Here is a 124091-nt window from a genome sequence, read left to right as displayed (position 1 = left end):
TTTAATAATGCTTATCTAGGTAAAACCCATGCACTTAAAACTACTACAATAATTCATTAATCCATTCTTCTTGGGACCGTTAACTGTTGTTTCAACAGAGACTTGCAAGTTGCTTTAAGGTGTCATAAAACCCCATGCCTGGGTGGCTCAGTTGGTTAGGTGACTGCCTTCAGCTCAGCTCTTGATCCTGGAGTCCCAGAATCGAATCCTGCATCGGGCTCCCTGCAAGTCTGCTTCTCCCTCTGACCTGCCCCCTTCTCATGCTCTCTTTCATTTTCTCTCTCTCAAAGAAATATATAAAATCTTTTAAAAAAAAAAAAGTGTCTTATTAAAAAAAAAATTTAAAAAGCATTATATAGCCCCAGACTTCACTGGGGCTTTGCATGTAAAGCTCTAGTTGGGCACCTTCACATTTGGGAAGTCTCAGGGAGCCATGTATAACCCTCAGACACCATGTGGAGTAGACACTCCCCTTCGTTCACCTCATTCACTTGCTAGACCCACCATAGAACACTCTGTTCCATTCTATGACTGCTTCTGACTTAACCATAGGACATGCTCCGAAGGGTCTGCCTGAGCTTGACTGGCAATATGAGGGAGAAGTAATTTGGAGGAAAGGTTAGTAAAATGTTAAAGCAACTTTTCCTTCCTTCCCATCAAAGGATCTTAAGGACTAATGGCCTTTCGAGTAATACGAAATTCCATACCAGACATGCCAGCTTTATGCTCATGCCTGTTTTCAAACCCAGAAAAAAGCATGAATCATGTTCTTTCGGGATATAGAAGGAACGAGAAGCCATGGATGGAAACAATAAGACCAGAACAGAAGAAATTATTCCTGGAATTCCAGATATTTGGAGAAACAGACTGATTGGGAAGCACTCTTAGGACCTACATTTCTTTATAGAATAGTTAACCTGGCAACAATATTCAGGACCCGCATCCCCCAACCCTGCCAAAAACCCTCTGTCCATTCTTTCCTCCATCCTCATTTCCATTCCTAGCTTCAGAGCTGCATGTCGGATCCCTTACTTTCCTTGAAAACTTACCCTCTAGGCAGTCTGTCTCTGGCTACATTCAGAGGTCTAGATTAGAAAATGTATCCATAGTTGCTACCCTCCAAAGTGGATAAGCTTGAGAGAAAAATGGGAGTCCTTAATTTTTTTTTTTTTTTTTTAGCATCCACACTATGAATTTTGAATAGATCCTATCATGGAAATGTATGTTCATCATAAGAGCCATAAAGTATTCCATAATTAATGAGCCTTTGTAGGCCGGCCTGGGGTATCCATCACAGATGATTTAATTTCTCTGTGAAATTACATTTTTGGTAACTTTTATTTAGATAAGATTTCAAAGTTATGGACTAGTTACAGGAATAGTACAGGGAATTCCCATATAGCTTTTACTCAACGTTGTTTACATTGTATGTGTGTATACAGAGAAAGTATTTTTTTTTGAATTTTAATTAACTTACAAACTTAGAACACAAATTATTACTAAATAATTTGTCTGTTTAAAAATTTGATAAGGAAGATCAAATTTTATGCTTTTTAATTTCCTTTAATTCATATCTTTTTTTTTTTGTAACTTTAAGGGTTCAGTTACAGAAAGAAAAATGTATTTAAGTCTTTATTTTTCTTTTAAACATGTTTAGTAACTCCATATAATTGTGAGTCTATAACTCTATTTTCCCAAGGCCTATGGCACTTTCGAATAATAGGATTGGTATTTAACAAGCTACAGTCAGTGCTTCAAGATCCTGGGCTATCATTTAGTACATAAATTGTCATATAGCTCTCACAGTAAACCTGGGATACTAGAGGCCAATCAATAATGACTTTTTATTCCTGAGGTCACCAGGCTAGTGTATCTAAACTCTACAAGTACTGATTTAAAAATTATAAAATGTTCATCTTTCTCTTGTTTTGAAATCGAGCTCTTTTTAAAAATCAGATCTGTATCCCAACCCAAACTTGCAGGTTATTTAGCTCTTCAGAGAACTTAGACTAGTATTATTAAAAACAGAAGTTCCAACTCCAGAAAAATGTTTAAGAATTTTCTTAATGAAACCATAGCATCATCTTCTTCATCAATACTAACATTCTCTTCAAAAAAAGATTGAGATCATTCAACTAGAGTTAAAAAAAATTCACAAATGTGTACTTTGAGAAAAAAACTTGATGACTCTTAGGACATCTGTACACACCAAAGTGTCCAACACAAATTTAAAAATAAGCTATTAGCAAAAAGAACAAGTCTCATTTCCCACTTCTGAACTTAGGTTTTCTCACTGGAACTTTGTACAGCTCAGCATGGCAGTGCAGGATGTCTGCTGATATAAATCCAAATTTCTGGGTGTGTGTGCTTAAATGTTTTACTTCTGGACATTATGGTATATCCATATCCCTCTTTACTCTCATGTTGATTCTCATTAAATTAAATTAGAATGATATTATTGCATTTTAATATAGGCTATAACCCTCATTTATCCCAAATATCATGACACAAAAATGAATTACTAGGAATTAAACTACTAATAAGAATTAATATAGCCTTCACCAAAGTGCAGAATAGAAAAATGTCAAACAAAAGGTAGTATTTATTGATATGACACATTACATTATGGCAGATATTTTTATAAAACAAACTTTGATATTTATAGAAGAACTACTTTATAGTCATATTGCATCTAACCCATAATTGCTTATTTCCTTAAAAAAAAAAAAGTGCAACAGAAAAAATACCCAACCTATTTTGTTACATACACCAACAGTGAAATGAAGAAATATAATAAAATGCAGAGCTGAAAGGTTCAAAGAGCTAATGGTACCAAAGACTCTAATTTCTATTTGGAAAGCTTTTGTGGGGGCACACTATCACAAATGCACTTTCACAACCACGGCATTCCACCAGGACACAAGACTACAGGTCACTCCATTGGACCGTGCAGGTCAGGGCACTACACCTATCTGACATATGTACAATATGCTAAATTGTGAGTACAGGTGATAAGTGATGGAGATAGTAACAGAAATATCCCCCAGAGGTCATTTTTGAGGTTCCTTTCCTTTTTTTTTTTTCTTCTGAAGACTTGAAGTGTTGAAGTGAATACATTTTTATCATGTTAAGTGGAAGAAAAAGTAGATCGTGATTTAGCTCCTAAAATTTTAATACTGTTCTTAGTCATCCGCAATCATAAAGTGCTTTCAGAGATTCCGCACCTGCTCATCGGAGTCAAAACCCAAAGACTAATAAGCAGATATGTATTTTGCTAATCTATTCCTGAGGCTTTGCCCAAGAAATTGGCATTGCCATCTTCGACATCTTTCTTCTGGAACCACGGTTTTGAATTTGTTACTGGTTGATAAGCTTCCAGAAAATGACAGATTCCAGGAATTTCACTGGGGAAGTTTGGTGGAAGTTCCTCTCTTGATCGAGGGGTAAACACAAAACCAGGGCAGTCTTTGAGTAATCTGAAAAGATTAAAATAAAAATATTAAAATTAGAATCTAATACAGATGTAACTGTCTACTCAAGAAAAAACAACTGAACTAAATCAATATTCCTGACAAACAGATCTTCCTTGACTCATGATAGGGTTACATCTTCATAAGTTGAAAATGTCATAAACTGAAAATACTATAAATTGAAAATGCATTTCATACACCTAACCTAGGAACATCATAGCTTGGCCTGGCCTGCCGTAATGTGTTCAGAACACTTTTTTAAAAAAAATATTTTATTTATTTATTTGACACAGAGAGAGAGAGAGAAAGAGAGAGTACAAGCAGGGGGAGCAGCACAGGCAAAGGGAGAAGCAGACTACCCACTGATCAAAGAACCTGATGTGGGCCTCGATCCATGACCGTGAGATCATGACCTGAGCCAAAGGCAGCTGCTTAACCAACTAAGCCACCCAGGCATCCCTGTGCTCAGAACACTTACAGTAGCCTGCAGTTGGGCAAAATCCTCTAATACATGGTCTATTTAATAATAAAGTGTTTAATAGCTCATGTAATTTATTTAATATTTTATTGAAAGTGAAAAACAGAATAGTTAAGTTTATCAGTTGTTCATCCTCCTTATTGTGAACAAGACTGTCATGTGGCATATCATTAGTTAGGGAAAAGATCAAAATTTGAAATTCAAACTATGGTTTCTACTGAATGCATATGGTTTTCCCACCACTGTAAAGTTAAAAAATCATTAAGTTGCACCATCAAAAGCTGGGGACTGTCTGTATTAATAAACCAACCATTTTCAGTGTGATTGGCAGAAAGATCCCAATGATTTTAAAAATATCTTCACAGAAGAACAAAGAAGAATTGATTCACAAAAACAAAAGAAAATTCTCCAAATAATGTATTTCACTCACATTAGGAAATATGTAAAATATTTTTGTAAAGATAAAATCAATAATTCATATAACAGTAAATTCACAGTAGTGGGAAAAAATGCAAAATAATCCAAAAGTCTAATAATAGCAAAAAACCCCCAACCCCATCCATAAACATAGTGTTCTAGAATAAGGCTTCCTAAGTTGAAAGAGAAAAGACATTGTTCATTTATTGGCTCATTTATTTTGTATATATTATGGGGAAGTAATCTAGGACAAGAGGTTGTGAAAGAAAAGTTCTGTATAAGATATATTACATATAGAAGCCTGGCGGCTCAGTCTTTAAGCATCTGCCTTTGGCTCAGGTCTTGATCCCAGGGTCCTAGGATCGAGCCCCACATAGGGCTCCCTGCTCTGTGGGAGCCTGCTTCTCCTCCTCCCACTCCCCCTGCTTGTGTTCCTCTCTTGCTATGTCTCTCTTTGTCAAATAAATAAATGAAAATCTTTAAAAAAAGATACACACACACACACACACATCATATATATAATGTGATATATATTTCTCTATATAATGTGACATACATATATATGATGTGAAAATAACATATGACTCTCTCGATAGAATTTTTATGAATTGTAGGTTAGTAAGACTAAAAGGAAATTTAATTATACAAATTAACACTCTTCTTACTGTCTGGCATTTGAAATATTTCTTCTTATATTTATCTGTTTACCACATTTTATTATTTGCTATTAACTACTTGTCCACTGCAGTAAGCTCACTTTATTGTATTTGCTCAGTTTTTTAAAAAGTTTTTATTTATATCCCAAGTAGTTAACATACAGTGTAATATTAGTTTCAGGTGCATAATATAGTGATTCAACACTTCCATACAACAACCGGTGTTCATCACAAGTACACTCTTTAATCCCCATCACCTATTTCCCCCACTCCCCCAACGGCCTCCCCTCTGGTAACCAACAGTTTGGTCTCTGTGGTTAAGGGTCTGTGTCTTGGCTTGCCTGTGTCTTGGCTTGCCTGAGAGAGAAAGGCTCTCTCTCTCTTTCTTTTCCCCTTTGCTCGTTTGTTTTGTTTCTTAAATTCCACATACAATTTAAATGCATTTTAAGTTCCAATCCTACTGATGAAGTTACTTGTTCCTCTTTCTATTTCCTTCCTTAGCTTTCTGTCAAAAGCAAACTTTTTTTTTTTTTAAAGATTTTATTTATTTATTCATGAAAGACACAAAGAGAGAGAGAGGCAGAGGCAGAGGGAGAAGCAGGCTCCCTGCTGAGCAGGGAGCCCGATGCAAGGCTAGATCCCAGGACTAGATCCTGGGTCATGCGCTGAGTCAAAGACAGACGCCCAACCATCTGAGCCACACAGGTGCCCCAAATGCAAACTTAGTAAGCATTTCTCTAACCTATTATTCAGGTATATGTATTGAGGACAGGAAATGTTGGTAGTTCTGAGCCCTAAACCAACTTCCACAGAAAACCACATATTATACATTCCCGACCAGACCATGACCTCCGCCTCATCAGCTTGTGACGTCATGCCTTAATGTAACAGAAGATGGCGCTGCATTAGATTTGGTACCGTGACACCCTATGTACTGAAGAAACCAACCAAATAGAAATCTAGGTTTCAAAAATGGCAGAACTCAAGTAGAGAAGAACATGTGAATATTCAATTAGCTAATTTTAAAAAGCTTCATCAATAAATATGCAATCTGCAAAATAATTAATGAAATGATGCTTTAGTCATGATCCATAAATATCTGCCTATTATTTATAAGGCATAATATTTGGTAATACATAATAAGAAGTTTCTAATTTCATAGTATTAAAAGTATAAGCTTCAAAGTCTGGTGGATCTAGGCTGAGGTAGCAGCAAAGATGTCTGTTTTCTAACCTTTAAGATGGAGTAAAAATAGTACAGTTTTCTTAGGACAGCTGTGAAGATTAAATAGATTAAACATGATGGGATAAGCGTCAATTAGTTATCAGTTCACACTCATCATATTGGTAACATCTGGGGAACAGAAACCTTCATATACTGTTGGTGGGATATAAATTGGGAAGACCAATTTGGACAGCGAATGGATGGTTAGTGAAGCTGGGCTGGCAATCTGTGGGGTGTAGTATAGCTCTCCATGGCTTATTCAAGCTCTAGAGTACACAGACCTGTACTGCTAGACCTGGCTCAAACTGGCCTATGAGAGCCAACTGCTAAACATTCAGGGATTTTTATGGGACAATTAAACCATCTGTGGCTGAAACCTGCTGTGGTGGGAGTACGTATGCCACAGAAATGGGTCAATGCTAAAAATCAAAGACTCTCCACTTTCTTCCTAATGCTGGTTTACCCGCAAAATGCTGCATTAGGACCAGCTTAACTGAATGAACTAAGTTTACAATTCATCAAAAAAAAAAAAAAAAAAGAATCTCAAAAACATAATAGGCAGCAGATTTAAGGCAAGTCGTGAAAGGATATGGACAAGTTGGACGGGCATCTATTTTTCTCTGGTTTTGTTTTTCTACCTGGAGGAACCTAAATGAGAGTGACCCTCTTGGCCTCTCTCTGCCCACTTTCTTTTCTGGTAGTGAGTTTGGGAGAAGCTGCTGAGCCTGCTCTTCTCAGTGCCTTCCTGCCTCTCTTTGGGAGCCCTCCTGTCTGTGGGAAATGTATGCTCTCAGCTGCTCCTACAAACCCTAAGGGGCACAGAGTCCAGCCTGTGAGACAGCAGTGGGTTGCGGGGAGAGGGGGAAAATTTTCTTTCTTTTTTTTTTTTTTAAATAAAACAGGGATCTGGGGGACCCTGGGTGGTTCAGTGGGTTAAGCCTCTGCCTGCCTTTGTCTCAGGTCATGATTTCAGGGTCCTGGGATCGAGCCCCGCATCAGGCTCTCTGCTCAGTGGGGAGTCTGCTACCCCCTCTCTCTCTCTGCCAACTTGTGATCTTTCTCTCTGTCAAGTAAATAAATAAATAAAATCTTAAAATAAAACAGGGATCTGAAAGAAAAATGACAGAATACTGACATTTATTAAATATTAGTATTGGTCACATGGGTGGCCATGGGTGTCATATTTTCTTTTTTTAAAATTTTTATTTCTGTAGGTTTAAAATGTTTAAAAATTACTTATAAAGTGCATAAAGCTATAAAGGTTTGATAAATAACAATATATAAAATTAAGACCTTTCTTTTTTCTGTCTATATCAACCCAGACTTTCCTAATGAATATGGTGATTATAATCATAACCTTATGTTTAAATTTATGTAAAATATTCAGCACTTGGAAGCTTTAAAGTATACCATTTGAATTTAAGTGCCTTGGCTCACGAAGACTCCTCTGAAAAGCTCTGTGTTTAGGACTGTACAGCCTGTCTTCTGAATACAAATTCTATCCTTCTTAAAGAAACTTACAGGTAAACACAATTAGAGTGTCACGGAGTTAGAAATGTTCATGAAATCATCTTTAAGAAAAAATCATATATTTTTTTACATATTTATTTATTTATTTGAGAGAGACAGAGAGCATGCAGGGAAGAGGGGCAGAGGGAAAAAAGAATCTTAGTCAGGGTCCGTGCTCAGCGTGGAACCTGATGTGGGGCTCAATCTCCAGACTCTGAGATCACCACCCTGAGATCACCACCTGAACTGAGTCTCAGAGTCTGATGCTTAATCATCTGTGCCACCCTGGTGTACCAAAAAGATCAGAATTTTTAAGGAAAAGAGGTTGGAAAAATAATACCACTTAGATGAAAGTCTCATGGACGCCAGAGCCAAGAAAAGCAACAAAAGTTTCAGGGCAGATATCCACATATGGTGGGAGTTTCCTTTACTCTCTCTTGACCAGATACCATTTTCCCCAAATTGTCATAATAACTCTCCTTTTTTCTGTCAGCTCTCTATAATCTCTTTCTTCTCTTTGTTCCTTCCCTTTACAGAACTGAAGTCTTGTTTATCTTTTATTAGGTTCTCAGATCTTTCTTGCAAACAGCAGTTCCTGGTTGTACTTTCCCACCCACCCTGGGCAGTATCCATTTATATCCCTCAGCTGCCATTTTTGTCTTTAATGATCCCTGGATCACCACATAAACCTGTCTCATTAATCCACTGACCTGAAACTTGGACAATATTTAGTCTCGTCCCAGTTTTCTGCACTTCAGTGAGATCAAACAAGAGGGCAGAACATTGTCCCTGAAAATAAAACTCCTGGTACCATTTAGAATGAAGGAATATGTAACTGTCGTAATACAGCAACATTCTAAATTACTAATTAGACCCGGGAGTGAAAGGTAAGATTTGAAGTTTAGGATTTTGAAGGATTTTTTGTGAGTGTTTGGGTACGTATTCTGTATCCTGAATTTACAAGTTTTATAAGTGTACCAAGGATACAGTTACATGTGTACATATAATTTTTTTGACAAGTGTCACCCCAGATTTCAACCGTGAAGTTCTCCAAAGAAATAATTAGGTTTTATATTTGTACCACTTCTAGTGGAGTCTACTGTTTGTCCCAAACTTTGATAGAACTGGAATTATGTCTCTATTTCACAATCCAGTTGTTAAATTTCACAAAGCCTGTACTTTTGATTGAAATTTATATTATCAATTCTAAATTTTCCTATCATTTGGAGAAAAAAGTAAGATAGTTTTTAGAAGAAAGACTTTTAAAATGTGGCTAAACGTATTCCACATTAAATACTTATTTCTTGCCTAAATAAAGCATTTTAACTACCACTTGCCCTTTAGAGAAGACATATATATTTCTTATATGAAAGCAAGAGGTAAGTAAATTAAAAAAGGAAAAAAAATACCTTATTTGTCTACAAAAGATAGAAAGAAATTTAGTAAAAACACTGATGTTCAGTATCGATTAAATTTTCATTATCCTTTATAGATGTGCATAAAAATACATACTAAGAAATAATTAAAAAAAACATAAAAATGTGAATAGTTACTGTCTCTGGATAGTGAGATTATCAACTGTTTTTATATCCTTTGTAACTTTCTGACATTGTAAATTTTCTAAAATGAGAGAGCATATATTACTATTATAATCAAAAAATAATTTATTAAAAGGAAGGTGGCACTATGTATGGTGTAATATCTTGTACGTGCATGCCCAGTAACATTGCCTATATGATGAACCTAAGCATTTAAGCTATGAGCCTTCTCCTGTTGCTGAAGATGTATATTGAAGTGTCATAATACTCTGTTGGAAGACACGAGATCTTAAAGTACATTTTGGGAGTAAAAAGAGTAGCAGATATCAATGTCTCCTATCAAGATTTAAGACAACCAGACTTTGAAAAATGAAACAAAGGAAGAATTTGAAAAGTTTTGTCTTGTAATTCCTGAAAACAATTAAAATAGAAGAACTAGAAAATACTCTTTTTTCTATATGAAGGTTTGGTTTTAAGGATACATACACACCCAAGGACTCCTCATGGTGTCCATACACATATATTACATTATTGAACCCTCAATAGCAGTAAAATGACAAGAAACTACTCAAGTTATCTCAGGACTATCAGCCTCACTTCCTCCAGAAAGCAGAGTCATATCCTCTAAGGACTTGAGCTCCTCTCCTTACATGGCTTATCTGGGAAGACCCTGAGGCTATTACTATTACAACTATCTCCAAGGACTTTTCCAATTCTCATGCTAGAGTGACTCATTTTCATATCAAAGAGTGGTCCGTCAATCAATAAATACTTATGGCTTTCCTACCGCATCCCAGGTACTGATCTGGGAACTGGGGCTATGAAGTGTAGACCACCAGAGGCTGACACACTCTGAGGGGAGGTAGGCAATAAACACGGAAAGAAAACACCATTTCAGACACAGATGTGAGCTAAGAAGATGAAAAAATAAAATAACGTGAGGCGTGTGAGGCTAAAGTTGTTCCTCTAGCTATGGCAGTTAACTAACCAGTGTCTCTTTGAAGGGGTGACATTCGACTTAAGCTCTAATTATGAGGAAGAAGATGACGCAGGATGATCCAGGGAACAAGTAGAAAGCAGAGGCACAGCCAGTATCCTCAATTCAGGAATGGGTGTAGCAAGTCTGAAGGGAAAAAGGCAGGCCAGGGTGGCAGGGTGGCAGTGAGCGAAGGAGAAAGTGGAAGAAAATAAAGTGACACAACACAGGCTGGCAGGACATTGATCAAAGAGGTCATTTTGGTCTCATTTGGTAACATACTTCAATTTTATTCTGGCTGCAATGGGAAGCCATTGCGGGGGTTTTGACACAGGAGTGACGAGACTGGATTTATACTTGAGAGAGACGATCTGGCTGCTGTGTGGGGGATGGACTGCGGGGAGGAGGTGGACAAGAAAGCAAGCAGAAGAGTGAGGGTGATCCTGGGTTGGCTGGGGTGGGACAGAGGAGGGAGGCGTGCCTTGGGGTGTGGTGCGGAAGAAAGTGAAAAAAGATGTATTCAGGATATAATCTGTGGGTGGATGTGGTAAGCTGCAAGGGGGAGAAAGCGATGACCGCCCTGAGATTTAGAGTCTAAGATGGTGGTGCCATTTTAAGGAGATTGATAAAGGAAGCTAGGCTGGGCGGGGAGTGGATTTCATCAGGCTACTGTACGTAGGAAATTACTGGTTCTAAGATGATCAAGATAATTTAAATTTGTCAATTAGCCATCTGAGCAGAAATATAGAATAGGATATATGAGTCTGTAGCTTAGTGAAGAATTGTGGGATGGGCTAAGAATAAAACAACAAAAAACAACAGAAAACAAACAAACAAACAAAAAACCTGTGAGTCAATAAAATTCAGACACAGAAGACAATGGGGACAGAGCTCCGGGCACTTTGAAGGTATGGTGGGGAAAAGAGCAACAACACAAAACACTGAGACGATGAAGTCAGGGTAATGAGGAAACGAGGTGAGTGTGGAGTCACAAAAGCCTAAGGAAGAAAAGTCACAAAAGCCTAAGGAAGAAAATGTTCAACAGAGGGACTGCTCAAGCTATTTAGCTGCCATTGAGATGTTGAGGAAGATAAGGGGGAGGAACTGACCATGATTTTAGCAAGGAACACCGATGACCCCATTAAGAACCATGTCAGTGGAGTGCAAGGGACACATGCTCATTGGTGTGACTCAGAGAGCCAATGGGAGGTTAAAAAAAAAAAAAAAATAGAGCCAGTGAGTATGAAGAACTCTTACAATGAGTTTTGCTGGAAAAAGAACAAAACTATGGTGGCGGTGTTGGGGGTGGGTAGCTGAAATATGCTTGGAAATAAGGAAGATACTATTTTAAGAAGTCTAATAGGAAGACACGCCTGTTTTCTGATGGGAATAATCACTTCACTAGAGAAACTAATCATAGAGAGAAGCCAGGTATTTTCAGGAGACAAGTTCTTGAGAAAGCGAGAAGTGGTCACACTCAGAGCAAACTTGGGGGGATCGTCTGGAGGAGGAGCAGGCAAGAAGGGGGCACTGTCACCAGAGCAAGAGTCTGTGACCAGGGCTCTGGAGGGGGTGGGTAACTAGCCTGATGGGGTCTGCCCCTGGGCGAAGGTGGTGATGCACTTATCAGATGCATTCCTGTCTTCTCTGGTGAAACAGGAAAAGAAGTTATCAACTCTAAAAAGAAAGGCTGTGAATTTTTCAGGAGAACAAAGATGCTATAAAATAGCTTTCTCTGAGAACAGGAATGATAACTTTCTGGGTATAGTTTGGTACGTTTGCTACCACTTATGTCTGGAACACATTTTGCCATTCAAGCTTTTCTGTTAGAACTGGATTCTTAAAATGAGATGGAACGTCTCCCCGTCTGGCATCTGAGCTAAAGGCATGTTGAGGACCATGCCCTGTAAGTTGTGGGGCCCAGGCTAAATCTGGGTGGCCAGCGCCAGGAAGGTGCTGCTGTCAGAACGGCCAACCAAGTATGGAGAGCATGAATCCGTGCTTTGAGAAGAACAATGGAGGAAGATGGGACGTGAGTCAAGGAGCCCCCTGGGCAACAAGCACCTCAGACTTCTCATGAGGCTGAGTAATTTTTAAAAAGGCGAGGATAGTAAAGTTACTGCTTTTCTCTTTCTTGTCAGATTATCTAAGCAAGAAAATGCTATGGAGGATAATATAAACCAATGGGAAAACAAGACAACAGTGTATAAGTGAAAAGAAGGGATTTCAGGCATTTAGTGCAAACTGTACCTGTATGTTGTTGGGCTGACATTGATTTTCCGTGGAACACTGCAAGACTCAAATTTGTTCGCCAAGGTGACGTTGTTTCCGAAAAGACAGTAACGAGGCATTTTAACGCCAACAACGCCAGCAAAAACTGACCCGGAGTGCAGTCCAATTCGCATCTGAAAGCCCAAAGTCACACAATGTCCTCATCATTGGTAAAACAGTTCTCGATCACTGGTCCATACCAGATGAATGCCCTTTATATGATTTTACCCTCTGCTGTCCCTACACCATTCTGCTCTTCTGCAAGACATCCTGCCTGCTTCCCTCTACTCACATCCAGTTAAAAATTACTAGTACAGGGCGCCTGGGTGGCTCAGTGGGTTAAAGCCTCTGCCTTTGGCTCAGGTCATAATCTCAGGGTCCTGGGATCAAGCCCCACATCCTGCTCTCTGCTCAGCGGGGAGCCTGCTTCCTCCTCTCTCTCTCTCTCTCTGCCTACTTGTGATCACTGTCAAATAAATAAATATAATCTTTCAAAAAATATTCCTAGTACAAAATCTGTCAGACTTCTTAACTCTTCTCCACTATGCAATTAGGTCTGTTCCACAAAGCATTTTTGTTTCAGCTGCCTTCAATGTCTGAAACATTTCTATGCATTCCTATCACAGTCACCAGAATGACAAGGCGAAGCGTCTGTAAGCTTCTGTTTATGGGAACCTGCTCTGTCCATCAAGGGAGACAGACAGAATCCTGGCCCCCAAGGGTTGTTTCCCAGCGCACGGTCAGAGAAGGGCAGGAGATGCCACTCTTAGAATATAAAGGATAAAAAGAACTTCATGGCAAACATTTCCCCCCTCTTAATGATGAACATGAAAGGAGAAAGGAATTGTGATACTTAAGTAGAACACACCGCAGACAGAGGAAGCAGAGCTGAAGTGGCTTAGACCCGCATCACTATGACTACATACACATTTTTGTTAAACCCGCCCAAATGCGTGGAAAACCAGAGTTGGGCCATATCCAGAAGTAAGGTGAGGTCTGGGATATGCTGGGGTGAAAGTTTAGGAATTCTGAAGGTTACCAGTGATTTGGAGAACAATTAAAACAATATTTTAAACTGGCATCTTTTATAAGGTCTGAATTATTGATCTCAGGGGATGTACAAATTCTGAAATTGCTGCTACAAAACAGTAAGCTAAAGTCGGGATATTCTGTATGACAATTGGGTACAACATTCATTCTTTTCAAGTCCTCTGTTCAGCTGACAATTTAAAAAACGTTTTGTTAGGTATATGCATTTTAAACAAAGGCCAAGTACTCAACGATTTAATGTTATTCAGAATTCGGAAAACTCTAGTTTTGCCTAGTTTTACAACTGATTTTAGGTATCTGCTAAGAATGTTCCAGAATCATTTGCTTATAAAATGTCAAATCATGAATTTTGCACCATTTTCAAACAAAAGCACTATAGTATGAATTAGGAGACCTGCATCTGCCACAAAAATCTGTGACTTTCTGTGAGTCTCTTTAGGTCTTGCTCAGTGTTTCCTCATCTATAAAATACAGGATTGAACTAGTTTTAGAGTCCCTTCTTTGTCACAATCTCATCTTAATCAGCAAAGCTTAGACATCCGTTACATCTGGTATTTTCTTCTTTAGGAGAATATGTTTTTGTACATATACCAACTGATCAATATAAGCAAAAGTCTATCTTCTCTGTAAAAATACAAATTTTAGTTTATAATTTAGATCAGGCTCTCTCCTGGTTAAACCTGTTTCTCTCTCTGTACTTAGTTATTCTAGCTTTGTCTTGATAAATTTGTAAGACTTCCTTCTATTTCATAATCAATCAATCCAAACAAGGCAGATAAAGTAAATGGCCTTTAGTTCCTCCCATGCCACCCCCGCTCCTTCTCTTCCCTTCTCCCGTTCTGAATTTCGCTCTCAACTCCACAACTTTCTTATCAGGGAACTCTTCATGTTCACCAGCAAATTCACAAATTTCATTTCAAATTCGTAAGATGCACAGCATGTCCTGAACAGAAAGCGGCTGGTGCAATCTTCCATTTGGGGACCACGTTTGACACAGCGCATGTCTCCTCACAGATGCGTTGGGAGGAGGAAGGAGGGTACAGGAGTCCTTTTCCAAATTTACTTTGCACTGACCGACTTCCCCTGTCGCATTCGGCCCTCTGGTTTCTATCAACACTCCACCTGCAGCTTTCTAAGCCAGAGCGTGTGGACGGTAGTAAGGAAATCAGCAGTGATAGGCGCTTTATACAAATGGCATATTGGAGACACAAAGAGCTTGAAAAAAAAAGGAAACATTTCCTATTCTTTCACTTTGATTCCATTCCATTGGGTCGTAGGGTAAGAAAAAGGGAAAAGGCTGGGTTCAACATATGGCTTCTATTATGAAGAGAGCCAAGGCTACACTAAGTATTATAGTTTTGTATTTTACATTTTTTCTTTCTTTTCTCTATTATTTTATAGCATGCCAGATAGGATTCTATAGGACTTCAAAGTCCCCTTTCTTTTCATTTCTTTTAATTTTTTTTTAAGATTTTATTTATCTACTTGAGAGAGAATGAGAGAGAGAACAGAAACAGGGAGAGAGGAAGAAGACAAAGTGGAGCTCAATCCCAGGACCCTGGGATCATGACCTGAGCCAAAGGCAGACACCCAACTGACTGAGCCTCCCAGGCAGCCCTCAAAATCCCATTTCTGAACATCATCAATCGAGGACTGTCTTATAAAAATTAAGTGGCAGATTCACTACAAGTAGGACAAATAAAGGTGATCTTGTATTCTCTGAAATTAATGCCTAGCATGGTCATTTTATCTTCTCATCTGCAATAAGACATTATTTTGAGATAATGCAGAAATTTTAGAGTGTTACATGTTTTGGAAAATACTGGGGTGGATTAGCAGTCAATTTTCATTAGAGTGTAATGTCCTGCCCTACAGGGGAAATGATGTTTTCTAAACTTGTCTGCATTTTCTAGATGCATTTCGGTTGGTGAATCAGATATACTTGTAAGCGATTTGGAAGCCAGGATTTCTGCTGTGACTGCACCTCTGGGGCTTCCAAGAGCATGGACAGCTGTGGCAGCCTGTGGGTTTCCTACAGCGTGCTTAGCACAGAGTCCAGCTTCCAGTCACTCGTCTTGTGAGGGTCGTGATGCAGGATTTCCATGTTACTGATTCAAATTATATTAAGTGCAGTTTTGTCCTGCAGCCAGTAATAGAGGCAGCAGCTCTCTGAGCACAGTGGTTTCCTGCTGTGGCTGGGGCGGTAGAGTTCTGGAGCCAGCTTCTCCATCTCAGAAAAAGCAAGGACCCAAGTGCAGCTCTGGGAGTCATTTTTTTTTGAAGGTTTCACTTATGGATGGCTTTGTTAGTCCTCTCAGTGATTCTGCACACCCCTTAAGACCCTATCGTAAATTTCTTCCGGCTTCAACAACTTCAGAGATTTTGCTCTCTGCAACTGACTCCAACTGAGGCACTATTCTTTGCATTTTTAATTATAATTATAATTTTATTTTCATCTTTAACTATAAATAATTAATAAGCATGTACTCTCCATGACATTTGCTGGGCAATATATGATCTGCCTTACCTTGATAGGTTCTCCGTGGGGAGACATGACTTCATCCGAGAGCTCCATCATCTTCAGGGCCATCAGCGCTATCTGAACAGCATGGGTGTCACTTTCTTTGTGTAGTCCCCCAGCCACACAGTAAGCGTCGCCAATGGTCTCCACCTGCACGTAATAGATTTTCGGCATTACAAATACAGGTTCGGAAAGAATCATAGTGCACGTCACAGAGCAGACACCGTAGTGTTTGGGCCCTCTGGAACATCAGAGTAAATCAGATACTCTCAGAAATGGCTTTCCCTTTCAGGAAATTCATCAAGTGGAGATGCATCACATCAGGTGCTGCTCTGGAAGGCAGTGTGGTCCTGGGAGCACAACGTCAGGAGGCGGCGTCTCCTCCCAGACTAGCTGAGCATTTCACTCCCTCCACCTCATGTCAAGTACTCTGTAGAGGCCAATGATGTAATGTAAATGATACTGCGTGTTTGTAACAGTTTACTTAAAGATATTGGAATCACTTGCCGATTTTATACCCTCTTAGAGTACAGTGTTTTGAACAGTCGCTGCTCAATCATTTCATATGAATTTAGTAAAAATGTATGCTATAAAGCTAAGACATTCTAGTTTTTCAAAAGGATTTGGGGATCCTCATAGTAACTATAAGGGGGTCTACAGGAGTATTAGTCATGAGGGATAGAAATCAAGATGTCGAACAATGGTGCTTGGAAGGCTATTGAAAACCAAGCTGCTATATAAATTCCAAGTGTTATCATTGTCATTACTGTTGTTGTAACAGAATTTTTATCTGTCCGCAATGCTGATGGCAAAGTTACCGGTTCATTTGAATCCACAAATAATCCACCAAATCATAATCACTGCGTTTTTCTCTTCCTCTAAATACTTATTGTAACTTACTAGATCGCATCACTCCTCTTATTCAAACTTTCTAGTGTGGAGGGATGGAGATGAGAAAGGAAAAATGAGAAAGGGAGACAAACCTTCAGTGATTCTCCATGTTGCTCAGAATCAATGCTGAAACTCTTAAAATGCCTCTAAAGTCCTTTTCACCTTTCTGCTGATCTCTGATTTTACTTCATCCTTTCTCTTGCTTACTTTGTCCCAGTGCCATTGACCTCCCGTCATCCCTCAAACATACCAAACATGTTCCCACTTGCTATTCCTTTGTCTTGAACAACCTCCTGCACACGGCCACTTGGCATGTCCCTCATTTCCTCCAGTGCCCGCTAAAACATTACCATGTGAGAAATACCTATCCCACCTGCCCTCTGTAAAATAGCAATCATCCTTACCTTCTGCTCTTCTCCTTCTTAACTTTATCCAGAATAGCACACCCACTGGAATGCTAAAAGTTGACTCATTTGCTCATTGTCCCTTCTTTTCCCCAGTAGAATGTCAGCTCTCTCAAACTGCCTGTTTTACTAACTCCTAAATTACCAGTGCCCAGTATATTTGCTAACAAGTGAACCAGGTGGCAGTGCCTCTTTTAAGATTTTCTTCATCAATGAATATATAAGAAAGTGCCTAAAATAATGGCTGATGTATCTCAGGTGCCCAATAAGTGCACCTTATTTAATTAAAAGAAGTGGTGCTCTCACTCCTACTAGATGCTTATTCTCTCTGCTATCATAACACCTGTACACCTGTGTTCCCAACCAGGCATTCACCTTGTCACATGGAAATCTGGCATTGGTCAGCCCTGCCCTCCTATCCCCCACATAGGAGATCTTCTCGCTCAAGTTGACCAATCCTGGATGACAGTAAATATCTGCTATAACAATCTATAAATGAAAGCTGAATAAATTGAAAAATGAAAAGAAGACAAAAAGACAATAAGCAAATGAGATTAAACGAAATCCTGGTATAAACAGGTCCTAGGGTGTGGCGGGGGATGCTAGACTATTCCTTGGAAGCCACCACACTCACAGTCGAGCGTATGATTACACATACTGTGCATCTTACATTTATCTCCCGGTGAAGACCCTTCCTGTTCTACTCACAGCTGTCTCCAGGTATTTGCATGCAAAATCAGAAGTGAAGAGAAGGTGGAAATAAAGACAGAGCAGACGATTCACTATTTAGCTTGGGTTGTGGCTGGATTAGCTACGGAACTCTGTGACTACTATCCACTTGGTAAGGAGCACAGATTCCGAATACTTGATTGGAATAACTGAATTGTTTTAGCTTCAACAAGTTGAAATTTTTAGAAGAGGGCCACTACCTCTGCTAGCCACCGTAGCAGTTGTAAGGGAGAGTGAGGCTTTCTTCTTACAATTCCGAGAGAAAACAATGTCAAGATAGAAACTATCTACAAATAACTATAGTAAATTGCACAAGAGGCCATCGAGCTTAACCTAACTAAAGCCAATTATTTTATCAGTAATTATACATGGAGTTTTGTGTTCTTTTCCACCCCCCCCCCCCCAAGGGGATCATGGCTCTGTCTGGAATTTCCTGCTGGAAATTTTTAAAAGGAAGGTTTTAAGTTGGACTTCTAGACTGGAACAAAGCAGAGTCTTATATAGTCTCATAAATAATATTTGTTTTCTCCTCATTGATGTACTTATTTCATGTTGGGTGAATCTCCAAAATGCCAGATTGTACGTGGTGAACTAAAATGGGATTCAAGCCACACAAATGAGAGGGGTGCTTTGTTCTTAATGCCAGTGGCTAGAGTAATGTGAAAGACTTTAAATTAGTAAAAAAAAAAGGGGGGGGGAGTTAATTCTAGAAACACAGAACACAAAACACAAAACTATTTCACTAGTTCTCTTATAGCCAATCAAGTTACATTAAAAAAAAAAAAAAAGCTAGTACACATTAGGGATAATTACTTCCCTAATGAGCTTCCACGTGCCTAGAGTGATGCCCAGTTTGCGGTAGACTCATCCAGTAAGTCCTGCTACATCATGAATAACTGATACGATTTACCATCATCTTTGCAACAGGCCTGTTCCTGAAGCTTTTGGGATATAATGTATGTTATTCATGCATATAAGCTCCATAGGTGGATATTACTTTTTCTGTTATAGAAATGAGAAAGGCTATTTCACTTTCTCAGCTTACCGAACAAGCAGAGAACTAGATTTGAGGCCAGGCCTCTCTGTGCACCTATGTCTCTGCCTTTGGCCTCAAATCTCCAATAATGCCTTAAGTCAGTGTTTTCTTCCTCTGACTCAGCCATTAAAAGCATCACATTAACTCCATACTGAGTTAACCTATTTGAAGATAATTTGTATAAGACCCATGTTTTTTTTTCTACTTTTCCTTTTACAGAGGATCACTTTTCTCCATACAATTCATACTTGGAATGATCCCATGCTTGATAATTCAGCTCAGTTGCCACCATCAAGTGTCCCATTTACTGACTTTTAAATTGTCCCCGTTCAGGGGTCCTATGCCCCATCTTCCACTCAGCCTATCACCCCTTCATGCTATGCTTATTCTTTGAGAAGACAATGGGGCAGTCCTTTAATGGAATAATGATCTCAGTTTCTGAGCAGATTCGGCGCTATTTCTGGCTAGAGCACACCCACAGGATTAAGGCACAATGCCTGCTCCCAGGACGCGGCTTGCAGAGAAAGCCTTTCATCTGCATGGTAACTCAGTAACTAGGGGGTCCTGGCTCTGGTGCTTTTCCTCAGTGACTTCTGCCTGTCCCATGGGCCTCGCCCTCCTCTGCCCCTACCTTGTAGACATCCAGCTCGCCGCACTGTTGGTCAAAGCGAGTGTAGAGTGCGTTGAGCATGGTGATGACCTGCAGCGGTGAGCACTGGGAACAGATGGCCGTGAACCCCACGATGTCAGAGAAAAGCATGGTGACGTCACTGAACTTCTTGGCTTGCACAACTTGCCCTTGCCACAGCTGTTGCGCAACCTCGGAGGGAAATATGGAGCACAGGAGATCCACCGTCTTCTTCTTCTCCTCCTCCAGGGCTTGGTGGGCTTGCTCGAGGGTGGCCTTCAGCTTGCCCAACCTCTTCTTCAGGCCATCTTGTGCTCTGGCCTGCTCCCCTATCAAGACTACATCCCTCAGTGCGTTGTGAATCGGGATGTCTGACAGGTAGAGCCCACGTCCTGTAAAATCTTCCAATCTGTCCACGCAGGGTGACCCCAAGAACAAGATAGCACTCGATTCAACAATGTAGATCATTTGGCCTTTGAGGTCCATAACCTGGGAAGTAAAGGCAAACCAACTGTGGTTTATTTCAGTTTCCAACATCTTTTTAGACAAAAGGAAAGGTAGAGATATGGTGACCATCTCTTTGTGTTTAAACTCGATTTTTTTTCCCACCTGCTAAAAAGGAACAATATGCTTTCTTATAGTTCCAATTGACTGTGCATTGTAAAATGCACATGGACATTTGGAGAATGGGTAGAATGGAGTTACTCTGCATAGAGATCATGATTTTCAATAAACCACACAAAAAAATCTTGCTTCAAGTTTTTCTCACTAGGGGGAAGGCTGATATTTCTGCTATTACTTTCTGTTAGTAGTAGCAGATAGTGTAAAGGATTGTACCAAGGAAGCCTTGAGAGATGTGATGGGTAGGTGATCATCCTGGTTTACTGTATGAGTGAGAACAAATATGTGTAAGTGTGTTCTCTGCAGCAAAGAGTCAAAATCAACCCAGATGCCCTTCAGTAGGGGACTGGTTAAATAGAGGATAAGCATACAATGGGATTCTACACAGTCTCTGGAAAAAGGAAACAAGCCAACACACCATGACGTGGAATAATACCCAAAATGTGTTGCTTAGTGAGAAAAAGGAAGTTCCAAATAGTATTTTGTTTTGTTTCACACACAAAAATGTATCCAATTAATGTCATTGATTTTTTGGCTGCAAGGAATACCTCTAAGTATTACCTATTTTGAGCATTTAGCTACATTGTTTTTGTGATGAAGAGTGTTAAAACTGTTTTCACTTTTGGAACAAACTACACATCTCCTGGAATTATGCATGTTTAAAAGTTATATACATATAAGCCTGAACGTTAGCTTTGCTCGTATAATCAACTATGATTTTGCAAACTCCTTCCTTGGACTAAATGACCACCCAGATTCTCTACCATGAGAAAAAGCCCCACAACATTCTCTAACAATTAAAAAAGTTACTGATTTTCCAAGTCTATTAAAAATTGATTTAAAGGGGCACCTGGGTGGCTCAGTGAGTTAAAGCCTCTGCTTTTGGCTCGAATCATGGTCCTGGTGTTCTGGGACCGAGCCCCAAGTCGGGCTCTCTGCTCGGCGGGGAGACTGCTTCCCCCTCTCTCTCTGCCTGCCTCCCTGCCTACGTGTGATCTCTGTCTGTCAAATAAATAAATGAAAATCTTAAAAAAAATGTATTTAAAAACCCATTTAAGAAACAAATAGTTTTTGTTTGTTTCTTGCAGAATAATGCCTCTTGTTAGGTCTTTGATGACTAAAACCACATTTTTATATAAATATTTATCTAATTCGGTTTATAAAATACCCTGAGAGGATTTTAAAAGGTAGACCGCATCCAATAAATATTTTTGAAGTAATGAATCAAGTAACCAGCACATGAATGAAGAAAGGATGTTAAGTTTATTTCAGCCCTAAAATGCTACTAGAATTGTCTTAAACATAATGGGTGTTTTATCAAAATGTATGAAGTGATGCATATCTCTTTACTTTTTTGTTTCTAGTCCTTAAACAAGAAGTGATTTATTTCATATGCCAACCACTATGACATTTTCCTTACCCTTGAAGATTTCTTCACAGAGTTGTCCCACCTCCTCACTCGGATGACAAACTGCATGTTCAGCATAGCCATGATCCCACTAAACGTTTGGTTGATTTTGGGAGTCAGAATTTCAAAGTATTCATCAAAATTCGGCTTTCCTTGGAAGTCCTTCCTGTTCATCAGCCTTCTAATGCCATTGCCAAACTGCAGAATCGTCAAGTCCTTGTCAAACATGAAGTGGAAAGGAAAGGTCTTGCAGAAGAGGGACGCGGGGATCACCAGCGAGGACTGGGGCTTCCCCGGGGACAGGGATGGTTTGGTGCTTTTGATGTGGAGGGAGTATAACAGATAGGGCTGATTGACGAACTCGCTGCCGTCATTCCGGAAGCAGGGAGGCAGCAGAGACACCTCCACTTCGGTTTCGTACAACACGCGAGCAGCAGCCTTCATGATGCCAGGAAGAATCAGGGATGTGATTCTCTTAGGGAAAAAATAGTACACATTTAAGAAATCGTGGTCTTTATCCAGGCACAGAATGGAAGCGTCCTCAAACCTATCTCTCTTTTCTGCTTCTTGGCAGTGGCTGCTCTGTTTCAGGAGGGTGCTGAAGCTATTTAAAAAATCTTTGAGGGTTCCTCCAACCACACCTAGAATGTGTTCATCTTCCTCGTAACATATTTTGAACAGCTCTTCCCCGAGAGACTCTTTGACGATTTCCACTGGAACTCCTGAAAGCAAAGAATACATTTTCTGCCATATCTGGATCATTCTGGGAAGAGCTGCACGGTTACTACTATTTTTTAACACCGTTTGATTTGAGGATTTAGTGCCCTTTACCTCTCTCTGGTAACAAGAGTTTTGACCAAAATTAACCATCTATATTCAAATTACCCACATCGATGAGTTCCCACAATTCTGGAAACTCCAAATAAAAATTCCCCATCAGTTAATTATGAAACCATGATAAATTAAGTATAATACACAACTTTTAATCTCCCTGAAGAGACTGTTGTTCTTACAAAAGAACAATCAGTACTACAGAATCAAGTTCATTTCAGAAAAAGCTCTCCTGTCATTCTGTTAATGATAAACACAGCACATTTTGATGAAAGGGCACTGTCTAAACCTGGAGGGCCTCCTGCCCTCCGTAGAAATGTTAACAGGAATGAATTTGAAATCACTGGTCATGAACCTCAATTTTATCATTTTTCTCTAGAGATGATATAAAGTCATTTAATTTTTTTTTTTAAGCAAAACAAAATTCTTGTTTAAATGTTACTGGAATGAATATTTGGTTGGAATTCATTTACTTCCTGTAACTTCTCCTTCCCTAATCTTCCTTATTCTTTAAATTCTGTGTGTCATTTTTTCCCCCTCATCTATAATTTGGAAAAACAATAGTGCCCTTTTCATAGCACTGTTGTGATGTGTAGAGACTATTTAGAATAGTGCCCATCTCCCGGGAAGGACTCAGTATATACTGTTAGCCATCACCATCACCATTACCATCATCATCATCATCAAATTCTTAATATCTTGTACCTTTGGAAAGATTTAACCCATTGGTCCATGTCCTCCAACTTTAAAAAGGACAGTACAACAAAGTTACTCATCTACTTCCTTCCCATAAACTAATTATTAATACTAGAACACTGCTAATCCTTTTTCCCAGGATTGCTTCCAATCTTCAAAAAATTTCTTTATTTTACTTTGTTGAATAAGATTTTTCATGAATAAATAAGGAATACTTAGTTATGTTCAAGGCCAAAGCATGTAAATATCTATGAGTCAGCTTCTCATGCAGCCTTATCTATGTCTCAGCAAATAAACATTATAAAGAAGAGGAAATGTTTTCAGTCAAACAAAAATTCACAGCATAAAAAAGAATTACTCTTTATGTTAACACAATATATTATACTGAATACTTCATACTGGAAGTCACCAAAAATAAATATGAATATTTTAGGAGAAAATTTTAGTTCTACAGGTAAATATTTTCTACCAGTAGAAAATATTAGTTTACAGGTAAAATATTAGTTCTGTAAGTATAATTACTCCCTAATTACATATACTTAAACAATTCTATTACCTGCTGCAACTGCTTGGTCTGTAATTATTTTTTCCAAGTCTTCTCTTTCCAAAGATTTCCTGAAAATATGTCAACATCTTAAATTATAAACTGACAAATGCGTGCTACAACTTCTGATTGTAACATACAGACATGACCACAGAAAATAGTTTGAGTTGCCTTTTCTGTAGAGGCAAATCTTGACTATCAAGTTTACAAGAAAGGAGCAATGACATGTGCAACCCCAAAATACACCTGATTTGGAGTGTTTCCTCATTTTTTGAAGCATATTTACCATATTTATCTTACTTTAGAAAGCTAATACTATAGAAGTTTACACTGGCAGGGAATCAGAACAGGGGATGGTAATAAAGCTGCTCAGGGTTCTTCCGATAATACAACCAAGAAGAAAAGTTTGTGCACTGATTGATTTCCCTTTTTAAGTTCCATTATCTTTCTTCTTTACTTTCTTTCTTTCTTTCCCTCTTTCTTTTTTTTTCCCAAGATTTTTAAATTTATTTATTTGACCGAGAGAGGGGCACAAGCTGGGGGAGCAGGAGGCGAGGGAGAAGTGGGCTGAGGGAAAAGCAGACTCTCCACTGAGCAGAAAGCCAACTGAGGGCTGGATCCCAGGACCCTGGGATCATGAACTCAGCCAAAGGCAGATGCTTAACAGACTGAGCCACCCAGACACCCCCCACCCACCCCCGGCTATCTTCTTTTCTAAAGCAAGTATGTAACATATATTGCTGAGTTTAAGGTTCTATATATTTAATTCTCAGGCATTATTACATTGAGCTATGTGTATAAAAATTAGTAACTAAAGAAAACTATTCTTTATTCAATCACTACACTGGTTTTTCCAGCATAGAAGTTGATAATACATTTTGACCAATAAAAAGTATTAGTAATTTCCACTAGATGACTTACTGATTCATGTTTGCCTAATTAGGTTTTGATGATTTCCGACAGAGATGACTTATGATAACCAAATTGGCCAAATTACTAACACATGTTAAAAGACATCTAAGATTCTATCTGTAGTTCAGTTTGCCATTAGATAAGCCAAGCTTACAAACAGACAAAAATCTAAATTTTAAGCAGATTTCAATAAAACACAATACATGTACAGAAGTTTCAAAAGGAAATATTTTCAAGAAGGAAAATTGCTCAGTCTACTACTTTATCACATAAAGGTATGTTGCTTATAACTGTTTAAAATGCTAGGTAGAAATACTTCTTTATCTAAATTGGTTGAGGCTCACTATCTAATTTTCTATTTAGTTTGTGTCTAGATATCCCCAAACCTCTCATTATATTTTATATTAATCATCTTCAGACTTGCTTATTTTTCTCATTTGCTCAATTTCTGATTTGTTTTGTTTTCCTAAAGAAATGAAAGCCTTTCTGCTCAGGAAACCCTAATTCTGCCAATTTCCTGAACCCATGATATGAGATGTGAGCAAACAACGAATAATGCAATTAAAAATAAGTCCTCTAGCTTTACCTTCAAAAAAAAAAAGACTAAACTTTCATATGTGACAGCAAATGTGTGTGTGCTTGTACACACACACGTACACATACACACCCCAGCCTTGCACAGATATGCTGATGTGATCAGAAGATCCCAGGAAAAGAAACAAAGCAAAAGCTCTCTGTGAAACCAACCCAGAGAGACATCACAATGATATCTGTATTAAAATTAATTCACTTAAAAGGTGGGGGGCAGAGGACACCAGTCTTCATTTAGGGACAGTTTATTGTTTAATATATTGATTTTTTTGCTTTTCAAATAATATTATAAACAGTCCAAAGAAAGAGTTATGTTCAGTGGTTGGCAGGTTGAGACCAGTAGATATGACAGCACACTTTCCAAAATGAAGATGGGGGAAAAAAGGAAACAAAAAATATATCCACACACTAAAAAAGCAAAGCAGAGAGAAGTCATTTAGCATATCAGCAGGAAGTCATGAGAAAAAAGTTTCTCATCTTATTTCAACAACGGAATAATTATCATTAGCACAATTTAAAAGTATGATCAGCTCTTTAAGAAATCAAGGAAGCAGTAAAAAAAAACTTCAGCTTTCAAAAAAAAAAGATTTTTTATTTTTTTAAGTTTTGAGGTATTTTTAAAGAGCTGCACAACTGGGAATACATCCTAACTGAACCCCTGCCGCATCCAGCTTAGGAACATTTCAGAACACAGAGCCCTGAGAATCAATTTTGAGCCAACTGGCTGCCAAGGATTTAAGCAGACAGACACAGTAGCGTAGCTACAATGACTTGGCTATCTTATCAGCTTGACTGAGAATTAAGGTCAGAGGCATTCCGGAATGCTTTTCGTATCACTTGTATAAACAAAGCTTCTGTCAGACACATAGAGTCACACTCTCTCCTTCTGGACCCCTCCTGACCCTTTCTTGGCTTGCCTCCTGCCTGCAGTCCGGGGCCAGTTAGTCAACAGAGAAAATGAAGGACAGATAATCCACTCCTGAGAAATAGATGAATGAATGTGTAAAATATTCCCGACAATGGCGTTGGTTTGCAAAGCTGCAATGTTCAATTCTGCGAATTTGAACACAAGTATTTATTTTATTATTTACTACTGAAACAATCCTTGAGATCCCAAGGAATCAAAAACAAGGCCAATAAAATGACCCTCCAGCAGTAAACACGCTAAGATATTTATGCAAAATTAACTCTATAAAGCAGCTTAAAAAAAAAAAAACAACCCTTATATATTAACCCTTTACAGAAAACTTTCTTCAAAAAAATTTCAAAGACGGCATGCAAGAAAAAAGTATAAACTGGAAGATACTCAGCCAGCGCATACAAATAGAATCAAACTGGTTATGAAAATGTGGAACCACTTCCCTTAGGACTGATAAACAGATGTTGCCTCAAGCCTCCTGAGTCAACCCCTCCCTTCGAAGCACCCTCCCAACTTTGATTCTTCTTCAGTCTTCTCTGGCTGTGGCAGCTGAAAGTTTAGAGTGTGTGGAAATTCGTCTCCCCACTCCCACACTGGGCACTGGGACCCTTTGCCACCCCTTGGCTGTATCCTTCAGGCAGGAGTCTGTACTGATCACCTGGGATCCCTGCCTCACCTGTGAAGTACTGACATTACCTCTAGTAGGAGGCTTGTTAAAAGCAGCAGTATAGGGAAACATGGTTAAGATCACGGACTCCGGAAAGAACAGGCTTAAAACTCAGCTCTGCCTTTTCCTGAACAGCTGTAAAATCCTAAACATTTTATATAAATCTGAGCTCAGGGATGTATTCAGTGTGAAAAATAAATGCACTAATTTTCAGATTAGTGGCAGTTAAAACACTTAGTCTAGTTTCTCCAATACCACAGCGATTCGAAACATGTCGTGGCCTTCACTAAGGGGTGGTTATTTGTAGTGGTATCAGTTAAGTGTCACGGGAGGGTCACACAACTAAAGTGGTTCAGTTTACCTGCTTTCTTTTATTTTGTGTTTCGCCAATGTCCTCTGAAGTGCAAGGTTCAGCCGCTCCAACTAAAAAGTGAAAAGAAAAGTTTTAAACATTCCCTTGAATAATAATTTACCTGAAGACAGATATTTTAAAAATGTGTCCTGGAAGTTTCTATCCAGCAGAAACATGATCACTTCACTGATGAGTGCGGTGAATTTACGCTTTGGAAATGGAGACTGATTTTCTAGAAGTTTCTCAGCTCTGGGAAGAAACAATGTCCTTTAAATAATTTGAGTTTGGATGATGTGGGCTAGGCCTTACAGCCTTCGCCCTTTGTGGGTGGTCTCACTGACAGCCACAAAACAAGGTCAGGCTGAATCGGAATCCAAATAGAAGATTCCAGTGGGTAATGCCAGGTCTTCCATGAAGGAATTGTGGGCACTACTTCCGCTGGGTCAGGAAATCCTCTTGGATGTGCTGCCAAGGCTTCAATCTCAGCATGGCTCCAGCCAAGCAAATTCCTGTTCTCTTCACAAACCCTACACCCGGCCCCCCCCTGCTGATTTTCTCAGCTACAAATACAAGTTTATATTTCATATTTGATTTACAGGTCCTGGCCTAGAAAACTTGAGCTATCTCTGTCTTTCCCTTTTCTCTAAACCCTTAAATCCAAGCTTTCACCAAGGCCAGCTGATCGTTGATTTGAAACAAATCTCACATTTACCTTACTTTTTTACTCTCTTAATTTCTGTGTATTTCATGAGTTTTTCCACATTGTAAGTTATTTGTATGTAAGCCTCCATACTTCATAAATACTTGATGATCTATTAATCTCTCTTAACAGCTTGTTTTCTCTAACTAGTTGGTAAGCTGGAAGTAGAGTACTGGTTAGTTAGACTGTCAATGTTTTACATTCCATATAAAAACCATATGTATCTATATGTATATATATATAACTGTTGATCCTTTCTGTAGTTTGCCCAGAGGAAAGGGAAGAATTTTCTGGTTGTGTTCCAAGTTGGGAAATTCCTTTTCCCCTAAGAACTATTTATATCCCTCTTACAGTTTCCACTGGTCAAGTGAGGCAGCAAAGTTAAGCAAAATAGAGCAAGCTTCTGTTTTAATAAAATAAGTTATGGAAAGGACTTTCAGTTTTAAAGAGCAAATCGAGCTTAGGGGGAAAAAATCTGGAATTTAGTGAAAAAAAACAAGAAACAAAAAACTGAAATGAAAATTTTGCACTGGATGAGCAATAACACATTTTCAGGTCGTTCTATTCCACAACTGGATGACATCTCTCTGTTCTAAGGACACTGTCCCCTCCCCTGCCAAAGAAAACCCCCAAACAAACTCAAAACACCATAACTGCGGAGTTAAATCTAATTATCTAAAGCAAGAACTACAATGCTGTCCAATGCTATTTTGAGTCCCTCCCTTAGGTTGCTGATAGAATTGAAACTAAACTAAACTGAGCCAAACTAAACGCTCTACGTGCTACTTACCAGCAAGTTAGAGAAAATAAGCTGTTAAGAGAGATTAGCAGATCATCAAATATTTATGAAGTATGGAGGCTTACATACAAATCTATGCACATGAAAAAGAATCAGTGAAAAAAAAGTTATATTTGACATGCTGATGTTTGGACAGCTGAAGTAATCCACAATGAACACCGCCCAGTCCAAACGCATCCAGCACCGGGACATTTTACTGTTAAAAGACAAATGGCCTCAGTTGTCAGAGTTCTAGTTATTAATACCAAATGTACCCATTTTACCCCCTAGAGTTCCGACAGCTTTGCCTTCCCTGCTACATGACGCTGTAGTCAAATTTTGATGATGTTTTTTCCTAGGAGTTCACAAACAACAGAGATTATTCCAAATGAAGAAAAAGAGAAAAGGTAAAATATCATTTAGAGTTGGTATTCAGAATGTTTTTAAAAGCGATTCCAACATTTGTCTGACTTCAATGGCAGGAATTCAAATTTATCCAACAAAATAATAAAGCCAACATGGTAATGACAGGACCCAGGGAAGGCATGGAAGCTCTCCAGCTTTCCCATCCTCACCATCTGTTCATCTCTGCGCATCTCACTCTGTTCTTGGAAATGAGAGTCCCAACCACTTCCCAGAGGATGATGCCAACCGACTCGCTGAGAAGGACGACATCGCTCATCCCAGCCAAAGCTGGCTGTCTAGTAACTGGGGTGGGGTGAGAATAATGACATATTTCCGTTTCAAAGGCCATTAACCGAAGTATTATTGTGCGGATACTGTATCTGAAGTAAATTCCCTCAACTTTCTGTTGATTCTAATTTCTCCATCTTCAAGCTTTAATGCTAGTCTCTTCTTTCTCAGTCACTCTAGCCATACCGTTGGCAACAGTAGTGCTCTACCTTTTGGAAGCTGTGGGACTTAAGTCATTTAACCTCCCTAAGTCATTCTGGGACTGAAACAAGATTACCTCCGAAGTTCCTTTAAGTTTGAAAAGTCAGCAGTCCGTGGTTTTTTCAGTGCTCTGCACAAAACAGAGTGGGTGTTGGGTGAATTAAAAATGTTCAGTGAATTCTTATAGCTGGAGTCGGATCAGGTCAATGTCCAATCTCCCAGATAAAGTGAGTTTATAGAAAACTGTGAATACTGCCAGAGGGAAGAAGACATCATGAAGACTTGTCAGCTACTCTTCTTGTTAGCCCTGCAGGGAGAGAGGAGCTCTCCACATACCCTTCTATTCTAAGATATGTGACCTCATTAGGTACTGATTAGGTACTGCCCTGTCCCCAGGTTCTCTTATAGGTGGATTAGCAGAAGGTGCTCCAGATATCAATGTGACACAAGGCTATGAAGCTCACAGAGCTACATCAGGAAGTGTCTAAGCTAATGGGCAAGCAAGCACAGGGCCATGATACTGACTCAAGGAAGCAGGTCAAGAACTGGCTTTTGCAGAGACCTCAGATGCAGAGCTAGAGAAGGAAAACGGAGATTTTCCCAACTCAACAAACTGGCAGCGAACATATGATGCTCTCTGTAATTAGAAGAAAATGGACAGGAGGTAAGTTATTCTTCCAGGAATTTAATTTTAAGAGAATAGGTAACAACTACCAGGCACTTATGGTATGGCAAGAGCCGTGGATTAAGTCCCTTCGTGCTCATTAACACTCTAGGAGCAGGTACTGTTATACTATCATTTCACAGACAAGGAAGAGGAGGATAAGAGGAGTTAAGCAGTTGCCCAAAGTCGTAAAGTTCATCAGAGTGCAGGATCCTGCTGAAAAGAATTCAAGATCTTAAACATTTATTAAGAGTAAACACAATTTAAGAACGCAATCACTTTCAAGAAGTGTGTTTATATGTTTTAGCCTTGCAAGTGAGAAAGCAAGGGTTAACATTTTCCTTAAAAAATATTCTTTTACCATTTTCATAATATCAGTAAAATCTTAAAAGGTAAAGCACTCACCTCGGGAAAAATCAGTTTGCAAATACTCTCCGCTAATGTGTGAAGATAGACTCGGCTCCTACTGGTCTTTCTTTGAGGAGAACTTCTTTGTACATTCTTCTCAAGGACATCCTGACAGATGGGCAGAGTTGCTTTGCCACTCTCTGAGCTTCCTGCTACCTCTTCTGCTGGCTCCTGGGGAACCTGCCCGGGTGCCAGTAAGGACAAAGGGCACTCCCCTGTGATCTTAAGATCCTTCAGCTTGGTGCAGAACATGGTGTTAGTAGCTGCTCAGAGTACTTCTGGGTGAGCCGTTCTTACGTGGGACTGACCAATGGATGCCACTAGCAGATCAAGGATACTGGTGACTGGGGTGTCTATGGAAGTAGAAAATCAGAATAGAAAGGTAAATGATTTTGTATACTTAGGAAAACAGAAAAATATAGGTGTAAAAAAGCAAAGGCGATATATTCAAGTGTCATTTTCAAGAAGAAGAAGATTCTGGTGGATATGTCAGTTACAGAATGGATGAACCATTTGGCGAGGATCTTTATTTAGTATCTGTGCATTTTAGTATACTAGTAAAATACTTGGTTTTAGTAGTTTTCAAAAGGAGCATAATTTTCTCCCAACTGTCCCTACCACAAATTACTGATTTACATTTCTATAGCCCATTTGGTCTAGTTTGATTCCACAAGAATGGAACTTTACAGTTTTATGACAAAAGCCAAGTATAAATAAATCTACATCTCAGTGCTAAGCACTACATTTTCATTATGCCCTCCTTTCTGAAAAACCAGAATAACAGAAACCAGCGTCTCCCAATATTTAAAAGAAAAAAAAAATGTATGTAGTGCTGCTCAAGGATATGTTTTGGGATCTGAAATTCTGAATTTCAGATGAAAAAAGATTAATTAAAATGATTACGGCAAAAGAAGATACTTGCTTCTGTAAATAGCAAAATAATTTTAAAATAGCATCAAAATTAAAAACAAATACTACTTTTTCAAAATACTCCTGGGTCTCTGGATCTGAAATACAAGGCTTTATCCTGGATGACACTGGAATAAACTAAGAAGGCATCTCCTCCCAGAGGCCAGCTGAAATCATACGTATAGCTATCCCAACATATTTCTCTTGTTTGTGTTGATGTTGTGACCGTGAATCCCCACACACAATCCACAGCCCACTGATAATTAGTTATCTGTCCCTTGAAACTGTCTGGTTGGGAATTCAGTTTGTCAGTAATACTAATGACCTTGATTGACTGGGATCATTGTTTCCATTCTTTGAAAATTAAAACACACACACACACACACACACACACAAAGAGTGCAAAAGAGCCCTAGTTTACTTCCTTCCAGTGATATGGCTGGCACAGTGCTGAGGATTCTGTATTTACAGTTAAGCCTCACAGCAACCATATGGCACATTATTATTATCCCCAATGTGCCAGAGGCTCAACAATTGAGGTTATTTTCTTTCCTTTGATGTGCTGGAAAAGTGACAGAGCTAGGCTTCAAACTAGGGTCCATGCGACACCAGAGCCAATGTATTTTCTATGAACCCAAGTTCCTAGACCAGTTTCTACATCATCAGGCTTAGTTCATAAACCAGGATTCATTTAAAAATATGGTTTGCAAGTTTATATTAAAAAGCAAATAAGAACATAGTTCTCCTGCTCATAGGCTGGGAGTAGCTGAATGATCCGGGATAAAGCCTTGTATTTCAGTCTTTAGAACTGGAGTACAGTGACTTCCTTTCTGTGTGCCTCAGTGCTTTTAGTATGTTGTTAACGCGTACAAGCCGTAGCTTGTAATTTGTCACAGATAAGTTCTCTAATAAGTTTAGGACAATGGACAATTCATTTTCTTAACTGGAACAACTAAAGAAGCTAAATTTGTCATCTGCCTGCCCTTGGGGAGTGTCATGGATCATTAGGTATGGGGAAGGATTACGGATGCTGACAGGTCAGTAGAAGCTGCTACTACTCTCTGTTACTGGAAGTCCTCCCCCGAATCTGTGATCACATGTAATTTATGAGTCTTCAAGAAGATACAAGGAAGATCCTATCTATTCATGAGCAGGTGACATTTTCTGCTAGAATAGAATACGGAGTTCTCTCAGCAGGCTACTGAGTGACCCAAAGGTAATTCAGTGACAGCGGGAATGGTTACTTGGGAGTCTGAAAGACCTAGAAATCCCAGGCTTTCAACCACATTTATTTTGAGATTCCGTTCGGAGAAAATAAATGTCACTCAGTCTTAAATGCATCTGAATCCAACTATTACTATTCACTAACTCCCACCCTCATAAAGGCTTTAGATCAGTGGGCAGTGGACCTTTCTGTAAAGGGCCAGAGAGCAGATAATTTCAGTTTCGTGGGTTTCTATCAGTGATTTAATTCTTGCCATTGCTGCATGAAAGCAACCACAGCTGATATACAAAGGAGGAATGGATGTGTTCCAATAAAGCTTTATTTGCAAGAACAGGCTATGGATTTGGTCCTCAGATTCACCGTATCAACTTGGATCAAGCCATAGGTTGCTGACTCCTGGTTTTAGAAAGCGGAGCAGGTTAACTGAAGCATGTTAATCCAAACAGAATTCTGCTATAGGGCCAGAGTCACTTTCTCATCTCCTCTACCCAATTCACTCCCCAAACATAGCAGCCTACGTGGATTCAGTTTTGTACAACTTTAAAGTAAAAAAGGCAGCATAGTGGATAATATTAAATAACTATAAAATTATAATACCATTATTTTATATTAATTTTCAGGAAGAAGAGCTATATTAACTGAGTGCCATGATTTCAGTTATATCAAAATTAACTATAATAACTAGAAGAAGAGAGTACTCAAAAAAAAAAAAAGGAAAGAAAGAAAGAAAGAGAAAGAAAGAAAGAAATCAAGCAAGAACAACAACAAAAAAATTAGAAGACTTTAGATTGGATCTGATGAAGGTATAGAACTCCTCCCTAGAATAAGTTATTCTGGAACATATCAGAATTTCAATTTGGGACTTAGGAGTCTGTCATAAAACAGTTCATGATAAAGTCTCCCACTAAGTTTAACTTCTCATTAATGTTGAATTTCAACCCTTGTCCCCAAACCCAATATTTTGATTCTCAGCCTCCTATTCAATCTTGCTGCAAGATAAAACTCACAAGTCAACCTCGAAATTCTTTTTTCTCCTATATTGCACAACATTATAATTCCCAGAAAATGTGTCTAACACTGTTTTTTATTAAGTAAAAACAGGAACAGGAAACAAGTTGTGCTTACTTTACGATCAGTTAAGTGTTTAGTCTCATTAAATCACATATGTATAAACAAGCTAATTAGCATTCTTCATCTGCTCAGCTGATGAAATTACATTACAAAACAGATGCACTCAGTGCTGATACCTTGGAAACCTATGCTTGTTTTGTGTTTGCCTGCTACGAATACAGAATACGTTCTTCAACTAAACAAGTGATGATTTTCAGGTGTAACATTAGCAGTGACTTTGGAAATGGCTTGGTCAGTGGCTGATTGGGGAATTGAGAGTAACACGGTAAGGGGAAAAATATTAATTAAAGTAATAAACTTGGTGACAAGGCCTTGGTGAGCAGTGGGATGTATGTTCGCAGAAACTTGGAGAGGTAATCTGCCATCCTCAAGGTTGATGATTAAACAGCCCTCAAATGTATTTAATGTTCTCTTCCTTTTACTAGTAAGTGATTAACTCTGCTATGGTGAGAATAATGACCCAGCTGTTGGCCTCATATTAATAGCCAAGATGTGTGATTGTTCAGGTGAGGGGCCTGTCCATGATTCCAACTCCAGAGTTACACATAAAAGTCTTGTTTTCACTCAGCATAAGTCAAGCAGAGAGTCAATTATCATATGGTTTCACTTATTTGTGTAGCATAACAAATATCATGGAGGACAAGGGGTGTTAGAGAGGAGAAGGGAGTTGGGGTAAATTGGATGGGGAGGTGAATCACGAGAGACCATGGACTCTGAAAAACAATCTGAGGGGCTTGAAGTGGCGGGGGCGGGGGGGGGGGGTGGGAGGTTGGGGTACCAGGTGGTGGGTATTATAGAGGGCACGGATTGCATGGAGCACTGGGTGTGGTGAAAAAAAAATGAATACTGTTATGCTGAAAAGAAATAAATTTTAAAAATTTTAAAAAAAGATTAATGAAAATATACAGACAAATAAATCTAATGTTCACACACACACACACACACACACACACACACAAAAGTCTTGTTTTCTACTTATAAAAAGATCTGAAAGAAAATTCTGACACGGAAATCTTCTTTTACGACAGCAGGTCCTAAAGCGCAGATTTCAAATTAGAAACTGGGGTGGGGGGAGGAGCCTAAGAACTAAGTCTCCATAATAAAAACAAATAGTTATTATCTGATTTCCAATTTCAGGCCTAGCACCTAGCCAGGCCACAATTTGTGTGAAAGGGATGTGTTTTAAGAGCGAATTCCAAAGTCTAAATTTTTAAGAGTAGCTGAAAGAAGAAGAGAGCTTAGAAACAAAGACTGCCTTCGTGAGGATCAAGTTTGCATCCAGTAGCACAAAGTTGTTACCGTTTTCATAAACTGGTGTCAAGCTTAATTTTCAGGTAGACCAGAAATCTAAAAAAGTTTTTTTCTTCAAAAAATTGAAATAAATAAATAAAATCCCATAAATCAGCCTTTTACAATGTGTTTCTTTTCATTTTGCAGTGGGAATTATTTATAGAACTTTCCCCTGTGATCTATCAGGAAAGCAGACCAAAGTATTAGAAAAACTGGTAAGAATGTCCAAGTCACTCCCAGGACTAAGGTTTAAAAAAAAAAAAAAAAGCAAGCCAATGTCCCTTATGGTCACACTTCTTAAAAGATCAGGACTTAGGTACCGTGTTCACTTCCTTAAAAAATAATTTATTCCTAAGTCCACAATTCCCTGGCTTTTGCTTCTGCTGCGTCACTGACACCCAGACAAGATAACCTCCGAAAAGTTAAAGCTCATGAACCTTTTGGCTTTTAACATACTTGATGGATCTCAAGTGCCATTTGCCTTTTCTTTTTCATCATCTCCATTCCCACAGACTCTTTGATACTTCACCTTCATTCACTTTTCATTCTGTTCCACAGGTATTTGTGGTGGTCTACTATGTGTCAGGCTTCTTCCAGGCACAGGGACAGAGCAGTGAGTAAGGGACATGGCCTGTCCTCTTGGAGCTCACAGTCTGGCAGGAGAACTCTTTCTGACATACCAGTTCCCCAGAAAGGGGAAGGACGAGTGAGTGCTCTCAGAGCAAAATCAGGGATCCAAACCCAGTCCCGGGAGGAAGAGACATCTGAGCTGAGCTGTGACCCTGAACCAGGTGAAGAGAGTTCCAAACAGAACAGACCTAGCCATGATCTAGGAACTGAAATAATTCCAGCATGGTCAGAGCATGGGGTCAGGGAGAACCAGGTGATGGCGGAGGGAGCCAAGACAGGTAGAGGTCAGGATTGTGAAGGGCGCTCTAAACCTCGTTAAACAAAGAAAAACTATTCTAAGAGCAACCAACTGAAAGACTAAGATGTAAGAATGTGAATAGCTTAGATTGTATTTTTAAAGGATGATTTGGAATGGAGAATGGGAAATGTGTCAGAGCAACCAGGAGGCTGATCCGGTTTGGACTAAATAATGACCTTAGCATGAAAAAGTGGATCAATTCCAGAAGTATTTCTGGTAGAGAATCTACAGCCCTTAGCTACTGACTGGATATGGGAGCTGAAGCACCGTGAAGGTGTCTTCCTCTGAATTTTCTTCTCAATACTGCAGCCAAGGAAAGACTCTAAGGCTCATGGAGAGCAATCAAAGAGTCCACAATCCATTTCCCATGACTTTGGTTATTCAATCATTTTGAGCCCAGAATTTGGGTTTTCACTATTACATAACACCTTGTGGGAGTCAATGTGCTCCAACTCTTTTGCTAAAATCTCCTTTTGGAAAGTAATTTCTCCTTCTTCAAAAGCCCAGAGGTGGGAAAGCTGACTCCAGTTTATGTTATACAACAAAACATTCCCCTTCCAAGACTGCATCTACACACCAATGTAAGGTGTCCTCAGCTATTTTAAGATGAGTGCAGGGTACTTACCTTGAATTTTGTAACTAGAGAGCCCATACTGCCAACCTTCCCAAAACAAAAAAGTCAACTCTAAGGGCAACAGCAACCCAACTGATGTTGGGTCAAAATGCCAGAAACCCCCCTCGCCTGATGGCAACTGCCTCCCTAAAGCTAGAAGTACCCATACAACTTATGTTTAATAATAATTATAATGAAAATAATATTTAATACTGATAATTCTAGTTTAACAAACTGTATTTTCTTCTTTTTAATGATTTATTTATTTATTTGAGAGAGGGAGAGATAGTGTGAGGGGCAGAGCAGAGAGTGAGAGAGAGAAGCAGACTCCGCTGAGCAGAGACACACATGGGGTTCAGTCCTAGGACCCTGATATCACCCAAGCCAAAATTAAGAGTCAGACGCTCAATCAACAGAGCCACCCAGGTACCTCAAACTGTATTAATTCTCTATTAAAAACAAGCCGTGTATGATTCACAATTTTTTTTTTTTGCTGGAATTGGGAGCAATTCTCTGACATCTCTGAAGTAATAGGAGAGTTTAGTATCGTCTATAGTAGAGAGATTTTAACTCTAAGATTCTGTTTTTATGACAATACAGAGTGTTTTATATGATTCTCAGTTTTTATATCAAAACGTTCACAGAATGTTTTAAAACTAAGCAGCAAAACCTCTGGGATTATAAATCCTAAATCTCTGTTTAAGACTTTTAGTATGACTATCACTGAAATTTGAAGACATACAGTTAGTATGTCTTCAAATTAAATATAATTACCACTTAGAGTAAGTCATGTAGGTCATAAAGAAATCAGATAAATATTTCAATATTCTGCTCCTGAAATATATAAAACAATTTCCTGCAGCTATTTCTGTGATTCCCATCATTGTTTTATTACTAAAATAGTTCCTTAGAGACTTAGTCATTTAAAAATACATTTACTGAAAACATAACAATTAGTATGAAAGGAGTTAAATGCAAAATGGAATTCCTTTCTACACCAGAAAGAGCCATTTTGTTTTTATCTATTTCCAGCTAAATATTGTGTATTTCTGTGATGTGAACCGGCTCAGACGCAGTCATAAAAAGGGGAATAAAGTCAGTTAAAGTAACAATTATGCCGCATCTCTACCCCACATTCTTCCTCCTGGCTCAACTGACCTCATGTTCCATCTTGGAAGTACTTACTACGGTGGTTTTCCTCTATTTTCTTCCTTGGCACCCTAACTCAGCAGGCTCTGCACTTCTTACAGTTCCTTCCTATCAAGCTACTTTCACCCTTTCCCCTCATGTCAGACCCATCGTTGATTGCAGCAGTCCAGTACTCCTTAGAATTCCATAGAATGCAACTGGTTTTGTTTTTGTTTTCTTTTGTTTACCTGAGCTGGTATATATAGCTTTTACGATTGTTACTGCTTTTGTTGGTGCTCAAACTTTGGGCTGGTTTCACCCTAACACATTTTCCTCCCACAAGCTCTTTTATTTTTAGTGCAGTTTTACAGCAAACAAGGTTTTTCAGGAATACATATATGGTGTTGTTTTAGAAATGCCTGTACTCTCAACAATGTTTGATTTAAATTTGCAGGTAAGGTAAAAAGCTGCCTGAACTATCTGCAAAACAGCACTCAGTAAGGTCACATTCTTGAACAGCCTACAGAGTCCATTATGATATAGATAATACAGCCTGATGAAACCTGTAGAATGAAAACAAGTCCATGATGCTTAAACAATTGGGCTGACCGATAAATTTCATTTAAGTGGGAAAATAAAACTAATGACCATGTGATATCAGAACTTCTCTGATTTCTTTTCTTTTTAATTTTGGCCGGCCAGGAAGACCTGGAAACACTTCTTCCATTTCATATACATGCATACATACATGTACACAATTATCTGCCCTCTTGCTCAATGCCAACTTTTTTAAGTGCCTGAGATTTTATATTTACATCTCTATCTCTGGAGATGAGTGGTAGGAGACAGACTTCATGCTTGGAGACATCAGTTCACACCACTGCACCCTCAGGTAGTAGAGTTAAGTGGAGCAGTGACGGAGCTCAGGCTCGGGGACCAGGTGGTCTGTGGCTGGCCTTGCCTCTACCATCTCTCAGCTCTGTGACCTTCGTTAAGTTCTTAACTTCACCTCCGCTTTCTCCATTTCGAAAATAGGGATCCTAATAGCAACTGTCTCATTAATGTGTTTTGAAACTAAACAACATGATAAATGCAAAGCACTTAGGAAAGTGCCTGGTGCCCAACACATAATGATTAATGTTGACTGTCACAATTTTTACTTAGCAGTAGCGCAACAATGGAAAGGTTTCTTAATTTCACTGAGCTTCTGTTACCTCAACTGTAAAATGGTAAAATGACGATGAAACAGGGATGTATGAAGGACTAGGAAAGATAATCTACCCAAAGGTGTTGTACAAGAGAATTCTGCTAAAAGAAGTCATTAAATAAAAGACTGACAAATTTATTCTATTTCCTCAGAAAGACTGAGTCATGCTTTATACCTATGACACCTTTCAAAGCCAGTTTAAGGTAACTCTAATCTACACCAACTGCTTGGTCCTGTACAAACTTGCAAAACATTCTCCACTTGAAGAACATTAATGCATACCAAGAAAATAATATCTATGTCAGTAGTTAGGGTGCCTTTTATTGGTTTATAAAATAATAGAGTTTACAGTATAGTCCAGAAGAGTAAGATTCTAATTTGGTTTTATCTTATATAAATCCCTTAGCTGAGTTGCATGCCAAGTTTCTTTAATAAAATATTAGAATTAAAAACTGATGGAATGTGCTAAATTTTAAATGTTTTTCCACTCATGAAACCAAACCTGTGATATAAATCAAGCATGCTTTACATCAGTGAAGTACTTACTACTTTATATAAGCCCACCTTACTCCCAATGTGGAAAATTTTTAAACAAAATAAACCTGTAACAACCAAGTTGAAATAGAAATTCTGTGGTATCTGATTTTCTTTTCCTAGAATGCTAGGTTGGCAAATGACTCATATTGTTATATGACCAATCTTGCCTTCAATCACTGCTTTCATATGTCAACTGTTCTCCATATTGACTCAGTGTTAGCTTCTTAGTGTGTACTTCTTTTGTAGAAAGGTTTAAGAGATGGGTAGGAAGAGATTAACTAGCATGTTAATTTTAGGATATTTGTAAAATCAAGTTAAGTCACCCAGAGTCTGATTAAAATAAGAGATGTTGGGATTCCTAACAAGAGTAAAGTGGATTCTGGTTTTGACTGTCACACCTATGGGGCATTTGAATTAACATTTTAACAATGAGGAGATATCATAACAAAGTGGCCTCATATTTGGTGGGAAGGAAGGGGTAACTGGACTAGTACAGAACTCACCATCTGGTGGAGGAAAATAGATTTAACCTGTCATATTTGGAAAGAAGATTCTGAAAGAAAACACAATAGTGACTCTCCTGAGTCTTCTAAACCAGCCCATGAAACTTTTCTCAAGATCCTTGAGAAAAAGGGCTGCAAACTATAAAGCCATGAAAACTTAAGACTTGTAAGTACCTTCTACCAACAATGAGAAAAAACAAGAACAGGAACAAATATATCAATAGTAGAAGCACAGGCACTGAAGAGGTCTACACTGGGCCAGCACTGGGAAGGTCAGAGAGCTAAACCACCACTCAGGAAAACCTGGACTTTCAGGAATTCTCCCTCACTTTTTTTTTTTTAAGAGAAAGAGAATGTGTGAGAGTGGGGGGTGGGGGAGACACAGTGGGCAGAAAGAATCTTAAGCGGGCTCCATGCCAACGCAGAGCTTGAGGCAGCAGGAGGGCTCAATCTTGGACACTGAGGTAATGACCTGAGTTGAAATCAAGAGTCAGATGCTCAACTGACTGAGACACCCAAGTGCCCTTCTTGGGACCTCTTAAGGCAGGGGTTGGCAAACAATGGCAAAAATCCAACCTGCTGCCTGTTTTTGTTCTGCCCTAGAGCTAAGTTTTATATTACTAAATGGTTGAATAAATCCAAAGAATATTTCATGATACATGTACACTATATGAGATTCAAATTTCAGTGTCCATAAAGTTTCATTGGAACACATCCACGCTGGGACAGAATAAGAAATATATATTTGGCTTCTGCCTGTTGTTTCCTGGCACACAACTGCTGAAACCCAAGGAATCTCCAAAGTGATAAGACTCCTAGATAGCTTCAGGATGGGGCCTGGTTGCCAGGGGAACCAACCATATGATTAGAGAATCGGAATTCTCTATCCCAGCCTGGTCTCTAGAGAGAGGAGAGAGTCTGAAGGTTGAGTTAATCACTAATGGTCAATGATTTCATCAATCATCCCTATCTAATGAAGCCTCCATAAAAAAGCCTACTCAAAGGGGTTTTGGAGAGCTTCTAGGATGGTGAGCACATGAAAGGGCTAGGTGGCTAACACGAGGAGAAGGTATGTAAAGGCTGTATTTTAAAAAGACCTCTCTCTTCTACAATTTACAATTCACCCCAAAATCCCACCCTGGAGACCCCAGGAAAGATGTTCCCCTGGAAGCTCCTGGGGACATGATGGATAGTCAGGGGCCTTCTTGAGTTCTCAGTTCAGCAGCTGAGCTCTTCTGATTCTTGAGACAGAAAATGACCTTCTGTCACCAGCAATGGGGTACAAATCCTTGATGCTCATGCTTAGAACCAGGCCAGCAAGGGTCCAGCACAGATTCCATTCCTTTCGAATTTTACATAATGATGAAATGAAAAGAAATCATTACCAGAAGTAAATTTTGGCTTCTGGATGTGTCCTTTGCAGGTAAATATTCAGATACTCACAAAGTTGCATGTTGAGAAAGGCTAAGTTCTTTCCCATTAAATCCAAAACCACAGCCATATTATTTTAATGATTATTACATCTAATTGATTCAAAATGGAAAAATTAAAAGAAGCCTTCCTGTTCATAGTAAGCCCAAGCAATTTTGAACAAAAACTGAAAGTGAACCTAAAGACATAGGTATTTACCTAACAGAAGATTAGAACTAGGAAAGATGTTAGAGACTATGTATTGTAACTCTTCCTACTTACAGATGGCAGAACAGAAGTCAGATTTCAATGAGTTGGCCCAAACCCCAAAGTTACTGAGGTAATGGGGTCAGACGGGAACTCAGGCAGATGGACAGCCCAGAATTTACTCCAATATACAGCGGAACTTTGAGAAACATGAATTTGAAACTGCACTGGTCCGCTTATGCACAGACTTGTTTTTAGATAAATATGATACATTACTGTCCATGTAGTTTCCTTATGTTTTTTTTCTTTTGTTTTTTGTTTATTTGTTTTAGATTTTTATTTATTTATTTGAGAGAGAGAAAGCATGAGAGGGAAGAAGGTCAGAGGGAGAAGCTGACTCCCCATGGTACTGGGAGCCTGATGTGGGACTTGATCCCCGGGCTCTGAGACCATGACCTGAGCTGAAGACAGTGGTTTAACCAACTGAGCCACCCAGGCACCCCTTTTTAACAGTAATTTTAGTTCAAGTTCCACCCTTAATAATTTGAGAGTTGAAAATACTTCAGCTTAAAAAAAATTTTTACTGGGGCACCTGAGTGGCTCAGTAGATTAAAGCCTCCGCCTTCGGCTCAGGTCGTGATCCCAGGGTCCTGGGATTGAGCCCCGCATCAGGCTCTCTGCTCAGCAGGGAGTCTGCTTCCTCCTCTCTCTCTACCTGCCTCTCTGCCTACTTGTGATCGCTGTCTGTCAAATAAGTAAATAAAATCTTTAAAAAAAATTTTTTTTACTTAGTCCAGAGGCTTATATCTCACCCATACATCATTATTAATAACAGTAATGAATTAATACTAAAACATACCATAACATTGCTTTGGCTGTCTGTAGTTTCTACAGTATTTCTCCAGACTCTTTTTCATGATTTTTCTCATCACCTTTTGCACTTTCTCAAGAAGCTATCTTTAGCCCTTTTTCAATTACCTAAAAATATTTTCTAAATAACCTTACTCATGATCCAATCTTTGCCACTTAATTGAAAGTAGGTATGGGAGGGGGGCACCTGGGTGGCTCAGTCGTTAAGTGTCTGCCTTCAGCTCAGGTCATGATCCCAGGGTCCTGGGATCCAGCCCTGCATCGGGCTCCCTGCTCAGCAGGAAGCCTGTTTCTCCCTCTCCTACTTCCCCTGCTTGTGTTCCCTCTCTCACTGTGTCTCTCTGTCAAATAAATAAATAAAATCTTAAAAAGAAAGAAAGAAAGAAAGAAAGAAAGAAAGAAAGAAAGAAAGAAAGAAGGAAGGAAGGAATGGGGGCACCTCGGTACCTGGGTGGCTCAGCTGGTAGAGCATCCAACTTTTATTTTCAGCTCAGGCTGTGATCTCAGGATTGTCATATCAAGCCCCAGCTCAGTTCCTCGCTCAGCATAGTCTGCTTGAAATTCTCCCCCCACCCACTGCTCTCACACACACTCTCTCTCTACAATAAATTTAAAATTTAAAAAAAAAAAGATTTTTTAAATTTATTTGAAACAGAAAATGAAAGAGAGCACTAGCATGAGCAGGGCGGTGGAGCTGGGAGTGGGGGGCAGGGGCTGAGGGAGAGGGAGAAGCAGGCTCCTGGCTGAGCAGAAAGCCTGTTGCTGGTCTTCATCCCAGGACCCTGAGATCATGACCTGAGCCAAAGGCAGATGCTTAACTGACTGAACCACCCAGGCAACCAAAATCTTCATTAATAAATAAATAAATAAATAACAAGTAGGTATATTTCCAGACTCAATCTAACTGGTCCATGTAGATGGCAATTTATTCAATTTTTGACTTCCAATGAGTTATTTTTTTAAAATTTTTTATTATTATTTTTTAAAGATCTTATTTATTTGCCAGAGAGAGAGCACAAGCAGGGGGAATGGCAGGCAGAGCAAGAAGCAGGCTCCCCGCTGAGCAAGGAGCCCCATGTAGGACTCGATCCCAGGATCCACGGATCATGACCTGAGGCAGATGCTTAACCAACTGAGCCACCCAGGAGTCCCTCCAATGAGTTATTTTATGCTGTAATCAAATGACAGAAGGACTGGCTTGAACTTATCTGTTATAAACATGGAAGGGGTTAGGGTTGCTGATTAAATCTTTATTATCAAATTCACTCAATCTTTTCATTTTATTTTCACTGGATCTTGTGTGTTTGTGCTGATTATATATATATATACATATATATATATATATATATATGATATACAAATTGAGAAGAAAAGTGTTTCAAAATGTTTTCCTATATATTTTCCTTTTCTATTTTATTATTCTACCTTCACCAACTTGTTTATTTTTTATTATTTCTTTCCTTTTTTCTTATTTATTGCTTACCTTTTTTGGAAAGGAGAAATCTTATAGATAGAAATTTATGAAGTTTACTGAAGTGTGACAAAGAAGCCAACAAGGTTTAGGTAATTACCTATCCTCTTTTCTCAGTTCTCTGTGAGAGTAGCTAAGTGAAAAACCACACGTTTCCTACAGTTCACTGCTCTTCAGAAGCACTGAGCCCAGGATCATATATTATTTGGTATTCAATAAATATGAGCTAATGTCAATAAAATATACTAATATTAGGCCATTATTATATCTAATATAAAAGACAAAACAGTTAAAAAAAAGTTACAAAATTGAAGTAAAATAAGACTAATAAATTGGAGTCTATAAAATGTGTTGCTTCTTGAAAACAAGTTTTATAATGAAAGATTAATAAATGAACTTATAATTCAATCAATATTTATTGAGTTTCTGAAAAAGACAAAATTATTCCTTTCTTTAATTTTCTTCAAAGTCTAGTATGGGTGATAATATATTTTCATAAATGGCTATAATAAGAAGTGGAGGATAGGCACAGGCAGAAAAATAATAATATTTATAAGAAACATTGCTTTAAGGCAGTGGCAGCAAAAAGGAAGGGATAACTTCTTGGAATGCATGGAATTTGAGCTTAGTTTTGAAAGTAACTAGGGTTTGGCCATAAAGTCGTTAGCAAAAACTAAGCCCAGAGAGGCAAAACAGTGTAAGTGAATGTGCAGAGTGAAGAAAGCTGTGGGAAGGGGCAGGAAAGGATGGGTTTTAGTGATATTATAAAACTAAAGTTGGCATCATGTGGCAAATGACTAGATCCAAGGAACAGGATGACTTTGAGGTTTTGTCCAGAAAGATAATGGTGCCATTAATAGAAAGAGGGAATAGAAGAAGGCTTGAGAGAAGGAATACTGAATTCCATTTTGTACACATGGATCTTGAACTATTAGCAGGGCATCTAGGTAGAGATATATTTGAAAATTGGAATGTTTAATTAAGCATTAGAGACATGAGTGTGTGGTTCTCCACACTGAGGAAGCTCTTAAAGTTCACTTCAATTCAAACTGTTTAATGTCAAGGGCTGCAAGTAGAGAGAGAAAACTGCCAAATTCATTATCCTGGGGGAATATTCATATTTAAGAGTTAGAGAAGAATTGTTATGACTAAGACTGAGAAGTAGCAATCAGAAAACTGTGATGAGAATGGAAACAGAAGAGGACACATGTCCAAAAAGAAGTGTTATTTTGCTAGTCTGAAGAGGGAAAGGGGGTCTATTAGCTCAGTCCAATATAACAAAATATTATAGACTGGGTGGCTTAAACAGGAAACATTCATTTTTCACAGTTCTGGAAGCTGAAAACTCAACATCAGATGCCAGCATGGTTGGGTTCTGTAAAAGCTCTCTTCTCGGCTTGTACATGGCTACTTTCTCACTGTAGCCTAACATGGTGCAAGAAGAGAGAGAAAGAGCAAGTTCTCTGCTCTCTCTTCTTCTAAGGTACTAATCCCATCCTGAGGGTCTCACCTTCAGGACCTCACCTTATCCCCAATCATCTCCCAAAGGCCCCAGCCTCCAAATACATTGGGGATTTTTAGAGCTGCAACGTATGAATTTGGGTGAGGACACACTTTAGCCCATAGCAAAAGAATTGAGAAAACGTCATTTGATTTTTAGATTAAAAAGACATTTATAGCTTTTATGAGACAAGTTTCCATAAAAATAGTAAAGTAAAGGTGAAAGGAACGAGGAGTTATGGTGAGGAGATACTACAGTGTGATCGATTACAGATGACATTGAGAAATACCAAGTTTGAAGGAAGGATTTTGAGAATGGGAAATCTCTTGTTCTTTATTTATGTATACTGGTAGTCTTCTATAAATAGAAATACTTATCCACATCTGTATCAAGTTAGCTTAGTCAAAGTACAGAGTCTTCACTTCTGATTAGATTATAGAAAATCACAAGAGACTCTCCTACTCCAGCCCCAAGAATGAAAACTTGCTAGATAAATTACATAATTATAGTTTTAAAAACTCTATCAGAGGGGGTCTGCATAAACTACAGTAAAAGTCATACCACAATTAAAGACTTAACACTTTTTACTTTGATCAGAAATAAGGCAAAGATGCCTCCTCTCACCACACCTAATCAATTGTATTGAAGTTAGATCCTAGTCATTGCAATAAGAGAGAAAAATAAAAGACAAAGATTAGAGAGAGGTAAAATTGTCCCTGTTTGTTGTCTGTATCTATAATAATTGTTCATGTGGGAATGCCCAAGGGATCTACCAAACATAAGCATATCTAGTGATATTGAAAGTTTAGGTTCAAATAATGGCAATAAAGCAAAATTGCAATAAAGTGAGTCAAGTGAATTTTAGGTTAACCAATGCAAATAAAAGTTATGTTTATACCATACTATAATCTATTAAGTATACAAAAGCATTATGTCTAAAAAATGTACACATCTTAATTGAAAAGTACCTTACTTTTTTAGAGTTAGATTTAGATTTATTTATTTTAGAGTGCAGATGAGCGAGAGGGCAGGGTTTGGTGGGGAGGGGTGGAAGGCAAGGGAGAGAGAGAATCCCAAGCAGACTCCCTGCTGAGCAAGAGCCACCCCCCAACAATGGAGAGCCTAATCCTGCCACACCACAATCATGACCACAGCCAAAATCAACAGTTGGCAGCCTGACTGACTCAGCTATCCAGGCACCCCTGAAAAGTACTTCATTGCTAAAAAATGCTGTCATTTGAGCTTTCAGTGCGTTGTAGTCAATGATCAAAGATCACCATAACAAATATTAATAATGAAAAATTCTGAAATACTATGATCATTCCAAAATGTGACACAGATACACAAAGTCAGCAAATGCTGTTGGAAAAATATCTCTAGAAGACTTTCTGGATTTGGGGTTGCCACAAACTTTCAGTTTGTAAAAACACAGTATCTGTGAAGCACAATGATGTGAAATGTGTCTTTAACAGGTAGAACTAAGATGTGAATTTAGCAAAGCTGCAAAAACAACTACGTATGGAAGTATGTAAATCTACAAAAATCTATTGTAATTTCTGTACTAATAGTGGACAACTGGGAACTAATATTTTTAAAAATCCATATATAGGGGGAGCCTGGGTGGCTCAGTGGGTTAAGCCTCTGCCTTCAGCTCAGGTCATGATCCCAGGGTCCTGGGATCAAGCCCCACATCAGGCTCTCTGCTCCTTGGGGAGCCTGTTTCCTCCTCTCTCTCTGCCTGCCTCTCTGCCTACTTGTAATCTCTGTCAAATAAATAAATAAAATCTTTTAAAAAAATCCATATATAATAATATCAATTAATATGAAATACTTAGGAATAAATCTAACCGAAGGTTTGCAAGACCTCTATACTGAAAACTACAAACTGTGTTCAGATAAAATAAGGAGAGCCAAAGAAATACAGAGGTATATTATGCTTAATATTGTTAATGTACCAATTTCCCTAAATAGTCTATAAATTTAAGGCAATCCCAATTAAAATCCTAGCTATCGTTTTAGGAGATATGGAAAAAATGATACTAGGATTTAATGGAATACAGGGAATACAGAGAATAGCTAAATCAATACTAAAGAAGAAAAAAAGCACTTAAAGATTTATATACCTTATTTAAAAATTATTATAAAGCTGAAGTAATTGAAAGAGTTTGGTCTTGGTTTGAAAGGAGTAACATAGAGATTAATGGACTAGCAAGCCCCAAAACAGATCCAGATTTATGTATTCAATTATACAACCAACATATCAAGGCAATTCAATGAGGAGGGGAAAAAAAAGCTTTTTCTATAAATGATGTTGGAACAACGATATGCATATGGAAAAAAAATAAACATGGATCCATATTTCATACCACATACAGAAATTAATTCTCTATGGATCACAGCCATAAATGTGGAGATTAAAATGATAATACTTGTAGAAGAAAACAGGAGAAAATATTTGTGACCGTGTATGAAGCAAAGATGTTTAAATTAAAAAAACGAATCATGAAACATCAAAGAAAATAATAAATTAGACCTCATCAAAATTTTAAATGTTTTACTCTTCAAAAGATGCCATTAAATAAACAGAAAGCTAAGTCACACACTGGTAGAAAACATTTGCCACACATATATCAGCAAAGAAATTAAATCCAGAATATATAAATTTTACCGCTAAGAAAGCAAACAATTCAATTAAAAACGGGCAAGAGATCTGAACAGATATTCCACCAAATATATATATATATATATATATATATATATATATATATATATATATGAATGGCCTATAAATATCTCTTCCTGAGTTCGATAATGTTAATTATAAAGCAAAACCCATTGGAATGTCTAAATTTTAAAAGTCTGACAATGGCAAGACTTAGTGATGATGTGGGATAACTGGAATTTTTTAAATGCTGCTGGTGGAAATGTAAAAAGGAACAAGCACTTTGTAAAATAGTTTGGTGGTTTCTTAAAATGTTAAACATGCTTTCTCCTACCACTCAGCTATCCCATTTCTAAGTATTCACCCAGAAAGAAAGGTAAACTTATTTTCAAACAATGACAGCAGTTTTGGGGGGGGGGTAATAGTCAACACCTGGAAACAATTTAAATGTCTCCGATCATAGCAACAGATAAAAAGAAGTGTTGTATAGCCATACATGTAAAAGACTATTACTCTGCTGATATACACAACAAGGAAGGTAAATCTCAAACTGTGAATGAGACCACACATACAAGAATACATTACCTTTCCATAAAATCTAGATACTGCAAACAAACCTGCAGGAACACAATGCAGATCAATGATCGTCTGGGGGACAAAGGAGGAGTGGGGAATTGACCGGAAAAAGACACAAGAAAACTTTTAAGGGGTGATAGAGATTTTTTTTTATATTGATGCTGGTGGTGGTTTCACATGTGTATACATCTGTCAAATCATATCCAACTTTGTATTTTATATATTTGAGATTTATTTATGTAAGTTACACACTGGCTAAGTTGTTAAAAAAAAAAACAACAACTCAGTGAAGAACTCAGAGAAATCTAAATAATATAAGTTCCAAAAAAATAAATAAATAAAATAACAGGCCAAAGGAGAAATGAAACTCATTGCTATTTTCATCCCAGATGAAGTGGTGGAAGGTGACAGAATATCCCCCGGCAGAGGTCAAGAAAAGCTGATTAAATGTTTACCAACCTTTTAACTGTTGCAAGATAGATTAGAACTCAGTGACGTCCCACAATTTATACTGACTCAGCTCCATACTTGCAGTTTAATACACATGGGTGCATGTGTAAATAAAGCGTATCTATTGAGAAATGGCTAGCAAAGAATATGAAACAATCGGAAATACTAAAAATGAAAAATACAATAGCAGCAATAAAAAATTCCACTTAATTGACTTAACATCAGAGGAAAGAATCAGTGAACTTGAAGTCAGGCGAACAGAAACCACCACAAGAGAATCACAAAAAGAATAAACTGCAAATAAATAAAAATAGGAGAGCACCTGAAATCTATACAGAAGTATCAAAAGATCTTTAGAGTCCCGGGTTGGGGGAGCAGGGTGGGGAGGTGAGGGGATGCAGGAAGAAGAAATATTTGAAATGGCTGGGAATAGTCCACATTTGATAACAGCATTAACTCACAGATCCAAGAAGTTCAGCAAATACCCATGCAAGATAAATACAAAGAAAATCACACCTAAGTATTTAGTTACCAAACTTCTGAAATTCAAACATAAAAAGAAAAAAAAGAAGAAAGAAAAAAAAAAAAGGCAGCCAGAGAATCATGGAAAGTAGCGAACAATGAAACAAAAATTTAAGAACCGAAGAAAGAAAACAAACAAGTTTGTTTCTCTTAAATTATACACCCAACAACAAAAAAATATTTTAAGAGTTAATACATATGAAAAAAAGAGTAGCCTAAACATTACAAGCATAGCAACTTTAGACTGGTGGGTGGGAAATTTAAAGATGTATTATTTTAATTTCACTGAAATTCTTTTTGCCTTGTTTTGTTTTTAAAATTTATTTATTTATTTATTTTTAGAGAGAGAGAGTGGGGTTGGATGGGCAGAGGGGAAAGAGAGTCCTTTTTTTTTTTTTTTTTAAAGATTATTTATTTATTTGTTTGTCAGGGAGCGGGAGAGAGAGTGGCAGACAGAGGGAGATGCAGGCTCCCCGCTGAGCAAAGAGCCCATCCAGGACTACATCCCAGGACCCCTGGGATCATGACCTGAGCCCAAGGCAAATGTTTAACCGACTGAGCCACACAGGTATCCCTAATTTAACCTAATTTCTATCAAAATTCTTTCAGATGCCTTAATTATCTCTTGTTTCATGCATATTTTTGGAAGTTCACAAGTCTTCGAAACCTAACTCTAGAGTCAAAGTAGACTACTGTATAAACGAATACGCTATTGATCATTGGCAAAAGTCATTTACAAACCACCAGAAAATCTTTTCTATAGCCAGGAAAGCTGGTAAAACATAGTATTTAAGAGCATGGACACTGCCTACAAACACTGGTTCCACCCACCCCTAACTGAAGGTATGACACCAAGGCAAATTACTTTTCCGCTTTTAACTCCATTTCCCCATCTGTACATTAAGTGATAACACAGAATATTTCTCAGGGGCTCAATAAAGCTTTCATTATAATTCAGTTTTAACAATATAATACGTATGTAATGAATGTTGGCTCCTAGTTTCTGAAATTAGGTATAAAACTATTCTAGCACCTGTATGTTACATTGTTACAGGCTTGGTTGGCCTAAAGCAGTAGTTCTCAGAGTATCATCTGCAAATTCTTGTGGATGCCCTGAGGCCCTTTAAAGGATATGCAACATCACAACTCTTTTCATAACAGTACTGAGGTACAGGTGCCCTTTTCATTCTCATTCTCTCAAAGGTAACGAGTGCATCTTTCTAGAAGCTATACAACATCTAACAATGTCCTCATTTTATCAGCTAACCAAATGTGTGCTTGTGTAGAATTCTCTAAGGTAGTAGATTTAGTATAAAAATGTATGTATGTTCAGGGATTAACTCGGTTTGTTCTCAGAACTTCTGCTGTGTTCTTCCTGTGTTTCCCAGAAATCAATGGTTATACCTGCTATTATCTCCAGTAACTTCATCACTGTCCAACAAATCACTATTTTGAAATTTCTGAGTTTTTCTTGCACGTGCATGTAAACACAAAAAATAACTACATTTTTCTGTTTTGTTTTTCGGTAATATTAAATTATGTTGTTTTCTAACTTGTAAATTTTCACTTAACCTGCTATGTTAGAATTTAATAATATGTATTCCAATTAAAAGGAAAAATTATTGGTATTTTTCATATATTTATGGGTGGATTCTTGGCTTGAAGACCTTCTCAGCCTCCACACCACACCATAGCTATATCTTCTACATCTGCCATGGTGAATTTGACAGCTTCCCAATACTTAAAACTTTTTCTGGATGAGATTCATGGTGATATTGATGAATTTGATTTTTGGTTACTATATGATAAAACATAAAGTGTGTCAACATGTTAGGCCTGGCAAAGCTCAGTGAACCAGTATTTTCCAATGACCATGATGTTTCAAAATCATGCATTAAGAAAGATCCCTTCACAGAATATAGATTTTAATAGTTTCATGTCCCAAACTGCAAGCAACCTTTACGTTATGATCATTTTTCAAATTTTGAAATTTTTATACAAGAAAAATCTATAATTACCTGAAAATACTACTAAATGACTCCTCCCTTTTCAACTATGTATCAGAGGAAGGCTGGAATTTTTTCATATACTTCAACAAAAACAACCTGAATTTGTTAAATGTTAAAAAAATATATTACTTTTGGGGCACTCGGTTGCTCAGTTGGTTCAGTCCGACACTTGATTTCTGCTCTGATCAGGATCTGAGAGTCCTGGGATCAAGCCCTGTATCAGTCTCATGCTGAGGGAGGAAACTGCTTAAGATTCTCTCTTTCCCTCTCCCTCTATCCCTCCTCCCGCTCACATTCTTCCTCTAAATAAATAAATAAATATAATCTTTAAAAAATATATTACTTTCTACGTCAAAGAAGTATATAATATTGTGGGTTCTTTTACCAAATACATAGTTAGTGCTTATAAATAATGCACTTTAGGTTTATATTTCACAAATCATTTGGGTAACACCACTTCTTTCTTCCACAGCATTTACCTTAATGTCACACTAATCTTTATTCAGTATCTTTGTCTCTGATACTGGATAAGAAAGTGTATTTCCTCTTCAAAGTCTATTGTACTGTTCTGGACTCCATCACAACATGCTTTCTCTAGGACCTTTCTTTATAATTACTCGACCTAAACTTCCCTTAAAATCTTCCCTTTTTCTTCTACCTGAATTCTTCAATTTATCCATCCATCCATCCATTTGTTCATATACCCTAGAAATATTTGTTCAGCATCTATGACTACTTTCTAAGAGATGAGATTTCAGAAACCCAGAACAAAAAGCAATAAAAATAAACCAGCTCTAGACCTTTAAGGAATGTTTCATGTAGGGAATCGGATGTGGATAGACTAAATACAAAAATTCTGTTAAAGTGTGATCTGTCATGACATGTGATAGGAAGACAGAAAATCTGCACCCATTTTTTTTTTTTTAAAGATTTTATTGATGTATTTGACAGAGAGAGACATAGTGAGAGAGGAAACACAAGCAGGGGGAGTGGGAGAGGGAGAAACAGGCTTCCTGCCTAGCAAGGAGCCTGATGCGGGGCTGGATCCCAGGACTCTGGGATCATGACCTGAGCTGGAAAGCAGACGCTTCACGACGGAGTCACCCAGTGCCCCAGAAAATCTGCATCTAAATATGACACGGTACACTGGTAAAGGCTTCCTCAAAAAAAAACTTAATCTGCATCTTCTAGAATAAGTATGAAACAACAAGGCATAGAAAACAAGAAAGGTATTCCAAGAAGAAGAAAAAGATGTGCAGAAGACAATGACAGAAACAAACAAAAAGAGCTTGGTGACCAATTCCATAAAACAGAATTCAAGTAAGAGAATAACCAAGATATTGACCAGCAAAGTTAGACAGTAAAGTAAGTAAGGCTGGCAGACTACTTGAAATTACGAACACTGCATGATCTCTACAGCACTTAACATGGTTTTTAATACATGGCATGCAGCAAATTCTTGATACTCAAACAATGATCAGTGATTATTTACCAAGGACAGTTAATGTAAAGAAACAGAGCTAAACACCATTTTACCGTGTGTAAAACAGACTGTGACAACCTACAGCTACCAATTTCCACTATGTACTGAAACAGATACAATATTAAGATAAATATAACTAAACTGATGTTAATCTGGTTTGATGTAGGTGAGGAAAACATCCTAAGCACCCCCAGTTAGGATAGGGAACAAAAGTGTAAAGAAACAACTCTTTTCAGGACCCTAAACTTTTTTTTAACCTCCAGCTTCCTGTCTGAACACCATATTGTCCCCAGTGTACCCTACTTGTATCTACCTTTCTCATTTAGGTGCTACATGCTAGGTCTTTGAGTTTTCTTTTTCTCTTGCATTTGAAGGTCTACGGTCCAAGAAACCATACTCTTGCTTGAAGGTAGAAGGCAACATGATAAATGTGACTTTTGCTATTGGGGAAACAAGGTAATGCTGTTCTTTCCAGTAAAAACAGTTATACCAGGACCTCCTAAAGATAAAATCCAAAGGACTACATTGATCCAAAGCAGTTATCCCTAGCAGACGACCAGTGGAAGAAAAACTTTTGTGATAGACGGCCTTATGATACCTCTCAAATGCAACCATCTTACCCTTGGCCAAGCTATCAAATGAGTTGCAGGTGGTAATCCAGTCTAAATCAGGATAAATTCTTATAGCTTCAAAGGGTGGCAGAGAAAGAGGAGATGAGGAAAGCTAACAAATTAGGTTCGGATAATTTGCTATCTATCCCAGGAACAGGCTGTCTGAAGAAAGATCACAGCTCTCCTATATACGACAGCTGATTTTTCAAAAGCATAAGACGACACACACGACAAGAGCTTAAGAGTTACTCTAAGCTAGTCACTGGAGAAAAGAACCAGAAATAGATGTGCACGGCATGTTAAATTGTTATTTGGGAGTAGAGGTGGACAAAGAAGAATGTTGCTTACAATTAGTGACTGTGAATATTTTAAAACACTTAAAAAATGGAATTTTAGCCAAAGAGTCTTCACTGGGAAAAGTCTTTTGTGAATCACATTTACAAATTAATACTAATCTATTGTAAGAATATCTTGTTTTAAATTTTGACATATCAAGTACTGACAAGGTTAATGTGTTTATCCAAATCTCTTCCATGTTACAGTTCTAATCCCCTAAATACTCCACCCATTGTGCTATCTTGATTAAATTTTATGCTCACAAATATACGACTCAAAAGTTTATATTTTTCCAATGGAACACTGAAATTCCTCACCCTGTGTGTTGCTAACTCAATAATATAAACCATGTAACATTTCACAACTTTAATAATAGAAAGTATCTGAAGCTGTAAAATGATGGAAAATTGAGAACAATTAGCAGCTACAACATCCTTCAAATAAAATTAGACTAGTCAAAGAACAAAACTTCTCTAATAAAACGAATGGCATTAAAGTTACAGGGTCTTCTCAACCTCACACATGGAAACACCGGATGCAAGGTAAGGAGCCAAATAATTTCCTCGTTAAATCTAGAAAAGCATATCAAATTTTGAATAGTTTGAATTGATTTACGAAGGTTTAATTAAGAGTCATGCATGTGCTGAATCCTGTCCTTAAACTCAAAAAAACAAGATAGTTCTACATTCCCTAATAAAGCCAAAACCCAGCCTGGCATCCTGGTCTTTTGTAATCTAACCTCTCTTTACCTTAAATCTTTTTATAAATATGCCCCAACATAGCCTCATCACTCCAAGCAGGCCTGTATCATATGACACATTTTTACTGAGTGCTGAGGAACCATGGAGCACTTCTATTAGGTGTCTGTGACTAGAATGAGCACTAGGCAGAAATGGTACCTCCTGCCACGAATAGGAGGGTACTGGTGAAAACAGGCAATTCACCAAGCAATTACAGGGCAGTATAATAATATGATGGGAAAGCACAGGGCATTGAAGGAAAAACATAATAAAGCACTTAACTCAGGCTGGAAGGTCAAGAAAGTTTCTGAGAAGTAGAGCCCAATTTGAGATTACAAGGTTGATTAGGAATGGGCTTCCCGAAAACCGAGCAAAGGAAAAAAAAGATCTAGAAATGGAGGGAGAGGTAGTAATAGTATTTTCCACAAAGGAATACTTCAAAGCTGTGCTGGAGGAGATCTGCTGTTTCCCCTTCTCCCTCCAGACCCCGGTTCCTCATGGACATGCACGCACGTGGACGCACACGCGCACACCCCACGCTCAGCCCACTCCCCACTTGCGGCTCTGCGCCTTTCCTGTTCTCTGCCCAGAGCACCCTTCCCACTCTTCTCTATATTTAAATCCTACAGGTCCTGCAAAGTCCCACATCAGTCCTCTTTCAAAATCTCAACGAAGAGCCAGATCTTCTCTAGAGAGCCTTCAGTAATTCCATCCTGCCAAATTCCCTCCTTTAAGTTCTTCAGACCTCCCTAAAAAGGCACCACGGATATTAAGCTCATTTGTAAATGTTGCTGTGTGAAATTTTGAGACTACTTCTGGGTTCTGTTATCTCTACATGCAGACTTCAAATTCCCTCAAGTCAGCGACTGTGTCATAAACTGTGCTGGTATGTGGCCCAGTGACAAACATAATCCATAATAAACCTTATTGTGAGAAATACCAAAAAGAGACTGAGACTCTGAGAAGACTGTCATAAAATATAAAATAACCTGAATCCTCCAAAAATCATAAATTAAAAAAAAAGTTCTTCCAATTCTTTTAATTTATCTTTCAGATAAGGTGAAGATAATGGCATTTATTTGGGTAAAGGAAGAGTTCAAGGACTTGCAGGGGAGGTGAGGAAATTCAAAAGATGGCGCAGAACTGGTCAAGCAGAATTACTCTACTTTTGTTTTGTTTCATCTCCGTTCCTCAAGAAAACAATATGCATACTGGCAAAAATAAGACCAAAATCAAAATAACAAATTTAAGGCCCAAGGTATAGAATGATATTAAATATTCTAAACGAGTTTAAATCTACTTATGTGAAGGAACCACATTACAAAGTACTGAAAGCATCTGTGGATGAAATAAGGGACTAGTTAAAATCATCTTTAAAAATATTACAATGAAGAGAAGGGTTGGCAGAAAAGGAAGAATCCAGCCATTGTCTCAATTTTCAAAACAGAGAAGGTGATTCCATCAACTCTAGCCTAGAGAGCTTGACATTCCCTATAGGTATGATTTGCAAAAGATTTGTAAAACTATGGTATGTGAGTATTCAGAATGTGAGGTGTTGTTACCTACAAGCTAGTGAAGGGTCACAGGGAGCATATCATTACATAAAAATAATAATTTGGTATCTGTTCCGCAGAAAGTGGCAATGCATTTTTCCAAGGAATTTGACCGCATCTGTCACAGTATACTCCTGGGCTACACAAAGGAATGTAAATGCCAAAGATAGAGAATTAGTTGGGGATATAATTGGGGGGACATCCTCATAAAGAGGACTAATAATTCACAGACTAATGTAAAGCAAGAAGAAGGTGTCCAGGATCTAGGATCGTGCCAGATGTCCCTCCAGTGCAGCATTTTGCAGTTATTTGGATGAAGATCTTAAATGGATCCTAATCAAATCTATTAATGCCACCAAATTGGGAAGAATGGCTAAACTTTATCAAGGAATTAGAATCCAAAAATACCTTGACCTTTTCGAACAACAGACTAAAGGTAAAGATCAAATTTAATTGCAGTAAGTATTTTTAAAAATCCCAACTCAAATGGCCAAATGCACAACTGGGGAGAAGTATATCTGCATCAGAGTATGGATAAAAGGATGCATAATTAAACAGTGTAGTGTGAATGCAAAAAAAAAAAAAAAAAAGTGGGGGAAAGACAGATTAGAGTTAGGATGAGTAGTATACATTATCCAGAGGATGTAACCAGATATATTCAATGATATCAGTCCACTCATCTATGTTCAGCTCTAGGGACCACACTTTAAGAAAAATAGGAGGGTATCCAAAAGAGAAATTCCCTGATGATGATGAGACTTTCAAGGCATGTCAAATACAGATGAGTTGAAGGAACTGGATGGGACCCATAGAGACCCAAGAGTTGTCATATATAAAAGCCTTTTGTATTAGTACTCTAAGAGGTAATAATCAGCACATAAATATTACAGAGATAAATAGTATTGTTCAATATAAGAAGAGAGTTCTTATGCTCAGGATGGGTCAAATAAAGAAATGCCTCCTAAATTCCAAATGAATCTTGATAAATGGTTTGCCTAAGTTGAACTTAATATTCTCTGTGAATATGGAAATAAGGTCATCTGCTAAGAATGAAAAGGGTAAGGCTAAAGTGGGCAGATTGGAAAATCTGGAAAAATCTGGAACAAGTACTATGGAGAATTTGATATGGAATTATCCAAGAGAGAATAAAATAGCTTCCTAGCACTGTTAACCACCTCTTTTTTTTTTTTTTTAAGATTTTATGTATTTATTATTTGAGAGAGAGAGATTGGGAGGGATGTGAGTGGGAGGAGAGGAAGAGGGAGAAGCAGACTCCCGTGAGGCAGGGAGTCCGAGGTGGGACTTGATCCCAGGGCACTTAGTTTATGACCTGAGTCATAAGCAGACACTTAACTTATAGAACCAACCAGGTGCCCTACTAACCAGCTCTTAAGCTGAAGTTAAGAGTAAATCAGATTCTGGTAGCTCTGGTGGCAAGAGATCTGAAGTCTGGAGCAGAGTTGACATTGCCGTTCAAGATGAGTGTGGTAAGTAAAGAGGAAAACATGAGAAAATTGGGGGTGCCCAACTAACAGTGATGGGAAAGAAGGGTGTTGGGTAGTAATGAGTGAGTGGAATTAGGGGAGGGGGAGGGATAAGATGTTGTTGTTGGTAAGAAATATGAAATGCTTGACTTTTGGTCCAGCTGGGGCAACCCTGAGGGATGAGAAGGCCTGAAGGGGTGAATACTAGTGTGGACCCCTTCCAGGAGGTCGAGCAGGTTGAATCATAGATGTTGAATGAAGCCCTGAACAAGCTCCCATTATTTTAAGATTCCCAAGGAAAGCAGAATGTTCAGGAGGTCAAAAAGCACTGGTAATGGGGGCAGGGCAACACAAGTTAGAGATGTAAATTAAAAAAAACAAAGGGTAGGGGCGCCTGGGTGGCTCAGTGGGTTAAAGCCTCTGCCTTAGGCTCAGGTCATGGTCCCAGGGTCCTGGGATCGAGCCCCACATTGGGCTCTCTGCTAGGCAGGGAGCCTGCTTTCCCCCTCTCTCTCTGTCTGCCTCTCTGCCTACTTGTGATCTCTGTCTGTCAAATAAATAAATAAAATCTTAAAAACAAACAAACAAACAAACAAACAAAGGGTAATTGACAATGGTGAAAGAAACAGCAGTTTACAAGCAGTTCTGAACAGGCTGAAAGCTATATGAGAAAAGAGCACAACAAAATCTCTCAATGATCAAGACCAGAATATTCCACAGGGCGTCAGTGCAAGACAAGTATTTCTTTTAAAAAAATTGTATTCTTGAACAGAATTTAAAAACAAAAACAAAAACAAAAACACCTTAATGCAACAATTACAAAGACAACACAATTAAGCTTATTAGACACCTCCTGTGTGCCAGGCTATGGACCCAGTGATGAGTATCCTGAAAGAGATATGAGTTTGGTAGGCAATACAAGGCATATTTACAGGTATTTTTAATGTAATGCCCCATAGAAAAAGGAGACCTGTAGATAGGTCAGACCTGGAAGAAAATTCAGGATTAAGAAGTTTTTTTTTTTTTTCTGGTTTGCTCAACTTCCTTTCCCCAGGGTGTTCATTCCCAAAGCCATTGTCTTCTGTTGGCTTCTTGCTAATTCCTACTGTGGTGAGTAGGAGGAGGTGGTATGTGAGTTAATTAAATTGAGTTGCCTTTGATTTTCTGAAAGGGAGGGTTCATTTTATAAAACTAGTATTAATTTCCAGAAAGCATTTTGGGTAAGTGATAGGAGTAACTACAAGTAACTAGAAGAAGTAGTTGTAGCAAGGGGTAACCATGCCCCAGAGACCCTCAAGTTTTATAAAGCATTCATTCTTTCCTACTGTAGGCTGAGGAGGGAGCTTACCTACAGCTCTACACTCCTTGCAAATAGTTCTATTCATACTGTATAACCCTCATGACTATAGGAAGATAAAATCTGTTGGCCTGAACCCAGGAGAGAGAAAATAATGTGAAATAGGTCAGACACTTCCAAACTGAGAGAAATAAAATAAGCAAATGTGATTCACGATAGTCAAAACAGTATTCTAACCCCAAATAAGTCAAGGAGTCTATGGACAACCAAATTTGTTCATATAAAGACCTAAAAATTGTCAAAAATTCTTCTTGTATCAGGTCAAGGTAGAGATACTCAAAACTATTGCATAGGGCACCTAATAAATACTTATTGAATAAATCCAGGTGGCCTAGAGACTAAAACCTAAAATTATTGTTATTTTATGAAATAAAATATCTTTTTCTATAAATATGCAGAAAAGTAATTAGTAGTATTTAAGAAAAGTAGCTTGGGTGAATATCTATAATTAAATGGTATAAAAATCAGTGCCATAAAAGTTAAAAGAAAAGTAAAAAGAAAAGCTAAGCAACTTGCTGGCAGATCTGACATATAGAAAATATTCTCAATATCTAATTTCCCCCCAAATTTTTTCCCAATAGTAAGATACTTTTTGGTTTATTCAAATACTGCTTTAGCTTTCTACTTCTCCTTCCTTGAAAAATTAATTTTTTTTTTTTAAGATTTTATTTATTTATCTGACAGATAGAGCTCACAAGTAGGCAGAGAGGCAGGCAGAGAGAGAGAGAGGAGGAAGCAGGTTCCCTGCTGAGCAGAGAGCCTGATGCGGGGCTTGATCCCAGGACCTGGGATCATGACCTGAGCCGAAGGCAGAGACTTTAATCCACTGAGCCACCCAGGTGCCCCGAAAAATTAATTCTTAAGGCAAATTTGATTTTAACTAGAGATTTTTTGGGTACTGATCTTATTTTTTTAAAAAATCAATATTCTCCTCCCTACAGTCATTATTAATTGTTAGCAAATGTAATCTACAAATGTAAATACAGGATTTAATCTCCCTGATATGGTTTCTGACAAAATTCAAGGTTATCCAATTTTAATTTATAAGAAAACAAACAAACCTGCTATTAACTAAAGATTTAAGTCTTTTTGTTTCAAAAATATCTATGACACAACAGTTGACATTTAGGCACAATAATATTTTATTGATGTATTTATAACAGATGTAATTTAATTTTAGTTATTACTTCTTTAGTTTTTGGTGCAATATTAAAACAGTTTTTCACAATAATGCCTTAAAATACGAGTGTTTCATAAACCATAGTTATAAGAACTATAAGGACTAAGGCTTATGAAGTTGCCCACATTGCTCTTTCCTTTGCTGTTGCCAGATGTAAGTCAAATAGCTTTACATTTTCTTCCACATTCTCTAAATGACAGAAAACTACCTTAGATATGTTATACCATCTAAACAAGACATCTAAAACCAAGGCCTCTAAGGGATTACTTATATTCACACACTTTGAAACACCACACCAAGTATAAGTATATTTCTGTTTGGTTTCAAATAAAGAAAAATAGAATTTTTTAAAAAAATTTTCTGTGTCATACTAGCAAGAGATCTTACAGTACAAGCAGAAACAGAATATACCAATGTATGCATCACAAATTTCTACTAAATAGAGTTCCTCTACCTAAGTTTCCTGATACATTTAAAAACACACAAGGGGGCCTATCTTACATGAAATGTTTAATTATTGTAACATGAGTTATTCAAGATTTGCTCCTACCATTTTATGTCTGCAGGCTTTATGTGGAAAGCCTATTGTTTTGACAAGAAAAAATAAAGCTTTTATATTTTAACTTTGTGGTTAGTTTCCTGCTGGGTCAAAAATCCCTATGGATATCTGAGGACTCTGGACTACCGCCCTAAAAATGCAGGGACTCAAATGTTTACATACAATGTCAAGAGCTTCGGGACTCCTTCACAGAGATCTACAGACTCAGTTGCTTAACTTAACGAATACAGACTACACAGATAGTCTCACCTAAGGAGTAATGAAGCTTATAGGGCTTTTTGACAAATTAAAGTTTGCTTTGGAATTTCAGATTTTCAGATTGTTGTTATATTTTTACTGTTACTGATTTTTTACCACTCTTCATAGTAAAGCACTTGACAGGACCACTCCTGAAGAAAAATACAGCCATTTTAGGAAAAGCAACAGATTACTTCCACACTATGAACCAAGCTATAAAAACCTCTATCATTAAGTGCTTCAACGTTTATGTACGTAACCAGAGGGTTAATGATGCTCCCACCAAGACTAGTTCAAGTATACTTACTTGGGAGACATTTAAAGATATCACCATCGGAAGACTGATCCTGGAAAATCACTACTGATACAGAATAAATGCGCGCGCGTGCGCGCGCGCGCGCGCGCGCGCGCACACACACACACACACACACACACACACACACACACACAATATGGCCTGTTGTACTTAAAACTCAGGAGTTTTCAGATCCTTGGAAACCCGGTGCCTCTGACCGGTTACCATGAAGGCGTCCAACCTATATTACTTCGGAAGATGAAAACTGCTCATCGAGTGCAAAAGGAAGAACCACAGGCAATAAGTGAGCAAAAGAAAGACGCATGAAATCCATAGCCTGAAATCACATGACCACGAAGCACTGCAGCCCCTCACACAAATGCCACCGTGAGGCCGCTTAGCTCAGCAGGAACAGGCTGCATGCAGGCACAGCCTCGACGCGCAGAGACAGCCTTGATCCCCAGTTCACCATTTCCCCAAGTGCTGCGGTCTTAATGAGAACAGAAAATTGGTCTGCCAGATTAGACCGCGCCCGCGCGCGCGCGCGCGCACACACACACACACACACACACACATACACACACACACACACACACTTACTCTTCGGTTCAGCCCCGAGCAGCCCCGCTGGAAGTTTGCTGGTTGCTTTCTCTAAGCAATTCTGCGATCGTAGCGGTTTGCTCCCTACAAGGGCGAATGGCTCGCCCACGCAGCAGCCGGCGGGGTGAAGTTGCGGTGAAGCCCGGGCGCGGCCTCGAGCCCCGGCCGGCTCTAAGGTCCCGGCCGCCCTTTGCTGCCGCAGCTGATCCTCGCGTGCGCCCAAGGCCCCGGCACCCCGGCCGTGGGAGAGCAGCTGCCCCAGCGCGCCCCGCGCGTTTTCTCACGCCCTGGCTTTCCTAGGGCCGGCGCTGGCGCTGCACGGCCCGGCGCCCACCCCCTTCAGTCCTCTTCCCTCCGGCCCCGCAAACCGCCCCCCCCTCCCGAGCCCTGAGCTGGGCCCCCCGGGCGCCGTCTGCTTTGCTCCTTCGCTCCTCCCCAGCGTGGGAACCGGGCTCCGGCCCCCAGGGGCCGAGCAGCTGGGAGCGCACGGAAGTCTTCCCAGGGAGGGGTAAGGGGAAGAGCCCAGGCCACCGGCCGGGGGAGAAGGACTGCCTCTCTGGGGAACCCCGAGCCGCGTGGGCATGCAGAGACCACTTACTCGTTGGCTTCCCAGACCCGGCGGCTGCGTTTCCGGATCTCGGGCAGCTCCCGGGCGCGCCCGGCAAATCCCCACTGCGAACGCGGAAAGACAGTGGGCGTCAGGGACAGAAGAGGATGAGCGGGAGAAGGGACCCTGCAGCCGCACCTGTCAGTCCGGGCGCGAATGCATCCACCAAACGCGCGACCGCGGTACTCACACTAGGGCTCACTCCTGTCTACCTGCTCAACAGGCTGGGCGGGACGCGACGTGCCTTGCAAACCGGATTCCCCGCTCTGCTCCCAAACACTCAATCAGCTCTAGCCGGGTCCCTCCCTGTCTCTGTTATCTCTCTCCCTCTCCCTGACGACTCCAAAGGATCCCTTATAATCCCTTTCCCTACTGCATTCAATCAAGTTCTTGTCAGAATCCTTCCCCTTCCCTGCACCGAAAGACTGAAAAAGAAAGTAGCGACTAAAACCAACCATGGTGAGGTCACTGGGGTCTGGGTCCTGCTGATGATGTGCTCGCGACGCTCCCTGCCCCCTGTCCCCACCCTCCAACCCCCCAAACCCCGGGCAGGTGTCCGTCGCCTGGGGCGGCTCCAGGCTGCTCTTGGCCTTTTGGCCTCGCCTTTAGCGCTGCCAAAGAGTCAGTAAACTGCAAAGAAACATCCTTTGGAAAATCTGCTCTGTGTTAGAGTCCCACCCACTACGCCCAGGCTAGGGCAGGGGAACTGAGTCCTGGTCTCTCTCGAGCCGCCCAATCGTCAGCCCGGCAGTTACAGTGCGGAGACAGAGAGAAGGGACAGGGACAAAGGAAAGGAAACAAAAAAGGGAGGAAACCCAAGGAAAATTTGGCTCACTTAGGAAAAAAAAAAAATCTGCACTATGCACTCGTCCAGAAAAACTGTCGTTTACAGTAGTTAAAACCTCCAACATTTCTACTGGGAAGTTAATACCAAATGGATGGTTTTCTTTGCCTGTTTTACAGGTTTTAAAGCCAATCTAAGGCTCTGCAAATGCGATTCTGCGGTTGCAAAGCTTATGCATCTTCCCAGTAAAGTCCTGATTATGCTTGGTTCAGTGCATTTAATTCTATTGGTGGTGGTGGTGGTGGTGGAGTGTGTGTGTGTGTGTGTGTGTGTGTGTGTGTGTGTGTGTGTGACAGAGAGAAAGGGAGAGAGAGAGAGAATTCCAGCACAGAAAAGTAAGTTCTGATATTCATTTTGGGTCAGTTTTCCGACTTAAAAAAAATCTCATTATACTGTTTCATTGTGAATCCATAATTAATGCTGATTATTATGTGTTCCTTCCTTAAACCCGGGACCACCACTGGGCACTAATTAAATCTGCAGTAGGTGACTATGTCAGCCTTGTGGGATTGTCTCAGGTTATCTCAGGGAGAAATCAAGAACAGGAAGAACTAGAAAACCAGTTAAGTAGAGGCATGCAAACAATAGTTTTAAATAATCAACTATGATAGAAACATAACATATTAAGAGGACTAAGGGTCTTTCTTGGGTCTATTTAGAAAGCAGAAAAACTTAATTTTTACAACTGTATTATATTTTACAACTGCATATATATTTTCACAACCAAATTATACCTCATAATGTGTAAGTATTTGGAGAACAACTACATATGCACCCTTCGCCTTTTGTATCTATAATCCCCTGTAGCTCACAAGCTTTGAAGAATTCTTCAGAGCAATCTGAAATACTACCCAGGCTATAGTCCTCAGGGAGACAATGAATAACGAACACATTGACAAACCTACCTAATGAGCGTGGCTTTCTTTCAGTGGACAACACAATTGAGAGAGGATTTCTATTTTTTTTTTTTAATAAATCCAGTGATATAAAAGCCCAGAGGAAGAAGAGATATCTTCTGATAGGAGAAACACTTCATAATGGAGCAACATTAAAGTTAGTTCTTAAAAATTTGGTCATTATGAAAAGATGAAATAAAGGAGATTTTCTTTTTTTTTTTTTTTAAGATGTCTTTGAAATTTAGTTCCTGATTAAAATGCTTCAAAGTATAGGGATAGAGGGAACATTCCTCAACTTAATAAAATCTATCTATTAAAAACCCACAACAAATATCCTCAATGGGAAAAAGCTCACAGCCTTCCCATTGAGATCAGGAACACGACAAGGATACCCACTCTCACCACTCCTGTTCAGCATAGTATTAGAAGTCCTAGCAACAGCAATCAGACAACAAAGAGAAATAGAAGGTATTGAAATTGGCATTGAAGAAGTCAAACTCTCTCTCTCTTCACAGATGACATGATACTTTATATGGAAAACCCAAAAGACTCCACCCTTAAACTGCTAGAACTCATACAGCAATTCTGTAATGTGGCAGGATACAGAATCACTGTACAGAAATCAGTTGCTTTCTTATACCCTAACAATGAAAATACAGACAGGGAAATTAGAGAATCGATTCCATTTACTATAGCACCAAGAACCACAAGATGCCTGGGAATAAGCCTAACCAAGAGGTTAAGGATTTATACTCGAGGAGCTTTGGAACACTCATGAAAGAAATTGAAGAAGACACAAAAAGATGGAAGACCTTTCCATGCTCATGGATTAGAAAAATAAACATTGTTAAAATGTCTATACTGCCTAGAGCAATCTATACTTTCAATGTCATTCCAATCAAAATTCCACCAGCATTTTTCAAAGAGCTGGAGCAAACAATCCTAAAATTTGTATGGAACCAGAAGAGACTCTAAATTGCTAAGGAAATGTTGAAAAAGAAAAACAAAACTGAGGGCATCACGTTGCCTGATTTCAAGCTTTACTACAAGGCTGTGATCACCAGGACTGCATGGTACTGACATAAAAACAGACACATAGACCAGTGGAACAGAGTAGAGAGCCCATATATGGACCCTCAGCTCTGGTCAAATAATCTTTGACAAAGCAGGAAAAAATACACAGTGGAAAAAAGAGAGTCTTTTCAATAAGTGGTGCTGGGGAAATTGGACAACTATATGAGGAAGAATAAAACTTGACCATTCTCTTTCACAGTACACAAAGATAAACTCAAAATGGATAAAAGACCTCAATGTGAGGCAGGACTCCATCAGAATCATAGAGGAGAACATAGGCAGTAACCTCTTTGATATCAGCCACAGCAACTTCTTTCAAGCTATGTCTCTAAAGGCAAAGAAAACAAAAGCGAAAATGAATTTTTGGGACTTCATCTAAATCAAAAGGTTCTGCACAGCAAAGCAAACAGTCAACAAAATAAAGAGGCAACCCACTGAATGGGAGAAGATATTCGAGAATAACAGTACAGAAAAATGGCTGATATCCAGGATCTATAAAGAACTCCTCAAACTCAACACACACAAAACAGATAATCATGTCAAAAATGGGCAGAAGATATGAACAGACACTTCTCCAATGAAGACATACAAATGGCTAACAGACACATGAAAAAATGTTCATCATCAGTAGCCATCAGGGAGATTCAAATCAAAACCACATTGAGATACCACCTTACACCAGTTAGAATGGCTGAAATTAACAAGACAGTAAATAATGTGTGTTGGAGAGGCTGAAGGGAAAGGGGAACCCTTTGACACTGTTGGTGGGAAAGCAAATTGGTGCAGCCACTTTGGAAAACAGTGTGGAGATTCCTCAAGAAATTAAAAATAGAGCTTCCCCATGACCCTGCATTTGCACGACTGGGTATTTACCCCAAAGATACAGATGTAGTGAAAAGAAGGACCATCTGTATCCCAATGTTCATAGCAGCAATGGCCATGGTCACTAAACTGTGGAAAGAACCAAGATGCCCTCAGTGGATGAATGGGTAAGGAAGATGTGGTCCATATACACTATGGAGTATTATGGCTCCATCAGAAAGGATGAATACCCAACTTCTGTTTTTGTTTTTTTGGTTTTTTTTTTTAAGATTTTATTTATTTATTTGACAGAGAAAGAGAGGTCACAAGTAGGCAGAGAGGCAGGCAGAGAGCCTGATGCAGGCCTTGATACCAGGACTCTGAGATCATGACCTGAACCGGAGGCAGAGGCTTAACCCACTGAGCCACCCAGGCACCTGCCAACTTTTGTATCTACATAGACAAAACTGGAAGAGATTATGCTAAGTGAAATAAGTCAAGCAGAGAGAGTCAATTACCATATGGTTTCACTTATTTGTGGAGCATATAAGAAATAACACAAGGACATGGGGAGATGGAGAGGAGAAGGGAGTTGGGGGAGATGAACCATGAGAGACTGTGGACTCTGAAAAACAATCTGAAGATTTCGAAGCGGAGGGGGTGGAAGGTTGGGTGAGCCTGGTGACGGGTATTATGGAGGGCATGTATTTCATGGAACACAGGGTGTGGTACATAAACAATGAATTCTGGGACACTGAAAAGAAATTTAATTTTTTTTTAAAAAGGAATAAAAAGATGTCTTTGAAATTTAAATTCAATTAATTAACATATAATGTATTATTGGTTTCTCAAAGGTAGTGATCAATGATTCATCAGTCTCATACAATACTCAGTGCTCATCACATTGTATGTCCTCCTTATTGTCCATCATTCAGTTACCCATCCTCCCACCCCTCTCCACTAGCAACCCTCAGTTTGTCTCCTATGATTGAAAGTCTCGGGTGCCTGGGTGGCTCAGTGGATTAAGCCTCTGCCTTTTGCTCAGTTCATGATCCCAGTTGGGCTCTCTGCTCAGCAGGGAGCCTGTTTCCCCCTCTCTCTCTGCTTGCCTCTCTACCTACTTCTGATCTCTGTCTGTCAAATAAAATAAATAAAATAAAATAAAAGTCTCTTATGATTTGTCTTACTCTCTGATTTCATCTTGTTTTATTTTTCCTGTCTCTGTTTTGTTTTTTAAATTCCACATATGAGTGAAATCATATGATAATTGTCTTTCTCTAATTGGCTTATTTCACTAAGCATAATACCCTCTAGTTCCATCCACATCTTTGGAAATGGTCAGATCGCTTTCCTTTTTTGATGGCTAAGTAGTGTGTGTATGTATGTGTGTGTGTGTGTGTGTGTGTGTGTGTGTGTATATATTATATATATACATATATATATATACATATATATATATATATTATATTTATCTTCTTTATCTGTTCATCTGTTGATGGACATCTGTGCTTTTTCCATAGTTTGGCTATTACGAACATTGCTGCTATAATATAAACATTCGAGTGCACATGACCCTTCGGATCACTATATTTGTATTTTTAGGGTGAATGCCTGGTAGTGCAATTACTGGGTCATAGGGTAGCTCTATTTTCAACTTTTTAAGGAACCTCCATATCGTTTTCCAGAGTGGCCACACCAGCTTGCATTCCCACCAACAGTGTAGGAGGGTTCCCCTTTCTCCACAACCTCACCAACATCTGTCATTTCTTGACTTATTGATTTTAGCCATTCTGACTGGTGTGAGGTGGAATCTCATTGTAGTTTTGATTTGTATTTCCCAGATGCCGAGTGATGTTGAGCATTTTTTAAGTGTCTGTTGACCATTTGGATGTCTTCTTTGTAGAAATGTCTGTTCATGTCCTTTGGCCATTTCTTGATTGGATTATTTGTTCTTTTGGTGTTGACTTTGATATGTTCTTCATAGGTTTTGGATACCAGTTTTTTATTTGATAAAACAGTTAGTTCTATCAGATATTATTATTTTCTCTTTGTCTTCATTTCCCTTGTATTTGGAGATGTGTCTAGCAAGAAGTTGCTGCAGCTGAGATCAGAGAGGTTGCTGTCTGTGTTCTCTTCTAGGGTTTTGATGGATTCCTGTCTCACACTAGGGTCTTTCATCCATTTTGAGTCTATTTTTGTGTGTGGTGTAAGGAAATAGTCCAGTTTCATTCTTCCACATCTGGCTCTCCAATTTTCCCAACACCATTTGTTGAAGAGACTGTTTTTTTTTTCTGCTGGACATTCTTTCCTGGTTTGTTGAAGATTAGTTGACCATAGAGTTGAGGGTCCATTTCTGAGCTCTCTGTTCTGTTCTGTTTTTCTGTGTGTCTGTTTTTGTGTCAGTACCATGCTGTCTTAATGATGACAGCTTTGTGATAGAGCTTGAAGTCTGTAATTGTGATGCCACCAGCTTTGGATTTCTTTTTCAACATTCCTTTGGTTGTTTAGTATGCTTTCTGGTCCCATACAAATTTTAGGATTATTTGTTCCAGTTCTGTGAAAAAACTTGATGGTATTTTGATAGGACTTTCATTGAATTAGATTACTTAGATTGCTCTAGGTGGCATAGACATTTTAACAATATTTGTTCTTCCAATCCATGGCACAGAATGCTTTTCCATCTCTTTGTGTCTTCCTCAATTTCCTTCATGACTGTTCTATAGTCATATCCTTTGTCTCTTCAGTCGGGTTTATTCCAAGGTATCTTATGATTTTGGGTGCAAGTGTAAATGGAATTGACTCCTTAATCAAAGGAGATTTTGTTTTGTTTTGTTTTGTTTTGTTTTCAGGCAGAGGGAAACTTGTGAACAAGGGCATGGAGGTGAGAAGGCATGAAGTAAAAAAACAGAGAGTGATGTCAATAGATAGAAATAGGAAGTAAATGAAAAACAAACAAAAGTCTAGGAAGATAAAGTGGAAAAATCAGTTGGGGCCAAATGGCCCCACTGGCCTGTCTTCCAGTTGCATGACTGTAAGCTTGTATAAAATCTGTGTTTTTGTTTTTGTGTTCTTTTACTCTTGTCAATACTCCTGTCATCCTGGCACATGACTTGCTTAACACATTCATTTCTGCCTTCACCATCTTTATATCCCAGTGCACACCAAAGTCCTTCCCAAGTACTGCACTTATCCTCAGTAATCTCTGTCCCCCAGGCTACTCAGTTTTACCAAGAATAGACTCTCAGCTAGAGACAGGGCTTGTATTCTCCTTCTCCCATCCTTTGTGACTGTCAGGCAATGCAGAATGTGGGTGCCAGGTGATCATGAAGCATATGCTCTACGCTGGATGTTTGATATGCCCTAAAAAATTGCTAAGAGTTCCTTATTGTTATGGAAGGAATCTTTGCAGCCTAAGTGCCTAGCAATGAACATGGTTCATAAGAGGAATAAAATAACTATAGAGTGGATGAATGAATATATGGATATTTCATCATCTTCCAGGTCCATTCTTCTGTCTTCTAGGTCATGTGTAGGTTAAAACCCACTGGCCTCCACTTTATTGAGAATAGGAAATTTGTCATAACAATTTAATAAACTGTTAACAAGGACAAGTGTTGGGTTGACAGTAATCCTTGGTAGCCCTGGCATCTTTGGCAGAAAAACAAGTTTTTCTTCTCAAAATGTTTTGGCTTAAAAAAAAATGCTTTGGTTTTTTTCCTGTGCCCATAACTGACAATGGCACAAAAGCATTCAAATGTGTATTCTTTTCACACTCGCAAAAGACAATGGCAACCAGAGATGTGATCTAATGTCTTGCCACTCAGAGTGTAGTCTGCATATCAGCAGAATCAGCGTGACTTGTCCTCCTCTCAGAAATACAGAGTTATGAACCTCATTCCAAACCTACAGAATCAGAATATTCATTAACAAAGTCTTCAGTTGATTCCTATGCATATTACAGTTTCAGAAGCACTGATCTAATATCAACACATTAAGTATGCTAGATGTGGAAACAGATTCAATGAATCTGTTTAAACCCAGAGATTTTTAGGACTAGTATTTTCTCTTTTTTTTTCTGTGAAGTTATTACCAAATCAGTTTTAATAAAGTAATGGGACTAATTGATTCATCTCTAAGAGGTTCTTGGTCTAATTCATAAACCAAACACAAATTGATAAACCAAAGGGAATTGAGAGAGAAACAAGGAGGGGAGCAACGTAGCAGGAGGGAAGATATGAAAAACATTGAACATTATTGTATACTTTTTTAATGTGTCAGGGGCAGAACTTCACTTTATTTTTTAGCAAACAGACAAACCACTTGACTGTACTGTTTATCAAGTCAGGATAACTTGTCAAACATAAGAATGATAACTTCATTATCTGTTTCCTCTTTATGACTTCTTCCCCTCCTTTTCTTCTTAAGATGATTTATTTTCAATTTGTTTTAAATACAGCTAGTTAGATAAACTTCACATTGCTAACTTGTCATTACTGGGACTGTGTTAGTGCTCCAAAATGTCTGTTTTAGAATGTGAAGTTTCAGGATGCCTGGGTGGCTCAGTCAGTTAAGCATCTGCCTTTGTCTCAGGTAATGATCCCAGGATCCTGTGATAGAGCCCTGCATAGGGCTCCCTGCTCAGCAGGAAGCCTGCATGTGTTCTCCCACCCTCTCTCTCTCTCTGACAAATAAAGAGGTAAAACCTTAAGAGCACCCGGGGTGGCTCAGTCATTGGGCATCTGCCTTCCGCGCGGATTGTGATTCTCAGATTGTGGTCAAACCCCATATTGGGCTCCCTGCTTGGCGGGAAGCCTGCTTCTCCCTCTCCCACTCCCCCTGCTTGTGTTCCCTCTCTCATTGTGTCTCTGCCTGTCAAATAAATAAATAAAATCTTAAAAAAAAGAAAAAAAGAATGTGAAGTTTCAATTAGAAAAAACAGGTCATGTAGGGTTGGAGGTCCCCAAATGTCTCGTCTTGGTATCGACATTCATGAAGCAGTTGCGACTCTAAGAGATTCTGATGATGACAGAAATGTTTATATTTTTTCTCAAACCGGTGGTGTTTGTTATCAGTAAATAGAGTGGTAGGCAAAATGATGTGCCCTCCCTGCCCCAAGGTTCCCATGCCACCCCAGAAAACTATGACTATGTTATGCCACGAGGCACAGGGGGAGGGAAAGTTAAGGTTGCACATAGAACTAGGATTGCTAGTCAACAGAACTTGAGATGTGGCAGGTTATCCCAGATTATCCATATGGGCATACTATAATCACAATGGTCCTTATAAATGAAAAATGGAGGCAAGAGAGTCAGGGTCAGAGTCAGAGTAATGCAACATGAGAAAGACTTGACCAGGAATTGCTGGCTTGGATGATGCAAAGGAATTATCACCAAGGCATGTGTGCAGCTTCTAGAAACTGGAAAAGGCTGGAAAACCTATTCTCCCTGAAAGCCTCTGGAAAAGAAGCAGCCATGCCAGCACTCTGATTTTAATCTGGTAAGACTCATCTCAGAGTCTTAATCTGTGTTACTTGAAGAAACTGAGTCTGCGTTTGTTTGTTACAGTGGCGATGGGAAATGAGTGCCAACTTTGGTACTGGAGTGTGAGGTGCTATTGTAACAAACACCTAGAAATGTGAAGGCAGCTTTGAAATGGGGCAGTGACAGAGGCTGGAAGAATGATAACTTCATTATCGTTTTCCTTAATTCCTAAATTTCCTTTCATTCCTAAATTTAAAAAGCCTAGGTTGCTTGAATGTAGTGTTAGTGGACATATGTATGTTAACTCTGCTAGCAAGGACTCCAAAATGTGGTAGAGAAGTGGGCATGTGGTAGAGAGAGCCTGTATCATTCTGGGGAATACTTAATATGTCATGATCTGACTGCTGGTTTGAATTATGATGTTAAAAGTGATACCAGGGACAATATAGCTGGAAATGAGGAATCTGTTACTGGAAACTGGAGGAAAAGCTGTATGGCAGGAAATTTAGCTGAATTATGGTCTGCAAGTACCAGAAAGGCAGAACCTGGATATGTGGCAAGAGATTTATTTATTTTTTTTTAAAGATTTTATTTATTTATTTGACAGACAGAGATCACAAGTGGGCAGAGAGGCAGGCAGAGGGAGAGGAGGAAGCAGGCTCCCTGCTGAGCAGAGAGCCTGATGTGGGACTCGATCCCAGGACCCTGAGACCATGACCTGAGCCGAAGGCAGTGGCTTAACCCACTGAGTCACCCAGGCGCCCCAAGAGATTTATTTTTTAAGATTATATTTATTTATTTGGGAGAGAGAACAAGAGCAGGAGCACAAGCAGGGAGGTGGGAGAGTGAGAAGCAGGCTTCCCACTGAGCTGTGAGCCCAGTGTGGGGCTCAGTCCCAGTCCCCTAGAATCATGACCATGACCCGAGCCAAAGGCAGATACTTAATGACTTAGCCACCCAGGCACCTCTAGTGGAAGAGATTTCTAAGAAAAGTGTTGGAAGGCATGACTTGGGTTTTTCTTGCTGCTTACTATAGAATGTGAAAGGAGAGAGAAATTGAAAGGAAGAATCACGAAACAAAATGGAACCAGGATTGGTGATTTAGGAAATCTTCAGTTTATCTAGACTGTGAAAGATGCCTTGCCATCATTTTCCAGATAAATGTAACATCCTTGTACTTGGGTGAAAACGGAGAGGACTTACCGATTCTTGTATTTGGAAAATTTGCTGAACATACTGATATGGGAGATGCCCATATTTTAATTTCAAGTCTCAAAGTACTAATCATTTTGACACTTTTAGCCTGATATAATTAAACAGTATTGGTAGTATTCCAAGAAATGTGCTTCGAAAGGAGGCTAAAGTAGTAGCCTATAGACCTCCAGATATTTCCTGCTGTTGACTTTAGGAAATTGAAAAGAAAATGTAGAAAGGAGACATTGACATGGAAGTCCCTAAGATGAATGGGTTGATGGAGACTGCAAAAGAAAGACCTGAAAAACTTACTCAAAGGTATTTATGGAGTGTAACTCTACCCGGTAAAAAAATATTTCCCATGAGTAAAAATTGACACATTTAAAAGGAACAGTTCAGCCCTACAAAGACATTATGTTTATAAAAACAAAACAAAAAGTCCATAACTATGGTTAATCTCTCACTGTAACTTAGTTCAAAACACACTTAATTTTCAATATTGCAATTTCTACTCTAGCTTGGTATCCAGCCCTACCCTGTATTTACAAGATTTCTAGGCTTTTCAAAATAATTGACCATATACAGACAGATTCTGTTTTCTGAGTCTTACTTTTCTGTCTTTCGAATAGGAAAATTAATGCCAGCCAAATTAATGCCAAATTAATAGATTATTTGGACTATTTGTAATAGTCCCACACTGGAAACAACTCAAATATCCAGCAACAGATAAGTGGATGAACAAATTATGGTACATTCGTATAATGGAATACCACTCAACAGTAGAGAAGGACTCCCAAGGATGAATCTCAGAAACATTGTGCTGGGGGGCAAAAAAAAAAAAAAAAAAGACATAAAAGTATACATACTGCATGATTCCATTTGTATGCAATTCAAGAAAGGGCAAAGTTAATCTGTGATGACCGAGGAGCTGTTGGCAGCCAAGATAGGAAGATGCCAGAGGGGCACACGTGACTGTTTGGGTGATAAAAATGTTTTCTATCATGATTGTGGTGGTGGTTATTGTGTGTGGTCATTAATACATGTATTAAAACTCATCCAACTACACACTTAAAATGAGTGTATTTTTTTTAAGATTTTATTTATTTATTTGATAGAGATCACAAGTAGGCAGAGAGGTAGGCAGAGAGAGAGGAGGAAGCAGGGTCCCCGCTGAGCAGAGAGCCTGATGCGGGGCTCGATCCCAGGACCCCCAGATCATGACTTGAGTTGAAGGCAGAGGCTTTAACCCACTGAGCCACCCAGGCGCCCCATGTGTATTTTCTTGTATGTAAATTTATTTCAGTGAAGTTGATTTGAAAACAATGTCCACAATCAAAGTCATTAAAAGAAGGATGAATGACTTCTTTTCTGGGATTGTAACATTTTAATGGTCTCGAAGAATCATAAGAGTTGGCATGGTAGGACATTAAAGTTAAATATGAGCCAAGCAATTCTAAATACATTAGGTCAGTCATTTCTTCCAGTAATCCTTCGAGGTAAGCACTATTATTATATTTGCTTAACACATGAGAAAGTTGAAGAATAGGAAGATTAAGTAACTTTCCCAAAAGCACACAGCTAGCGAGTGGCTAAAGCAGGACTCAGTCTCGGGCCATCTGGCTCGTAATCCTGAGGTATGAATCATCCTGGTCATCTGCAAAGAGCTTCTTAATTATATGAAATAAAGAGTCCTAGTTCCAACAGATCAAATCAGACTCTTTGGGTATTGTATTGGTAGGTCCTAGGAATCTGCATTTTAACAAGCACCTATAGATCATTCTGATGGTTAAGTGTGAGAAACAGATATTTCAAGGTAGTAAAGTTGTCTTATTGAGGATTCCTTGGATGGGTGCCTCTTCCTGACACAATTATATAATAGGCTTCAGACTGTTGCACTTCAAACTGTTTATATATTCTCTTACGTTCTTCGCTTGACATGAGTTTCAGCTGCCAAGTAAGGAGTGGAGAATATGAATTTCAATAGTTTTAGCTTTTAATAGAATGGTTAACTAAATAGGGGTAGTATGTTTCCATTTAATTATGTATTTATAGAAAGGAAAAGAGAGACAGAGAAAGAAAGAAGGAAGGGAAGGACAGAGCGAGGCAGATTACTGAGGAGGTAGGCAAAGCCCTGGAAATCTACTCAGCAAAGCACCTGACAGAAGAAACGATTAAGGAAAACCACGCTCAGGTAATTTTCTACCAGTTCTTCAAATGTCATACAGGTTGAGTTGTTCCTACTTCCTTTCATGGCAGGGCATGTTAAAAAGTAATCACTGATTAAATGAATGCCTTATACAGAGAGTTGGAAATGCTTTAACACTTTTTATCGCTAAGCACCCAACATGGAAACAACCCCAGAGCTCCTGTGGTTGAAGTTCCCAAGAATCTTCCTTGACAAGGATGACAACACTATTTCAGGGGGTTCCTGTAGAGCAGAGTTAAAATAGAGTTTAAAAACATCACCGTCTTAATAGAATATTACTTGTAAATGAAAGCATTTCCTCAGGATGAGAATTTTTATATGCAAATATAAATATGTGAACATCTAGCAGCTTTAAATTTTAAGAGATATATTCCAAGGCAGCATGACCTACTGACCTATTGAAAAGCAAGCTCTCTGTGGGCAAAGCTGTGTTTGTAAATTTTTCAAATAATGGTCAATGAATGAAATGTATACTTCAGTCAGTAAAGCACCCTCTTGCCTTTCAAATATTGTAACACATAAAACCTTGTCTTGATTCCTCTGGTAGTTCTTCCTTTTTTATAACTTAAAGCTGCAAAATATGGTGTGAGAAAAATAATATGCCTCTGGCGAAGGAGCCCAGTGGGGGCATGTCCTGGTAGTTTTCCTTAGTCTAACACAGGACACTCATCCCCTGGGGATGTGCCATGCTAATGAGCTAGTGAGGTGTGTGTGTGTTAAAAACCTCCAATGAATGGGCATCAGTTTTGCTTTGGGTTTTCGACTTACTTCCCAAGCCAAGATGTTTTCTTAGAGCTTTGCTTATCATGTATTCTGCTCCTTCTGGGAAAAGTGAAGCACATAGATCTCAAAACTGGAAAAAGCAGCCAGAGAGCACGATGCTCTTAAATAATAGTCCTGCCAGTCGGGGCCTAAAGGCATGTCCTGAGCCAGGGATTAAAAAAAGAAACTGCTTCCAGGGGCACCTGGGGGGGTTAGGTAAGCATCTGCCTTCAGCTTAGGTCATGATCCCAGGGGTCCAGATGGAGCCCCTACTTTGAGCCCCCACATTTGGCTCCCTGCTCAGCAGGAAGCCTGCTTCTCCCTCTTCCACTCTCCCTGCTTGTGTTCCCCCTTTTGCTCTCTCACTCTCTCTGTCAAATAAATAAATTAATAAATAAAAAATCTTAAAAAAGAAAAAGAAAAAGAAACTGATTCCAAACTCAAAGCAGAGAGAACTCTGTTTTGACCTTAAAAATAAACATAGGAAATTTATGCACAGGCAGAGTTGTTGAAATCTCATTTGATGAACATGACAGTTACGGCTGCTGCTTTTATATTTATGAAATAATTTGTTTGAGCAGTTGGCAATATTACCTAAGGGAAATGGTGCCTTACCAAATCTCGTTCTTCTTACTTTTTAAAATATTCTATTTTGGTCGGATTATAAAAGTAATGCAAGTAATAAAAAGAGGCCTTCCCTTTCTAACACCATAGCAGATGTACATAGACACCCTTCCTGTGACAGAACACTGGATGATGCTGGAGAAAAAAATTAAACACGATTTTTGGGTTTAACCAGGCTGGAGGCCCAGAAAGAGCGACGGACTGAAACCAGACTCAGTGAGAAAGGAAGACTTCCTTGGTAGGGAAGCATGGTAGTTGGCGTTTATTTTGAGGTCATGTGCCTATTCACAGTAGGCCAGTAGCTGGGTTATGGGGCAACATGGGGAGAGCGCCTAAAAGCCAAAACCAAAGGCAAATAGGAAATGTTAAGTCACATAATAGAAATCTTGGAGGCAGTGTTTTCACAAGGTACTTTTTCTCTCATTCGATACTGACTCAGAATGGAGCGGGGTGGTAAAAACAGGTCTTTCCTAAGGTTTCCTGATCCTCTGCTTGAACTTCTACAGTTTGGAATTGGAAGCAAAGACAGATTCGGTGGCTTGAAAATCTGCAGGCAGAACCTTGGGTTTAAAGTGATCGTACATTGGGAAGGCTGCAGGAACCTGGCAGAAGCAAGTGAAAATCCTCACTGCGGGGAATTCACTTTAAAGAAAGTCTTCAAAGAACTTCTACAGATAAAGTCCCGGGAAAAATGAGCCTATAATAAGGGAGTCACCAAATACCTGAGGAAAGATGCAACCATAAATGATAGAGAGAACTCAATAAATTAGAAATCAGACCTATAACACTGTAAAAGTAGAAATTATTCAAAGAAGAATATAAAATTAGTATGTTTTATATATTTAGATTTTATTTATTTATTTCAGTGAGAGAGAGAGCACAAGGAGGTGGGACAGATGGAGAGAGAGAGAGAAGCAGACTCTCTGATGAACAGAAAGCTTGATGCAGGGCTTGATCCTAGGACCCTGAGATCAGCACCTGAGCTGAAGGCAGACACTTAATCGACTGAGCCCCTGTTGAATATATTTTATATATTAAAAACAGTCATTGTGTAAGAAAGGAACCAGAATATAGAAACTGGTTAAGTTTGAAACAAGAACCAAAAGGAACTTTCAGAAATACAAATACGAAGATTGAGAATAGCCCTTCTGGTGGAAGAGTTAAGTAGCAGATTAGATAAAAATGAAGATAATATTAATAAACTAAAAAATAGATCTAAAGAAATAACCATAATTTAGAAAACAAGTTGGATGAAAATATGAAAGTGAGTGAAGATTTACAAAGGATACTACCAAGAAGGAGTAGAGAGTTAGTAGGAAGGTGATATTAAAAAGGACAACTGCTAAGATTTTCCAGAATTTAATTCAATCACTTCTTCTTAGTCCAACAACTCAAAAAGAATAAATACAATTTAAAAAAATTCACTCATAAACATTTGATGAAATGACCAAACCAAAGATAAAGAGATCTGCAAAGTGACCAGAAAAAATTCAAATCATCCACAATGGAATGACAATTAGGTTGACTGCCAATTTTGCTAGCTTCTTAACGGAAACAATTGAGAGTAGAAAAAAATAGGTTATTACCTCCAAGGTGCTAGAAAGTGCTTAGAGAAAGAGGGCTGTCGATTCAGAACTGTATATTGAACAAAATTGTCTTGTGAGAACTGGCGGTAGGGTGAGAAGCGGGTGATTTTACAAGCATAGTCTTATCAATAAAAGAATTTCTAAAGATGTACTCCAGTTTTAAAATTTATTTACTGATTTGTTTGTTTGTTTAGGTGTGGAGCCCAGTAGGGTGCTTGATCTCGTGACCCTAACATCAAGACCTGAGATGAGCTCTAGAGTATAACCAACTGAATCACCTAGGCGCTCCAGGTTTACTCCATTTTTAATAGAAAACATTTTGGAAAAAACGGTATTTCCAGTCGGATGATCTGAAAGCAAGACAGAAGCAAAAGAAAAATAATAAACATGTCATATGTTTAAGGTAAATGTGAACAAAGTAATTGATTGCTAAACTCTATTTTTAATTTAAGAAATTCCTTTCATCAAAGACACTATAAAGAGAATAAAGAGACAAGACATAAACGAACTGAAGTTATTTGCAACATAATTAAAAATGGATGAACAACTTTGTAAGTAAAACTGGTTTGTTCACATGCCTTATATTTTTCTTTGAATAAAGAAAATTCCTAGGACCCAAATTCCCAGGAAGTTGGGACCTAAAAAATGAGTTATTTTATGCTTATTAATGTCAGTTGCCAGATCATTTCATAAGTTTTAATCACCTTATAATATGAATTTTATATAAAGAATATTCCACCTGCTTGATATTATTTTAATTAGAGATTTATTTTACATTAAACATTTTCATGGAAAGTGAATCTCAGATTACATTAGTTTCATAAATGATTCTGAATATCTTATGTACTCATTTAGTCATTATTACTATCACTATCCCTTATTTTTTGAAATTTCAGTTTATGCCCTTTGCCCTTGATTAAGGTATTAGTGCTCTATTCCTAATTCATTTGAAGGAAATGCTTAAATATTTAGAATATTCATCTGAAGTATCAAAATTATCAACTCCCAAATTAAATTCTTCTTGATTAAAATTACAAGCAGCCATAGATCACAATGGAATTTAATGATAAATCATGAGACAGAATGCTATTTAGTGCTGGGCTGATTTTTACCCTTTCCAAGGTAGTTAAAACTTACAGAGATGGCAGTAGACAATGAAGGAAGAGCAAAGCTGGAGGACCAGTCAAATAGGACAAGGACTTATTTAGAATTAAATATGCATGCTCTGTTTGTTCTTACTGTAATTAGTGGCTGTCCCCCCCCCCTTTTTCCTGATCCTGACATTTAGAAAAATAGAAAAAACATTTTCTCAGATTCATTCATTCATTAAAATATTTTGATTGAATAACAATCATACAACAGGCACTGTTCTAGAAACTGGGGATTCTACAGTAGGATAAACAAGGATCCTTGTTGTCATGGCACTTTTACTATGATGGGCAATTAAAAAAGATGAACAAGGGTGCCTGGTTGGCTGTCGGTTAAGCATCCAGCTCTTGATTTCAGCTCAGGTCGTGATTCGCGGTTGTGAGATGGAGTGGGGTCCAGGTTGGGTGTGGAGCCTGCCTAACATAGTTTCTCTCCCTCTCCTTCTGTGCTTCTCCCCAACCCCGAAAGAGAGAGAAAAAGAAAAAGAAAATTAACGAATAAAATATATAGGGTGTCAGTGATTTCTTCTGTAGGGAAAAATGAAGTAGAGAAGGATGACGGAGGTAAGGTGAAAGGGTAAGGAGAAGTTTCAACTGTTCAAATTCAACCAATAAGGTCCCCCCCCCCCCATATCTCAGCTATCGAGTATTGAACTTTTATTATGACCACTATATCAGAATATTTTTCTTCAGGAAAACAGACATCACTTCATGCATTTCAAACAGAAAGAGGTGCTAAGAGAAGTACTGGAAGGGCTTGAGGAGAAATGTACAGATCAGAGGAAGATACCACTGATGAGGTTAGCTGCCTTCCATGAGCAGGTGGGATACAAATCTCTCCAGGCCCTTAATCAATGCAGGCGCCTGCTGCTGCCAGAAGGAAATAGCGCTTCTCTTTTTCTCAGCGTTTTGAAGCTCACACATTGGAACTAAAGCCTGTTGGTGAGGGATTCTGGGAATTATAGTTTCTACGCTCCTGCTTTCATTACAAGAATATTCCGGAAGGGGCCTGCTGAGCCTCAATGGACAAGACTCTCTGATATAACAACAGAGTTTGAAATAAATTTTATTATTGTAAATACTGCATAGGTGTGTTTTTGATCAATTAGCCCATGCAATATATTTGCTACAGGATATTGCATTTACTCATCTGAGGTGTAAATAAACCCACCAGTTTTGAGTTAATTAGCCAGACGTTCAGAGCACAGAGATGGTAGTAGAAAAAGAGCACATCACTCATGTCACCGGTCATCAGAGGCATTGGAAGGGTCTCCTGGAGCAAAGAGGAGATACAAATCACGTGAGGATGGCTTTCAGAGGAGACGGTCTTTGAAGCTTGTTCCTGAAATGACAGTTGAGAGAACATGGCAGCCCAGAAAACCAGCCATGGAGATTGATCCTGAGGGAGAAAGTGGTTCATCATGGCGGATGACCTAAATCGATTTTTTTTTTTAAGATTTTATCTATTTAATTGACAGAGAGAGATCACAAGTAGGCAGAGAGGCAGGCAGAGAGAGAGGAGGAAGCAGGCTCCCTGCTGAGCAGAAAGCCCAATGAGGGGCTCCATCCCAGGACCCTGAGATCATGACCAGAGCCGAAGGCAGCGGCCCAATCCACCGAGCCACCCAGGTGCCCACCTAAATCGATTTTTGTATAAAGTATTACCAAGTGTTGAAGGGCTCCATGCTATCTTTGTGTTGGATAGAGATGGAGTGCCTATTATATAAGTGGTCCATGGTAATGCTCCAGAGTACACCTCGGGACCGGATTTTTTATCCTCTTTGCCTTTGCAACAGACTAAGAGAGCAAACTTGGACTTAACGGGACTCATTGTCAGCCTAGAAAAGGAGCTTGTGGGCACCTGGGTGGCTCAGTCGTTAGGCATCAGCCTTTGGCTGGGGTCATGATCCCGGGGTCCTGGGATCAAATCCCCTGTGGGGCTCCCTACTCAGAGACGAGCCTGCTTCTCCCTCTTCTCCTCCCCCTGCTTGTGTTCCCTCTCTCATTGTCACTGTCAAATAAATAAGTAAAATCTTAAAAAAAAAAAAAGACCTTACTCCATTATTTGAAGAATCGACAAGTTGTGGAAGTTTCTTACTTAATCAGGCAGTGGTTTAGATATACACCCTATTTTCGTTATAACAGATACAATCAATCCAACAATCTTTAGACCACAATAATACTTGTATCCATGTATTCAAGAAAGGGCCCCTTTTTCCAACTTAAAGAAAGAAACTGCAGACAGAGTTTATGGACAGATTGATTGTTATCTTTTCTTGTGTAAGGTCTTTTCTTATGTAGGAAGATCTCAGGATATCACAGAAATGGTTCAGTACATCACAGCTCCCATGAAGTTAGCCCAGTCACCAAATATGCATGAGATTCTGTTTAGTGGGTCAGAATCAAAAGGGTGCTTTGATCTACTTGAGCCATTATGTTCTTCTTACTATAACATGCCCAAGATTGCAGAATGGAAGCGGATCCTTTTTATTGCAAATAATAACAAGGACATATTCTTCTTTATATTGTTTTACTTCCTTGGATTGAATGTGAGGAAGATGAAATGGCTTAGTAGAAGTAATAAAGTCAGTACAACCACAAAAGAAAAGAAAGAAGAAAGAAAGAAACAAAGAGAGGAAGGAAGAAAGGAAGGGAGGAAGGGAGGAAGAAAGGAAAGGGCAGGTCAGAGGAGAGCACTGAGGAGAGGTAGAGTTGAGGCTGAGAGAAAAAGCAGCTCTATAGGCATGCCTGAATGAGCTGGCTGGTATACCAAGAACTTTTAAAGCATCAAGAGCAATAGGAATGTTAATTTAATCCACTGTATTTCAGATTTTTTCATTAAGTTCATATATTGAAACATTCTACCATTTCAGGAGATAAACTAATGCCATTAATGATAATGTTTCAACTAATTGATTGATTCTTTCACCTGATTCAATAATATGTCATTAGTTGCCTATTGACCTAACTGTTGGGAATTATCCCGCACCCCAAAAACCTGATCTAATTATGGCCCTCCAGGAGTTTATGGTTTAATGGAAAGGAAAATCGAAAAATAGATCATGATCCCTGGGTTCTAGGATTGAGCCCCACATTGGGCTCTTTGCTCAGCAAGCAGCCTGCTTTCCTTCCTCTCTCTCTGCCTGCCTCTCTGCCTACTTGTGATCTCTCTCTGTCGAATAAATAAATAAAATCTATTAAAAAAAGTAAAAAAAGGGGGGGCGCCTGGGAGGCTCAGTGGGTTAAAGCCTCTGCCTTCGGCTCAGATCATGATCCAGGGGTCCTGGGATCGAGCCCCGCATCGGGCTCTCTGCTCAGCAAGCAGTCTGCTTTCCTTCCTCTCTCTCTGCCTGCCTCTCTGCCTACTTGTGATCTCTCTCTGTCGAATAAATAAATAAAATCTTTAAAAAAAAATAAAAATAATTGCAATACAGGAATACAAATGCTATGATAGAAATGTTCAGAGGATGCTTTAATAACCTATGAAGGGTCATGAACAATTTCAAAGAGTTGATGATATTTGAATCTGAGAATTTGGGGCTATCTGATAATTTTCTAGGTGGAAGTGTAAATTTTTATTCCAATTTTATAGACTAGGAATTGAAGCTCAGAGAGGTTAAGTAACTTTATGAAGTCATACAGTATCCAGTATAGTGCCTGGAACAGAATAGGCACTCCTAATTATCCTTATTTATTGAATGGATAGAAGGATGAAGGATGATTTAGATCACATTATTATTGAATTTACTGAAGTTTTCTAAAATCTGTATTTTCAAATTTCAGAAAATGCTTCACACTTGATTCAGATTCTTTTTTAAAGATTCATGATGTATTTTTTTTAAAAAAAAGACAAAATTCTTAATGTGATGATAACCTACCAAACAATACAAATAATAATAGAAAGAAGAAAGAAATTGGACCTGCTTGAAAGGCATGCATAATTATGTTGGATGATCATAACAAAGGGAACCAAAAAGGCAAGGCAAAACCTTTAAGAAAATTCACAAATACATTCACACATTTTAATTATGGTTTTATGTAATTAAACAAATTTTATTAAGAATTTCCAAATATTTTCTGTCTGCTTTCCCCATATATTTGTTAGCTAAGATAGAGATCAAATATATAAGAACCAGGGATGCCTGGCTGACTCAGTCTGTTGAGTGTCTGCCTTCAGCTCAGGTCATGATCCTAGAGTTCTGGGGTCAAGTCCTGCATGGGCCCCTTGCTCAACAGGGAGCCTGCTTCTCCCTCTCCTTCTGCCTCCCCGCCTACCACCCCCCCAACCCCCGCTTGTGCTTTCTTTCTTCTTGTCAAATAAATAAATAAAACTTTTTAAAAAGCAAAATAAATAAATAAATAAATAAACAAAAGTAAACAAATACATAAGAACCAACTGAGACTGTTACTTTTACAGAATAGTTATTTTATCCTAGAGGCCATAGAAAGTAAATAGCCAATGTCCAGGAAGTTTTGATGAATTATCAAGTAAAATTAAGTATTTATTTTTTTATAAACATATATTTTTATTCCCAGGGGTACAGGTCTGTGAATCACCAGGTTTACATACTTCACAGCACCCCCCAAAGCACATACCCTCCCCAATGTCCATAATCCCACCCCCTTCTCCCAAACCCCCTCCCCCCAGCAAAGGATTTTATTTATTTATTTGACAGACAGAGATTACAAGGAGGCAGAGGGGTAGGCAGAGAGAGGAGGGAAAGCAGGCTCCCTCCTGAGAAGAGAGCCAGATTCGTGGCTCTATCCCAGGAACCTGGGATCAGGATGTTAGCTGAAGGCAGAGGCATTAACCCACTGAGCCACCCAGAAACTCAAAATTAATTATTTTAATCATAGTGGAGCAGCAAGAGCATCTTTATCTTATTACTTATATGTGTTTCTTCTACAAATAATGACTATTTTATTTTGGGTGTTAAAATCGGTAAATTAAAATAACTAGAAATTTGGTATGCTAAAGAACAACTGTTTGCTAGATAGAAAAACATAATAATAGTAGTAAAATTGCTGTCTTAATTTTTCCTTCTAGATTTAGAATGGTCTTTAAAACTATCAGCTGAAATATGGAAATAATTTATAATGCAAAATAATTTAACATATTTGGTAATAAACTTGAACTGGCATTTCTGTATGGAAAATGAGTAAAAGAGGCAGTTATAATTAGTAAATAGAAATCTTGGCTATATTAAATTATTTAAAAACAGAAGTGGTGATAGGTCCTAGGTTGGCAGGATTACTTGTCTAAACTGAGTCATTTATGAGACTGAAGAGGTTACTAACAATTATTATGTTGGGATGGTAGACATAAAGCAAGAACTTATCTGGGCCAACTTTCCCTATCTCCTTCCCCCATTAGCACTCCTGTGCCCCCCACCTTCCACTCCCTACAGTGTGGTAGGATTGTCAGAGGATATACTTATTGAACACAAACCCTCTGCTCACATCACCCACGTGCTCTTCCAGACTGTCAGATGTTTCAAATTTGGAATCCTTCCTTAATTTTCCATCTCTCCAGTCTTATCATGGAGGGTTCTTTCATCTTCCATTCCACTCAGGACGTCTTCTTCCATCTCTAGAATGTCAAAATCATCATGTACCAGTTAGCCATATTGTTCTTGTCTATGGTTTCAGCAGTTAAATGAAGTGAGATTAGCAGCAGCTCCAAACGCTACATAAATGTGGCTCATAGAGATTTGGGGCTTTGTGGTCAATGGATCTGAGGAAAGGGAGGATGGAGAAACAGGGAACAATGGTCTCTGGAGAATGGGATTTTCTGTGTTTGAAGTCCATGGTTCAAGAGGCCAAGAGTCCAAAGTCAAGGTGTTGGCGGGTAGGCTCTGAGGGAGAACTCCTTCCATGCCTCTCTCAGAGCTTCTTCTGGCTAGGAAGGAGCAATGCTTAACCTTGCATGGCTTTTTTGCTGCCATCACTTCAATCACTGTCTCCATCTTACTGACATGCCCCCTGTGTCACCATGGCATCAACTTTTCTGTTGCTGATAAAGACACTTTTCACTGGATTTAGGGCCCATCCTATTCCGGGAAGTTCTCATTTTGAGATCCATATCTTTTTTTTTTTTAAAGATTTTATTTATTAATTTGACAGAGAGAAATCACAAGTAGATGGAGAGGCAGGCAGAGAGAGAGAGATAGGGAAGCAGGCTCCCTGCTGAGCAGAGAGCCCGACGTAGAACTCGATCCCAGGATCCTGAGATCATGACCTGAGCCGAAGGCAGCAGCACAATCCATATCTTAATTATATCTGCAAAGACCCTTGTTCCAAATAAGGTCACATTCTGAGGTTGCAGGTAGACCTATCTTTGGGGGGCTACAATTCAACCCCGTATGACAGAGTTAACAGTTGGAAAATTCTCATGTAAACTCTAATTTGCTTGAAGGTTTGGCAGAGGGTTCCAGAACGATTTTGTCATAAACACAAGAAACGAGGAATTTAGGAAAGATGACATCTAACTCTATCCTATTCATCTCTGTATCATGTTGTGATAATGTGATAATAGTTACTTTATGCATTTGTAGTATTGATAGTCTCATAAAATTATCACTGCATTTTGTGCTATATACAAACAATAGAAATAAAACATGTTCCTTATTTTTTTCCTTCTCAGTGGATTTAGTTTGTTATTTTATTGGAAAGATCAATGTCGTTCTAAGAGATACTCTCCCAGAGTATTATAATTCTAAAGAAATTAATCAGCTTCAAATAAACAAGTTACAAAATTTAAAAATGAGGAAAAGAGCAATTTTTACTTAATATGAACACATTAATTATTATAATATATTTCTTATTAAAAATATATATTCAAGGTGAAAAATGGACAATAACTTCAGTTTTACTAAAATGTAAAAAAAATTGCAACAGTGTCAAATCTTGGGCCTGAATTTTATTTTGTGGCATATGTTTTTTGTATTATTTAAAAACAAACAATTTTTTTATATATTTCCTTTAGGAATAAAGTTGCTTAAAAATTCCTAAAATTTTAATTAACCAGACTGAACCAGGGAAATCCTGGCAAAGGAATTTGTATGCAACAAAATTTGGTTTATTCTTAGGCATCCACTTATATTGATGTGTTTCTTTGTGCATCAGGATAGGACTGTTTCTATATATATCTATTTATAATATGTATATTTTACCACATTTGTTAATCTTTGAATATTGTAAACAAATCTTAGTGGTACTGTGTTTACCATAGACTGATATTTCTTTTTCAAACTACTTGTTATAAATCTCCTTTTGGGCTCACAGCTCACTCTGTGTGTATGTTTGCCGGTTTGTCTCTCTTTCCCTTTCTACATCTATTTCTCTCTCTCATCCCACATACTATGTATAAAACATATTACATGTGATTATGTAATTCAATATATGCCTATATATGTAACTTTCTGTTAATGTTTATAACCCCATTGTCTATAACATATATGTATATATATACATACATCTATATATTTGTCTACTTAATTAGCATTTTCACCAATAAAACATTAAACTTCATTAAAGCTTTTCCAGAATGCTTTTTAGCTACTAGTTTCTTTTTTTATTTTAAGATTTTATGTATTTATTTGAGAGAGAATGAGAGAGAGAGGAAGAGAGAGGAGAGGTCAGAGGGAGAAGCAAACTCCCTGCTAAGCAGAGAGCCCAAAGTGGGACCTGATCCTGGGACTTTAGGATCATGACCTGAGCTGAAGACAGATGCTTAATCAACTGAGCCACCCAGGTGCCCCTAGCTACTTATTTCTTAAAGCTATTTTTGCAATTATCTTCGAAGTAAGCTTTTAATTTTTTTCTCTGTTATAATAGTTTTCTTAATAGTTCTTACTTAAAAGCATATTCCCTTAATGTATTATCAGAAAGCCAGATTAATAATTCATCTCTTTCACATTTAAAAAAAAATTTAATTTTCTTCATTTATTTTAAAATTTTATTTATTTATTAGAGAGAGGGAGAGCGTGCGCACACAGAGCAGACTCCCCATGGAGCAGGGGCCCAATGAGGGACTCGATCCAAGAATCTTGGGATTATAATCTAAGCAGAAGGCAGACGCTTAAGCGACTGAGCGACCCAGGCGCCCACATTGGTTTTTTTTTGTTTTGTTTTTGTGTTTTTTGGCTGCTAGCATTTTTCTTTGCATTTTAAATAGGAGGCATGGTCAAACAGTTGATTTTATAATCTGAGTTGTGGTAAAATGGTCACTTCTGTTAAAGTAAATTTTTTAACTTTCTCTTGTTCAACTTTTAAGTACTTATATTAACCCTTTAAATATTGGGCAACTGTATATGCCAATGAAACATTAAGTTGGATGGAAAAGCCAAAAACTGGTTACCTAAATTGCTTTTGATCATTTTAATATCTTTCGTTATATACAAAAGCATTCCAACTTAAATTCTGATTATTTTTATTGAGATGATTAGTTTTCAAGAGCCTCTCCAGACAAAGTGGTTCCCACCAAAGTGAAAAATCTCTCATACAGTAAATCATAATCCAAAATCATAATGGAAGAGCACAGAACCTATGAAGTTTTTCACTGGAAGTAATACCAACAGATGCTATCAGGACTGCTGGGTTGTACTGGGAAGGTACTTAGGAAAGGTGAGATCCAACTGTACCCCATCCATCTCTGAGATTCTGTAACTGTGATAATATATTTTGGCTATGCCAGCATTTCAGTAACACCTTGAATTTCAATGTAACACTCATTTATTATTTAATAATAATGCAACACAAAACTTTTGGAGGAAAAAATGATCAATAGAGAGAAACTTAAAAATAAAAATTAAAATCTCATGGAACATTCACCATTCAGAACAAACCTGTATCATATTTTGGCATATATATCCTTACTATTTTATTCATTCACATGCCTACCATAAAACTTCAAATAATGCAGAAATAAAACCATATTTCCCTTCTTAAAATGAGATTACATTCTCCTTAGTATTAATTACTCCAAATATGTCTTTACTCATGAGTAATTAATGCAGATAAATTCCCAGGAATATAACTGTTGGGTCAAAGATTATTATTGTTTTTAAGCTACAGTTGTTTTTTAAACCACTTACAGATTTTGAAAGAACCATTTCCTCTAGTATTAGCAACAGTCCTCCTGTTGAAATGGGAGCACAATTATCAGGTATAATAATGTTGCCATTATAAATATATAGTTAATTATTTAGATAATTTTTTGGAATAAAACCAAAGCAAGAAGTCTGTGGACAACAGTTGTTCAGAACCCATGCTGAATAAAGTGTCACTAAATGCTTCTGCATATGCCATCAGAGGGCACAGAGAAAGGAACAAGTTCAAGGCTCATGGGATTCAATATTCTTAGAACAAACCATAGTCTGTACAATGCTTTGGGGAAAGTTATAAAATAAGATGTATGACACATGAGAACTAAAAAGGAAATAAAACAGATTTGCAAAACTCTCTGGACATATTCATCTCCTTCACATGAACCTTGCCATTTCAAAATCATGTCTAGTTTTCTAAAAATTTGTAATCTTTTTTTTTCTACCTGTCCTGACATATACAAAACAAAACTAACAAACAAAAAGTTAAAGGTAAGCCCAGGTTTTTTGTTGTTGTTGTTTGTATTTTTGTTTTGGGATTTTATATGTTTGAGACAGAGAGTATGAGACAGGGGAGGGTCAGAGGGAGAAGCAGACTCCCTTCTCAGCAGGGAGCCTGATGTGGCCTGGATTCCACAACCCCAGGATCATGATCCAAGGCAGATGCTTTTTTTTTTTTTTAAAGATTTTATTTATTTACTTGACAGACAGAGATCACAAGCAGGCAGAGAGGCAGGCAGAGCGAGAGGGGGAAGGAGGCTCCCCGCTGAGCAGAAAGCCCGATGTGGGGCTTGATCCCAGAAACATGAGATCATGACCTGAAGGCAGAGGCTTAACCCACTGAGCCACCCAGGCGGCCCCCCAAGGCAGATGCTTAACCAATGGAGCCACTCAAGCACCCAAGCCCAGTGTTGTCTTGACACCAGTTTGACTAAAGAACAGAGAACCTACATCAGCTTTTCTCAATTGGAACTAGGGCAAAATTAAATGGTGAGGCCTTAAATTATCCATGGTATGTAATGAATGATCTTTCCTAGGCATGGAGAATGATATTAGTTATAGAACATTCTTTGGAGACTAGGGCTTGCATGGAATACTAGTGGAGAAAGGCTAGCCTATGAGATTCATGTGCATATGTAACCCAAGCACAGGACTAAGGCACGGGAATAGAATGGCCACATGGAAACATGAGGTCACCACATTAGCCCTGCAGATGCCTGTGCAGGGTGATAAGGGAAGGAGCAGGCATGTTCTGGCAGCCTGTCTGATTATCACCAAAGGAACTGGTATTAGCACGACTTGCACAATGGCCCACCCCTGTGCTTGTCCCCGTCCAGAATAAAGAATATCCTTAGTTGTGGGATAGAGAGATATAGATTGTGGAAAGGTCAAGTAGCATGTCTTGTTTGTCCCTAGAGCCGGGGCACAGCAAGGGTACACCACTGGAACTCAGGAAACATGGTGCGGAGGACAACAAACTATTAGACACCTTCATTCTTTAGTTTCCACGAACTGGTCACTATTTGAGCCTCTTTTTCTCCACATATAAAGTGGAGGACATGATAACATTTACTTCAAAAGATTGCCTCAAGGATAAAATCAAATTCTGTCAGTAAAGATATTTTTGTGAACTTTAGAATTCTAAATAAGGGATTAGAAAACAGCTTCCATGGGATCTACTTCTGAAAAAGAGAATAAGTTAATTCTTTGTTGTCTGGCTAAATTGCAGTACACGTTTCCTCACTGAAATGTTGTGTAATCAAGTACAAATAATCTGTACCATAAAATAATCTGTACATAATTTTCCCCATGAGATTCAAAAATGTTATTTTAATTTTAAATGAAAAAATGAATCCCACAAAAAACCTTATTTTTCCAAGAATAAACTTTGTTCTAAATAGGTTGTCTTCAGGGGCACCTGGGTGGCTCAGTTGGTTAAGTGTGTACCTTCGGCTCAGGTCATGATCTCAGCAATCTGCGATCAAGCCCTGCATTGGGCTCCCTGCTCAGTGGGGAGTCTGCTTCTCCCTCTTCCTCTTCTTCTCTATCCTGCCCATGTTCTTGTTCCCTCTGCTCTTCCTCTCTCTCAAATAAATAATCTTAAAAAAAAAAAAAATAGAACCTTCAAATAGGTTGTCTTCAGTTGGCTTAAACAATTTTAAGTTGACTGGTTTTATACGATTGGAAGAATTTTAAATGGGTTTATGACAAATCCCTTAACAACTGGCAGTCATATTGTCAAATGCTGACATTTTGGGCGTAAAGGGAACATCACTATTGCAAAAGTATAGCCTCACTAGATCCAAAAAATGTCTTCCATAGATAGACCCTCTCAAATTCAGTCTTTAAAATGCAAACAATTTTGTTTCCAAGCAATAAATGCCTTTGTCTCATATGTTAATTTGCATAAGATTTAAACAAAGAAGACGTTTATGTTTAGCAACATTATCTAACCTGCATTTGTTTAGCTAAGCATTGTGATCTTTTATGAAAATTTTAATATTTTAGAATTTAAGTGTGATAATTTTTAAAATTAATTTTTTTTAGATATTATTTATTTATTTGACAGACAGAAATCACAAGTAGACGGAGAGGCAGGCAGAGAGAGAGAGAGGGAAGCAGGCTCCCTGCTGAGCAGAGAGCCCGATGCGGGCCTCGATCCCAGGACCCTGAGATGATGACCTGAGCCGAAGGCAGCGGCTTAACGCACTGAGCCACCCAGGTGCCCCTAAAATTAATTTCTTTTTTTTTTTTTTTAAAGATTTTGTTTATTTATTTGACAGACAGAGATCACAAGTAGGCAGAGAGGCAGGCAGAGAGAGAGGAGGAAGCAGGCTCTCTGCCGAGCAGAGAGCCCGATGCGGGGCTCAATCCCAGGACTCTGGGATCATGACCTGAGCCGAAGGCAGAGGCTTTAATCCACTGAGCCACCCAGGCGCCCCTAAAATTAATTTCTTAAAGACTGTTTTTTTTAGAATGGTTTCAGGCTCACAGCAGAGTGGAAATGAAGGTATGGAGATTTTTTTATTTTTTTTTTTAAAGATTTTATTTATTTATTTGACAGAGAGAAATCACAAGTAGATGGAGAGGCAGGCAGAGAGAGAGAGAGAGGGAGAGAGGGAAGCAGGCTCCCTGCCGAGCAGAGAGCCCGATGCCGGACTCGATCCCAGGTCCCTGAGATCATGACCTGAGCCGAAGGCAGCAGCTTAACCCACTGAGCCACCCAGGCGCCCTGGAGATTTTTATTTTTAAAGATTTATTTATTTATTTGAGAGGGAGAGCAAACAGGGGAAGGGGCAGAGGAGAGGGAGAGACAGAATCTCAAGCAGACTCCCCACTGAGCACAGAACCGGACCTGGGGCTTGATCTCACAAACCCGAGATAATGATCTGAGTCAAAATCAAAAGACCAGTGCTTAACCAATTGAGCCACCCAGGAATCCCCAGAGATTTTCCATATGCCCTTTGCGCCTACGCATGCATAGACTCCCCCATGCCGTACATGCCCCTCCCCAGTGGTACATTTCTTATAACTGATCAAGGAACATTGCCACTGCAAAGTGCATAGTTTCACTGGGATTCACTCTTGGTGTTACATGTTCCAGGGTTTGGACACATATATAATGACATATATCTGTTATTATAGTATCACTCAGGGTATTTTCCCTGCCTTTGCTGTGCCTTGACAGACAATTTAAATCTTTAGACAGCGATTTTAAAGAGGTCCATCAGGGGCACCTAGGTGACTCAGCCAATTTTGTGTCAAAGTATTGATTTTGGCTCAGGTCATGATCTTGGGGTCCTGAGATTGAGTCTGCTGTCGGGCTGGGTGTGGAGCCTGCTTGAGATTCTCTCTCTCTCTCTCTCTGTCTCCTTCTGTGTCACTCTCCCTCTCCCTTTCTCTTTCTCTTAAAATTAAAAAAAAAAAAGTTGTTCATCAGTACCATTCTTTTGTCTGCCATCTGAAAGTGCATCATGTCAGTTTCCAACAGCTATTGTTGAGAACGGAATAAGAGTTTTGAAGCAGGAATAAGTAAAATTTTAAGCACTTAAAAATTCTATACCCTTTTGCATTTGTTGTATATCTGTTCATACTTGGAAAGTGTAAAAATTGCTTCATAACAACTGTAGCTAAAAATTCAAGAATGTCCAAGTATATTCTACTGTAGTTAATGCAAAAAATAAGTTGTGCACATGTGTTGTAAATAGATCATAAGTGTTTTACTGAGCTTAATTATACACAAGATTTAAGACACTGCAATATGTGTAGGAGAGATTTTATTCCTGTGATATTTTTAATTCTATTCTTGAAACTTTATATGAGGCATTTTAACAGCACAATCACTAAGCTTCAGCTGGATGAATAAATCCTATATTCAAATATATTGTTATGTTATTTATTCAGATAGGAAATGTTATTAAAAACTATTATAGTGTGGAGGACCACAGGGGAAGGGAAGAAATCAGAGAGGTAGCCAAACTATGAAAGACTCTGGACTCCAGGAAACACACTGAGGGTTACAGAAGGGAGGAGGGTGGGGGATCGGGTAACCTGGTGATGGGTAATAAGGAGGATATGTGTTGTGATGAGCACTGGGTGTTATATGCAACTAATGAGTCATTGAACACTACATCCAAAACTAATGATGTACTACATGCTGGTTAACTGACTGTAATAAAAAAAAATTAAAATTAAAAAAATTGTGGATTTAGCTTCATATGCTTAATATTTATAAGAAAGCTTACTTCTTTTAATAAAAAACCATTGTTGTAAACAACACAAAGCTTCTTGATCATGCACATCTCGTAGATTCTTTTTTTTGAGATAGGTGGAGATTAGCCATTTTTCTACAACCTTACCACAGGTCATAATGTAATGCACTCTCATAAAACATATATTTATTTAAAAGCATTTATTATGTAATGAGCACAAAAACAGTTATTATCAGTTGGTATATAAATTTGATGAGTCCCAGTTTTCTTTTGTCCTGGAAGATACTACTACCTTCACTAGTTTTACAAATGTCTCCTTAGAGGCATTTGTTAAAAATATTCTACAGGTAAAATTCTCTTACTCTCAGAGTTGGCATCAGACAACTAGAATATAACCCTGTGATAGACACAAAGTTATTTAGAGATTAAGCCTCAAGCCCCACCTTGGAGAATTAGGGTTTGCTCAGAGAAGAGTGGAAAATGTCTGTATGATATTAGGCAGTTCACTTAGCTTGTATATTATTGACTTTGCCAATGAGAGTCCATTTGTAGCATTAATTAGAAAGTAGAATGTAGTACATAGGAAAACCACAAGTACAGGTTTACGTAGGAGTGTCCCACATGACCTATGACTGTTCCTGTTTATTCTTATAATCCCTTTGTCGCAACTGGATTCATGTCAATATAGGGTTCTCATTTTTTAAAAGTGCAGTGTTATTATTAATAGTTGCATTGCACTAATCTGGAACTGATTTGACAGACTTTCCTTTGTGCTTACAGCTCCCGCTATGCTGCCCTGTAGTATTGGATATTCTACAGCAAAAGAAAGACTTTTCATTTTAACATGTCAAAAAGACAATCAGTGATAATTCATCTCCCTTTTCAAATGCAGTATAACTGGCATCTTCCTATTAAAGAGCACATAAAAGGCACTTGCTGTTAAAGACATATGCTCAGCCTAGAAATTGCTACTTTGAAAAGGATTATATGCAATTTTGTAAGGAATTAAATATAGAAATAACATACTGAATAGGTAAATTGTTTAAAAAAAATTACCTGGGAACATAATAATAGAAACAAAGTTACACAAAATTGACTTAAATGGGGAGCCTGGGTGGCTCACTTGGTTAAGTGTTGGACTCTTGATTTTGGCTCAGGTCGTGATCGCAGGGTTGTGAGCTTAAGCCCCACGTCAAACTTCACACTGGGTGTGGAGCCTGATTAATATTCCTTCTCTCCCTCTGACCCCACCCACCACCTAAAAAAAAAAGTATATCTATACACTAGATATTAGATAGATAGATAAACAGATACTTTCTTGTTAACTAAAATTTGTAAATTATTAGGAGTTTCTTGTCTTTTAACTGCCTTTTTGTTTCTGTTCTAGGATATTACATTACATTTAGTAATGCCTCCTTAGGTTCCTCTTGGCTGTGACCACTTCTTACTTTCTTTCTTTTTTTTTTTTTAATGACCTTGACAGTTTTGGCAAGTACTGGTTAGGTAATTTGTAGGATGTTTCTCTGTTGGAATTTGTCTGATGTGTTTCTCATGGTTAGACTGAGCTTACATGTTTTTGGAAAGACCACAGGCACAAAGTGCCATTGGCATCACATTATATCAAGGATGCACATTATCAACGTGACATTAGTGTTGATGATAATCTTGACTGAGGTTGAGGTAGTGTTTGTCCGTTTCTGTGCTTAAAAGTTATTCCTTTTATACCCTCTCCTTGCCATACTGTGTAGAAGGAAGGCTGCAGCTCATACTTATGTAGTGGGACATTAGGCTGCATTTCTTTGAGGCTGGAGTGTCCACATTGTTTATTTGAAACTCATCTGCAGGAGAAATTTGTCTCTTCTCCATTTACCCATTTATTCAATCAATTGTGTATGTCAGTGTGGACTCAGATATCTCTTATATTTGGGATTGTAATTGAATACTACTTTTTTTAATTGTTCAAGTTTTTCCAGCTTTGGCCATTGAGAACTCTTCCAAATGACTCCTTTATCTTTTGACTTATATCTATTGTTTTGTTTTTGGAGCACCTTTTTATTTTCTAGCAGTGGAAGATGATACAAGCTAGTGTTATAATGTTGTATATTTCCTGTCCCCATCCTGGATTCAGTAATCCCCTAGGAGGCTTGATTGCTTTTACTGAAGAAAGATATTAAGAACCAAGATCTGGTGTTGGGTCTGTTCATTGAAGGAGGGTGTTACTGTTTTTAGGTTCCTGAGCTGACATAGCATGGAAATATATGCATGTATCTTAACCGCTGTCTGTACTTATATCTATTAATATTTCCCTATGTAACCACCTGTATCTACATTAAGCTAAACATGAGTTCACGCTGATATCTCTGACTCTTAATCTGATCTGTGGATCATTCTAGTCTCTTTCTCTGGCTTAGCTGTAACTTCCCGCTCCAACAGTGAGAAAGCTGGCTCCCTGTATTTGCTATCCACTTGCTTTATTGCTCAATTCCAGTGTACATGTATGGTAAAATCAGAATTATTAATTTTACCCCAATAGGAAACAACTTTATCAGCTAGAATATAATGTGCATAGTTTCTCCTGCCTCATCTTAGAGATTCTACTCATATCCAGATTTACTTAGGCCAGCAGCTATTTCCCTGATTTCATTCAGTGAGGTCTTTTCATATATCTGTAATGCAGTTAGATAATTTCATCACTTTGCGCAGTCCATCCTGGGATTCCCCATCCTCCTAAACAAATTTGTTTTATCTTTCACGCATTAAGATTCACTTTTGCTGTGCATTTCTGAATACAGAGTGAAAACTGGAAATACAAATTTGCAGATGCATAGTGTCGTGTATTTACCATTACAATATCATACAGAGTAACTCTAAAAAAATCCCCCTGTGCTTTACCTATTCAACTCTTCCCCTGGAAAGTACTATCGTTTCTCTTGTTTCTAGAGTTTTCCCTTGTATAGAATGTCATGTGATTGGAATCATACAATATCTAACCTTTTCAGACTGACTTGTTTCATTTCACTTAAGATTCATCCATTCCTTTTTTGCTTGCTTGATAGTTCATTAGTTTTATTTCTGAATAAGGTCCCATTATATAAATGCACTGCAGTCTGTCCATTTTGGTTGTTTCTAGTTTTTAGTGATTATGAATAAAGTAGCTATAAGCATTCATATGAAGTTCTTTGGATATGCCTAAATTTTCATTTCAGTTGAGTAAATATCTAGGAAAACAATACTAGAGTCCATGGTTAGATCGCTTAACTTTGTAATTGCCCAACTGCCTTCTAAAGTGGCTGTACCGTTATGAATTCCAACCAGCAGTAAATAAAAGTTCATGTTGTTCTTCACTCTCGCCAGCAACTGGTATTGTCAGATTTTGGATTTTAGCCATTATAATGTATGTCTTAGTATCCTGATGTTTTAACTTGTAATTCCTTCATAACAAATAATGCTTAGCACTTTTTGCATGCGGTTATTTGCCATCTGCATACCTTCTTTGGTAAGGTGTCTATTCAGATATTTTATCCATTAAAAAATTTTTTTTCTGTACTCTTGAGATTTAAGTTCTTGTATTCTTGAGCATAATCCTTTATCAGATATATGATTCACAAAAACTTTCTTCCAGTTTAAGACTCATCTTTTCATTCTTTTTGTGGTGTTTTTCATAGAGCAAAACATTTTCTTAAATGAAGCTTATTTTAAAAAGTAGTTTTATATGGCTAGAAAACTACAGAAGTTATTATAGAGTTCCTATATACCTTACATTTAGTGTCCCTTATTAATAACATCTTGCATTAGTAGGGTACATTTGGTAAAATTAATAAACCAATAATGACAAATTATTATTAACTAAATTCCATAGTGTATTAATATTTATGTGATAGCCTGCTTTTTTCCCAGAATCCCTTCAGCATGCTCAATTTGCATACTCACTCACTCACTCACTCACTCACTCGCTTTGCACTCATTCATCATTTTCTTTCTTGTAATGTTTGTCTGGCTTTCATATTAGGGTAATACTGGCTTCAAAAGGGTTAGGAGATATTTCCTCTGCTTCTATTTTCCAAAAGAGAATTGTTGAAAATTATGATCATTTATTTCTTTAATGTTTTTTCAGATTCGTATGTGAAACCATTTGGGCCTGGTGATTTGTTTCCTGAAAAGTTATTACATTTTTTATGCAATTTCCTTAGTAGAGATAAGACTATTCATTTTTCCTTGTGTGAGTTTTGGTAATTTGTGTCTTTCAAGGAATGGATCCATTTCATTTATCAGTGGGCATGGGGTTGTTCATAATATTCCTTTTTCTTTTTTTTTTTTAATGTCCATGTGATCAGTAATGATAACCTTTCTCTCATTTCTGGTATTAGTCATTTGTATCTTCTCTATTTTTTTCTTCATTTGCCTGGATGAGAGATTTATCAATTTTGTTTATCTTTTCAAATGGTCAGCTTTTGAGTTGATTTTCTCGATTGTTTCCTGCTTTCAAATTCGTTGCTCTCTGCACTAATTTTTGATGTTTTTTCAACATGTTTTCACTGCTTCTACAAATTTTGACAGCTGAATTTTCACTTTTACTTAACTCAAAATTTTTAAATTTCACTTGAGACTTCTTTGACCCATCATATTCCGAAATGTGTTGCTTAATTTCCAAATATTTGGGGAATTTCCCGCTGTCTGTTAATGACTTCTAGTTTAATTTTTTTGTGATCAGAGAAAATATGTCCTATGTTTTGTATTCTTTTAAATTTGTTAATGTGTGTTCTGTGGCCAAGAATGTGGTTTATCTTGGCAAATTGTCCACATGGGTTTAAGAGGAATGTGTAATCTGTTATTGTTGGATAAATTATTCTACAAATGTCAATAAGATCAAATTAATTAGTGGTGCTATCTAGGTCAATTTTATCCCTATTGATTTTCTGCCTGATTAATCTATGGATTAATAAATGAGAGATGATAAAATCTTTAACAACAGTAGTGGATTTGTATATTTATGCTTTTGGTTCAATCAGTGTTGCCTATTTTGATGTTCTATTGTTTTGTACATTCACCTTTAGGATTGTCATGCTTCTTGGAGAATTGACCCTACTATTGTCAAAAACCTTTCTAGATCCCTGATAAAATCCCTTATGTTGAAGTCCACTTGGTGTGAGATTCACACAGCTACTATAATTTCCCTTTGATTACTGTTAGCATTGTCTATTTTTCTCCATTGTTTTACTTTAGCCTCTGTATTTGTATTATTGTATATAAAATACAACTGAGTTTTTTTTTAAAAAATCCATTCATATAATTATTGTATTTTAATTAGTGTATTTATACAATTTAATATATTTATTGATACAGTTAACAGCCACCCTGTCTGCAACTGTTTTCTATTCATTACATTTGTCCATTATTTCTTTTCCTTTCCTGCTTTCTGCTTTCTCTGGGTTTAAAGAGCATTCTACATGATTCTATTTTATTTCCTATCCTAGCTTATCAGTTATACTTATGTTAAAAAAAAAATTAGGGTTCCCCTCAGCTTTCCAATATATATTTTTAACCATTTAAAGTTACCTTTCAACGAATACTAGACTGTTTCACATGTAGTATAGGTGACTTATAGCAGAATATTCCCAAAGCCTGCTCTTACCCCTATGACACTGCTATCATTCAGATTATTTATCAATAACTATATTCACTCAATATACTTTTAACATTGTTACTTTAAAGAAAAAAAAATCTTTTAGATAAATTACACTAAGAAAAATTAAAAAAAAACCTTTATCCTTTTCCAACACTTTATTTATGTGGATCCAAGTTTCTGACCTATATTATTCTCTTTCTCTCTGAAGAATTTTATACATTTCTTATACAGGTCTGTTGACAATTAATCTCTTCAACTTTGCCTGTTTGAGAAAGTATTTCCATTTCACTTACAAAGATTAGTTTTGCTGGATATAATTCAAGGTGGGTGGATTTTTTTCACTTAATACAGTAAATATTTGACTCTACTCTCTTTTTGTGTGTTTCTGATAAGAAGTCCAGTATAATTCTTATTCTTATTCTTCTACAGTTTATATTCCCTCTTGCCCATCCTCTCTCCAGTTTCTTTAAGGATTTCCTCTTTGTTTTGTAGTTTTGTAGTTTGAATATTGTTATGCCCAGGTGTCATTTTTTTTTTTTTTGTATTTATCCTGATTGGTGTTCCCTATTTTTCCTTTATCTGCGGTTTGCTAACCTTAATTTTGAAAAGCTTTCAACCATTTTAATTTCAAATGTTTCTTGTTCTCTTTCTTCCCCTTCTAGTATTCCAAATATGTTATATCTTTTGAAGTTTTCCCATTGTTCTTGAATGGTCTATTCTATATTTTCATTCTTTTTTTTGTTTGTTTTTGCATTTCGGTTTATAAAGATTCCAATGACCTATCTTCAAGTTTCCTGATTCTTTCCTTGGATAGGTCCTGTTCTAATCAATCAGTCCAAGTCATTCTTCATTTCTGTTATCCTAATTTTTGTTTCTACTCTTTTCTTTTAATTCTTTCTTAAGAATTTCCATCTCTCTGTTTATATTACCTATTTGTTCTTGCTTGTTGTCTACTTTTTCCATTAGACCACTTAACATACTAATTTTGATTTTTTAAATATTTGCTCTAATAATTCCAACATTGGTGTCATATCTAAGTCTCCTTCTGGTGCTTGATTTTTTCCTTTAGACTGTGGAGTTTTCTGTTTATTTGCTTTTATTGTTGTTGTTTTCTTTTGCATTTTACCATGACTTGTAACTTTTGGAAATAGCTGCATGTCTTATACTGGGTAATAGAAATTGAAGAAAAATAGGCATTTAGTGTGAAAATTTATGTTATGATAAACATTGAACTGTGCTTGATGTTTGCTTTATCTCTGGGTTCCAGAGGCTTCAAATTCTTTTAGTTTCTTGTTTTTATCTTCCTTCTTAACTCTGGACTTCCCTAAGTATACCTCTTTCTGGAGAATTTGCATCTTGTGGCAATTTCAGCTGTGATGTACTATTGTTATACAAGGGTTCTGTTGATATGGTGGTGAGATGTGGAAGATAGAAAATGTCCTATAATCTTATCATTGAATCTCAGTTTTGAGTATGTGACAGTCATAGTGTTTTTCCAGTGGTTGTATGTGTTCCTCCTTAGGTAATGCAGAAGGTTGGAGTCGGAGAAATACCCTTCCCTCAGATAAGATGGTTTTGGTAAAATCTTTTCCCTATATAATGGGTTTGTGCTATGGAAAATGTAGTGGGCATATTTCACAATGATTTCTGTCTTTCCCCCTACCGTTCTTCTTGGATCTCCACTATGAGAACCTAGAGAGATGCCTGGAAGTAAAATCCTCAAGTATGGAAACATTTCTAGACTGTGGCCTCCAGGACTTTCTCACTCTCATCCCAGACCTTTCTCAACATCCAGTTATTAATCAAAATAATTATTCAAATGTTTCTACCAGTTATGTCTCTAGTGATTTCCACTGTTGGTAAGTAGATCCAAGCTGTGGTCTTCTTGATTCTCCTATCTCTTCAGATTTGGGGATTATGGTTTTCAATGCCACCTCAGTTCTCTGGTGGGTTTAACAAAGTAGTTGATGTTCAGTTTATTCAACTTTTTTTTTTTTTTTAAATAAGAGTGACAACTTCCTAGTTCTACATTTCAGAGCTGAAACTGACAGTTTGGCTTATATTATATTCAAAGTAGTCAAGATAAAAAAAGAATAAAATATCATTTTGATTTAATTTATATAAATATGTTACTTTTAAGAAGAAAACACTTTTGAAAATAGGCATAAAATTATATGTATATATACACGATATACTAAAACTCTCCTAAAATTAAAGAAAAAAATTAAATGTTTCAGAAGTTATATGATTTTAATTACTTTTAGTATTCTCTTACACTCTCAAAAGTGTTTGATTTGGAATATAAATTATGTGGAGATACTCAAGCACCCACAGTTATAAAGTCCTATGCAAGTCTTCAACTATAATGCTTTTTGTTTGGTGTAAGAAGACTCAATGTCTACTTATCATTACCAATTCAAGTATTTGATAAACATAAAATCACCTGCCTTAGCAGGAAATGGTGTAGACTTGTCAATAACTAAAATGTACTTATCTATATTAGGTACAAACAGCAAATATTCCTGTCAAGTTAGTAAGAATGTTGTTTAACGTCTATTTCTCTAGATCAAGCAAATAAATTTCTGTGATGAGATATTCTCTTGTATTTGTAATTAAATTTCTTTTATTCCTAGGTGGGAATATATATTAGCTATAATAACTTTCTTAGAAGTTATGGAAGAGGAAACATCCGGTTTCCTCTGTTTATAGCAGAAATTTCCTATGCCTCACATTAGAAGGGACTGTGGCTCAGAGGTCTTTTCTTTCTCAGAGGAAAATTTTTATAACTGCCAAGTTAGAGGCATCAAAAGAAGAGCAGAAATGAAAAAGTGGACATTAAAGATTTTTCCCTTATGCCTTACTCTGAAATAAGTAAAGATATTTTTCCTTTGGGTTTTTGAGATTATACACTAGAAGGTGTAATAGAAAATAACTAAAACATTTTATTTGTGTAGTCTATGTTGAGGTTCAGAAATGAAGGATACCACTGAAGTAGCCACAACAATGGAGTGTATCAAAAGAACATTTTCAGATTGGTTTAAGCATATATTCTTATTTGTTAAATAAAATTGAGACTAAATACACATTAACAAAATACAGTGGCGAGCAAAACAGTTTAATATTTTGCCCTCTGCTTCATAGTTAGTGAGATGGGAAACAATAGCCAAATATATCATTAAAAACAACCTAAGTGCTATGAATAAAAGAACAGGGAGGTCTGAGAACTTGTAAATGGGGAATCAGATGGGAAGTAGAGATATGGTCAGGGAACCTTACAAGGGGAATGAAGTTGAAGCTGAGATACAAAGTGTGCTTGGCAATTTAATAGAGTGTTGGGGAAGGAAGAGTGTTCCTGATGGAAGGAACAGGAAATGCAAGAACCCTGAGGATAAGAAACACAGCATGTTGGAAGAATGAAAGGGAGATGAGTGTAGCTGGTGTGGAAACAGCAGAAAGAAACACATGGCCTTGGCAATGTGTAAGAACAATTTCTGATTTTGATTTGTGTTTAAAATCAGTGGTTCATGGGCATGCCTGGGTGGGCTCAGTTGGTTAAGTGTCTGACTCTTGGTTTTGGCTCAGGTCTTGATCTCAAGGTCCTGAGATGGAGCCCTATCTTAGACTCTGCACTCAGCAGGGAGTCTGCTGGAGATTCTTTCTCTCCCTGTCCCTTTGTCCATCTACTTCCCCCTCTCTCTTTCTCTCAAATAAATAAATAAATAAATATTGATGTTTGCTTTAGCTCAGGGTTCCAGAGGCTTCAAATTTTGTATCTATATGAGTGTATATATATATATGTGTGTGTATATATATATATATATATATATATATATATATATTTGAATATTTATATTTATGTTTATAAATATTTATAGATATTTTTTAAAAATAAAGAAAACACAGTGGTCTGGAGAGGAGCCAGAAATCACATTCTCTCAATTCCATATCCACCTTGGACTCATGTTATTCTCTAGTCCCCTAGGAATTTGTATTTCTTCCCAGAAGGTAATCACCATCTGCAAGACACAGGAAAACTTAGCTCTGTTGTGAGAAAGACCCAACTGCAGCCCCTTGTAGACCATTCCACGGAGATTTCTCCTTATTCCAGAGATTAGAGAAGCCAAGATTGGTCTTGACATTCATATGGGTCTTTACTCCTTCCCCTTGCTGCTGTTTCTCTCATCTGTGAAGTCTCTCTTTTCTATGCCCAAACTGTAAATAAAAGTTGAGCATGCTTCTTCTCTCTTTTGCTCATATTTAAGATTTAGGATACTATAGTGCAGTATTTTGTTTACATCTGTCTACATTACTTGACTATGAGCTGTTTGAGAAAGGACTATGTCATATTCATTAGAAATTAATATATATTTATTGAACAGATGAGTAAAATAAAGCTAAAAAGTTGCTAAAGAATTAGAACTTTGACACTGAATTCATTCCCTTTGAGGCTTTACCTAAGATGAGTGGTCTAGTTAGCAGGGGCGGGGGGTCTTCCCTTACAATAATCATGGAAAGGTGGCTAAAGGGGCATTGAGTTGGATCAGAAACAGCTGACAATGCTGCCCTTGACTCTGGGACTCAAGGGGTGTTTTTATTTTTGTTTCCTTTTTCTTTCTTTCTTTCTTTCTTTCTTTCTTTCTTTCTTTCTTTCTTTCTTTTTTTAAAGATTTTATTTATTTGACAGAGATTACAAGTAGGCAGAGAGGCAGGCAGAGAGAAAGGGAAAAGCAAGCTCCCCACCAAGCATGGAGCCTGATGCAGAGCATATAGCCTGATGCAGGGCTTGATCCCAGGATCCTGGGATCATGACCTGAGCTGAAGGCAGGGGCTTTAACCCACTGAGCCACCCAGGCGCCCCTGTTTTCTTTTTCTCATTTTCATTCTCAAATGTCTGAACTTCCCTTCACTAGTCTGTACTTGTGAGATTTATTTATTTATCAGAGCAATTTATTTTTCACAGCATATTTCCTCTTTTATCATCTCCCCAAGGCAAAAAATGACTTGCATCATGCCCCCACATTCCTGGTCTACCTCTAAGAAGGACTGATACAGACAGGCAGGAGCTGGTTACATGGATCCAAGAGTGCTTACTATGATGTCATTCCTCACCTGCTACTCAAGAAAACACTTGGAGATGCAAATGACAGTGCCACACTTGCAGTGATAACCTTGAATCTAATTTATTTTTCAATCAAATCTTGCACATACTTGAGGATTTTGTTAATATTTGTCAAATTTTGAATACACGACGAATCTTAACAAACCATAATTTAGAACTTCTAACTCATTTAATACAGTCTCCCTGAATGGAACAGAGTGAATTTTCTCTTAGCAAACTTAGGGCTAATCTTGACATAAAGGTAAGAAATATTAATCATCAAAACCATTAATAACATTAATATCAAGCCATTTTCACTTTGGAGGGAACTGAAGATTGTAGAAGTTGCAGACTGCCCAGCTCTGAGAATACCAGCCACATGCACTATTAAAATCTGCGGCTTAATCCAGAGCTATACAGAGTCTCTGTGGGCCTTCCCAGGGTATCACGTGATAGGTCATTCCTAAGTTACTGATCACTGAGTGACCAATAATTGGATTTCAGACATTTCCGAGTCTATTCATTAGGTTAGTTTCCTATAATTTATTGATAAAAATATCATTTGAGAAGAATTCAAATTATTGACTATGGTCTACTCAAATATATCTGTGAACATATTAAACTCTACTTAAATTTCAAATAGTTCTTTGTTTAAATGATTCCCATACACCAACATTTCATTAGTTCTATTATTACCTAATAAAATTTTTGTAGTGTGTCACAGAGTTAATTGAAAATACCTCAAATTATTGATTTCTGGTTCTGAGAGAGGAACATACATTTTCCCTGACCATATGTTTGAATCATGGAAATTGGACCTGTTAAGTGTTCTGGGGCTTATCAATGTCACACAAATTGTAGCATATGCCACTTTAATTCTCATTTGAGATTTATGGTTAGGTTATTTAAGAGAAATTGACGATGCTATGATCCTAATCATGAGTTGTGAGACTTTGGGGGTGGCAGGATATTTTCTATAATAGGATCTATAAGGTACTTTCTACTCAATTGCTTTACACCTGCTGGTGGTTTGTTCAATTAATTTAAAAATTTTTTTTATTTCTTTTCAGCATAACAGTATTCGTTGTTTTTGCACCACACCCAGTGCTCCATGCAATCCATGCCCTCTCTAATACTCACCACCTGGTTCCCCCAACCTCCCACCCCCAGCCCCTTCAAAACCCTCAGATTGTTTTTCAGAGTCCATAGTCTCTCATGGTTCACCTCCCCTTCCAATTTCCCTCAACTCCCTTCTCCTCTCAATCTCCCCTTGTCCTCCATGTTATTTGTTATGCTCCACAAATAAGTGAGATCATATGATAAGTGACTCTCTCTGCTTGACTTATTTCACTCAGCATAATCTCTTCCAGTCACGTCCATGTTGCTACAAAAGTTGGGTATTCATCCTTTCTGATGGAGGCATAATACTCCATAGTGTATATGGACCATATCTTCCTTATCCAGTCGTCCATTGAAGGGCATCCTGGTTCTTTCCACAGTTTGGCAACCGTGACCATTGCTTCTATAAACATTGGGGTACAGATGGCCCTTCTTTTCACTACATGTGTATCTTTGGGGTAAATACCCAGTCGTGCAATTGCAGGGTCATAGGGAAGCTCTATTTTTAATTTCTTGAAGAATCTCCACACTGTTTACCAAAGTGGCTGCAATAACTTGCATTCCCACCAACAGCATAAGAGGGTTCCCCTTTCTCCACATCCTCTCCAACACATGTTGTCTTGCTAATTTTGGCCATTCTAACTGGTGTAAGGCCGTATCTCAAAGTGGTTTTAATTTGAATCTCCCTGATGGCTAGTGATGATGAACATTTTTTCATGTATCTGATCGCCATTTGTATGTCTTCATTGGAGAAGTGTCTGTTCATATCTTCTGCCCATTTTTTTTTTTATATGATTGTCTGTTTTGTGTGTGTTGAGTTTGAGGAGGTCTTTATAGATCCTGGATATCAACATTTTGTCCGTACTGTCATTTGTAAATGTCTTCTCCCATTCTGTGGGTTGCCTCTTTGTTTTGTTGACTGTTTCCTTTGCTGTGCAGAAGCTTTTAATCTTGATGAAGTCCCAAAAGTTCATTTTTGCTTTTGTTTCCTTTGCCTTTGGAGACATACCTTGAAAGAAGTTGCTGTGGCTGATATCAAAGAGGTTATTGCCTATGTTCTCCTCTAGGATTCTGATGGATTCCTGCCTCACGTTGAGGTCTTTTATTCATTTTGAGTTTATCTTTGTGTACAGTGTAAGAGAATGGTTGAGTTTCATTCTTCTATATATAGCTGCCCAGTTTTCCCAGCACCATTTATTGAAGAGACTGTCTTTTTTCCACTGTATATTTTTTCCTGTTTTGTCGAAGATTATTTGCCCATAGAGTTGAGGGTCCATATCTGGGCTCTCTACTCTGATCCATTGGTCTATGTGACTGTTTTTTCTTCTTTAAAGATTTATTTATTTATTTGACAGGCAGAGATCACAAGTAGGCAGAGAGGCAGACAGAGAGATAGGAAGCAGGCTTCCTGCTGAGCAGAGAGCCCACTGTGGGGCTCGATCCCAGGACCCTGGGATCATGACCTGAGCCGAAAGCAGAGGCTTTAACCCACTGAGCCACCCAGGCGCCCTATGTGACTGTTTTTATGCCAGTACCATGCTGTCTTGGTGATCACAGCTTTGTAGTAAAGCTTGAAATCAGGTAACATGATGCCCCAGTTTTATTTTTGTTTTTCAACATTTCCTTAGTGATTCGGGGTCTCTTCTGATTCCATACAAATTTTAGGATTATTTGCTCCAGCTCTTTGAAAAATACAGGTGGAATTTTGATCGGAATGGCATTAAAAGTATAGATTGCTCTAGGCAGTATAGACATTTTAACAATGTTTATTCTTCCGATCCAAGACCATGGAATGGTCTTCCATCTTTTTGTGTCTTCTTCATTTCTTTCATGAGTGTTCTGTTGTTCCTCGAGTATAGATCCTTTACCTCTTTGGTTAGGTTTATTTTCAGGTATCTTATGGTTCTTGGTGCTATAGTAAATGGAATCGATTCTCTAATTTCCCTGTCTGTATTTTCATTGTGGTGTATAAGAAAGCCACTGATTTCTGTACATTGACTTTGTATCCTGCCACGTTACTGAATTTCTGTATGAGTTCTAGTAGTTTGGGGGTGGAGTCTTTTGGGTTTTCCATATGAAGAATCATGTCATCTGCGGAGAGAGAGAGTTTGACTTCTTCATTTCCAATCTGGATACCTTTTATTTCTCTTTGTTGTCTGATTGCTGTTGATAAGACTTCTAATACTATGTTGAACAAGAGTGGTGAGACTGGGCATCCTTGTCGTGTTCCTGATCTCAACGGGAAGCTGCAAGCTTTTTCCCATTGAGGATGATATTTGCTGTGGGTCTTTCATAGATAGATTTTATAAAGTTCAGGAATGTTCCCTCTATCCCTATACTTTGAAGAGATTTAATCAGGAACAGATGCTGTATCTTGTCAAATGGTTTTTCTGCATCAATTGAGAAGACCATGTGGTTCTTCTCTCTTCTCTTATTAATTTGTTCTATCACATTGATTGATTTGCGAATGTTGAACCATCCTTGTAGCCCAGGGATGAATCCCACCTGGTCATGGTGGATAATCTTTTTAATGTGCTGTTAATTCCTGTTTGCTAGGATCTTGTTAAGAATCTTAGCATCCATATTCATCAGGGATATTGGTCTGAAATTCTCCTTTTTGGTAGGGTCTTTGCCTGGTTTGGGGGTAAGGGTAATGCTGGCTTCATAGAAAGAGTCTGGAAGTTTTCTTTCTGCTTCAATTTTTTGAAACAGCTTCAGGGGAATAGAAGTTATTTCTTCTTTGAAAGTTTGGCAGAATTCCCCAGGGAATACATCAGGTCCAGGGCTCTTGTTTTTTGGGAGGTTTTTGATCACTGTTTCAATCTCGTTACTAGATATCTGTCTATTCAGGTTGTCAATTTCTTCCTGGTTCAATTTGGGGAGTTTATAGTTTTCCAGGAATGCATCCATTTCATCTAGATTGCTTAGCTTATTGGCATATAACTGTTGATAATAACTTCTGATGATTGTTTCTACTTCCTTGGTATTAGTTGTGATCTCTCCCTTTTCATTCATAATTTTATTTGGGCTTTCTCTCTTTCTCTCTTTTCTTTTGGATTACTGTGGCCAATGGTTTATCGATCTTATTAATTCTTCAAAAAAACTGGCTTCTAGTTTCATTGATACGTTCTACTGTATCTCTGGTTTCTACCTCATTGATCTCTGCTCTAATCTTGATTACTTCCCTTATTATGTGTGGAGTTGGTTTGATTTGTTGTTGATTCTACAGTTCTTTAAGGTGTAGAGACAGCTGGTGTATTCTGGATTTTTCAATTTTTCTGAGGGAGGCTTGGAAGGCTATGTATTTCCCCCTTAGGACCGCCTTTGCTGTATCCCATAAGTTGTGGACGGAAGTGTCTTCATTCTCATTGGTTTCCATGAATTGTTTCAGTTCTTCTTTGATCTCCTGGTTGATCCAAGCATTCTTAAGCAAGGTGGTCTTTAGCTTCCAGGTGTTTGAGTTCCTTCGGAACTTTTCCTTGTGATTGAGCTCCAGTTTCAAAGCATTGTGATCTGAGTATATGCAGGGAATAATCTCAGTCTTTTGGTGTCCATTGAGTCCTGATTTGTGACCCAGTATGTGGTCTACTCTTGAGAAGGTTCCATGTGCACTTGAGAAGAATGAGTATGCTGTTGTTTTAGGGTGGAATGTTCTGTATGCACCTATGAGGTCCATCTGGTCCAATGTGTCATTCAATGTTCTTGTTTCTTTATTGATTTTCTGCTTCGATGATCTGTCTATTTCTGAGAGAGGCATGTTAATATCTCCTACTACTAATGTATTCATATCAATATGATTCTTTATATTGATTAATAGTTTTCTTATGTAATTGGCTGCTCCTATATTGGGGGCATAGATATTTACAATTGTTAGATCATCTTGATGAATAGTCCCTTTAAGAATTATATAGTGTCTTTCTATATCTCTGACTACAGTCTTTAGTTTAAAGTCTAATTTATCTGATATGAGAATTTCTACCCCGGCCTTCTTTTGAGGCCCATTGGCATGAAAGATGCTTCTCCATCCCTTAACTTTCAGTCTGGGTGTTTTTTTAGGTTCAAAAATGGGTTTCTTGTAGACAACATATGGATGGGTCCTGTCATTTTATCCAATCTGCAACCCTGTGCCATTTTATGGGCACATTCAGGCCATTCACATTGAGAGTGATTATTGATAGATATGTTTTTATTGACATCGAGTTACCTTTGAAGTCTTTCTTTCTGTAGACTGTGTCTATATTTCTGTTCATTGCTATTCTTAGGATTTTTCCTCTTTTATAGAACCCCCCTTAATATTTCCTGCAGTGTTGGCTTGGTGGTTGCATAGTCTTTTAAGCCTTGCCGGTCTTGGAAACTCTTTCTCTCTCCATCCATTTTGGATGTCAGTCTTGCTGGATAAAGTATTCTTGGCTGCATGTTCTTCTCATTTAGTGTCCTGGATATATCTTGCCAGCCCTTTCTGGCTTGCCAGGTCTCTGTGGACAGTCCTGACATTATTCTGATGGGCTTTCCTTTGTAAGTAAGGAGCCTCTTTGTCCTAGTGGCTTTCAAGAGATTGTATCTACAATTAAGATTCCTCAATTTGACTATCAGGTGCCTTGATTTTTTTTTGGAATCTATAATCCTGGGGGGAGACTGTTCTGCCTCTAGTACATGAATGCTGGTTCCATTCATGAGATTGGGAAAATTTTCATGAAGAGCTTGTTCCACTATGTCTTCTAGACTTCTTTCTTTCTCCTTTCCTTCAGGGATTCCAATAATTCTGATGTTGGAACATTTCATAGCATCATTTATTTCCCTGATTCTGTTTTCGTGGCTTCTACGCTGTTTGTTCCAGGCTTCCTCCTGATCCTTTCTCTCTATCTGTTTGTCCTCCAGATCACTAATTCTATCTTCTGTCTCAGTTACTAGAGAATTTATATTAGATTGGAACTCATTGAGAGCATTGTGAACCTCATCCCTGGTGGCTTTCAGTTCTGTCCTAATCAATTCCATTTGGTCTTTTATGGTTTTCTCCAACCTAGCTATTGCCTGGATAATTGTTAGTCTGAATTCTCTTTCTGACATATTGTCTATGTTGATAGCTGTTAGCTCTGTTGCAGAAGGCCCATCCTCTGTATTTTTCTTCTGTTGGGCATTCCTCCTCCTAGTCATTTTGGTGAGAGATAACTGAACGGTTGTAGCTGGATGGATCGACTGTGGTGCAGTCAAGGTGCACCCTGGAACGCTTCTGAGCAATCAGGATTCCCCACCCAAATGAGAGAAAAAAGAAAAGAAAAAGAAAAAGAGGAAAGAGAGAGAGACAGGAAAAAAAAAAAGGAAGATAAAAGAGAAGGTTCAGCCCAAATGTGCCCCAAGGTAAGATTTATAAGTATACAAACAAAAACAGACAAACAAAAAGACTGATAAAAGTATATGACAAGAGAAAAAATACATATATAAGCAAATAAAGGAAGACCCTCATCAAAAAGAACCCCAAGTTTAAGATTTATATACTATCAGGACAAACACAAAAACACAGAAACACTGGCGGAAGAAAAAGATGGGAGAGTGTTTATAAATTCTCAGTGTGGGTGAGGAAGGTTACTTTGATTCTTCCTGGATGTATCTTAATATCTTTGTTAAAGGACTCAACTTTCCTAAGATAAAGGGGGACTAAAAATTGGTTTACCTATAGGGGTAGCATTGATTGGGGAAAGAGGATTACCTTGAAGTTTAACTCTATATGAATATTAGAAAATAAAAATAAAAAAGGAATAAACTAGACTAAACTAAACTAGAATTAAAAAAAAATTTAAAAAAGAAATGCAAAAGAAAAACACAGGTGTATGTATCAAAAAGTTCAGGTGAGAAGGTTATTATGAAATTTGATGTACTGGACAGCTCACTGTGACAGTAAGTAGGTTAATAGTAGTTAATTAGTTAGTAGTAGTAAATTATCTATATTAAAAAAATGAACCAGAATAGTGGGAACAAGGTAAAAATAAAAGTTGTATCTATGAAGTAGTAGTGGTTGTTCTCTTGTAGTCTTTTTTTTTTTTTTTTTTCTTTCCTGGTTGTTTTTCTGGGCAAGGGACCTGCCACGTGGGTTTTCAGTCAATGATGTTTCCTGAGTTAAGTCCTCCTGCCCCCCTCAAGGGGGTGGGCTCTGAGGAAACTGCTTTTTTCAGGCGTTTGTTCTCTGGAGGTTTTTATGTTTGTTCACTTTTTTTCTCTCACCTTGACTGCTTTTGATGGTTTTTGGAGGTTTAGAGGAAAGCAAACAGCACCCTGACCTCCCTCTCAGAGAGAAGCCTCAGTCTGCTCCCCTGTGGGTGCTGCAGAGCCCATGTAAATTCCCCCTTGGACGCTGACAGAGCAGGTTCTGAGTCACAGTCCCTGGGGACACAGAATCTTCTGCTTGTACCCAAAATCACAGTAGGGGCAGCTGTCTGGGCAGCTCCAGACCGCCAGAGAGGTTCCAAGCAGTGATCGCACACTGAGATTTTCCCACTGGCCCCGGGCTGGAAGTGCCTGGTCTTTCTGGGTCTAAGAGCTCTGGACTTGCGTGCACATCTCTCAGGGGAGGCTGTGGGGTGCGCACGCGTCTCAGGCTCTGATAGTAAGTCTAAGAGCACTGGGCTGGGCCTTCGCATACCTCTCTCAGGGGAGGGTGAGGGGCGCGCGCATCTCAGGCTCTGTTGGCATGGCTCTGCGTTCTGCGTCGGGTGAGGCTCCCAGCCCCTCATAGGAGCTGGACCCACGTGTTCTTGGGTACCTTGGCAGCTCAGGGACCTAGACCTGGTTTCTCCGCCGCACTCTCTCTGGCTCAGCACCAGGGAAGGCTCTCCTGGGTCCGGGGACTTAAGCCCCTGTCCCTAGTCACCCGGATTCCCTCAATTCCCCCCCCCCGCCCCCCACCACGATCCTTTGCTCTTTTTTAGTGCTTTCAACCAGTCTCCAAATTAACGCTGGTCCCCAGACACAGGGCATTCTTGTATTGGGGTATTACTTTCCAACAGGTCGCCTCTGGTGGCTCCCTCCCCCTTTTGTTTATCTTCTGATATCAATTCCACGTTCCCACTCCACTTTACCTGCCCACTGGCGTCTTCTGCCCCTGTAGAGATCCAGACGTGTATAATTCTGATCTCAGGCTGATTTCATGCGTTGGTAATCAACTCACTTTAGGGTACAGGTTGAAACAGCGCCTCCTTCTACTTCCCCACCATCTTGTCTCCCCCAATTAATTTTGTCAACAAATAAGTTAAGTAGATGAATCAGTCTTGATCAAGTTTTTTTTGAACAGGCCGATTATTTGACTTAAAGACTCACCAAACTATAAACTCCTTGAAAATAGGAATGTGTCTCGTATCTATGTATCTCTAAATTTAGTGAAAGAAGATGTATGTGATCAGTGGTTGAAGTTTTGGGTATATGTGAAAATAGGCAAGTATATGTTCAAGAAGTATTGTTAATAAAAATCACTTAACATTGAATGAATATATAGTCCATTTATTCAAGATGTTTAGTGATTTATATAAATAATCTAAATGTATTTTAATGACTATACTACTGTATATGATTGTATGCATGATAAAAACCAACAAACATAAATTTATGATAATTATAATTATTATTAGTTTTACTTAAAGATTCTTTGATAAGTAGCCATAAAAGATTTTCATAGCAAGGATTTATTAAGTTGATTCAAAGTGAGTGTTAAATGGGGATTCTCTAGAAAGCTATAAAGTATTGGCTCAAAGCCAATATATAAAGATGTATTTTTAAGGAACTACATTTCTAAGGTTTCACATCATAATGCTACAGATGATGAGACTGCATATTTTCATAGCAGCTGGAAATCTGTTTGATGCTGTCAACCAAGAACTGTGCATTATAATAAAATTCCCAAAGGTCCCAGCCAAGAGGTACGGTATAACACTGAACAGCTTGCTGCATATATCAAAATTACAAATATCAGACATCTATTGTTAAGTAAATAATAGCTAAAAGATGAATCTGTTGAAGATTTGAAAAAGGGACAGATATAAAATTGGTCCAACAGGTGGAATATTTAAAACAGAAACAGCTGCTTACCCTCAGTCGACCCGTTTTCTTTAACAAATGTCGTTTCCCAGTCATTAAAACACTTTTTTCAAGACAATGTACAAAGTCTGAAATAGCTATTTTGTCAACACACATCTGTGTGATCTCAAGAGCTACCTGGTGTGACTTTACAATGCAGTTAGTGGAGTTTCATTTAGAAGAGTCCAAAAGAATGTAAAAAAGAGGGAAACGCCTTTCTTCAATAAGAGATAAAAGGATGTATTCCAGAAAAATAATGATAACTTTCCACATTAGTGTATTAAAAATGTCCATTTTGTTATTGCTTTGTAAACAGCAATGAAAAGACTAGTTGAAATATGAAAAAGTAGGCTGTAGTCATAGAGGTGATAAAGAAGTTTGTGTAAGATCTAAAATTCACATGTTCTCCCTTTCCTAAATTAACAGTTTGTTTGAAATGAGTGTAGTGATAATTGCTAAATGAGCATTTAGTGGTTAACAATTAGCAAACACTTTATTATTTTTGGGTGATATGAAGGATGACACAGAGGGTACAGATAAAAGAGAAAGAATCTATTATACTGTAAGTAGTGTTAATACCTATAAAAATAGTTGTATGAAAGTTTCATGTTTATAGTATAATTTAAGTTACAAGAAAAGGTTTTTTTTTTTACATTCAAAGATCATATCTACATACAAGCTATATCTACTATAAAGTAGGATGAAATGCATTTATGTTTTAAGATACATCACTGAGACTGTTGGTCTCAGAGTGGCAACTCTGTTTCATCTTCTTTGCTAAGCCTAAGTGACTGGAAGTGGCTGCCTGTGGTACTGGGTTAAGGAAGATCCTGAGGACTCATTGAGAAAATATATAATGACAGGTTAGTGATTTTGGGGTGGAGGTGGTAAGTGATGGCCCATATACCAAATATATATTATCTTTAAAATTAATACAGTTTAGAAATTAACTGCAAACATCGTAATTTCTATCAATATATCTCTGAAAATATAGTTAGTCTTATTCTACAAAACTAAAATTTAATGAAATATATAGTAAAGTTTTATTTCTTTTTCTCTCTAAATCACAGTGCTTTCTGTGGCATATATTTTCATATTGCTTTCATGTTTGGGGCAATTTTGGGTTATGAAAATAAAATGAAGAGATTATAGTAAATTGAAAGTATAGGTCCTACTCTTGACATGAGTATTCAAAATAACACTTAAAAAAAAAAAAAAAAAGAAAACACTTGATGTACAGCCAAGAGTCCAAACTTTCTCATAAACTGCTTGGCTAGTGAGTACTAAAGAGTTTTTACATTGGAGTTTACAAGAACAAAACACATAAACAGTGACAGTGAAGCTTGGCTCTAACTTAAATAAATGAAAATTGTTGAAAAGGAAGTTGTAATTACTGTTTGAAAACGTAAGTTATAGAAAACACATTCACTGGGCCATTGGCAGTGCAAACACTCAGCTCCTGGTTTCTTATCTCTAGAAAAGTCTTCTGGAATTAATTTTTTTTTTAAGTGTAATGATGTTCAAAGTTTTTGGTTAATACAGAAAGCTTCCCAAGAAAGATTGTTGATTTGATAACATCATTGGAAAATTTAACTACTTTATTACCATTCAAATGTATCTGCTTGAGGGGAGAAAAGGACAAAGATTTGGGTTAAGGTTAGGGCCAAAGAGCAACTCATATATAAATAATGGACACCTCTGAAATGAGCAATGTGAAAAACAACAGCCCTCACACGGAAAAGACTTCTTACAAGTTTTGTTTTCCTTAACTTTCTATTTAAAAGGAGTTGACCCTTATCTGATAGTTGGTTTTCAAAGGAAGAATGAGTCATGTCAGAAATGTTGTCAATTTTTCTTTTATGAGGTTTGGCAAAGAACTTTCTATTTTCTCTATATTTTATGAGACCTCGAAATAGATTTAGGAATTTCCCCTCTGAGAGTGCCCATTATACTATCAACTTGCATTTCGAAGATAGTTTTCGGCTTCCAAAGAGCTTTCCGTCTACATTATTCAGCTTTGCTAGTCCCAACAGCCTTGCCCAGTGTGAAATAAAGGCATTAGTATCCCCGTGTTGCAAATGAGAGAATTAAGACAGGGATAATTAGGGGGTTTTCCAAGGGCACAATGTTGCTATGAGCAAAGCAGGGAACTGAAACCCAAACTGTGGGATTCACCACTGCATTGTTCTTCGGACCACTGTATTCTGAGTGCTGTGGGCGATCCTGAAGAAGCACCTGTGGACCTGCTTCAAGAATGAAGGCCCTTCCTCTTCCGGCAGACTAATAAAGGTATTGGGGAGTGTGCTTTTAATAAAGGCCATAGAAAATCCCTTCACAAGAAAAATGTTTGTGTTGTGCTGCACTAACTTTTAGTCCTTTCTCCTTTCATACCTTGGATTTTCCTTCCTTCATAGCTTTAGATTTAAATGTGTACCTATCTACTGGATTCTTCCAGTGGTATGTGTTCTAGGAGAGCCAGCCTCAACATGTCCCCAAACGACTTTCCCATCTTATTCCCAAACCTAATCCCTCTCTGTTTTCTGTGTTGAGATTGATACTACTGTACCAAAGAAACAAAACTTGGGCTGCACCTTTACTTGCTTCCCTGATCACCTTCAAGCATTCTCCAACCACTGCAGAGTCAGTTTTCCAAACACCATAAATCTTAGTGGCTTTTTTCATTCCTTCTGCCTTTTTTCAGGTCTCATGATTTTTCACACCGATGAAGGTCTGCACTTTCTAACTGGGCCCCTCTTACTGCAGTTTGCCCCATTTCCAATCTACTTTCCATATTCCGGTCAGCCATCAAAGGCTACCCAAAGCGTTCATGATGAAGTTCTGACTTTTTAACTGGCCTGTAGAACCTGCCTAATCTGGCTCATGCTCGCTGACCAGCATTATGCCTGATCACTTCCTGCTTCCTCATCTAAGCTCAAGCTAACTGAAATCAATTTAAGTCTCAAGACATATCAAGCTCTGTATTGGGTCTATCCCTTTGTTTAAACCATTGACAGGTGATTTAATTCTTCTGCCATTAAATCCAGTTCTCAATATGCTTCCCTCCCTGCCCATTGGGAGATTATACATCGTTGCCCTGTGGATTGGGCCACACAACTTGCTTTGTCCGGTGAAATGTAAGCAGAAGTGGCACGTGTCACGTTTGGATGATAACTCTAAGAGCCATCTGTCTTCTGCCACAGATAGTGTTTCAGCTGGAGGATGATTCATCATCTCATGTCCTGGAGAAAAGAAGATGTAGAGCAAAGCTGCAACCAACCCATGATGGACACATAGAATGAAAGCAAAACAAGCCTTCATAATTGTAAACCATTGACACTTGGAGATCTTTTTTGTAATCTCAGCATAATTAGACTATTTTTATTGATACATCTGCCTGGAAGAGACTGCTTCCTCTTTGTCTATCTAACTCCTTTTGTTTCAGCTGAAATTGTATTCTTTTCAGAATTCATTTCTAAATTCTTGAGTGGGTGTAAACTCTTGTGTTCCTACAGCATTCTGTACCTCCCATAATAATAATGTTCATTGCATTGCAATTAATTGGTTATTGTTCATGTCCCCTACTAGGTGGTCAACTCTGTGAGGACATGGCATTTGTTGCTTTTTTGTCATTTTATTCCTCTTTCTTAGTACCTAGTGCATAAATGGTGTGCCTTATTCATGCTGCATGAACAAATGATAAATAAATCAGTGAAAGAAAAGTAGTCAAAGCAGTTCTCACATACCTAAGTAGTGTGGAAGGTTGTGTGAGCACCAACGATACATGGACATTTTCTTTGCTATGGTGACAGATGGAATTCTAAAAGGAAAAGATGTCATCACCAACCTCTAACACATACCAGTCTCATTTTCTGTTTATCACACATTTTTAAACTATAGAACTCTGTGAAAAGTTTTAGTCATAAATTGTAGCTTGGAGTACAGTATTGTCTGATGAATCCCCTGAGTGTATTCAGTTTCATTGTGGTAGTCATGACCCTAACAACTCCAGACTCTATGAACAGTTCATCCTGGGGTCACAAATGTGAGACAGCAAGGCCATCTTATTTCAGGCAGAAATAAGTTTTCTAAGATTTGATAAATCACCATCTTTCTTATCTTCTTTCTTCTTTATGATGTGTGTTATCATCAGAAATGTTTGGCAGTCTAAATCTGGTCTAAAACTATGATAATTTAAGTTTTACATTAAAATCACAGCACAGTTTTAGGTTGATGTTTGTGATATATGTTACTGACTCTCTAGAATTGTGCCATATGTGCACCAGGTTTTTGATAAGTACCTTTTCCCAATCTTTCTCTTGCTACTACTTATATTTTTTTCCTTCATTATCAAACATCTTAAAATGATTAAAGGAATAATTTATGAATTTTCACCTTTACTTTCTAACATTTCATAGATATTTTAGCCCATTGCTTTTTAATTTATACCTTTAATATTCTGTGCGCGCATGCGCGCACGCGCACACACACACACACACACACACACACACACACACACACACACATAGTAGGAGCAGCAGCAACAGCAGCCAAGTCAAAGATTTTAGCTTGAGATCATGAAGATCCTGTGTCAAGTCTCCTAAGAGAAATTTCCTAGAATCTTTCTCTAACTCCTACATATTTTTCTCCCTTCTGCCTAACTCTTTTAGATTGGTTTGCACAGTCTAATTAGCTTGTGATTCGGATTCTTCCCAAGATGACCTTTTAGATTATCCTTCTGTACTACACACGGTAGCCCATGGGTGAGAGATGCCTATCCTGTAATTGACCCAGATTCCCAGAAACTGCACCCCAACTCTGGCTCAGCATTTCAGATTCAGATCCTGATTTCTTAGGAAGGGGAATTGGAGAATGATAGACTCTTTTGCTCCCCTTCAGCAATTTTGAAGAACTTTGAAGAACTGAACTTTGTTGAGAACTCTACTTAAATCCAGGGGCCTCTGATAATTTAGCTTTAATACCACCAACTGGAAAACAGGGTCATCTGAAGAAAAATCATAAAGTGTTAGGACTAGGAAAGATCCTATGCCACATCTCATAGACTCAGATACTGAAATCCAGGGGATATTTAATGGCTTACTAGAGGGAATTAGTGGGAAGTACAGAAGTAGAACCTGGATCTCCTCAAGTTCTATTAGGTACTTTTTTATTTACAGCCTGCCTTCCTCCCTGCTTTCCTGCCTTCTTCTTTTTCTTTTCTTTCTTAACAATTTTCTTAAACCAAACACAAAAATAAATTCAAAATGGATTACAGACCTAAATGTAAGACTTGAAACCCTAAAAATTCTAGAGAACACAGGCAGTAACCTCTTTGACATCAGCGTTACCAACTTCTTTCTAGGTAGGTCTTCTGAGGCAAGGGAAACAAAAGTAAAAATAAACTATTGGAACGTCATTAAAATAAAAGACTTCTGCACGGAATTCTAAAAGGAAAAGACGTCAGTGGAAGAAACAATCAACAAAATTAAAGGCAACCAATAGAATGTGAGAAGATATTGCAAATGATGTATCTGATAAAGGGTTGGTATCCAAAGTATATAAAGAAATTATACAGGCACCTGGGTGGTTCAGTCAGTTAAGTGGCCAATTCCTGATTATGACTCAGGTCATGATCTCAGCGTCCTGGGATGGAGCCTTGCATTGGACTCTGTGCAAGGTGGGGAGTCCTCTCTCTCCCTATCACTGTGCCCCTCCCCCTGCTCTCTCTTTCTCTAAAACAAATAAATGAATTTTTTTTAGAAGAACTTATACAACTCAACACCCAAAAAATGAATAATCCAATTAAAAATAGGCAGAAGACACAAACAGACATTTCTCCAAAGAAGACACATAGTTAGCTAACAGACACATGAAAATATGCTCAACATCATTGATCATAAAGGAAAAACAAATCAAAACTACAATGAGATATTACTTCACACCTGTCAGAATGGCTAAAATCAACACAAGAAACAATAAATGTTGGAAAGAATATGGAGAACAGAGAACCCTCTTGCACTATGATTTGGTTGGTGGGAAAGCAAAATGGTGCAGCCACTGTGGAAGACAGTATAGAGGTTCCTCAAAAAATTAAAAATAGGGGCACTGGTGGCTCAGTCATGAAGCATCTGCCTTTGGCTAAGGTCATGATCCCAGGGTCCTGGGATCAAGCCTCTCATGGGGCTCCCTGATCAGCGGGAGGCCTGATTCTCCCTCTCCCATTCCCCCTGCTTGTGTTCCCTCTCTTGCTGTGTCTCATTCTATCAAATAAATAAATAAAATCTTTAATAAATTTAAAGATTTTGAAAATTAAAATTAAAGATTTTGAAGTTTATTCTAACTTCAAAAGTTTGAAGACTTTTGATTTATTTAAAGATTTAAATAAAATCTTTAAAAAATTAAAAAAAATTAAAAACAGAACTACCCCATGATCCAGTAATCTCACTACTGAGTATTTACACAAAAAATCTGAGAACACTATTTTGTATATATGAGTATTACTCATCCATAAGAAAGAATGAAATACTGCCATTTCCATTCGCAACAACACTGACAGAACTAGAGAGTATAATATTAAGGGAAATAAACCCATCAGAAAAGAAAAATATCATAGAGTTTCAATCATATGTGAAATTTAAGAAACAAAACAAATTAGCAAAGGGGAAAAAAAGGACAGAGAGAGAGGCAAACCAAGAAACAGTCTCTTAACTATAGAGAACAAACTGATGGTTGCCTGAGAGGAGGTGGGTGGGGGATGGGTGAAATAGGTGATGGGGAACAGGGAGGGCACTTGTGATGAGCACTAGGTGTTGTATGGAAGTGTTAAGTCACTGTACTGTACACCTGAAAAAAATACTACACTGTGTGCTAATTAGTGGAATTTAAATAAAACTTAAAAACAGTGTCTGTTTCTCAAATAGTTTCTGAAACTCCTTGCATTTACTGTTGACATTTCAAACAAAGCCCTTCAGAGAACCTGTTGCAGAACCCAGGCATTCTGCGTATGGCGTGACTAATGGATAATAAATTAAATAAATTCATATCTCAGATGAACAAGTTGAAGAGAACATGGGAACTAAAGCTGTGGTTTATTAAGAATTAAGAATAACTCAAGGTAGAAGGCTGACATTATGTGTATGCTTGGGATAATGTGGTATTAAAGTTTTTTAGAAGAGAGGAGAGGGAAGATTATAAGTTTAGGTTTAAATATATTGAATTTGAAGTTACAGTAATATATCCAAGTAGAAATATCTAGCAGGCTGTGGAGACTAAAAAGAAGAAGAGAAGTTAAGGCTGATAAAAGATGTAGGCTAGGAGAGGTATTCTTTAAGTATGGAGTGTGACTTTGAAGAGAAAATTTAGAGACAGGCAAGAGAGGGGAGGCTATATCTACAATTAGCACTTCTGGCAAAGGAAGCAGAGAAAACCAGCCAGAGGCATTCTCCCTCTCTAAATAATAGTGAAATAGTTTCCTGAAAACAAAGAGTGGAAAGATTCTGTGGAAACAGTCAAGCCTGCAAGTAGGAGAAAGCACAGTCCTCCGTGCTTGGCTTGTCCCTCAGATGCTCTCTCTGGTGTTTGGCTTGTCCCTCAGACACTCTCTCTAGGACTTTTGATTCTTGAAGAGTGACACTTTGACTCCTATACAAAGAAACTTGGAAATCTAAATAAGCAAGGTGTCTGGAATGTGAGAATAACATACTGCTTTAGTAGTGGGAACTGGGCAGTCAGTGAATCCTGCTGCCAAGATCTCTTTGTTCTTGCCAGGTTTCAGGGGCAGTTTCTGCAGCTTCCCATTGATCATGAGGTCCCTGACTCTGCTAAAAATTCTCTTTCTTATTTCAGATGGCCAGCACCAGTTTCTGTTTCTTGTAACAAAGCACCATGTCTGACACACAGGGTGACTCCATATTATTCCTGGGAGCCTAGAGAAGTATTGGTATCTCCAAGTAGTCCTAGGGGTAGCAAGGAGGAAGAAAAGGCTATCTTTAAAGTCAAAGAAGTCATTGGTGATCTTTAAGGGGTCAAGTTTAATAGTCTGTGGAAGGTTAGATATTACCCTGTAGGGATTTGTGGAATGAGTAATTGGTGAATTAAAGGAGGCCCTAAGTACAGACAAGTTGAAATTTGAAATTATTATGAATCTCAAATTTATTTATGGGTAGGATGAGCATGTATGAAAGGTGGGGTACAAATGTCATGAGGAGAAATGTGAGGAAATTAAATATGGCACTCATAGGGTAAATCAACCAAACGTGCAATCAAGTATGTTAGTGGGAGTGTGCTGACAGGATGGAAAAGGAAAGCATTATAGCCACAGAAATGAATAGGATTATTTCTATTTATTAAATGAAAATGTCATGGGATTTTACTATTATATTCTTCATCTACACCAATATCACAATTGAGATAAATTATATCAAAGAAAAACTAGTCAATAAATTGTTATAATTAACTTATTTTATCATCACTATTGTTGACCTAAACCCAAACATCAATGAAAGTAGGCCCAGTTTATTGCTTAAGAGGGCATTTTCACTAGTTTTTTCAGATGTCCTAAATTTTGAAACATTTTCAACATCTGATAACCTTTTACCTTGGATTATGGAACTGTGCTCTGCTAGTGTATGAAATTCATTGTTGATGTACTGATTAGTTTTCTCAACATATTTTAGTTGGCCTTATTTATTTTTCCATTAGAAATTATGTTTTGAGCATACAGAGGTTTAGAGGGAATACGATTAAATATTGAACAGCTTTATTTTTTCCCTTGACATTACTATAGATAGATTAACTATATTGTGTGTGTGTGTGTGTGTGTGTGTGTGTGTGTGTGTGTGGAATGATTAGCAAATTTCACAGTTGTCAACAAGTTTATAAAACATTGCTTTTAGGACTTTCATAAAAAGATTTGTTTCTTTTATGTTTCAAATATATTTTAAATTAATTTGAAGCAAAGAAATTCTAAAGTCCAAAGAAGATTTTTTTTTAATTTTATTAAATTATAGAATCTAAAAAAAAGCAAACACTGAAAAGACACATTGATGCTTTTGTTCAATTTCTTGACAGAAAACGTCAACATATGGGGATATATGCGTAGAGTAGACTTCATAGAACCCATAGTGTCTGTTCACCATTCTACTCTTAGCACCTGGCTCTGAGCTTGCACATGGTAAGCACCCAATAAATACTGGTGTGTTCGTGAATGAACAGGAGGATGAATGATATCTATGGAAAACACCTCTATTATATGACTTATACGTAACTATTTTCTGTAATTTCAACTCACTACACAAAAATGTCAGGGTTGGAAGAAGTAGTAATCTCTGTATCTCTATAAAATTGTGAAACTTGAAGGACACCAAAGAAGCTAACACTAAGAATCTCTTCATTAGGCCTGGAATGCTAACCTCTCAGTGGGAGGCTTTTGGCATCAGATTAGCTTTAATTGACAGATCTATATATACATCAATATCTATAACATATCCACGTGTATGCCTATATTTATAAAACATATAGTATACTTATTATATAGATAATATATATATATATATATATATATATATATATATATATATATACAGTCTCACACAATTTAAAAAGAAGTATGAAGCTAAAAAAAAAACTTGTTGAAGGATCTTGTAGATGCTCTGGACATGATAAGTTAATACAATGAAAGATGCTTTTTTTGATAACTTAGGAATAGCCCAATTTTTGTGATAGTAAACTTTTGTGTGTATGACAATTATTATTTCATGACCCAGGACACCACACATTTAAGAACAAGTTTGAAGACTTTTGAGACTGAACAAGTTTTTTACTTCTTTAAAAGCATTTGCTTTTCTGTGAATTGAATATTTTTGAAATTGTGCTGTTATTTGATTAAACAGAGTCAAGAACATATAATGAGGAAAAGAAAAAAGTGCCATTTGGTGTTGTTCTAAATTTGTTGAAGAGCTTTGATTTGATACTATCTTAAAGAAACATAGCAACTTGCTTTTTTCAAAATGTGGTTCATCATGATGAAATTTCCACAAAACCACATGTCGTAAGATGAAAGCTATTGTCTCTAGTCTAGAAATAAAATACCAGACTACATGTCTATTAAATGTATACCTGTTATGTGCACTTTATTTTCTTATTTTCTTACATACATCTTATTTTTATGCCCTGTATCTTCCTATTATCTCCAGTAATGGCAGTGAGGACTTTCCTGACTTTGATATGAATAAAATTTTGACAGCATCATTAAATGACTGCCATATCAGGTCATGGTGTTAAATGTAGAAAGACATTTAAATATGGTTCTCCTGCCCTCCCCCAACAGCAACAACAAAATGGATGTTTTTGTTACTAGTAGCAGGATTGCTCATTTCCCAGCTACACTGTGGATCTTTAGAGTATAAAGATAACATAGAAAATTAAATAGCCACAAACAATGGCATATAATTGCTATTTTATAACTTTTTTGTAACTTATAGGATTGGGCAGTAAAATACTTCAATTCCAAGACAGAGGAGTCCTTTAAAAGATTTCAAGAGTTCCATTCTTTCTGACATCATAATACCTTCAATATCCTCAATATCCTTTCAGTTCTGCATTCTCCAAACATCTATCCCATTCTATAGTATATAGAAAGAGGCAAGGCTTATCAAAATAAATTTTTCTAAGGACTGTTTTTCATTTTTATATACTATATGAAACAGAACTGATATATCAATTGCACATAAGAATATTCGTGACTGAACTAAGGGTCAGGCTAGGTTATTATGAGCCTATCTA

At 38.0% G+C, this 124091-nt stretch overlaps 1 protein-coding gene and 1 long non-coding RNA gene across 8 annotated transcripts; one reads left to right on the top strand and one right to left on the bottom strand.

Annotated features, from left to right (window-relative positions):
- Positions 1-2584: 2584 nt before the first annotated feature.
- Positions 2585-63729, bottom strand: GUCY1A1 (guanylate cyclase 1 soluble subunit alpha 1). Of its 7 annotated transcripts, XM_082727834.1 has the most exons (10): positions 63430-63729; positions 62966-63039; positions 30781-31136; positions 27349-27410; positions 23911-23969; positions 21840-22549; positions 19802-20287; positions 16117-16260; positions 12519-12673; positions 2585-3476 (listed from the first exon to the last, which is right to left on the bottom strand). In XM_082727834.1, the coding sequence occupies exons 3-10, from the start codon at positions 31033-31035 to the stop codon at positions 3275-3277; spliced, it is 2073 nt and encodes a 690-aa protein (XP_082583960.1). In that variant the 5' UTR covers positions 31036-31136; positions 62966-63039; positions 63430-63729; the 3' UTR covers positions 2585-3274. The 7 variants fall into 7 exon arrangements, with proteins under 7 accessions (XP_082583960.1, XP_082583963.1, XP_082583964.1 ...); XM_082727837.1 differs by lacking the exon at positions 62966-63039 and having other exon boundaries at positions 63430-63717; XM_082727838.1 differs by lacking the exons at positions 62966-63039; positions 63430-63729 and adding an exon at positions 63113-63393.
- A 51527-nt stretch (positions 63730-115256) lies between these two features.
- On the top strand, positions 115257-117031 carry LOC309862986. Its single transcript, XR_014310835.1, has 2 exons — positions 115257-115601; positions 116513-117031. It is a non-coding gene; the product is annotated as an uncharacterized lncRNA (long non-coding RNA).
- The last annotated feature ends 7060 nt before the right edge of the window (positions 117032-124091 follow it).

Source organism: Mustela nivalis, assembly GCF_964662115.1.
Source record: "Mustela nivalis genome assembly, chromosome: 4".
Lineage (NCBI taxonomy): Eukaryota > Metazoa > Chordata > Mammalia > Carnivora > Mustelidae > Mustela > Mustela nivalis.
Note: the sequence above shows the minus strand (reverse complement) of the source record. Positions and strands in the feature narration are given on the sequence as shown.

Bases quoted from the DNA above. Each gene is read 5' to 3' on its own strand.
- GUCY1A1 (XM_082727834.1), bottom strand. From the start codon at position 31,035: ATGTTCTGCACCAAGCTGAAGGATCTTAAGATCACAGGGGAGTGCCCT. The intron at 23,970-27,348 runs GTAAACTGAACC...ACATATTTTCAG, and splicing joins CACAAAATAAAAGAAAGCAG to GAAATCTTTGGAAAGAGAAG. The intron at 22,550-23,910 runs GTAATAGAATTG...CTTTGCTTTCAG, and splicing joins AGACCAAGCAGTTGCAGCAG to GAGTTCCAGTGGAAATCGTC.